The sequence below is a fragment of the Phyllostomus discolor genome, chromosome 13, assembly GCF_004126475.2.
Source record: "Phyllostomus discolor isolate MPI-MPIP mPhyDis1 chromosome 13, mPhyDis1.pri.v3, whole genome shotgun sequence".
Classification (NCBI taxonomy): Eukaryota; Metazoa; Chordata; class Mammalia; order Chiroptera; family Phyllostomidae; genus Phyllostomus; species Phyllostomus discolor.
The window spans coordinates 19198419-19330148 of NC_040915.2; the positions used below are offsets into that span (position 1 = coordinate 19198419).

Consider the following 131730-nt stretch of genomic DNA (forward strand, 5'->3'; position numbering starts at 1 on the left):
AGATCCCCAAGGTGTGAAGTGGCAGAGTCTCGATTCAAACTCAGTTTGTTTTGGCTTTAAAATCCTTACTCTTTCTCTAGTGGGGAAATAAGAAGACATTTATAAGTCAGGATGTCATCAAGGTCAAAGGACTCACAGGTTTCCATATATTCCAATACGTAAGCCATGACCATATTATGTGGACTTTGAAAAGCAGAGATGAGTAACAGCCTCTTGATTCTGTGGCTGGGAGGACTCATCAGAAGATTTTTGTGGATAGAAATCACAGGGTAAAATTAATTTTAATTTTTAATGTTAAGACTTTATTTTTAGAGTAGTTTTAGGTTCACAGCAAAAAAAAGTTTTCTCATATACCCCCTGCCATATACCCACGCACAGCCTTTCCCATTATTAACATCTTCCACCAGAGCGGTACATTTGTTACAATTGGTGAACCTGCATAGTAATGACTCAAATTCCATAGTTTACATTATGGGTCACTCTTTGTGTGGTACCTCCTATGGGTTTGGACAAGTGGTTAATGACACGTATCTATCACGTGGTATACACAAAGTATATGTATACCATATATGTAATACCATATATGGTATTACATATATATAAGTATATGTAATACCATACGTGATTATGGTATTACACAAAGTATTTTTACTGCCCTAAACATCCTCTGTGCTCTCATTAATACCCCTCATCTCATCCCCCACCCCCTGGCAACCACTGAGCTTTTGACTGTCTTCAAAGTTTTGTCTTTTCAGAATGTCATGTAATTGGAATCCTACAGTATCTAGCCTTTACAGATTGGCTTCTTTCATTTAGAAATGTGCATTTAAGGTTCTTCCATATCTATTTATGACTCCGCAGCTCATTTCTTTTTACAATGAAGAATAGTCCATTGTCTGGGTGTACCACAGTTTATTTGTTCATTCACCTATCAAAGGACATCCCAGTTACCTCCAGGTTTTGGAAGTTATGACTAAAGCTGCTACCAACATCTATGTGCAGGGTTTTGTGTGGAAATAAGTTTTCAGCTCCTTTGGGTAAATATCAAGAGTAATATTGCTGGATCGTATGGTGAGATTAGTTTTGTAAAAAAAGGCCAAACTGTTTTCCAAAGTGACTGTATCATTTTTCATTCCCACCAGCAATGAATGAGAGTTTCTGTTGCTCCACATTCTCATAGACATTTAGGGCTGTCAGTGTTCTGGATTTTGTCCATTCTGTAGGAATGTAATGGCATTTCATTGTTGTTTCAATTTGTATTTTCCAGGTGAAATATGATGTGGTGCATTTTTTTCATTTGCTTGTTTGCCATCTGTTTATGTTCTTTGGTGAGGTATCTGTTAAGGTATTTGCCCTTAAGTTCTTTTTAAATCAAGTTATTTTCTGATTGTTGACTTTTAAGAGTTCTCTGTTCTTTATCAGATAACTTTCACAAATATTTCTCCCAGTCTGTGTCTTGTCTTCTCACTCTCTTGACAGTGTTCTTCTGAAGAGCAGAAGTTTTTATTTTAACAAACTCCAGGTTACCAGTTATTTTTTCCATGGCTCATGCCTTTTGTGTTGTATCTAAAAAGTCATCACAGTACCTGAAGTCACCTAGTTTCTCTCCTATGTTATCTTCTAGGGTTTTATAGGTTTGCATTTTACATTTAGGTCTGTGATCCATCTTGTTACTCTTTGTGACTTCATGATGTGGATCAAGTCAATGTCTAATTTTTTTTTTTGCTTATGCCTGTTCAGTTGTAATTTATCTAAAAGACTATCTTTGCTTCTCTGCATTGCCTTTACTCCTTTGTCAAAGATCATTTGCCACTCTTTATGTGGGTCTATACCTGGGATTTCTGCTCCATTGATATATTTGTCTTTTCTTTTGCCAGTACTACATTATCTTCATTACTGTAAGCCTTCATCAAGTAACATCACTCTTCTAGCTTTGTTTTACTCTGGCATATATTGGCTATTCTATATTTGCCTCTTCATACAAACTTTAGAATCAATTTGTTGATATCTGCAAAATAACTGACTGGAATTTGGATTGGGATTGCACTGAATCTATAGATCAAGTTGGAAAAAACTCACAACTTGATAATATTGAGTTTTTCTATCCATAGACATAGCATATCTTTTTATTTATTTAGTTCTATGATTTCATTCATCACAATAGTCTTTTGTAGTTTTCCTCATGTAGGCTGTGTACATATTTTGTTATGTATACACCTAAGTATTTTATTTTTGTGGGTGTTAATGTAAATAGTATTGTGCTTTTAATTTTAATTCCATATTTCATTGCTTATTAGTTCCAGGAGTTTTACTGTTGATTATTTTGAGCTGTCTATATCATGTTATATGTGAACAAAGAGAATTTTATATTTTTCTTCAAAATCTATATACCTTAATTTTTAACAAAACCAATAATAGTTATCATTTATTGAGTACCTACTAAATCCTAGAAATTTTCAAATATTATCTAATTAATTCTCATAACTCTGTGAAATAGTTTAATCTCGACCAATGCTCAGAAATTTTAAGGAATCCCCTGAGACTTTCATGGTTGGTAATGGTAGATCTAAGACCCAGAACCCGATATGTTTAATTTTGAAGCCCACTTTTTTTCACTCACCATACTTGCCTGCTTGTAAAGTGTTATAGGAATGCAGATTACAATGTAGTAATTAAGGTGAAAGTGTTTTATAATACCTGGGACCAACATTGATGACAGGAACTATTCTCCATGGGCCAGAGAACATTCATAAGTGTAAACACACTCAAGGTGTTTATTTTTCAAATGTGGGGGGAACAGAAAATGAGAAGTTTCCCTTATCAGCAAGTATTCACTGTCTTTAGATATCCTATCAGGTATTGTGGTAAAAAAAATGTATAACACATTGACTTTATTCTGTTAGATACATACCTATGAAAACAACAATGACAAAAACCTTCATAATTAAGCATTAAAGTAATGTGTCAAATGGGTTATCAGATCAATCTGTTTATGCTAGCGGAGGTCAGAGGAGGAAGCCAAGTGGACAGGGAAGGCTCCTTGCAGCTGCTGGAACTCTCCTCCACTTCGTCTTTAAGGTAGCGGACAGGTCCCCTGGTTGGTGCTGTGTTCCCATAACACTGCATCGTAAAAGTGGGGAGAAAAAATGAAGAATCAACTAACCCTACTTCCTCATTTCACAGATGCGAAAACTGAGGCTCAGAGAAGGCAATTTTCCTGGAATCTAGCTTCTTTGATGATGAAATAAGTACTCAATTTTATGTTTTCTTTTTTAAAATTAAATTTATTGGGGTGACATTGGTGAATAAAACTATATAGGTTTCAAGTGTACTGTGAGCGGGTGATTGCAAAGCTGTGGTGCGGGACAGGCACATGGGTCTGGGAGTCAGGATGTGGAATGAGTTCTGGCTTTGCAACTCCCTAGCTATTGGTCTTCAAGTCTATGGCTTCCCACCATCAGGCCATATTGATATGAGGAAGATATGTGAATATGCCAGACTATACCAAGGCTCATTTTGGTTCAAAGACAATGATAAGTTTGTGACTTTTCGTAACTGTATACCGAGTTCTTTGGGTACTGAACTCTCAAAGACGGTACACTCCCGAGGGTTGAGTGTTTTCTTGTCAGAGCCTTATCTGACAGGTTGTCCCTGGTTTTTATTTTTACTCCCCACCCCCTTTCCAAAGAAGCTCATCCCTATATCTACCCTTTCTGCTTAGTTCCATGAGAAATGGGAGGAAAAGGGTGCTAAGGCATCTATTTTGCCTTAAGATGCTGATCATTTTCCCCCTGTGGGGAAGGGCCTGGGGCTGAGCGGTTCTGGTTGCACAGGCACTGGTGCTGAGCTCACACGTGGAGGTGAAGAGGGCCGGGAACCGAGGGCGAGCTTCCGTGGGAATCACCGAGCCCAGGTCTCTCCACCGGCCTTTCTTCCCAGAAGTCGGAGGACAGTCTGTATTTCCTCCGTAAGTAGGCTGCCATTTTTCCATTGCGTCACAACTCGAAGGTGAGATTACACCGACTCTGAAGAGTTGTTTTCAGAGCACACCAGTTAATTAGGCGACAGGACAACAGGGTGGAGTGATACTTTATTCTGCTGGCTGTCTCCACGCCCACAGTGGATTTGGCCCAGGGCCACGGCCAGCCGCCCTCAGAGCAGTGGCATCTCACATTGCAACCACGCCCAGGTGACAATAAGTTGTATGTTTTTAAGGACTAACCTTAATGAAAAATTACACACATTAATTAACCCAGGGACAAGAGAAGAAATATTGTCAGCTCTTCCCTCTCTCGTTCCCCACCCCCACCCCATTTTTTTTTGAGGGGGGGATGTGGAGATGTAATGAGCTAGCCTTGGAAGTGAACATACCTGATAAAGAGATAGTTTGAGGCACACAGGACCAATCTGGACCCAGATCAGTGACTGGCTTTTGCTTAGCAGCTTATATCTCATGGAGTACTTTCACCTGTATTGCTTAATTATCTCTTCACAACAAAACTGACATGTAGATGATGACAACACTTTTGCATTTTATAAATGAGAAAACAGGCTCAGAAATGTAAGTCAAGGGAGAACCCAGTTTTTTAACTCCAAATCTCATTTTTTTTTTTTACTGTTTTCACAGCTCTTCCCTAAGTGACTTAATGGTAGAATGTTCTGGTCAAAGTACCATATGATCTCACCTTTAACAGGAACCTAAACAACAAAACAAACAAACAAGCAAAATATAACCAAAGACACTGAAACAGAGAACAGGCTAACAATGACCAGAGGGGTGAGGGGAGGGAATTTCAGGAGAAAAGGGGAAGGGTTTACAGGAACAAGTATAAAGGACACATGGACAAAAGCTAGGGGGGGTGGAAATGGGAGGGAGGCGGGGAGGGCTGTATGGGTGGGCTGGGATGGGAGTAAGAGACAGAAAACTGTACTTGAACAACAATTAAAATAAAAAAAATGTTATAAAAAAGATTCATCAATTAAGCCACTATACATTGAGTGTTCCTATGGCTCCAGATATTGCAGCCTTTGAAAAAATTATTTTTAAAAAATTACATAATAGACTATTTTTAGAGCAGTTTTAATTCATGGCAAAATTGTCAGGAAGGTGTCTCTCCTGCCCCCACACAGGCATGGCCTTCCCCATTATCGACATCTCCCAGGACAGTTGGTCTTTCACTGTAGCTGATGAATCCACACTGACACACCATTATCACCCAGAATCCACAGTTTACATCAGGGCTCACTCTTGGTGTTGTACATTCTATCGGTCTACACAAATATGCAATGACATGTATCCATCATTGTATTATACAGAGCAATTTCACTGCCCTAAAAATTCTCTCTGTGAAGGCAATGTTTTTATGATGTTGGTTGATATACTCCATTAGTACAGTTTAATTGGTCTACCTCGTTTTGTCCCCTTAGTGCATTTTCCAATGTGCCTCATCTCATGAGAATTTAGAAATGTAATATGTATCCACAGTCATGCTTCAGCTAAAAGTGGGGACTGGAATGAACACACAGACGTTCTAGTTCCACATCAAATACTATTACATTCACGAACTTGCTAATGAGTAAGAGGTTTAAGAAGGATGGATAACAGGAAGAAAAGGCATTCACCCTATTTTCATCTCCCGCTGGATGATAAGACATTTTCTCTTTTACAGAGAGGAAATGTTTGAAAATTTAAGAGCTTAAAATCAGCTGTTTGATTTTCTGACCAATTTAAAGGGTGTCATGTTTTTTATGGTTCAGATGACCTGCCACTCCATCCAGCCATGTGTGGCTATTGTTCACTGAGGGTGACACAATTCCTTGCAAAAGCCTTACCACCTGGAGTACAGAAAGCTATCCAAAAGAAGGGACACAGAAGAGGAAACACTCCTATTCCCTGGAGGCTATTAGTGTGTGCCCCTAAAATTAGACTCTGATATTTGGCACTTACCACCAAATACTGAATACTTGAAAAGGCCCAGAGGTGGAATCCCCACTGTAAGCTTTAATTCAATGTAGTCAGCATCTAACAAGAAGATATTTCTAACAGCAGTGAACCCTGTGCACTCTGTATGCAACAGATACCATTGAAAGGCTTTGTATGAGCTACTCTGCATAATTCTTGTAATCACTATTCCAATCCTCAGCTTAGTGGTGAAGAAAGTGAGAGTTTAGGTAAATTCCCCCTTTTCACATGACAAATAAGCCTGTTTTTGAACCCAGGTAGCATTACTTTAAAACCCAACAGTTAACTTCTAAATTATATCATCCTTCTGGCTTTCAAGTAGGCTTCACTACGGATGACTTAAACTATTACCAACAATAATAGTTGCTTTAGCTTTCTTACACACTCATCTCAGTGTGCTCAACAATCCTGTCAAGTGGATGATGATATTCTTGTCATGATTTACCTGAAGCCAAACGGCTAGCAAGTCACACATTTCCAAAACATCACTGGGCTCCATTGGTGCAGATCGGAGAACTGGTCCTCTCAGTCCAGATTCTGTATCCACCTACAGGAGGAAGTGGTCCAGGAAAATCCTGAAACACTTTACTTTGGGTCACTATGAAGTGGAAGGTTTTTGTTTTTGCTTTTGAGAGAGAGAGGAGGGAAGGAGAAAGAGAGGGAGAGAAGCATTGACTGGCTGCCTCTCACACACCCCCAACTGGGGACCTGGCCTGCAACCCAGGCACATGCGTTTGATCAGAATTGAACCGGTGACCTTCTGGTTGGTAGGCCAACACTCACTCCACTGAGCCACACCAGCCAGGGCTGAAGTGGGAGTTTCTGAGGGATGAAATTGACCCTCATCCCCTCAAACAAATTATGGCACTCACAGTTAGATCATACAGCTCAGATGATGGGCTACTGAAGCTGTGTGTGACTTATTTTAACATTTAAATAATTAGGAAAAATAACTCTGTCTCAGCCCTCACATCTTCAACTGTAAACTAAAGAGGAAAGTTGGATGACTTTCAATGTGCTATCTAGCTCCCAAAATATCAAACTGATTTTTTAAAGATTTTATTTATTTATTTTTAGAGAGGAAAGGGAGGGAGAAAGAGAGAGAGAGAAACATCAACGTGCAGTTGCTGGAGGCTGTGGCCTGCAACCCAGGCATGTGCCCTGACTGGGAATCGAACCTGTGATGCTTTGGTTCACAGCTCGCTCTCAATCCACTGAGCTACGCCAGCCAGGGCTCAAACTGATTTTTGAAAATAGCATTTTTATTCTTAAAAATAATACCTACTTAGTGCAAAAACTTATTAGAAGAGAAAAATAGAGAAATGTAAAATATGATAATTCCATTAGACAGGGATAAGATTTTTTGGTCAGTCTGTGTCTATTTCCCTTAATGCAGAAATATATAAATATTTTTTAAAATAGCATGTTATTAAATATGACTTTTTTTCCTAAAGTCAAGTTTATTGAAGCAAACTGTATAAAGGCAAAATTTAAAATCTTGGGTGTGTAGTTAAATGAGTTTTAACAAGCATAATCACTTGTGAAACTACTAGCCCAATCAAGATACAGAATAGGGCCATCACCCTCAAATCCAGGGTGGGGCAAAAGTAGGTTTACAGTTGTAAGTACACGAAACACAATTTATTCTTGTATTATTATTCCTTAATTATTATATTATTTTCCATACAAACAACTGGAAACCTACTTTTGCCCCACCCTATATTTTCATTTGCACCTTTGTAATAAATCTTCCTCCTTAATTCTGAGCCTGGCAACCTTGATCTAATTTATGCCCCTATAATTTAAAAATGTCATATATAAACAGAATCCTAAAATATGTGATGTTTTATGTCTGGCTCCTTTCATGTAGAATGATGCTCTTGATGTTCATTCATGTTGCAGCAGGTGTAACTAGTTCATTTCTGTTTATTCTTGAGTGGAAGTCTGTTGTATGGATGTACAACAGTTTGTTTATCCACTCACTGATTGATACACATTTGGATTGTTCCTGGATTTTAGTGATTATGAATGAAGTTGCAATAAATATTCTTGTATAGGTTTTGCGTGGACATCTTTGAATGTTTCTTGGGTAAATACCTAGGAATGAGATTGCAGGGTCATATGGTAAGTGTGTATTTGTAGAAAGAATGTAGGATTTTGTAGTCTATGTTTTAAAAAACTTTGGGGGGAAATAATTACAGATTCACAGGAATTTGCAAAGATAATACTAAGAAGTCCTGTGTACTCTTTACTCAGTTTCCTCCAATAGTTAAATCTTACATAATTGTATTAAAACTAGAAATTTGACTTTCACTAAAGGCATGTGTGTAGGTCAATGTTATTGTATTGCATGTGTGGATTTGTGTAAGTACCCCACACTCAGGATGTAGAATTTTCCATTATCACAAACATCTCTCTCGTGCTACCCAGGCACAATCACCTCTACTCCCTGCCCAGCAGCCCCCCTTAACCCCTGGCAACCACTACATTGTTTTCCATGTCTGTAATTTTATGATCTTGAAAAGGCTATATAAATTAAAGTATATGAATTTTGGAGATGGGCTTTTTCACTCAGCACAATGTCCTTGAGATCCATCCAAGTTGTTGGAGTCCATGGTACAGTATACTAATGCTTGATGAACCAGGCACCTATTGAGGGACATTTGGGTGGTTTTCCATGAACTGTGTGCTGGTTTTTGTGTGGGTATAAGTTTTCATTTTTCTGGGATAAATGCCCAGGAGTACAGTTACTGGGTAGTATAATAAGCATATATTTAGTTTGTTAAGCAACTGCCAACCTGTCCTCCGGAGTGGCTGAACCATTTTCCATTCCCACATGCAACACGTGAGAGCTCTGGTTTCCCTAAATGCTTGCCGGCATTGGATTGGTTCACTGTTGTTTATTTTAGCCATTGAGACACTCTGTTGTCCTAAAACTATTTCCTATTCTCCCTTTCCCATGTATGCAGTTAAAAGGTACTACATATTTTTTCATGACAAACCCACATTATTTTGCTCCTTGGACCTTGCCTCTGCTGTTCTGAAAAATCTGTCATGTTCCCATCCCCTTATGATCAAATATCTTTAACCCTCAAAGCCCAATTCAAAGGTGCTCCATCTGGTCTTTGTTTAGGATATTTTATGTTGCATGTTCCATTGAGTCATTTCTTTTCTGGTACAAGTATTATCTTCCCTGCTACAGTGCTAGATTCTTTAAGGCAGACAGTCTTTTTTGTTTATTTTCTTCCTCCGTACTTTCAGCACCTTGGGGTTTTAAGCTTTCGATTAATAAAATTTAGCATGACTCCTACAAATTGATGGGGATCTAAATTTTTTACTGCTATTAATATCACATAGGAGGGCATCACTTAAAATAAATAAAAACCCACTAAATGTAAATTTAATTTTAAATTTAACTCCTGAGCTTAGCTAGTGTTAGATAACTAACTAGTGATATAGTGGAAATTTATAATGTCAGATAAAAGAAATTATTGGATGAAAGCTCCGGTTCTCATAATTATTTAAGGATTAATTTATTCTCATTAGCTGAATTTTTTCAGACAGATTAGGCTATATACCTTTTTAATCCAGGCTCTTTCCCCCACCCCCACCAACCCCAGACTTGAGTCTAATTTCGTCAAGACCTTTCCATGTAGCAGCTGAATATCTGGATGATGTGCTAACTTTACTTGATGGACATCTTTTTTTTTAAAGATTTATTCATTTATTTTTTTAGAGAGGGAAGGAAGGGAGAAAGAGAGAGAGAGAGAAACATCAATGTGCGGTTGCTGGGGGCCGTGGCCTGCAACCCAGGCATGTGCCCCAACTGGGAATCAAACCTGTGATACTTTGGTTCACAGCCCGAGCTCAATCCACTGAGCTACGCCATCCAGGGCTGATGGACATCTTTTTAAAAATACTTTCACAGACTCAGTTGAACAGTGATTTATAGGATTATTTTCTACCTCTTCCACCAGACTGCTGTCCTTTAGAAGTCAAAGACTGTATATGTTTTATTTACAAGTTTAATACTAGGCTCTCACACAGTCTCAGGCAAATGTAGGCAGTCAGTAAATATTTGTTGTATTCCTGTGGAGAGTGTTATGGAATCTATTGGATATTCTATAACACATAACTTTGGACTTCCATTTCTCACTTCTTAAACCCAGTTTCAGTAATTTGGTTCCATACCTGAGAGTAAACATGATTCCACATTTATTTTTCATTCTCTTATACCTTTTATTTGTCTCATGAATCAAGATTGTGGTATGACACAATGATTAGTGCTATTTAACATGTTACTTGATTTTTATTTATTTTATTAAAAATTTTATTGTTGTTCAATTATAGTTGTCCCCATTTTTCCTCCATTAACTTGTTACTTGATTTAATAGAAACATTGTCTTCACACCAGGTCTCGGCTTGACCACTCACAAGCCAGGTGGCCTGGTGTAAGTCACTGTGCACAGCATTCCTGGCATCTCTCTGTGTGTCCAAAGTTCCTCCTCTTATAAGGACACCCATCCTAGGGTAGGCCCATAGGGTTAGGGCCTAGCCTAATGGACTCATTTGAAGTCAATCACCTTTTTTAAAAGATTTTATTTATTTATTTTTAGAGAGAGAAGGGAGGGAGATAGAGAGAGAGACAGAAACATCAATGTGCGGTTGCTGGGGGTCATGGCCTGCAACCCAGGCATGTACCCTGACTGGGAATTGAACCTGCAACACTTTGGTTCGCAGCCTGCACTCCATCCACTGAGCTATGCTAGCCAGGACCGAAGTCAATCACCTTTTTAAAGTCCCTATTGCAGATACAGTCACATTCTGAGGTATTGGTGGTTAAGGTTTCAGGTATGAATTTTGGAAAAATATGTTTGAGTCCCAACACTGAGTGTCTGAGATAAGTTAGTCACAGGTGTAGGTAATGTGGTCACCACAATGCTTGGTAGGTGAGTCTGGGCTCTGGGGTTTGACTGCCATTATTTGCATTGATGTCACCATTTGTGTAGACCCCTGCTCACAGGTTGTACAACCTCGGGAAAGTTTTAGAGCCCCACCAAACCGCAATCTCTTTATCTGTAAAAAAAGAATAGAGTGATACCCTTTCAGCTTATTGTTGTGCCTGTCGCTTAGTAAGTGCGCCATAAATGCTAGCGAGTTTCACATATCTATGCAAATCATTTTATAAAGGTATATGGATCATTTCTTCCTAATTTTACTTATGGATCTAACAATTTTGATCTTGCTTATTATATATACACACAAAAAATATTTTACATATAAAATATATAGTATTCTTTTGCCAAAATTTAGTATATCGGCTAAGAATTCATTTATTGTGATTAAAAAAAACATAGCTCCACAAACCTCTGTTTTCTGTGGTCAAGGTTAACCCCAGAGAACTCTATAGTGTGCTGTGATGGGCAGCAGGGGCCGGGGAGCAGGGTCCCAGCAGCATGAACTGTAAGGAGAAGTTGGATGTTGTGTTTAAGAACCAAACATAATCCAATATGTAAAACTTAATATAGTCAAAATAGGCAATGATCTTTTATGTTTTCTTAATCTAATAAAAGCAACCATTATATCTATAAATAGCAGGGTCTGTATACTCAGTCATCAAACAGTGCCCATCCCATCCTGTTCTTAATGAAATGAGATGCTTATCTCCATATTTTCTTAGCCTTCCTAGACAAACAGAAAGGAATTCTCAGAAGGAATGAAGTGAGCTGTCAATGGAACGTTTCAAGAGTAAGGCATGTAAAGACTGTTCTCTAGTGTCTTGCATAAAGGAGAATACAGTGAAATATTAAATTTATAGGGAAAACATCAGGCTTATAGGAAAGAAAATTAAAAATTAAGAAAATAAAAAAGCAATTGCCTCATTTTCTAAGATCTGTCAGGACACAAACTTTTCAGCCCTTGTCACAGCATACTTATTTCCCCCCAAGTCATTACGAGTGTATGCGTGTGTATGTGTGTGTGTATGTGTGTGAGCGTGTGCGTGCAGGGGGTTTTAGGAAAGAATTATATTAGCAGTAGAATGTTGAAGGTAGCTTAAAGCCCTATGTCTGGATCCTGCCTGAACTGCCAGAAAGGCTCTGCGATAACCACGCGGGGTGTAAAATGTGGGAAAGTGGCAAGGCTGGGATTGCCACCCAGCCTAGTTCCTACTCTGCAGTTCGTTCCTGGTACCATTTTGGGCAAGCAAGGAAAGGATGATAACACCCACTCTGCCGCCTCCCAGCATTGCATAACAAACCTACGGAGCCACTGAATGGCAGGTTGTTTGGAAAATGTGGAAGGTGATTTGATTGTAAGGGACTACAGGTATTTATTAAACTATTGTGATCAGCATGGATACTTCTGCATAGGAAAACAGGAGACTGGAACAATAACTGATAACTTTGAATTTCAGAAATAACCTTTTGTCTTCGGTAAGATTACTGGTCTACAACATCTTGTTTATTTCACACTTTTCTCATTTCTTCTTTCTGTATCAATACCCTTGATGTGAATACAGATTCTAGGCCACTTGATACATATGTTGAATTGTACAGTTTATACTTTGTGTAATTTAGCTTTGTTTCTTCTTCATGAGAACAAAGAGGGTGTTATATGTTTGATGAATAATTGAAAGAGCTGAAAAAAATACAAAAGTTAGAATTTAAGAAAAGTACTCTGATTACCTAATATAGAAGTGTAGCTAACACAAACCCCCATTCTCTAAAGCCTCAGTCCCATCCATTTGAATTTAAATTTCATGGTTCTCTGAAATAAGGAGTGATTCACAGAATACATGATGAATCACCTCCGGGTTTACAACATTCCTGAAATGAAATGGAGAAAAATCTCTGACGCCATGAGCCAGTTGGCATGTGCTTCCAATATTGGGGGTGCTTACTGAATCTTCTCTTGGCTCCTTCCCCTCTTGGAAGACGTTATCAGTCCCAAGCCTCTTATTCATCACTTCAGGAGGCTCTGGGTATCAGTGAGGAACTCCCAGTAAGAAGGAAGCCAGCTCCTTCAGCCTTTCCTCATAGCAGAGATTCTTTAGAGATGCGATCATATTTTGGTTCTTTTGTTCCACCCTAGAACCACTTCCACTCCTGGGAATATTATCCATTCGGGCCAGATTTGGGGTTCATCAGAGCATATTACATAGTCACCAATTCTATTCATGGCAAGACTATTACATAGTCACCAATTCTGTTCTATTGGGTCCATGGTAAGTCATGGTACCATGGTAAGTCATGGTACCAATAATGAACGTTTATGGTTGGGACACATTTCATATAGTCAGAACAGGTGAGAGATAATTAGTACTGGTATGTCAGTATTTGGAAGAGAGTTTTACAGATGGAGATGAGGAATCAATGATGCTTGAAATCTAGCAGTGACTTTTGCAAGTTATAAGTGGCTAATGCTTTTATTTGTTTCAGGTATTGTGGTTTAGAGCCTAGCAAAATGAAAAAGAATATTTATGTCTTGACTTTTTAATTTCCCTTCAGAATGTGTCTGGGATGTTATTCTCTGCTAAGGAAACTTAATCTGCTGTTGAGGTTCATGTTCAAGAGATGCTGGCTTTTCATGGAATCTCAGAAACTCTGTACTATATCCATATCATTATAATGACATAAAAATGCAAGACCAGCTCTCTTTAATGGGAAAGTTTACCACATATGCTAGGAATTGTTCTAAGCATTACACACACACACACACGAATTACCTCTAACTCTTACAATAGTGGTACAATGTAGTCATAGAATCCCTATTTTACATATTAGGAAACTGAGGCTGAGAAAAAATAAGTGACTTGCTCAGGGCAGCATAGCAAGTAATTGTTAAGTAAAGATTTGAACCTATATCTATCATATGCCAAAGTCAGGTTCATTTTCATTACTCTGTGTTGTTGCAAAGAAAGGCATAGAAACAAACTTCCTATTCTCTTTCCATTAAGCCAGCGATTTTCAACCTTTTCCATCTCACGGCACACATAAAGTGATTACTAAAATTCTTTCACATACCAAAAAAATGTAATTTTTGCTAACCTACCAGAAAATAGGTATAACTTGAATTCATTCACACTAGACAGCTAATGTTGTGTTGGCTGTTGTCACTTTATTATTTGACAACCTAAGGGAAAAGATCAGGTTAGTGCCCCTGACTGAATAGTCAGGTATTGCATGTTTTAAAATTACTCGTGGCACACCTATTGAAAATCACTGCTTTAAGCTATGATGAACATCAATTTTCTATCCTACAACCACAATGCAATTTGAACTTGCTTTCCAGGTCACTCATTTTACTGAACCATTGCAAAGAAACAAAGCTAATAGTGCTGACCTTGAAACCACTGATTGCGTTTTTACAGGAAAGCAATTATTTCATAAAAATAGTAAAAGAAATACTTTGGCTTTGATGTTATTCAGAAGGTTGACACGATCCCCAAATTGTCTTGCTTTAGATCAGCTTTTTTGGAACAATCTCTAAAATGGTTTTGACCTCATAAACTTCAAAGCTTCCCTTCAGTGGGTGTGGAAGCACTGCATAGTACTGGAATCAAATGTTTTGAGTCTGGCTTCAGTCATCTCTGTGCATTTCCTGGGGTACTCTTAACCTAGTAGAGTAAAATAGTCTGGTAGACCAAAGGCATTACTTATAGAATGGAAAAAGGAACCAAAGAAAATATACTCTCCTGGCTGGTGTGGCTCAGTGGATTAAGTGCCAGCCTTCAAACCAAGAGGTCACTGGTTCGATTCCCATCCCTGGGTTGGAAGCCAGATCCACAGTCGGGGGCATGCAAGAGGCAATTGATCAATGTATTTCTTGCACATCGATGTTTCTCTCCCTTTTTTTCTCCCTCCCTTCCACTCTCTCTAAAAATAAATAAATAAAATATTTTTTTAAAAAAAGAGAAGATACTTCCTCTAGAAAAATGCTGCATTTATATATTTATAATTTCAAATATTTTATTTCTTTTTTTTCTTTTTGGGGAGACTAAGTGATGAGGCAATAAAGGAATACACTTAATTTAGGGGGAAACTGATGGAGCCAAATTTTTCAAACAGGAACTTGGGGAGCAGTGGGCTGCGTGGAAAGTTAAACCATGAGTCTCCAGTCTTTGTGACAATGACGTGTGATTAGACTCTAAGATAAGCTTTAGAATATAAAACAGCCTTTGCACGGAGGATTTTAAAAAGCAGGTATGTGTAAGCTTTGATTTCATAAAGCATCTGCCTTTGCTAACCTTTCATGGCGAAGTGGTATATGGGGTCGAGAAACTGTGGACATTGTGGCCTTCTTTCAAGTGCCACCTCTGCCTCTGCCACCTAAACGGTGTGTCCTTGGGAAGGCCATCGCTCCTTCTCCAAGCCTCAGCGTCCCCATGTATGTATTCAGTGTTAGGAGTTTGCTAGGTCATCTCTCAGGGTCACTCAACTCTCTCATATGAGTCTGTGACACTGAATGGGGACACTCGGAACATCTGTAGGTGGAAGCACCGAGAATCCTAGCTTCTCTGACTATAAAGCAGCTTTCTCCAGGAATGGTGAAACCTTTACATGTTTACCTGACTGGCAGGACAGCCAATCTGTCTTCTTTTCCCCTTCCCTCCCACTTGGGAAAGGGACCCAGTCAGAAACATGTGTCTACAAAGTAATGTGTCTTATGTGGCTAAAGAATTCAGTTTTTAGAGAGGACTGCAGAGTATTAAACTTTGAATAAGGTCCTTGGACTCAATCTATTGCCTTTTGAGGTGGTATCATGAAAATGTGTTAGAACTACTTTGGAAGCAGACATTATCTGTTCAAATCTGCCCCTTTGACAGGATCCTAAAGGATGGAAACGAAATTGATGTGGAATACTAAGTCTAGCAGAACCTTGAACAACTGGTTTATAATGTTGGCTGTTGCTATGGGTGTGTGTCACCAGGTATATATAAAGTAAGCTGCATCCCCACGGGTTCAGTCCTAGAGCACCAGCTGGTGAGCAATGCACGGAGCAGACCTGTAACCAGCTTACATCATTTTCATCATGAGGGTAGCCGCAGTGCCAGTACTTCTGACCCTGGCTCTTTGCCTCATCCCAGGTAAGCAATTTGCATGTAACCTAAGCCTCTTGCCACACACCACAAAGCCCTGCGCTGAGACTTGTCTCCCTCCCCCCCGCCCAGGGCATATATGGCACTGAAGATTTTATATATGTATATGTCCTCCTGAAATACCTTGCCAGACACACAGCTTTACAGAATTATATGTGTGGCTTTATATTAGAGCTATCTTGCTATCTTTAGAAATGGCAAGTAATTTGAGATGATCTGAATTTTATCCATGAGGAATTACCATTCCGTCAGTACTCCATGAGTTCTGAAAAGCTAATGGATTCTTCTTTATCTGGCCTTTTACTGAGCCTATCAATTCATGATAAGAATTATGTATATAATCGATGGTTAAAATTTAGACATATGTTTATATGTGTATATATTAAATAGCATACTTATAAACAAAATATTAAAAATGACATTCAATCATTTATTCTTATTTTAAAGCAGTCATGCCTTCTACTACTTTATTTTATTGTTGTGTTTTTAAGTCCTAAATGGATTCAAGGTACTTCTGATAAAAGCTAAGGAGCTTTTGTCAGAGCTGGTGGTAGGTTTTTGCATTTGCTGCTGACTTTGAAGAGAACTCGAATTGCCTGGAGCTCTCTGGCTCTGAGGCATTTCCATTGTTAAAGGGAACCCTGGACTGAGGGTCAGGAGGACATTATGGGTGTCAGGGTCAGGAAGGTCAGGATCACAGATGACGCCCCCTTCCCTAGAACAAATGTGTAGGCACAAAAGTGCCTCTTAATGAGGGAGTGTACTATGGTCTGTGATTTTGATCCAACTTAATTTTATCGTATCTCTAATTTTTGTAGATATAATAAGGAGGCAGTGCTACCAGCATTCAGAAAATCTAATTGTATATGTATATATGATATACATTTTATGTTACATTATGCTTTTGAATTATCATTGATATTTGTGTTATAATTTAAAAAGAGGTCTGGCATACTTTGCTATGAAAGGAGTTTAGAAATTAGATAGTTTAAGGAGGTCAGAAAGCATATGAAAATATTCATTCTTTTCCCAAGTAACTGGACCTTTCTGAGCGATTGAATCTTTGTGAGTGGATATGCTAGTTTCCTGGTGCTGTGTCCTCATTTTACTTGCCATGGTAAATTCTAATGTGTTCAAAAATAATTTGCCGTTTTTAAATATATTTTCAGTCAAGTAAGCAAGGTACTGCACAGCATGGATTATTTGTTGGATTTATTAAATAGTTTACATTCCCTTAACTTAGGTGTTTGCATTTTTTTTGTCACAGATGGTGCCAGTGGGGAAGAAAATCAGGTTAGTCCTGCTTTTTCTGTTCATTGAGTACATTCCAAGATCTCTAAAGAAAAATGGTTTATGGCTAACACCTTGATGTTAATAATACAGACATGTTATACAGATAGGTACTAACAGCTTTTCTAAAACCATAAAAACTGGTCTTTGTGAATCCAGGCATGAATCTCAGACACACATATATCAATGCATGTATAATGATGGATGTGAGCAAGAGGCAATCTGCCATGCTAGAGGAATGCTTTAAATAATCCTACAAACAGACAAACCTGTGAATTAGGATTGTTCTGTTTAACAGCTGAAAAAGTCGTGATACACCCAAGAGGCAGAAAGAAGTGTTTTTGTGATCATTCTGTTAAAAGGGGTTGGCTGTATCCTGTATAATGTCAGTCCATGTACTTCATTCAATAAATATTTACTGAGCATCTATTATGTCTCAGACCTTGTTTGAGATGCTGGAGATATGCACAAGTAGAAAATACACATATAGACAAAAACCTGCTGTCATGGAGCTTACATCTTAGTGGAGGAAAATGGACAAATTAATTATTAAATTAGTAAAAGCATATAGTACATTAAGCAATGATTAGTGTCAGGAGAAAAATAGAGGAGGTGGGAAGACAGGCATTTCTGGGGATGGAACGGGCATCAGTGCCCCCTGAGGCCAGCATGAGAACAAGGATCTGAGGTTGAGGTGGGGGTGGGGGAGGGACGGATTTGCAATTTACAGCAGACCAGGCAGAGGCTCTGGCTCGAGAGGGTGTTGTATTGTGTCCTTCTTAGAGGCCCTTTGCTTCAGAGATAAAAGAATCATTTTCTATAGAAGGTAATTATTTTACCTATCTGAAAAATAAAGTTAAAAGGGCCAGTTACTCTCTCTCACACACACACACACACACACACACACGCACACACACACTAAATTATGCCATTGATTCAGCACTTAAGACAGTGCTGCGTGATGTATACAGCAAATATGTGCTGTGTCTCAAAGAAAGCCACGAACAATAGAACAGTAAAGAAACCTTTTTCTACGGTGAAGCTGTTAGAACCATGATAAAATACTCTCTTGCTGTATTTTATCAGAACAATTCTTTTCAAAAAAAACTCCTTACAGGAATGGTTTAGAAAGTTTCATCATGGTCTCTGTTACTTCATCTCCGTTTGCTGATGGAGGAGAAGTGCAGAAACCTCCATGATATGAGTAGCATGGTGCGGTGGAGTAGGAAGAAAAGGCTGGGTTTTGGGGAGTCAAGGAGCATGCTCAATGGGATGTTGTATACTGGTAAAAAGAAGGGTGTTGTGCAAACCTCATTGTTCACTGAGGCCATAATCTCTTTCAGAGTCTGTGACAGTGGGTGGTGACTTCCGGTGGCTATATCAAAATTTTGCACTGACGCTTTTTATGCCATTAAACTTTATTTCACTGAACAATGTAAAAACCTAATTTGAGCCCCCTCTCTTATTGGCATAAGCAAGAAGGACACCGAGAAGTAATTATTTCTCTGGAGATATTTCTGATCATAGCCCTTGGGCATTTTGTCAGAAATGAAAACTATTGATTGGGTGTTTCCTATAGAGCTGGAAATTTTATTTTCTAAGCTCAGTCAGTAGCTGGTTGAAAGTTACAAACATGAGCCAGAACAGCACTGTAGTACCTGCAAAAATCTTTGCCATTTGTCATCACAGGGGTTATTCTAAAGCCCAAAGCAACATTGTCAATGCTTCTAACACAGAGAAGGAGCTATGCCAGCTCCCTGGGGCATTTTACTATGATGTCTGGGGAGGGACAGTGGAATACGGAGGGCTATATATAACTCAGCCTGTGAGGACACAGAAGAGCTTGGCCCTAGAGGGCTGCAGTTTTTCCTAAGATGTGGAGAAAACACAAAACAGCAACAGTAAGAAAATGAAAGGAACCCAAGCCTGGGAGTTTCAAGGCAAGTGAGCAGCTGCTGGAAAGTCATCAGCCCACCTCCCGATGCCTTTTGGGTCTAGATCTGCTCCTGTTTCAAAACTCTCTCTATTATGGTAGCTGGGACCATATTACATTTTTCCTGGAGGAAAATTCAACTGTCGCTATCCATTTATACAGGCTTTTCCTGTTTCATAACTCAGTCTCATCTTAACTAATTAAACACTGAACAAGTTTCTTAACTACTATCTTGTCTCTTTATTAAAAAAACAAAGTGTGTCTGTAGAACTTACAGGCTCTTCTAATTGTGACATTGGAGATGTCCAGTTTGGGAATTATCCTGGTTGATAATGTCCTTGTTCAGTCGGCTGCTAAATACTGTTTAAAGCTTCATTCTTATGTTATGAATCTTTGTTTTAAATATTTTCTTTAAGACCTGCCTCACAAGGGATGTATTTCTATGACAAAGACACCAGGCTCTTCTCTGATTCTATGACAAAGTTTCTATCTAGGTTTTATAGAATCATGTATATCTGGCAAGCTAAGCAGTAACTTGCAATGTTGACATAAGATACTATAAAATTAGAGGCGAGACTCAGATCTGGAGAGGCCTGGTTGTCTTTATATTTTCAGAAATTATTACTGTGCTACTCAGATAAGATCACTGGGTAGTGATAATAAACTTAGAGATATTTTAGTAGATCGCCCTTCGCAAAATTTCCCAAGGCCGGTCTCTGACCTGACATTACTTAGTTACTTTTTTTTCACCATTAATCATTCTGCAAGCGCTGCCTCTATGTTTAAGAGGCTAGGTTAGATACACCATTACCCAATAGACGGTAAGCAAATTTTAACCAAGGATCCTTCTACTTGCTGCTGTATCTATGGCACCTAGCAAAGTAATTTCTTAAGTGTTTCACTGATTGAATAGTTAGTATGAAGATATAGGAAGCTGAGGAGAATTCTACAATCAATCCTTTGGAAGAAGTTGTGTTTGTTCGAGTTGGAGCAAAGACTTGATTTAATTTTCTTCTAATACAAAAATCTTGAAGCAAATTTTGGGGATTTTTTTGGCAAAATCAAAACAAAACAACCCCCCCCAAAACTTAGATTTCAAAGACTTTTTCTAAAGGGTTAGTGGATTTGCAAAACTAATAGAGAATATAAATCATTTTAAATAATAGAATAGGTGAAAATAAGGACAGTGGACAGAACTTTAAAGTTTTGAGAATTTGGGGAATTTTTCTTTTCATAAATTTCTTAATTCAGTGTGTTTTATTGAAGGACTCCTGTATGTGACTCAGTCTTTTTTTTTTAAGAGCTTAACTTCAATGGTGCATTTGTATTACCTGGTAAAATATTATTCAAAATTATTTCCACATTCCTCCCTAAATTTGGGACAGTGATGTCACTGGCATTTAACAAAAAGCCAAAACTAACTGTAGTGTCCCATGTCTCAAAGCATGTCACACAGAATAGTAAAATAGTAGTTTCAGAGAATATACCAAAAAAAATAAAATAAAAGAACAAATTAATGAAAGAAAAAGAGAAAGGCTTAAACAAGTTTCAGGAAAATTGTGCAGCGTTTTCATAGATTCGCACGGTCCAATCCCCGTGATACTGACAGTATTAGGTGTGTTGGTAGTGATGGGGTGACGGTGGCTGGGGTGGGGGGCTCTTCAAGTAAAAACCCACCAATTTGGAAGTATGGAACAATGAGGCCCCACCCAGGATGTGACTGCTAAGGGCCTGGAAGCATAAGTTTCATTACTGTGTGAGTCCGTCCATTTCTGTTCATAAGACATCAATGGACCTGAGGTTTATTTCAGAAAAGGAACGAGTCTAGAAATGTTTTCCAAACATATGTGACCAATGAATCCTTTATTCAACTTTTAACTTTTTTTCAGCCATTTAATTGAACAACTGGTAGCCTTTCCAGGAGCTGGTGTCTTGTGGCACCTCCTGCAGGGGGCAGGAGGGGCACACAAGTTTCCAACAGTTACCACACCTTGTCTCTGTTGTCCGGCAGCCTTTCCAAGTCCCTTCTACAGCCCTTTGTGGCCTGCTGGGGGCTAATTTTACACGTGCCACTAGCATCTTCCAATAATACTGACCACAGCAACGAAAGCAGTATTAATAAAGAAGGAGGAAAAGGAGAGAAGAATCGACTTGTTGAATACCTATATGTATCAGGCATTCTTTGAGGCCTTTTTACATACTTGTAATATGTCATCATCAGAAAACCTGTAAAGTGTATATATCTATAACCCTTATATTTACAGATAGGGTAAGGGAGCCTTTGAGAAATTAATTTACTAAGGTTATTGGATTTGTAAATGAGGACCCTGAAATACAAACACAAGTCTTTTGATTCCGTGTGTCCTGCTCTTTCCCCTTCACTAACTGCTTTAGATGAATGCTACTTAGGTAAATTTGCAATCCCCAATAGTCAATACAGGGTCACCAGGTTTTGTTTGTATTATTTGTAGTAACTGAGCCAATGTCTTCCATGTACAGGGACTCATGCTTATTAAATAATATTTTCAAGGAAGTTCTTAGAAGGTACAATCTTGCTTTGATGAGGTTTCAGCAAACACAGCGCTTTTTTCATCTTTCCCTTAGGAAACATGCGATGAATATCGGATATTGATGAAAAATGGGAAGTTGTTCTGTCCCCAGGATAAGAAACTTCTGAGAGGCTCTGATGGAATACGGTTCCTCAACAGATGTGCCACATGCAAAATAATACTGTGAGTGATCTCTCTTCCAAGTGTTTGAGTTACCAGGTGATCTCTGAACCAGTAAACATATTCTTTTTAATTTCCTGTCATATATATCTTTCTAAATTGAAAGGCTTAAATAAAAATAGTTTGTAGATCACTCTGGCATCTCTCACCAGATAAAGTTGGAGAAGCGCCATCCATCTGGAAAGACTTAATAATCACACAAGTGGTATTCCAAAATACCCAGAGGGCCCAGTGTTAACTCTGCATATAAAATGTGATCGTCTTTTGAGGACGTAGTTCCAATTTGAGTTTCCTGGCTCTGAAGAATTAACTTAAGGAGGAAAGTCAAACTTCTTGGGCCTGTGAAGACCTGAGGCTGTTGTACCTTAGGGACCAAGAACAGCCCCTGGGAAACACTCCAAACCCCCCTGGTGGCTGCCAACCAGTGGAAGAGTTCACGCAGGACACACCCTGATCCGTGAGCTGCCGCTGTCTTCAGATGTTTGGGATTAAGCTGGGATAAGATGGAACGAAAAGTTAATTGTAGCTTGCCATCACCTGCAATTCAGAAAGAATTAGTATCCCGGAAGTTTACCCACACTTGTGCAATGCTTCTTAACTTGATTTCCTTCTTTCCAATGACACCTCAAAAGTGGAAGATGGCTTGAGTTAGGAAGTGCAAAACCTCAGATCAAAGTGTCCTAACATGTTTTTTGAATAGGGAGGTCGTTCTCAATTCCTGACCAACATCAAAACTTCAATCCTGGTACCAAGCCAATACTAAGCTCACCCATTTGAGATGATAATGTGATAACTAGCTTTTTGAATGCCAGGCTGGTATATGTCAGGGTATATGTCAAATTGACATAGTCAGTAATACTGGCCTCATGAAGCTCTGAACGCATGTGCTGCTTCTAGTGAGAGACTGTGGGAAGATGCGGGAAGGCAGGGCAGGATTTGAGGTCAGGTGAGGCCCAGGGAAGGCTGAAGAATCCTTTCTTATTCTCTTGAAAGCTGGACTATTACTATAATGTTTCCTTCTTGTTTCACAGGATTTTTAATAGTAGACTGAAACTATGAAATAATAAATTTACTGAAAACTGATTTAAAACAAAATAAAATGCCTTAAGACACGTAAGGCAATGTATTACTTTGAAGTCACTCACTCGATTATTATTTTTATTACCTGTGTAAATTATATTGGAATAACCTTTTTTTTTTTAACCTGGGAAGAAGAAGACTGTATGAAGCACCAACACTATCTTCAAATTGCTAAGTTTGCCTGTGGGTTCTTGGAGGTTGAAACCAGTACAAAAACAAGAAGGTGGATTTGGGTTCAATGTTAATAAGGTCTTTCAAAGAGAGCAGTCCAACAACGGTACAGATGCCTTTCCAGTGGGCGACCATCTGGATGTGGGAAGTATTTAAGGGGGTAGTCTGCTATGCAGTTCAAGGTAGAGATTCTTGCCTCTAATAAGACCATGTTTGAGATATTTTTCAGCTCTCAGCACAGATGCACAGTACCTGTGCTTATTTCTGGACCTATCTCCATTTCTGACCCACCAGACTGGGCTAAGGGGAACAGTCAAAATTAAGTTTACCATCTGTGCTGTTATCCCTAACATTTGGGCAATGCATGTCTGAACTATGCTGTTCCTTGCTCTCTTCCAGGGAAAAAGAAGCAGAAATCCAGAAAAGGGCGGTGCACTTATCAAGGACCACCAGGGCCGCGGCCCCAGCAAAGGTGAGGGACTCTTTGGAGTCAATTTGCCATATTTACTTTTGAGATTATGTTTGACTCTCCATAGAACTATTCATTTCCTAATTACTAGGTCATACCTGTTGTGAAGCCAACTACTAAGAAGGGAGGGACCATGGCTTAGTTCATGGGTGGGCTAAATATCTGGTACAGCTAGTCCGTAGGCCCAGCCCATGACCCAACTCTGAAAACATTTTGGGCCCTGACAGATGCTAAGAGGTGGAGTAAGTAAGTGTGATGCCTGCCTTCCATGGTCCTTTCTCATTCCTTCTGGCCTGTGTTAGCTCCAGCAAGAGCCTTCGTGGGACCGTACAACTAAGTTCAGATCTCAGAGGTCTTGCTTCTTGTCTCTCTTACTTGGACCATTTAACGTATCTCAGTCTCGTTTTGTTCATCTGTGAAATGGAATGTGGATCAAATGGGAAGCCAAGTTGGAGAAGCCAGCCACAGTGTTGGACATGTGTTAGCCGGCCTTGGACTCACACTATTTCTTTTTCCCTTCACTTCCTGTTGCCTCCCTTTCCTGATATGGGGAGAGTTCTCCTAATTTAACCAGAGTTGCTTGTTTTCATCTATTTTTCAGATTGGGATTTAGGCCAATATTTGTTTGAGTGTTCTGTGCTAAAAACATTTTTTTAAATAAAAAATGACATAAAATGCAACCTACCATACAACCATTTCACTTTATAAATATTTTTTATTTATATAAAAGTATAAAGATTCTAGGTCCAGATGGTAGAAAATTTCTAGCTGACAGTGTCTCACAATAAATTATTGAAAAAGCTGTGCTTGTCGCCAGGTACCCTGACAACTACTCACGTCACTCTCTGTCTCCTCGCTGGCTTCTTCTCCAGTGTCTTCTTTCTTCTCTTCCTCTCCAGTCTCTAACAAATAATTAAAATGATCAGTCATGGCAGACACACCCAAATGACTGTAACATCCCTGGTCTAACCAATCTACCATCTTCCTTGTCAATGTTACTTAGGAATGCCTGAGAACCTCAGCCAACGCTGAAAATCTAGTTGATCAAATTCTTTGCGAGGGCTCAACCAGTTTCACTTTTCAAACAATAACACAGTCACCCCTCAATTAGTCAACTTAAAAATCCTTTATCTGAGCAAAAGAGACCTGCTTCCATGTTCTACACCATCTATGGGGGCAGGAAATTTTACTAGTAACTTCCAAATCTGTCTTCGTTTGTCCATTTAGACATTGGCTCATGCTGTAAGATTCTTTTTTTAAAAAATATTTTGTTTATTTATTTTTAGAGAGGGAAGGGAGGGAGATAGAGAGAGAGAGAGAAACATCAATGTGTGGTTGCTGGGGGTCATGGCCTGCAACCCAGGCACGTACCCTGACTGGGAATCGAACCTGCGACACTTTGGTTCACAGCCCGCGCTCAATCCACTGAACTACACCAGCCACGGTGTAAGATTCTTTTTATTGCTCCTCTTCCTTTTCTCATTATGAAAAACTGAAAGATCAATGGTGTTTAAAAATACAAAATATAGGCAATAACAAAAAAAATGAAATACACACACATCTCAATCTTAACAAACCTGCTATTTAAAACAAGTATTACTAGTCAGTTGTTTTCATATGTAGACATGCACTTACTGAATTTTACTCAAATAGGATTTCGGAGAAATAAAATTACACAAATTTTAATAATGTTAACATTTTATGCCTGAGTTAGAATTTTTACCTTTCAGTAAAGTTTTTACAGTTACATATTTTGCTTCCTAGGAGAATACTTACTTATAAATTTAGACAATTAATGTCTGGCCAATGGCCTTCCAGGTAATTTGTTGAGGTTTTTCTTATCTATGTTTGAATAGATTCATGCAATTATACTGTTTTTGTTTCTGTTATTTTTCTCTCCACTCTAAAAGAGAAAAATCTACCCACATTTTCTATTTAGATTCCTCCCACCAAAAATTAGTGCTGACACTCAGAATAAGGTGCCTCGCCTGTTCAAGCATTCCCCTTCTACAGGCTTCCTCTCCCACCGTCAGTGTCTTCTCCACTAGCATGTCACTCTGTCACCTCCCACCTCTCACATCCGCTCTGTTAACACGTGTTGTTGGCAGTCTCTAAAGTATTTGATCCCAAACTTGGCTTCTTTCACTATTTTCATTTCTACCACCCCAATCTTGCAGGTGGAGAGCAGAATGACAGCAGGGGGAGGAGGTGGGGGAGGTGAGGGGGTGGAGGGACTGAGCAAATAGGAAAAAGGAATCGTGGACAAGGACAACAGGGCAGTGATCGCTAGGGGATGGGGGAGGATAAGGGGACTAAATGGTAATGGAAAAAATACAATAAAGATTAAATCAAAAAATAATTTCTAACCTCTAATGTATTTGGTCCATGTAGAGACTTGTTTTTTAATTCATTGATTCATTCAGTGTTTCTCATTGATTTCAGCTGCCAACTTTGTAGGATATCAAGTTTATATGTGTATATGTGTGTTTCTGAGTTCTCTATTCTGTTCAGATTAGTTTATTGTCTGATAACTACTAAGACAAGTTTCATTTCTTAGTTCATCATTTTCTAACTTGATTTACTTATGCATAGATTGTTTTTTCATATAGTTATTAAAATTTTAACAATTTAATGAGTTTATGAAACATCCAGCTTGAGTTTAGGAACCTAATGTGATCAGGGATACAAAGAATTTATAAATTAATTTGAGCAAAATTCACTTTTTACGATATTAATTTGCCCAACTCAGGAGTACAGCATACTTTCTCATTAATTTCTATAATTTCTGTGTACTTTATAAAATTTATAAGGTATTCTTCATTGATTTTTATAATTTTTCTAGTATCTAGAAAGTTTGTAAATATATTGCTATTCTGATTGGTATTTTGTTTATGATATTTCTATCTGGTTATTGTTATTATAGAAAAATTTTAATGATTTCTATAGATTGATCTTATATTGAACAACTTCTTGATACCTTCTGTAAATGCTGCTAACTTATTTATTAATTCTGGTATTTTTCTTGGTAGTTGATCACATTATCTGCATAGCATAGGAGATAATAGGAATTTTATAAGTCCCCTTTCAATCTTATTACTTCTTTATTTTTTCCCTTTATATTATTGGCCAGTATCTAGTGTTCATTAGTTAGATAGTAGTGATGATAGTGAACATCGAATTGCTTTCTCTCACCTCTAAAAAGAGAATACATCTAACATTTCTCCATTAAATATAATGCTTACTATAGCAGCTTTTTATATAAACTTAGCCAGATGAGGAAGTTACCTTCTGTTCTTAATCTTCTGAATATTGAAATAATTTTTGGATTTTTACATTTACTAATGTAATAAATTTCTTGATACATTTGCTAATGTTAAACTATTTTGGTGTTTTGAGGGTAAATCATACTTAACTATAGTACTATATTTTGCTGTGTATAATGAACATTTTTTGCCCAAATTTTTGAGAGAAAAATAAAAATACATATTATACATGGGTACTACTAATTCTGTATCTATGTAAATGTTTTTAATTCTTTTATTTATGTTTATGTGTTAAAAGTGTAACTCTAGAAAGCAAAACCAATATCTGTATGCAAAATAATATCCTGTAATACGATAATCATTTTGTTTCTAAATAAATAAAACATTGAATTAAAAAACTAAAAGGAAAGATTTTTTTCCTGAAAGTTTGGGCCAAAAACGTGGGTGTGCACTGTACACAGCAGTGCATTATACACGGCAAAGTGTGGTACATTTTTTAATATGTTGTTGAATTTGGATAGTTAATATTTATTTAGAAAATTTGAAACTGTTTTTATAAGTAAAATGAGCCTATACTTTTCTCTTTTTAATTATTCTAATGTGGTTTAGGAATCAACAAACAGTTGCCCTGAGTGGTCACATTGCAGACTATGGCCGAATAAAGAGATCAGCAAATCTCTTCCCACAATGCAAATATAAATCTAAACAAATTGACCAAACCAATCATTATTACCACTCTGGAAATTGATGAGCAGCTTATGTCCCTCCGGCAAGCACTTATCTTTGAAAAACTACTAAACTTTGAATTAGCAGAGTGGGAGTCTGTGATCTTCTTGCTGAAGGGATGCATCTCACCTCGGCTGCTTCCTTGTTGTAGAGGACCAACCAAAGTAGGACAAGCTATGGGGGTCAGCAACTGCACTGTCATTGTTGTAAGGGGCTTGGGGTAGCAGGCAGCTCACACTCAGCGATGTTTTCGGTGGAAGCAGGATCTTCACTGAGAGTAAGCAGAATGGCCTGAGGTTTGCAGCACGATTGGGCAAACTTATTTCTGGCTGAGTTTTCCACACATTGGCAGCAGAGAGTGAAGAGAGACAAACCAATTCACACAGTCCTGGTTGACCATAGGCTGTGCACAAGCACTTAAAACACACACACACACACACACACACACACACACACACACCTGCGCACACGCAAATCCCAAGAGAAAACAAATGCTGGAGTAGATGTAAAAATGGCCTGATCTTTGGATGCCCTCCCCAATGTACACAGGCCCATCTGCAGAGGGTAGAAGCCCACTAGATTGAGGTGTTTGTGCACAAACTGTGTCCAGTCATTGGCTTATCACAAGTTATATGGATACAAGGGAAAAAACCTAGAAATCCATGCTTCAAAAAACTATAAATATTTTTAGCAGATATATCAACAGCTGCACACTATGAGACAAGAAGTCACAGACTTAGCCCAAAGATAGCAAACAAAAATAAAACAGCAAAAATAATCTTTACAGTAAAATCAGAATCCTGAATCACTACAATATATTATCCAAAATGTCTAGTTTTCAACAAAAATATGATATATGCAAGTAATAGGGATGTATGACCTATACTCAGGAGCAAAAAAAAAAAGTTAATAGAAACTGAGTGTCCTTGGGTGTTAAATTTGGCAGACAGACTTGAAGCAGCTATTTTCAAAGTGTTCAAATACTCAAGAGACCCAAATTTGAAGAGTCTTTAAAATTTTAGCAACAGTGAATAAACAAATATTCTTCAGTGAAAGATTCTTCAGTGAAAAAATATATATATTTGGATTATAACAATGATTCTAACAACAATCCAAGACTTATGGATTTCAGCTAAAGCAGTGTACAAATATTTATACAGTCATACCTCGGTCCTTGTTAGCTTCAGAACTCGTCAAACCCAGTGTCAAGAAAAAATGTTTCAGCGCTTGCACTTGCTCAGGGCCATTGCACTTGCTAGAACTTGTATGAGTCGTGACAGTGCCCCACAAGAGAAAATGCTTCATCATTCATCATTTGTCACTTACTCACCCCTTGTCAGTCCTGGCACTCATCACGAGTTCCAGAATGAATTAACAATGAGTACCGAGGTACCACTGTGTATCAAGTTGTAAATTCTGGAGTTGAAGAGAACAATAACTCAAATGAAATACTGAGTAGAGCTCAAAAGCAGCTTTGAGGTTGCATAAAAACAAATTAGTACATTTGTAGAAAGATCAAAGTTAACAGTAAAGTACAAAGAGAAAAAATACTGATGAAAAACAAAGTTACAGAGTTCTTGAGAAAACAACAAGCCTGACAGTACAAATAGGAATACAGTAGAAATATTAGAAATACAACAGAGAGAAAAGTAGAAAACTTATTTGAAGAAATAATGACCTAAAATGTGTCAAATTGGAAGGAGAACAATAATCCTTAACGTTCGAGAATTTCTACAAGTCCCAAACAGGATAACTACAGGGAGATTCACATCTAGGCCCATCATGATCAAAATGTCGAAAGCAAGGAAACATTTTTAAAGTGGCAATACAGCTGACATTTTATATACAGGGCACAGTTAATGACCGGCTTCTCTAAAGCAGTGCAAGCTGGAAGGCAAGGGAAGATGTGTTCATCAAAGTGCTGAAAGCAAAGAATGTTGGCCAACATTCTCTATCTACCAACATTGTTCTACAAAAATGAAGGCAAAAGAAAGATATCCCTATGCCACTGAAATAGGAGAGAATTTGTTGCTACAGACCTGCTTTACAAATAATATAATTAGTTCTTTCTGTATGACCAACAGAAAGAGAAGCACCAGAAATGGTAGTAAATATATGGGTTAGTAGGAAGTACTCTATAAAAATATTTTTCTCATTTTCACTTAGCTTCTTTTAAAAATATAATATGGCATAAAGCAACATATATAATGCTGTTTGATTGAGTATATAGGGATAACACATATGATCACTATAGTGCAAGGGGGAGGAAATAGAGCTTGACTGGGGCCAAGTTTCTGTATTTTAACAGAATTAATGATTAATCTGTAGCAAACTGATAAATTAGGATGTATATTGTAGTCACTAAAGTAACTACTAAGAAAAAGACATGTAATAACTATATAAACTATAGGAAAGAATTAAAAAGACACATGAGAAATATTTAACCCAAAAGAAGGCAGTAGTGGAAGAATAGAGAAGTCGAAAGGATAAGAGCATATTGAAAACAAGTAGAAACAGCAATATAAATACAACCACATCAATAATTATGTTCATTGTAAATGATTTAAACATCCAACTGAAAGGCAGAGATTGTTACATGATTAATAAGCAACTATAACCTGTCTCCAGTAAATACTCAAGTTCAAAGACACCAGGAGTCTGGGAAGACCGAAGGGTGATACCATGCCAGTATACGGGAGCGGGATTTGCAGTACTACTGTCTCACAACACAGACATTAGCACACAATAATATTAGAGACAATAGGGAAACTTCATAATTTTATAAGTATGAATATTTTAGGAGATAAAACAATTATAAACATATATGTACGTAAAGAAGCTCAAAAAGAAAAAGTAGATAACTTAACAATAATGTTTAGAAGTTTTAATACTCTCATAAATTGATAAACTAGGCAAAATATCATCAAATGTATAGAATACTTGAGCAACACTAATAGTTAACTCGACCTGAACTGAAATATATGGCACGTTCCCCCATTGATTTCACAGGTGCATTTTTTTCAAGCATCAGTGGAAGGAAAAATGAGTTTTTCTTTATGTCTTCTATGAGAGTTTTCTAATCTGATCTTCTGGTCCACAGAGTCATTATGTGTTTGCATCTATCCTACTTGTATTCTTTACATTGGCTTCCTTAACACCACTTAAGTAGTTTTCATATCTAAAACTTCTACTTCTGTCTTCCTGCATAAATTTTTCTTGCTTCATATTGTAGGTATCTTCCCTTATCTCTCTAAAGTATAGTCACACTCTCAATAAATTATTTCTATGCATTCCAATAATTCTGTTTCAGTTGATACTGAATATTATTCATATCACCATATTTTTATGATGTTTTGCTCCTCAGATATTCAGATATTTTTACTGTAATCTTTTATAATGGCTTTAGTTTGTTTTGTTTTGTGCTTTTCTGCTAACATGAGTTAGCTAATGTGGAAGGTCAAGTGTTTGTTGCTCTCCTGGTGAGTGTAAGTAAGGAAAAGTGTAGGCCCACAGCTGAAGGTTCTGGAGCCAAGGTTGCACAATCCAGTTCACCACCACTCCACCAGGTCAGGAATCTGTCTGTGAGCTTTCAGAAATTGTCAGCATTGGGAAGAGGTGTTCTCTGTAGGCTGTCATCCACCAGCCCTTGGGGCTTGGAGGGGGAGGAGGTGGAGTCGTAAATGCTTGCACCTGTTCTCATCACCTCCCAGCTGGGCTTCGCTCCGCTGTCGTCATCCTGCTAACACCTGTGACCTGGTATGCTGTTGTTGCTGTTCTGAGGGAGGGGGACTGCAGGGATCATGGAAGAGAATGATTTTGATTCGTACTGCTGATGCTTCCCTTGCTTCAACAAAAATCAACAGAAAGGATTTTTGGGAGAAAACCAGCAGCTCCCCTGCTGTTCCCTTATACTCCAGACATACTTCTTGTCTTCCCGCCCATGGAACAGAACAATCGAGCTCCTATCACAAATCTTTGCAATGGTAGTTCTCTATGCCTAGAGTGTCCGTCCCTCAGATCTTTAAAGGCTGGCTCCTTCTCACTGATCTCATGTCACCGCAGACATCACCACTGCAGAGAGATCTTTCTTGACACTATTTAAAACAGCTACTCTTCTACCTACTATCACAGTGTCCAGTTTATTTCTCGTAGCACTTATTTGAATTTAAAATTATTTGTACTTGTTCCCTATCTCTTCCCATTAGGAGGTAAGTTTCTTAGAGGATGTATTTCTTTTGTTTGTTTTGTTTTGTTTTTGGCTGTGCCAGTGTGACCTCTAGTGGAATGCCTAGACCCCAATGAATGTGTAAAGGCTTTGAAGGAATCAGTGAAAAACTGAATGAATGAAAATAACACATAGAGCCATTACTTTTCTTCTTTCACTCAATTTTTTACACCTTATGACATGAATAGTGGGATATGTTCTGTAGCTTTTCTTTTCTATTGTAATTTTTTCCTTTTTCATTGGCTTCTAGGAATGCTTCTTTTTTTAAATTTTTTAAATTTTAATCATTGTTCAAGTACAGTTTTCTCCCTTTTACTACCATTCCAGGGAATGTTTCTCAATGTAGCCTTCTGTTCTACAAATTCATTATATCCTTGTATTCATTCCATTTTTATTATTTATATTGTATGGTATACATGGTCACAGGTCTGTATTTTAAATGTTTCAAATCCATAACTAAAATGTTTTTATGATAATAACGACATAAAAAATGTTACTCTGCAATGTGACATCATTAAAAAAGCCTCCAGTTTTATTTGTTGATTTTAGATAGAAAGTAAATTTAAGTTATCTCTATATCTTGTCTAAGTTAGCTTACGTTACAACAGTGAGTTGCCAAATAATGTTTCATAAGTATGCATTTGGCCTTCAACATAAATCTGTAATGTGGATAGGGCCCAAACTCCATTTTTCAGCTAAGGAAAGTGAAGTTCAAAGAGGTGAAGGGAGTGGCTGATCTGAGATTTAAATGCCGATCTTCAGTTACTACCCAGTGTAGTTGTTTCTCTCACTACCCAGATTTGTTCCTAAGTCCGTGCCATATTACCAGAGTCATTCATGATTTGGGGATTTCTCTCATTATTTCCAAAAGGTAATTAATTTTATTGGCTTGATTATTAGTAGAGAAAACAACAGTGGCAAGGAAAAACAAATACAATAAATGTATTGTAACTAGACAATACATTGCCTAGTTACAATGTACTAGGCACAGTTTTAAATACTGTACATGTAGTAACATATTTAAATCTCTTTATAATCCTGAGGATTTGCTAATCATATATCCATTTTGCAAATGAGGATGCTAAAGCACAGAGGAGTTAAGTAACTTTTCCAAATCATACAGCCAGTAAGTGGCAGGGTTAGAACTATAAACCTAGCAATCTGGCTCTTTATCACTGCCTTAATCTGTAATAATAGAAACTTTATAGCTGCTTGTGGTTTATAGAGAGCTTTCAAATCTTTTATCTACCATACCACTGTAGAATGGCAGGCAGGATTAGCTAGTCAAACAGTCCAATCAGTACTCAGTTTCACAAGGGTGATTCGGTCTATCTACCACAGACAGCAGGCGGTGGAAATGATACTGAAACTGTACTTCTGAAATCCAATTATATCGCTGTTCTTGAATCATGTTTTACTATCCATGACTTAATTAGCTCATTATGGTCTCCTTCATATGTTTTTTCTTCTCCAGTGAGTTATATTGTTGTGAACTTACAACTAACCTAGTTATGCACCTAAGGAATGTTTTATCTCTTGATATTTTGATGTTCTTTGATCATGTCTCTTGCAGTTGAATTGCGCTGATTTCAAGAAAGGAGAAGGAGATGGGGACTTCATCTGCCCCCTTGAGGGTGCAGCTGTTTGTGGCACAGATGGGAAAACATACAGCAGCAGGTGCAGCCTGTGTGCTGAGAACATGTGAGTATTCTCCGAAGCAGGCTTTCTCCCTGAAGTCTGTTCTCTGTATCATCACGTGACATTTTTTTATTACGGTCTTTAATGATTCATTTTGTGGGAGCTAGTCATCCATAAATTATCAGGACCATTTCTTTTACTACATGTAAAGGAAAAAATATTTACAACACTTTGTATTTTACAAAGCACTTTTGTGTCCTAATTATCAGATGGTTATTATTGTCTCTGTGAAGTACAGAGACATATATACACATGCACATATGTATACTTACATATATGTACATGCACAAGCATATGTACACATAGAAACAATATATTACACACACTTATTCACTCATTTTCTATTTCTGAGTATATTGTTTTTCACAGAGAATTATTTAATCATCAACTTATGTTTATTAAGTGCTCAGTATTTTAGAGTGTAAGAGTAGGTAATTTGGACTTTTAATATTGAACTTCTTCCCATCTATTCAACCTTTGCCACATCACTGAAGCGTCTTGCTGTCCTATATTTTGTTCCCACTGGTTCTTTCTCCACCCTCAATAGTAGGTTTGGTTATTGATTGTCTTCAACTAACAAGATAGCGTACCTGCTTTGCAGGTTCTGACTTGTGACCTCAATCTTGAATTGTGTGCTCCTAGGGTTTTGCCAGTATACAGCCAACATTGGAGAAGGCTTAGAAGGGATTTGATAAATATTCAGTCTTCCAGGTTCTGCAAGCTTTATTTCTCCTCATAATAAGCATCTTAACCAAAACACAACTGAATTAAATCACTCTGATCTCTTACAAGACTGCATTTTTAGAAATACACTCTAAAATGATACATACTTTCAACTCTTACCAAGACTCAAGATAAAGAAACAGAACACAAAAACAGACATGGAAAGAACACACAGGTTTTTATTGGATATACATTTTGTAGCACTATTGCAAGCACACTGCACATTTAGTTCCTGCTGTGTCTTAGGCGGGGAATCCTGTGACAGATTCTTCACATCTCTCAGTCCAGTGACAGTTCCTCTCTCCTGCCTTCTGGCCTCCTTCTTCTATTGTACAGCGAGAGTCACACTGCTCATTGCGTTTCTTTCTTGGCTCTGTCTACTAGAAGACTCTGGAATTATGTTAGAATTCAATTTTCTGTTTCCCTCAGGTGATAGTTTTCTATAACCTTTTGCTTATCACTTTATCTACGTAGTGTTTACTTTTCTTGTTTGCATTGTATTTTTATTGTTTTAGAAATACCTTATTTGTAAGCTGCCTTATCTTCATAGAAAGTAGGAAGTGTATCCTGCATTTATGGTTTGATGTTTTCAGATATGCCTTTATAGTTTTATTTGACTGAATTAGATTAATTGTTAGGACTTTAGATACTTTCCATGAAAAACAAAATATTAGTTAGCATAACCCAAATGAAGAATGGTATAATAGGATGCTAGATAATATAAACTTAAATTTGTTTATCGAAACCAACAACACCAACAACAACAAGGTTCCTTGGGGGCATCTAATACTGAGTTATAAGCTTTACCTTTTCCCCACACTTCTGATTCTGATATGGATCCCTCTGGACATAGAGAAACAAATTCTGGAAATAACATTTACAGGTGTGAATCTTTCTGGCCCATTAATGCGACTTCATTCCTTTGACTCCAAATTAGAAACATAGGCTTTCCTTAGAAGTAAAGATTGTAATGTGACACCTGTTTTCAAGAGCAGAGACTCACAAAGCAATGAAGATAAGTTAACACTTGAATGACAAGAAGTTCTGTAATACTAAACTGCTGTGTCTAACTTTCAATTCCAGGAAAACTAAGTCTCAAGTCGACATCAAAAACGAAGGGGAATGTGAAAGCAGCGATCCAGTGCAGGTGAGGACAGATGTCAGAACTTTTAGCTCTACTTCAGCTTTCTATGAAAAGATGGAAGGAAGCAAGGAAGGGAGGGAGGGAGGGAGGGAAAGAGGGAGGAAGGAAGGAAGGAAGGAAGGAAGGAAGGAAGGGAGGGAGGGAGGGAGGGAGGAAAAGGGAAGGGAAAGAAGGAAAGTTAGTTAAAAGGAAACTACCCTTGTAGGAGAAAGGTCACCCACTTCAGTCACTACTCGAAGTTGAAATCCCAGCAGTCACTTGTGCAAATTACTTAACCATACTGTCCCAGATTTCCATATCTAAAAATGAGACTTGAAAGGAATAGCTTCTTTTTACACTAAAATTCTGTGAGCCTGTGATGTTGGGGGAGGGAAGTGAATGTCTCACTATGTCACACTTGACTTTTTCCCGCTGAATGATTTTCCTGAGTCAAGGTTTGGTGCCCTTTTGTAGGCACCTGAGGTTACCTCCACCAAAACATTTAGCACATATTTTAAGTTTGCATCTATGTCATCCAGGAGATGGTGAGCAAGTTGAGGGCCAGGACAGTGTTCTACCTTAGTTCTAGCACACGGTGGGTTATCCATGTTTCCTAGTAAATGAATAAATCAGTCAATGAGTTCAATGCTCAACTGTGAATTACACAATACGGAGCTACTTCTTCACGTCTGAGACTGCTCTAGGTGGGTAGAATGCACTGGACAGAAAGGCACTGAGTACTAGAGAATAATCTGAAAATAACGTTGCGAGCATTACAATCAAGCTGGCAAATGTCATGTTTCTTTCTGTGCTCTAGGATGTCTGCAGTGCTTTCCGGCCTTACGTGAGGGATGGCAGACTTGGATGCACAAGGGAAAATGATCCAGTTCTTGGTCCCGATGGGAGGACGCACGGCAATAAGTGCGCGATGTGTGCTGAGCTGTTGTGAGTATCAGGGTCCCCAGGCGGGCCAGGCGGGCGGGCCTGGGGAGGGCGCACTTGGTTGCCGTCCTAAGAACCACTGCACAGAGAGAGAAAGTGCTTTTCATGAGGCGGGCGATCCTTTGTCTTCATAAGGTGAAGACACAGTGGCTTTTCTCTTTTTAATTCGTATCATCTGCTAAAGTTTCTTAAAAAGAGAAGATAAGGTGCTTATGCCAGTTATGAAATTCAAGGCTATAATTTGTTTAATTATAATGACTTGAAAAGGCATGCTTTAAAATTTAAAAAGCACTTTCACGTGGAATAACCTAGGTAGGTCAGTTATTTGGCATGCATTGCTTCATTTGGACATGTATAGAGACTTACTAAAATGACAGTCTAATTTAAAATAATAATAATAATAATAATAATGTGGCTGAATTCATTATTAGCATAAAAGGTGTAATTAATGAAAGGGAAGGACTGCCAGGTTAATCTTTCCCTGGGCGCCTGACGTAGCTCCGGGCACTGAGAGCCAGGAATGAACACAGTCCGATGAGTGTTTAATATTCTGGGTGTTAAACAAGATATAGACTGTCTGATCCACATGCCAGCAAGCCCTACAGTGCTCTATCTATAGACATCACTGGGACCTTTAACACCTGGTCGGAGAAAGATTCACAGATTGATATACTTCACACCACCTTTAAAATTTACAGCACACGCCCTGGCTGGCGTAGCTCAGTGGATTGAGTGCAGGCTGTGAACCAAAGTGTCGCAGGTTCGATTCTCAGTCAGGGTACATGCCTGGGTTGCAAGCCATGACCCCCAGCAACCACACTTTGATGTTTCTCTTTCTCTGTTTCTCCCTCCCTTCCCTCTCTAAAAATAAATAAATAAAAAATCTTTAAAAAAATTTACAGCACACTATTGTAGAATTTAAGGGCATGTCTTATCAGGTTTACAAAACATTGATTATCACTGGTTTCTAGACTGGATATCTGCCTAATTTCTGCTTTTTTTAAATCTAGAGGACATGGGCTTTTAGTGTTCAAACCTGCACTAATTCTGTGACTTTCTATTTCTTTTCACTCACTAGCTGAAAAAAGGGAATTTGACCTCTTTAACTCCTGGCTTCTGTTGGTGTGGAACTAAGATAATAATGCAGGATGAGACTGGAATTGAATAATAGGTGATAGGAAAGGACCTAGAAACTCTGGCTTCTTCTAGCTTTTATTAACAATGATGCTTTTGCACGAAGGCAAACACATACTTTAACGAGATCTAAAAAGCCATTCTGAGGGTGTGGATGACAATATTTCAAATACTCGGTTTGGTTTCACCTGGTCACAGCATTGTTTTAAAGCTCCTGGTTCTGCCAGTTGAAGGGACTTTTCCTGAGAATCTTCGGTTTGTCAATCAAGGGGCCACACCCATCCAGCTGTACAGAACAAAGCTTCTAATTGACCATCTGTGACTCAGTTTCACACCCTTCCTTATCTTCAGCAATTTTCTGGCTCAGACATTCAAAACAGAGAAAAAAGGGCTTGTCTCACATAAGTAGATCAGTTTAACAAGTTAGGGCAGAGGATAGAAAAGTGCTTAGCACAGAACTGGACACTGAAAATATGATTGAGCCATAAACTGACCAACTGTTTTCTTTCTTACCAGCTTAAAGGAAGCTGAAGAAAATAGTAAGCGGAAGGATGAAACCAGAACTCGACGAAGTGCTCAAGAGGTAAATTACCAACCAGCGCAATTTGGTTCTTGTGGCTATAAATATTAACAAACACACACTTGAATGTTTGAGCTAATTTAATAATGTCTTTGTCCTCCATTATCACATTGAATTCTTTCTCTTAATTTCACAATTCCCCAAGTTGACAATTCCTACCATATTAATCATTAAATTTATTTTTAAAGCAGCATTTCCCACCTAAAAGCTCAAAATATGAAAATTTCCCCTTTGCTTAAAAAATGTAAGTTGTAAAGTTTATGCAAATTAAATTATGCTTAATTTCCACTAGACTCTCTCTGGCTTACTGTAAGTTAATCTTGCTTTGAGGAAATTATTAAAAATGCAACATAATAATATAATATAAATTAGACAGGAATAACTTTAAAAATAATTCTAGAGTCCTTTGAACACTACATCTACTGGTATATTTTATGTATAATCTCATTGACAGAAGTTGGAATTATTCATTTTTCCATTACGGTTATTCTGTTTAGTGAAGCCTATATTTATCAAGGTCTTGCTTCTGTTAAATGAAAATCTCACACAAATGTTGAGATTAGGGTTTTAAAAATACAATTAAAATTAAGTTTTGAAAACAATTTCAGATGATTCAGTTTTTCTGTTCAGCATGAAAATATTATTTATTTTGTTAATAGAATAGGCATGATAGGTAATGCAGCCTGGATTTCTTAAATCACCAAGGTTATGAAAGCTGCTTTCAATAGCAGTAATAGCAGTTCCTTTGCTCAAAGACTAGCTTTTTGTGGGGAAGTCAGACCCCTGAGTTTTGTTTACCCTTAGTCCTGCCATGCTCTGGGTGTGTGCAACTGCAGAAGTCACCTCTCCTCTCTGGGCCTCAGCTTTCTTCTCAGCAAACTGAGGGGGGTGGATAAATGAGTTCAGTTATCCCAACGTCTGTCGGGTTGGGATTCTACATCTTGCTCCTTTTTGTGCTAATGCAAGTACACCATCTTTGTGGATTGTAGGGAGACACAGGTCCAGTTTATGGTAGTCAAGCCCTGACCTTGCACTTCATAATGCTACTCAATGAAGCAGGTGTTCAGCGTTTTAGTTAAGAAACAGGAAGTATTCAGAGTTGTCAACTGTTTGTGCAACACTCACTGAAATTTGAACCGCAGTCCTTTAGTGGTGGTTGTTAAACTTCAGTCACAAGCCTTGGATCATCTTGTGGCAGTCAGCATTGTGTTACTCCATTGACACAGAGAGTTCTTCTGCCTTGTCTTTCATCACATCTCAGCTGCTTTTCCTGGCTGCGGCTGGTGCCATTGTTTTGGTGGGGTCATTGGACACAATCATCTTGAATAGAACTGCTTTACCCGGATGGCTCAATAGCTGCCCCATAATTAAACTGTCAATGGGTTGCTCACAAAAGTATTTCTTCAGAATTTCCTTGGATGAATCACAACTTATAAACTGAAATTATCATTGTTTCTCTTATGGGAATCACTGAGCATTAATTTTCCTACCATGTCATCACTAGCAGGCGACTGTCTTCTGTGTCTATATTCCTAGATTGTTACCACCAGGGAGTTTGGAGCGCACACACACGGCTCTTCCAAAACTAAGTATCTTCTTATCAGGAGGTCATTAGTGTTCTATTTTAAAGCGTCTTAATCAAACATGCGTTATTTAAAAAAAATAAGAGAATTCAAGATCTAGAAAAGGTACTAATGAGTATCTGTTCCAAAAACCTCCTTGTGTAAGTGGTAGGATGGGGGTTTCAAAGGTGGTGGGGCTTTGCTGTGGACTTCCGGTGAGTCTGAAGCACAATTCAGCTGCCCAGGTCTTCTTCTGACTCTAAACCACACTCTTGATGCTCATGTTTTCTTGGCTAAGTGGGAAGACGAAGGTCACATGGTTGAAGACGAGACTAAAGGGAAGCATTTTGGGGTAGCTTATATTACAGTAATATATGTCATCACAAAATACATTTATTGACATAGATTCCCAAGGCTAGAGTAATTTGGAGTGTGTGTGTGTGTAAATTTAGCCCTCATCAAATAGTAGAGTTTTCAGCACAAAAAGAAAAACCTGAAAGTACTGTACCAAGGCATCAAGAAATCCAGGTACAAACCTCTCAGACTATGTGGGGTGGGGGGGGGGTCACAACCTTGTTAAGGTGCTGTAAATAAATATTCATCTTGATGTTCTACCTCTCTAAATTGGGGGGTGAATGAAAATTAGATTTACTCTCTCTGAGGTGTCCACCTATCATATTAGAAGTCAATATCTATGAAAGAGGCAGGGTTCATAAATATGATGTAGAGGTCCATGGAGAAAACAAAATAAAGTGAGCATAATGCTGTTGGATACCAGTGCATTTTTTTCCTTGCCAACTAGTTTGGATTGTTTTTGACTTGACCCATATTAAGGAGCATGTAAGTATCCCATCTCACACATTCTATAATCTGCACATGAGCAAGTTTTTTTTTCTTGGCTGCTACATTTTGTTGGAACTCCATGAAAGATCTTTGTTTTTTTCTATTATCTTTTTTCATAGATTTGAAAGTTAATAAGTACTCTCTAGTTTTAGAAAATACTTTCTCATCCTTATTCTATCTAAGGCTCTTTTACCTTTTAATAAATATACCACCTTGCAGGTATAGGTACTGAGTAATTTCATAATGTAATTACTATTTCTTATTAATTCTCATTGACATGTTATATGTGTTACCAACACCTTTGAGACCTGGCATTCTTTGAGTGTGATCCCCTGGTGTACATACTGTGTATTAAAATGCAGAAAAGTATTCAGTGTAATTACTTGTCTTTTTAAAGGATCTTTGCAAGGAATATGAAAACCAAGTGAGGAATGGAAGACTTTTTTGCACACGGGAGAGCGACCCCATCCGTGGCCCCGATGGCAGAATGCATGGCAACAAATGTGCCCTGTGTGCTGAAATTTTGTAAGTAGATATGTGTTTTCTTTAGAGTGACTCAGAAGGTGAAGTGGAGATCAATTGGAATGATGAGTAAAAACGGTGTTGAGGTGAAGGATTGTTACTCAGAATTTTTGTAATGGTTTCCTGTTCTCTACAAATCATAACACCACCTAGTGAGTACATCTTAATGATGGATGTGTATTTCTATGTACAAATGGATTCTCTTTTCCAGTTGGAAGACTGGATTACAAAACATGTAACATTTCCTCTCGTGAATTGTGTAAGCCTTTCTACAAGATAGTCAGAATACAAAATGAGGGGAAAGGCAGGTACCAAGACTTGAACTGTTTGTTCCCTTCAGTAATTATCCCACTATGACAATCATCTACAGACCCTTGAACTCTCTAAGTGCTTTCTTTATGCCCTCCCATGACAGTGTGTCAGCCATGGCCAGCCAATGTCTTCTCTTCTGTGATCTGCATTTCATCATTATCCCCCCTTGGATAAGACCTCCTAAAATCCCTAACTGAAGTCCAATCCTTATAACTCAGTGATTTTATTTTATAACAATCATTGCAGTTGGTAACTGGATAATTACTTCTTGTTGACTATTAGTCTTCCCTACTGGGCTGTAAGTTCTAAAAAGACAGGGTATGTGTTTGTTTTGTGTAGTACTGTACTGTATGCCCAGGGCCCAGGCTAATGCTTGCCAAAACATCATTACTAACTCAATGTTTGAATGAATGAATGAATGAATGAGTGAAGATCCCTATTATCAGGAAGCTTAAGATTAAATAGCAGAAATAAGCTATGGCTATGCTCACACACATACATATAGTGCAAGACCAAAGGAAAGCATCCCATAAGGGGAGAATATTCAGGCATGAAAATACAGTGACAGCTGTAGAACTCATTTTCCCTTTGAGGTCTGAGATGTCTTCTTACAGCAGGGAGAATTTAAGCTGGGGAGGTTTAAAAGGGAGGAAGATGACAAAAAAAGATCATTATAATGGAAGGAAATGGCATATATGAAGGCAAAATGAAAGAAGGGTGTTTTGGGGAATTAGTTAGGATTTCAGTTTGAACAGGGACTGCAAGGTCATTAGAGAGTTTACAAGAACTCAGGAATGCTTAGCCATGTCCCCCCTTGCACCTAAATGACTGCTCTATAACATGAAAATTTGAAACATCTGTAGTTACTTATTTTTGTTCCTTTCTCCAGCAAGCAACGTTTTTTAGAAGAAAAAAATAAAGCAGGTGAAAACGTGAGAAAAACTGAAGAAAAAGTTAAAGTTAAAAGAGAAATTGAGGTGAGGATTAGTTTGCTTTGTCTGGTTATGATTTTTGCAGTGTGTGGGCATGCCTTTTACTCCACAATGCATTTTCAGTGTTGGTTCATTTTTCCACCACGGCTGATGGGTGTTCTGGAAACTACAGTTCTTATTTTATAAGATTTATAAAAATAAAAGAATAACTATGGCATGTCAATTTTAGAGCTTTATTTGGAGGAAATTAATCAAGTCATATTAGTAAAATAGTTCCACATTCCTAAACGAAGGTATGTATCAAAGCATCATCTGAGTTCAAAGTTCAATATGCATTCTTCTTCAAATGTGCGGTAGTTGTTTTAGTAGTTTTCATTTTGAAAGCAATATCAATGGAAAATTTTAAAACTCTGTCTTCAAAATCATCCTACATCACACTTTTTAAACACTTCAGCCGGTCCTCTGCCTTTTTCCCCTGTGCTATCATCTTTCCTCAGATACCTAACAGCTGTCCTCTGTGTCGCTGCATGAACGTCTTGCCTGACGTCTGTACTTCCCGCTAACATTTTCCTCAGTCCTCAGGATTCGATTTCTCTTCTGCGTTGTTTTCATGGAGTAGAAAATATTTCCATGAGCCAATGGCATTATGAAAATCCAACATTTGAAGGGACCCTAGAGTATATTTGGACCACTTCATTCCATGAAGAAACCCTGTTTGACTTATTCTTACAGACACTTATCCCACTTTCTTCTGCCTTCACGTCTCTCTCCATCTTCTTGTCCAGCTCTCATTTTCAATCGCTTTCTTCCTCTCAGCCCGAGGTTACAAAGTCCTTTTAATTTTATTTCTCAAGTGTCCCTCCACTATTCTTTTATATTTCATTTTGAATTTCTTCCTTCTTTTTCTCGCTGTCTCCCTCCTTGTCTCCCTCCCTTCTTTCCTCCCTCACTCCCTCCCGTCCTTCCTTCCTTCCTCTCTCTTTCTTTCTCTCTCCCTTCCCTTCCCTTCCCTTCCCTTCCCTTCCCTTCCCTTCCCTTCCCTTCCCTTCCCTTCCCTTCCCTTCCTTTCCTTTCCTTTCCTTTCCTTTCCTTTCCTTTCCTTTCCTTTCCTTTCCTTTCCTTTCCTTTCCTTTCCTTTCCTTTCCTTTCTTCCTTTCTTTTCTGCTGTAGTTTTCCTGATTTCCATCTCTACTCACTCAAATACTCCACTTATCTGGTCGGGTAGTCTTTCTAAAACGGAGATTTGATTATATTCTTCTCTGCTATAAGTGGTTATCATTTCCCATTTCCTAAGAACAAAGTCCATATTCCTTTCACACAACAGTGGCCTAGTTTTAACTTATCGTCAAGGTCTCTTTTTTGACCAGTTTTCTCTCTTTGCCCACTAATTCTTTAGCCACTGTGCTCATGGCTATAATGTCTTAAAATCACATGTTTCTTTATGCCTCCATGTCTTTACATATCCTCATTTTTCCTGGGGGACTTATTTGCCACCTTGTCTTTCTGGAAATTATCCCAGAGATACAAATCAGATATAATTGCTTCTCTGTACTTCCATGAATCAGTCTTTCCTTTGTGCTCGTACACACTTTAATTCAGACTTGTGCCATGTCTTAGTGTTTTTATATTGTAATTCCTTATACTTTTCACTTGAGTGATGAAAGAGCTAAACCACATCTATAGTTATATCCCCTTAATACATTTGTTGAAGACTTAAATGGATGAATATTACAAAGAGACAAATATCACCAAATTTTTGGATGATCCTAAATCTTAAAAGCTTTATTTTTCAATATTTTTGTTAAAGAACATCTAAAGGTTATACGCAGAGGACTGGATCTAAACTGTCTCCTTTTCATCATTCAGAAACTCTGCAGTGAATTCCAGGGCCGTGCAAAGAATGGAGTGCTTTTCTGTACCAGAGAAAATGACCCCATCCGTGGTCCAGATGGGAAAATGCACGGCAACCTGTGTTCCATGTGTCAAGCCTTCTAGTGAGTATAGAGGATTTGACTGTCCGGGAGAGAGTGGAACTTCCAGATGAACTGATAGAACCAGCTGGTTTCGTAGACCGGGAAACTGTGGCTTGAAACAGGGAAGGGAGTTGAGAGCATTACACTGAAAACATTAGTAACAGAACTGGGAGTGAGTACCAAGAGCTGTTTAGTCCAAGGTGACTCCTGTGTCCCGTCACTCATTCCCTTAGCATCCTGAGAAGCATGAGCTTGTGCAAATACCAAATTCCTCCTGCTGCCAAAATTTCATATGTGAACCAGCTGGACAAGTTTATAGGCATCTCATCTTCCAAAGGCATGAGAGCCCAAAGTCGGCATTTAATAGAGAAACTGATTATTAGAGTTAAAGTTGCCTGTGAAACAACCATGAACTCTTATAGCATTACAGTAAATGCTACTTTATATAACATTTCTCGGTAAGTTAGAATTGACAGTTTGCTTTCAAACTGAACTGCTCTCAGTTTATTTGATTGAGCTTAGTTTAAGTAGTGTATTTTTTGGACCATATGACACACTTATGTTTTAGAGGAGGAAAATAGGGAAAAAATCTGAAGCAAAAAATGTGGTAAAATATTAAATAGCATAAATAGCATAATATTTCACCAATGTAAATGTAAACGGAACTCAACAGCAGCATTAACAACCTTTATTCCTCCTGAATTTGGGGGTGAAAAACTGCCTCTCATAGTCCAAAAAAAAGCCAGTAATTGATTTAGACTTAGAATTTATGGCCTTTAATTGATAACCATGTATGGTGGAAATACCATCCGTTAACTATACATACCATGCAAGCCTATTATTCAAAACAAATTTAGACTCATTTGGTTTATCATTGCATGGCCTTTTTCTATCCACCCTATATTTTGTCTTTAGATAACACAGCCATGAGTAAGCAATATATTTAAGTTGAATTAATAAAGTGTGATGGGAGAGATAGATCATAGACTTGAGGGGAGAGGCCTTGACTAGGTGCAGTCACATCCTAAAAATGAAGCCAAAGCCCTCCTTGCCTCACCCCCTGTCTGCAAAAGCAGGGTACCAGCCAATGGGCTCTGTTCAGGCCACTTTCAGCCTCCAGGGGCGATGTCATCATGTTCAAGTTTTGATGTCTCCTTTATGGACATTAGTGATGTTTCTTTTCTGACCACAGGCAAGAAAGGTAATTTATAGAAAGTGAGTTTTCCAGATCCACAATCACTATCTTTCTTTCAATGTTAAGTAGAAACTATGAAGAAGTTATGGTATCTCACCATACTGGGAGCTGTTTTGTCGCTTCTCGTTGGTATGTAGCCATCGAAGGACAAAATTGCTTCTTCCTGAGGAGGGAGGAAAGATTAGCAATACAGGAAAGTGCAGAAACCATTCCCTGTGTTTGGTCTTATGGCTCCTCTCATGTTCCCTCATTCAGCCTAGCAGAAGCAAAAGAAAAGACAATGGCAGAAGCAAGAAATAAGAGAGAACCTGGAAAAGCGCCTTCATTTGCTGTGAGTTGAATCCATTCAATAGGCCCTACTTGGAGTGATAATTTGAACATACTTCAAAGAACCTAGAGGCTGGAATGTGGCCCTGTAAAAATAACCAGAAAACCTTAACCCTGTAAGGTGGAGATGACACTGACATGAATACTATGGGGACTTGGTCCATTCTTGCTGCCTCCGAGACTAACTGTGCACAGTAAAGATAACCATCGGAAGCCTGAAAAACGGAGTTCTAGTTTCGCTGACACACTGCTGGCTTTTGATTTTACCATTTTTCAGAGATTCTACTTGTATATTTTCTACAGAAGAATTTTTGGAATATTACATCTGAGTTGGGATAAGAACACCTTGATCCCACACACCAAAAAAAATCATGATTTTCACCTCTGAAATATCACAATATTTGTTTCCATAGCCCCATGTTAGTTATTATCACCTATTGAAAGTCTCCTCATTTTTCATCTAGGTTCTGATCTATCCCTTACCTAGCTGTTCTCCCTGACACAAACAGAGTCAAGTTTCAAAATATTAATTAGGTCACAATACCACACTGCCTAAAATGCACAAATGGCTTGTTATATATCTGATCAAGGATACATCTCAGCCTCCTTATCTCTCTTATCTGGCTTCTTACCTGCAATCAGAAATTGATGTTCGACTGTGTGCTATGTATTAATACTTTTCTGCTTGTGTCTCTCAGTTTATTTTGACTATCTAGAACACACATTCCCCATGCCATTACATAAGAGTAAATCCCCTTTCCTCTCCATGGTGTCACTCAAATCATTCCTGTCCCCTGACATCTCCCCTAGTTTCCACAATCGGATTTCAGGGTCCCAACCTCTTGAGTTCTCACGCTTTCTTCTACCTCTCTGTTTACATTTGTTTTATTCTGTTTACTTTATAGTGGAACTTACTTGTCTATTTCTTTTATTATATTGTGACATCCTAGTATGTCATTTTTGTTTCCATCTCTTAGCAGCTGAGGGGCATTGTTTGTGGAATTGAACTTTACATTTGAGAGAAGCACAACTGAAACCCTGGACTCAAAGAAACATCATATTTGTTTTTGCCAACACAGGTGTTCTGATCTGTGGGCTTTCAATAGGGATGAAATGCATGCCCAGCTTATTTCTCTACTTTGGCAGGAGCTGTGCAGTGAATACCGCCAGTTTGTGAGGAATGGCAAACTCCCCTGCACCAGGGAGAACGACCCCATCCGGGGCCCCGATGGGAGAGTGCATGGCAACACCTGCTCCATGTGCGAGGTCTTCTTGTGAGTAGCTCTGCAGCTGGAAAATGGGGGAGGGTTTGGTCCCTTCTGCCATGTTTCTTTGTTTCCTTTAGCTTTATTATATTTTATTTTTAAAGTTGGGTCTGTTTCTTGTCAGTGGCATTTTGTGCCACGGTTTTGCACGTTGTCATAATTGTCAAAGAACTATTCCTACAGCTCAGTCACTGACTGGTCAAGTGCTCGTGGGAGTGAACAAGATGTAGAACAAAGAACTTACCTGTGCAGAGTGGGATATGAAGTCAACCAAAATCACACCCCTGACCCCAAAGCGAATACACCAATGTGCAGAAACAGTGCCTCCATTCACACACAAGGCCAGGGAAATAATTTAGAAAAAGGAATGACTGGGACCTCATGGCATTAACTTCTCTCATGCATCTTGTCAGCTTGGAGAGCTTTGTTGAAACCTAGTTTATACCCCCAACCCTTACATTTCTTTATCAAAGTAACCAGAACTTTAAATCACAGTCACTAATTGTGAATTTAAATGTGTGACTGTGTATTTAACATTTCTCTCTTCCACTAGATAATTATTATTATTATTATTATTATTATGAAAGGGATTCTAGAAAATGTAAGCACTGAGTTCAGATTAACCTTGGGCTTCCTTTCTATGTTCAGTTATGAGAGGGCTAGTTCAACAGGAAGATAAAAACATATTTAGAGGAAATGGAGAAATGTAAAAACCATGTCCACTGAGGGTTTTGAAGGCTTGGCACACTCAGCCAGGGGAAACTTACAGCCTTGAAATGCCCAAGTAGTTTTTGTCTTGAAATGTGCGAACAGGGCTGGTTCTAGGTTGTCCCAGGGGTGAAGGTGGGGCCAATGAGTGAAAGCTCTGGAAGACAGGAGGAACTTTCCACTGGATTGGGGACTTCAAGGTGAAAAGACCTACCATGAGATTTCAAGGATATGTAGGTAGAGAACTGGCTGGTAAATTAAAACAAAGCTAGGCAGTAACCAGAGATACAGTTGTGAATATTGGAAGGTTAGAAAATCACTTCTGGCCTAGGGTTGACAACCTTAGTCTGCATTTGTTAGCTCTGTGTCCTTGGGAAAGTGATATATTCTGTCTGTCAGTTTTCTTATCTGTAAATTATGGTTAGATTAGTACTTTTGCTACATACACTTGTAAAGGTTTCATTATAGGAGCAAAAGGTTAGGTATATAGTTAGAACTGGACAAATATTAACCATAGCAATTAAACAATATTTGAGATCACTTGCAATCTGGAGATTTTATGATTCTTTCTCATTTATTTCTTAATCACTCTCTTTTAGCCAAGCAGAACAAGAAAAGAAAAAGAGGGAGGCTGAATTGAGAAATAAAAGGCAATCTGAGAGAACAGCTTCCTTTGAGGTAAGGGGACCTTCTCCAGGTCAGAGGCATGTGGACCCAGGACAGACAGATGGCATTCAGGGAACCCATAAACTCCCCAAAACTGTAGGGGACATTTGGACAGTTTCACTTTGTGTATGTTCATGTGTGTGCATAGACGCGTGCCCATGTGACTGTTTTCACCTGAATATCCATTGCTTTTATCACTTGAAAATATTCACATCTTCAAAGTTAAGAACTATTTTAAAATGAGCCAGTTGCTGATCCCCACTTAAGAAAAAGTCAAAACATCAGCTGTTTTTGCAGCATGACCCAACCTGTGTTTAAAACCTCAACCTTCCCTCCTGGATTTCACAGGAGCTGTGCAGTGAATACCGTAACTACGTGAAGAATGGCAAACTCCCCTGCACCAGGGAGAACGACCCCATCCAGGGCCCGGATGGGAAAGTGCATGGCAACACCTGCGCCATGTGTGAGGTCTTCTTGTGAGTAGAGCCCAGCGCTGCTGACAGAGCGGGGAGATGCAACTAAGAGAAGTTTGCAGACATTTTCCTCTTCTGTGTAGCATTCCATTTTGGTTGTCACATTTAAGGAAATGAAAACACACACCCACAAAACCAAATTAGCAAATAGAGCTCTCTCATACGATAATTGTGAGGTAAAGAGATACACAATCATTTCTTTTAGGATATTTCAGAAAGAACTCAGAATCTTTTATTCAGAGAAGAAAATACTCTGTGATAATCTGACTCATTGTTTTCAGCTTTCTAAAGGATTAGCAGCTGAAATAGGAAATGGATGAGATTACATGTAAATATCATTATGGTACGCAGCAAATTTTAGGAGATTTTATGTTGGTTCACTACCTCCCTGCTCATTTTGTGTGACCTCCAAGGGTAGGATTAAACTGGATAAGAGCTATGGGGAGACAGGTTTGAGTGCAACACGGAGATGAACTTTGCAGCAGTTACAGTAGCAAAGGCTGGGTCAGGAATGGTGATTTTTGTGTGGGAATTGGGTGCCCACTTACAGGGGACTAGAGTATAACTGTGGAATAAAAGTGACATGCTGTGTCCCCTGAAACAAGCCTATAGTATTCTTTAAGTCTTTTGATCATTGTTCAAAGGGATACTCCAATTTATTTTCTATACGCCAGAATCTCTGATTTTGGATTTAGTCATGTAGTCTTCCCTGGTAGAAAGCAATATAGCCCAGCAGATGGACTCCATCGTGTTTGGGCCATGGAAATCGATTAGGTGGAAGTCAAGACGATGACCACATAGACATGTAATCAACATTTATGGAATGAATACATAATCATGTACATCCTAAGAGCCTTGCTACCTAATCTCATTTAATCTTCACAACAAAGATATGAAATATGTTCTGTATTACTACACGTTTTAGATGGAAAAATAAAGGCCCAGAGAAGTTGAGAATGATAGAAATATCAGCACAGGAAAAATGGAGAAAATGATAATACTTTTCACTGTGTGGTATAGACAGGATATACTCATTTAACAAAGCTGCTACCAACTTCTGGTAGCTATATCTGCCTGCAGGTAGGCTTGTTTCTGTCTTCTTTTTTTACCTCTAAATTAATCTCCCAATGACAAAGAAGTCATTCCGCCATCTAGTGGTAAACACTGCTACTTCTGGCAATTTCCCAGTATGGAAACAAAATGCTTCTTGAATTATTTAATCAACTTAGACGCATGATAAAGTATAGATCAGTTTTCTTTTTGAAGAAGTATGAGAAACATCACAATTTTGGAGCTATTGTAATACTTTTCTTTCATCAATATAAAATGCCATGTCAAAAAAATAAAATTTTATCACCTCATATTTTATCGATATGTTAGCAAAACGTATTACTTTTCTTGAGAATCATTCTACCCTCTGTAGTCTTTTCTTGCACACTTTCAAACCATATGCAAACATTCTTTTCAACTTTTTAAACTGTTTTAATTTGATTAATGAGTAAATCTTATGTTTACTGGAACATATTAAAACATTTTCACAAATTATTTAATTTTTCTCTGTCTATATAATATGATTGAATAATTATGTTATAGATTCAATTATGATATAGATTCACTCACTAAACTCAGTTTGCAATACTGTTAGTTATGGTTAAAAATATAACTCACTTCATTTCCATCATATGCCTGTTTTTGGAGAGTTCAACTTTTAATAATGATTACCGTGATGATGATACCAATATTTTATATCACTTTTGCCATTCATTTTATTATAGACCAGGTACTTATTCTAATTGCTTTACATGTATCAACTCGTTTTGTGTACAACAGTCTTATGAGAAAAGTATTCTTACTGCCTCTCTGGTCCCTCCTCTTCCTTCCCATTTAAAGATGAGGAGCCCACAAACAAGTTAGGACAGTTTTTGTGTTTCCTATACAATATGGCCCCAGAGTTCTCCCTCTTAACTACTGTACTGTATTGCCTCTAAGAAGCTAAATATTACTACTTTATAAAGAGTTGTTGCAGATGCAAAAGAATCAGCCACTGAGAAAGTCTTACTGCAGTATATTTGCTGAGAAGCTAAATAGATGTACTCATTAAGGGATTTTCTCTTGTACCCCATTCTCTTGGGGAGAAGTGAATCATTCTAATTTATTACCCAATAAGATCACAAACTACTGTGACTGGATCTTTGGGATTGCTTGAGAATAGCTTGATCAAAGCAATGAATGATCAATTTGTAAATATTAATGATCTATTCAACTGTACTAAGATCCATTTCTTCTCTTTCTCTCCCTGTTATGTACAGCCAACAAGAAGAACGAGCAAGAGCAAAGGCTAAAAGAGAGGCTGCCAAGGTAATTTGCTCAGGAATGCGAATGCTCTGCTGTACCTTGGCATTCTTCCCTCTATCATAGCATTCTGGAGATCTCCTTAGCACGGATGTTTTTCTGTTCAGTTTTTATGACTGAAATGCACAAAGAAAACTCATCCCCAGGATGAGGGAAAGAGGTTTTCCTTTAACTTGAGGGAAAAATGGTCTTGATTAGAAGTTTCCAGAGTACCAAGTTTGTTGCATGATAATTCAAATTTTGAGTTTCATGTATAAAAGTTTGAGGGTTAACTTACTTTGTAAGTGATATTCTCCATATTTGGCTTTTCTTATGTTTCTGTTGTCAGGTACAGATTATTAATATCAGTCTTTAAAATTTTCTAATTTCAGTTTATGTCATTCAAACCTCTATTATTTCTAATAGAGAGTACAAGATCTCTGTCATTCTTACTAGTCCAATTTACAAAACAAAGTGCACAAATATTTATCATTTTTGTTCATTGTCACCTCCCAAATATGGAGGAAATATTACTATTCTCACACCCAAATTAATGATTATTTTGTAATATTCTTGACTTTCTAATTATTTTTATAACTTTATAATTTTACAAGAACAAAGCCTGTATGTAGGTGGTGGATTACTCTCATATTAAAGCTATATACAAGGTTTACCTTTATGTATTCTATCCCCTAACAGTCACTACAAAGTATAAGCCTAATAATTTATTTGGAAAAAGATGACTCAGTTTAAAAGTTTACCATTAAACTGACTCACTTTCTCAGTAACTTTTTTTCTGTTAGCTGGAACCATCATTTCTTGGTAATTGAGTGTTGAAAATTTGTGTATCCATTATATCTGACCAGTTGCTTAGTTGCCTTAAATTTTTCAAATGATTCTATCACATTGCTTTTTCTCTTCACTCCTGTTGTTACTCTCCTGTTTGAAATCCACGTCCCCCACTCAGCAAGGAACTCCCGGAAAGGCATCGGCTTCTCCAGATGTCAAACTTGTTCTCTCCTCTCTATCTTTATTTCTGATATTTCCTTATTTCTTAGTTCAAGCATGCCTTTGTCTTTTCGTCTAAGCCTTCTAAAGACAAATCAAGACTCAGCAATATTTTTTGCACATTATTTTTATTTTATTTTTCCAACTTTATTAAGATAATTAACATATAACATCATGTACATTTAAGGCATGCAATGTGTTGATTTCAAAATGATTACCCCTATAGTTGTAGCTAATGCCTCCGTCACAGCACAGAATTACATTTGTGTGTGAGATAAGAACATTTAAGATCTACCCTTTACAACTTTCAACTGTATAATATGGTATTGCTAACTGTAATTACCATGTTCTGTGTTAGATCTCCAGAGCCTATTTGCCTTATAACTGGAAGTTTGTACCCTTTTTTTAAAAAAGATTTTACTTATTTTTTTTTTAGAGAGGGAAGGGAGGGAGAAAGAGAGAGAGAGAAAGAAACATCAATCTGCAGTTGCTGGGGGCCGTGGCCTGCAACCCAGGCATGTGCCCTGACTGGGAAACGAACCTGCGACACTTTGGTTCACAGCCTGCGCTCACTCCACTGAGCTACACCAGCCAGGGCCAGTTTGTACCCTTTGACCCCTTTGGCCATCATTTCCCCATTTGCCCCCCTAGAATGCTCAATCCCTTGGCAACCACCACTCTACTCCCTGTATCTATGAGTTCAGCTTTTTTTTGAGATTCCACATATGAGTGAGATCATACAGTATTTGTCTTTCTCTGTCTCATTTATTTTACTTAGTATAGTGCCCTCAAGTTTCATCCAAGCTGTTGCAATGGAAAGATCTTTCTTTCTCATCAAGACTCAGCGATATTCTCAGTTCCTCTCCTGGGCCTGTTGACTCTTCTCACCTGTGATCTTCCATGATTCTTATAGACTGTGATGTGCAACAGAACACACACACACACACACACACACACACACACATTGTCCTTTATCAGTGTTTCAGCCTTCCTCTACAACTAGATGGTAAGCACCCCCAGGTGAACGACGAAGATGTTTACAGATCTATTTTGGTGCCAGGACAACTCTCAGTCCATGGTAGGAGCTTTGAAAAGACTTCCTGATTTACTGTTATATGTAATCACTTCAATTTTTCCTCCTTACTCTGTGCTACTTATTCATAATAGGCAAAGGCATGGGAAGGGTGGAAAACTGCTCTGAGAAAACATTTTCTTCATTTCCCAGGAACTCTGCAGTGAGTTCCGGAGCCAGGTGAGGAATGGGATGCTCATATGCACCCGGGAGAATGACCCCATCCTTGGCCCAGATGGAAGAATGCACGGGAACAAGTGCGCCATGTGTTTGAGTCTGTTGTGAGTACCTGCGCTCCGCTCTCCACTGCATTTCTTCATCCTCCGTCTTCCCTGGGTCTGAGCTTCTTCAGAAACCCATAGAATACATACCATGGGTTGTATGCTGGGTAATTTTAAAAGCGCATGGACAAGGCATTAGGTAGTGTTGAATCACATAGTGACAGTGTCATTCTCTACTCACTAATCCTTCTATCTTCTTATTAAGCCTGAATTTAGTGACAAAATCTCTTTAACTTGAGAATCGCCATTCATAACAAAGAGAGCAAACTCTTCAGAATGTGGATGAGAGACTGTCTTTGGTCTCTCTCCCACCCCACCCCTGACATTTTACAATTCTGTGCGTATATTCAGACAAGGGAAAGCCATTTGGACAGAGATCTATGAAGCCAGTATGTAAAGAATGTTAAAATAACCTGAACAAGAAATTGACTAGAGACAGTTATATGTATCCTTTCAGGGACATTACTATATACAGGTGAAATAAATACTTTGATAAGTGGTTTTGTGTAGGGTTAAACCCCTAAGAGGCAGTCACATGTCATAGGTGTTTATTAAAATGTCATCTTGGAAGCCAGGTTTAGAGCCTAATAGGACATTGTTCTGCAGAGTGGGACTAGAGCTCCATTATGTGGGACAACACAGGAGAAGCTGACGACATATTACCACCTCTGGTTCTTCTCCTTCTAATCCCCTACCAAACCTCATGCTAAAATAAATGTTGAGAAAAACATCTACATAATCTGCTGAAAGAAGTTCAAAGTTATTGTTGTTCCTTACCTTTCACATATCTTGGCTCGGTCTTAAGTATAAGATTTACGCTCCCTAAAGGAGAGATTGATAGGAAAGGTCAGTAAACTATGGCCTGAGATTCAAGATCAAGGCTCTTCTCTCACCTGCTGGATTTGCTTGTGGTGCGGTGATGACTGACTTAGACGTGATAAATGCTAAGGGTTTCATCCAGCCTTAGTTTGCTTCATGGCTGTAGAAAACAGCAAGCACGCCAGCCTCTTGGGCTCATGATCAACCTCAAAATATTAGTTGTTGAATCTTCTTGGGCTTGAATCATTATTGTACTCTAAAACTTGAATTTCAATTTGAATATTAATACCATTAAAATAACACTTACAATTTTTATATTATAGTGAAATGTGGTTGTTTCTGATTTTGGGCCCAGTATCTGACTTGGTTTCATCCCTTGCTTTCATCATCAATGTGTTCATTATTTCAAATAAACAGGAAAAGTTTCACAATTTAAAAAAATATCAAGGCAATTGAGGCTTTTTTCAGATTATTGGGTGAAGTCACTGACTGATAGGAAAAAGAACACCCAATGTTCGCATACTGATTAAAAACAAAACATGCTAGTTTTATTTTTAGAAGGGTGTTGGGAACAACTGCATTTATCTGCATTAGTGGGCACAGTAGTAGCTCCTCTTAGACTGGACAGATTTGTACTGAAGGCTGAATCTGACCTTTGGCCTGGAAGATCCTCATTCCTTCTGAAAATACATAACCGAAGAAGAATTTTAGTTAAGTTGTATCTTCTTTTCTTCTATTGCAGCAAACTTGAAGAAGAAGAAGAGAAGAAAAATCACGGCACAGAGGGAAAGGAGACAGGTGCAGCTGAGAAAGTGAAGAGAGAAGCGGTACAGGTAGTTATTTCAGGTCACCAGGGCCCCTGCCTTGTCCGTTCTCATTAGGCAGGGCCTCGCCCCTCCTCCCATTCCCAGGGTCGGTAGTGACTTCACCAACTGAGAAAACGTACTTGGATTCTCATGTGTAAGAAGATCCCTTTTTCCAACGCAGTTTATTCACACCGGATTTGTTCTGGATGCTTGTGCATTTGAGAAGTCAATCACCCTTTTCTCTACTGACCATGTGAACTGTATGATGCGGAGAAAGAAGTATATGCAGACTGTCTTGTTGCCTGAATGCAAACCAGTAGAGACAGATTTTAAACTTGCCCCCATGCCTTGCTGTATAAAGGTGTTTAGTTTTCAAAACAAACAAACCTAAGTTTTCATTCCAGTTAATTCTCTGTGAGATTTTGGGGAAATTATTCAATAGCATCTTTGAGCCTTGGTTTTGTATCTATAACATCTTACATGATGATGATAATGGAATGGCTATTAATTACTTCATTGCTACTGTATGCAGTGTGGCCTAACAGCCTTATTACTGATGATGTTTGTAGTAATCAGTGAGGGTATGTATCATTATCTGTATTTTAAAGAAGAGGATTCAGAGGCTCAGATAGGAAGTTAGGAAACATAATTAGTAATCTGAGAGCAAGCAATAGACCATAAATTCTCACTTTAATGCCCATGCTATACTTAAGATTTTACACACTCTTCTAATTTGTAATTTTCCTACAGGCTGTGCTTTAGATCTTTATTATTTCTTTCCTTTATCCTTTTTTCTAATTGGAAAGATCTCATTTCTTCTCCCTGCTCTCATGTTTGCTTTCTACAATCTACTCCCAACTCTAAAGCCAAGTAATGATTTAAAATCCTAAGACAGGTAATGCCACCCAGTGTCTTCTCATCTCACTCAGAATAAGAACTTATGTCCTTCTAGTGGCTTACAATGCCAGACGTAACCTGACACCTCTCAGACCTCTTTTCCTACTATTCTAATCTTTGCTGCCCTTGCCCAGCCATCTTGGTCATGTTGCTGCTCCTTGGACATGCCAGTCCTTGACTCACGGCTTCCCATCTTGTGGAATCAGTAGCATGGTGGTTAAAAACCTGGTCTCTGGACTCAGACTGGGTTCATATCCTAGCTCCATCTTCCTACCAGTGGTCAGACAGTTAACATTTTTGTGCCTTAGTTTCCTTATTAATAAAATAAGGATATTGTTAGTAATTGCTATTATTATCATTGTTATTATTATGCCCCAAGGAACTTATCCATGTATAACAGCACAGTTCCTCATATATGTAAAGTCGTCAATATTGTACATACAATGAACTTTACCTTCCACATGGTCTTGCTCATACTCAGTCATGAATGTCCCTTCCCTCTATCTGTCAAAATTCTGACCACTTTTTATACCTCAGAATAAGTATTAGCTGTTCCCTAAATATTTTTTCCATTTATATAATATGCTTAATAGCTCTCTCATCTATTATGCCAATGATTTTTCTTTATTTCTCAATTATATCATTTGCTTTATTTTAACTTATAGATGCTTCTGTGTATTTCTTCACCAGAAACCAAAAACTCTGTATGGTCTTTTATGGTTGCTCTAACAAGCTTTACTGCAAGCTTGGTAGATTAAAAACAACACAAACCTATTATCTTATGGTTCTTTAGATTAGAAACCTGGCATGCATCTCACTGGGCTAAATCAAAGGGTTGGTAGGGCTGTGTTTCTAGAATCAGCCTCTGGGGGACAATTTTTCTCTTTGCTTCGTCTAGTTTCTAGAGGCCATTCATGTTCTTTGGCTCTTGGGCCCCTTTCATCATTGGCAAAGCCAACAATGATGCATCTCAGACACTTCTACAGTCACATTCCCCTCTCACTGTCTCATCTCTCTCACTCTTCCAGTTTTAAGGGCTGACCTTTGTGGTTACATCGGGCGCACTAGAAATATCCAGGATAGTCTCCCCAGCTCAGTCTCCCCTTCTTTAATCACATCTGAGAAATCTCTTTGCCCTGTAAGGTAATATACTCATATTTACAGGTCCCTGGTAGAAGGGCTTATACAAATTTGGAGTTAGGAGCTACTAACCTGCCTACTCCAAATTTCCTTACAAAAGGGACAAAAAATTATTTGTCTTTATACCTCTTACAGTGCCAAGCAGAGACTAATATTTGCATTGAACTGAAGTTTTTCTAATAAGACATGTAACAACAATCTGAGAAGCCTCTTGGCTAATATCAACCTTCTGCCATGCATCCATTATGTGTTGGGGGATTCTAGCATCATTTTCAAAAGGATAATGTGGGGGGAGCTTTCCAATATTTAGTTACCTGATTCTTAAATTCCCCCTCATTTGGCAGGAGCTGTGCAGTGAATACCGTAACTACGTGAGGAATGGACGACTCCCCTGCACTAGGGAGAACGACCCCATCGAGGGCCCCGATGGGAAAGTGCATGGCAACACCTGCTCCATGTGTGAGGCCTTCTTGTGAGTAGAACTTGAAGGCTGTCTTTGCATTGACTTTGGGGATTTCCTATTAGCAGGCCACAGAGGCCACACATTTCTTTGTAATGTTCTCAGTGTTCTGAAAGGTACTTGACCCACCATCGAAGGAGGACCATGTGCTCAGGAGAAATTCCCCAGAATGAGTGGCCTACAAAGCTGGGATTTCTGTTCACTGTGTACATGTGGTCATGAATAATCCAAAGATATAATCATTGGGCCTAACAAATTTGTTAATATCTAGTCACTATTTTTAAGTATCCTAGCTACATTCCAGGAGAACGAGAGTATCTTTATTTTCTAAAGGGAATATTATCGTGAAAATGTATTTACTGCCTTACTGTGACATATGTGTCTTATTTTTTAAGCAACACTTAAAGCAAGAAGAATAATATGGAGGGCGCGCATTAACTTTCTACTTCAAGGCATGGAAGGAATGGATATTTCCATCTGGAGAGATTCCCCTTTAGGATAGTACGTACTGGGTGCTAGGGGTGATTCTTCTCCTTCTCTCTCTTACAGCCAGCAAGAAGCAAAAGAAAAAGAAGAAGCTGAATCCAGAGCAAAAGTGAAGAGAGCAGCTGAAAAGGTAATTGTCCTGGAATGTTCACACCACAAAGAAAGGATGAGGTTTTGTAGCTTTCCTTTAAAAAGAATTCATGAAAACACTGAAGGCCTATGTGAGAGAATCAAGGTTCATGTAGTCCAGGGGTTGACAAAGTTTTCTTAAAGGGTCAGATAGTAGATATTTAAAGTTGTGGCTATTCAGTCTCTGTCACAAATAAACTGTGGTACCTCTAAAGTAGCCATAGATGACATGCAAGCAAATGAATACTGATGTGTTGCAATAAAACTTTATTTGCAAAAAAAGGTGGTGCATCAGATTTTCCTTGCAGGCCATAATTTTACTTGCAAACCCCTGATTTACTTCCTTCTCAATTTAAAAAAAAATATTGATTGATTTGAGAAGGAGAGAGACTAAGAGAGTAACATCAGTTCGTTGCTCAACTTATTTATGCAATCATTGGTTGATTCTTGTACATGCCCTGACCAGGGATCAAACCCTCAACCTTGGTTTATGTGGATGATGCTCTAACCAACTTAGCTACCTGGCCAGGGCCCATTCCCATATTTTTTAAATGACATTTAAAACAGAGAGGAGGAAGAACTTGTTTAGAAAGGTAGTGGGAGTATTGATATCAGAATCCGTATCTTCATATTGCACAGTTGAAAAGTGGAAACAATGGAATTCAAGCCTAGACTTGCTGACCCCAATCGAGCATCACTTCTAACATACTGTGTAGTCTAGATGGCCGCATGTGCTCCAGCCGGGTGTGTTTCTTGCTTTACCTTTAAATATTTCTGGTGCAAGAATTTTGGGGGGAAACAGTAAAGCAACTTTCCAAAATAATATTTTCTTGATTTCAAAAAGACTGATTCCAAGTAGATTTTTCCATCTGTAGTAATTTCCTTGCCCCCATCAAAAACTATTGGTATTAAAAATAATTTCTAAACAAAAGCATCACACTTGGGAATCCTGTATGATTGGTATTATTTACAATTTTATTTCTCATAATTGTGAGTCTGAATGTAAAAAATGAGTAGCTCACATGATTCACTTTTTAACATCTACAAGAGAAGATTCTTCAGGATGAGATGATTTCTGATTCCACATTAGCTGCTACCAACAAACTGTCCTCTTATATGCTATGAGAGGATAAAATATCTCTTTTGCTAACCATGACCAGTTAGGAAATCTGGCAGTGAGCTAAGGGAAAACCTCACTGTTGTCTCATTGATTTTCACCTTGAATTGAAAGATACAAACAAATGAACAAAACCCCATAAATTCCATCCTCATTGCTATCAGTAATTAACTCTATAATCTTAAGTGATTTGCCTATTGTCTATCAATTCCTCATAGAACCCTGGAGCTAGCACCTCCTGAATACCTCCTAGTTGTTAGTCATGGTAGATCTATATACATGTATTATCTTACATCATTCTCATAACAATTCAGGACACACAGTGAGTACTTAATGCATATCAGGGCCTTCATTATTTTAGCCAAGTCGAATATACTATTACTACTTCCATTTTATAGATGAGGTGACTGAAGCGTAGAGAGGACGCACCCCCCCGCCCCCATCTGAGGTCTCTCGATGGCAGGCTGGAATTATAACTAACAATGTGATACAGCTGTCAACACATCAGTGCTTGTCCAGACATGCCTGGAACGTTATATTAAATTCTGTAGGAGAGGGGAAGAATTCAGAATGAGAAATTGTACAGATTGAAACAGAATGACTGAGGTATCTGGGGATGTTTAGCTCTTGGCAGAGAACAATCAGAGTCATGGGAGAAGGACAAGAAAGCTTTCTCCAACTATCTGAAAGATTCTCATGTGGAAGAAGGAAAAGGTTCTGTTTTTCTGAGGGAGACATACTTTGTCTTTGCTTACTGGTCTGAAGGAACATATTCATCCTAATTGCAATGACATCCAGAAAAACCAAACCCTTTGAGTAGGGATCCTATAGACTGTATTATTTCCTAAGATCCCCCCAAAATAGCACGCTGGATAATCTGTGGGAACTATCCAGTAGAAATTTTGGAATGAATTGTATGGAGGGTAACGGACTCCTTTCACGGCAGGTGTGCCTATGCAAGTTAGATAACTTTCTGGTAGTCATGATATGAAGGGGACTGAGACATAGTAAGGACGATTGCATGAGATGAACTTTGCAGTTCTATCTAAACCTGAATTTTTTTGATTCTATGTCATGTTCACTGTTTTTTTTTCATCATAACAAAGATGGACAGTAAAACCCCGAGTAAGAAATGTGACCAGTCCTCAGAGAACCCACTTTATTAAAATATTCTTGCTTGTTTGTGATTTCAGGCTCAGTCTGAATTTAAGGGCTAAATCTAAAGGAAAAAGAAAGATAAACTGCCTTCTAAGTCAGCATGCTTAGTAGGAATTGAATGATACAATTGCTAGAAAAAATCTTTAGGTTATTTTCTCTTTTTTCCAGGAAGCACTTAGTAGGAGCCCAACAAAGTCATTTCCAGGAAAATAAACAAGTTATTGCCTTTTCTCCTCCATTTAGGATATGTGCGGCGAATTTCGGAGCCTTTTGCAAAATGGAAATCTTTTCTGCACCCGAGAAAATGACCCCGTGCGTGGCCCAGATGGCAAGACCCATGGCAACAAGTGCGCCATGTGTAAAGCAGTCTTGTGAGTGCACTAGGGAGCCCTGCTGGGGGTCGGCAGTGTTGGGGAGGCAAAGAGCCGGAAAGACAGTAAATAGTGTATCTGTCCTTTCCTTACATAGGAAAGCAACAAATGATTATCCCTAAAGCATATAAGATTCATAATTCTAGAAATAGACATATGTTAGACTCTCATCACATTCTTTATTAGTTCTCGGGTACAGCCTTTCAGTAGCTCACAGCATCTTTTTTGATAGAAGTCCTTTGCTGTCAGTTGGATCTTTTCTCTGGATTATTCTGTAATTCCCACTGGGGAGAAAACACACTGCTTTTGAATAGCAATATAACTCCTCTACCTACATTTCTGAAAATACCACATTTTCAGGAAATGAAAAATAGCTCTTTATACAATGTTTGGAAGTACAACTAAAATATGTGTTATTCAACAGTCCTTTGCTGAACATCTACAATGCCTAAGATGTACAATGACTACACAAATATGAATGAAAGAGTCTTCCTAGAAATCATAGCATTCACTAGAGATTAGACATGGGCAGTAGTTAATACAATGGGAATTGCTAAATGAAAAATGATGTAGACAATGTGTTATGTTCCTTCAGGGAAGGGAAAGTTAATTGTTTTATGGAGGAAAAGAACTGGACCTTATTGTGGACAGTACTGGAAGGAATGAGAGGAAAGAGGGGTACAGCATAGGTAAAAATCTAAAATTAAGAAAACTGTCATCTGTGCAGAAAGGTGCAAGTTATTTAATTCAGTGAGAACTTAGCTACTTCACCAGCTTTGAATGCCAAATCAAGAATTTTAACTCAATCCTATATAGAGTGGAGAGCTGCTAAAAATTTTAGGTAGGGGAGGAAGTGGCATAAATATGGCTCTTTTAGGAAGATCCGTATGTGGGCAGTAAGAATGAGAATGAGAGAAGGGAGGGACAAAGGTGAAGAATGCTAGAGGTGACAGTAGGGATTTGCAGTGACCCGGTGAAAAGTAACTCCAGTAGGGCGATGGGGTGGAAGGTGAGTGCATCATCACGGGAGATGTCAGGAAGGTGAAGTCAGCATTCCATGGCCACGGCTATGTGAGCTGAAGGAGAGGGAGTAGTTAAAGGTGACTCTGGTGGTTTGTTCTTCATGAGAGGTGGAGAATCCAGGAGGAAGAACACTTTTGGTAGAGAAGGTAGTTATTTTTGAATCTCATAAATACAAGATGTTTGAGAGAAACACTTGGAGATTCACAGTGAGGCTTCATGAAATGCTGGTTAATTGCTCACTCTGTTCTTGCTTGTGACTTGTAAAATACCCTTTTACTGTCATGTGGACTCTTCCAGGCAAAAGGACTCCACATATTTCATCTTTCTCATTTTCAAAGAGGGCCTGCAACATAGTCGATGTTCAATAAGTGCTGGTGAATTCTATATTAGTCTAACTTGGTCAGGTGATGAGAAACTTAGAGATGTGCACCCTGCTCTCCGTAATCTATTATTCCCTCCCTCCCACTTTCTAATTTCCAGCCAGAAAGAAGATGAACTGAGGAAGAGTAAAGAACAGGAAGGTCAGAGGAATGCCAAAGAGCACGGTCCCAACGGTGGTGGTGGAGGAGAGAAAGCTCAGGTGAGAGAACCTCTAATGTCGTCACCAGAGCAGGCTCACCTCGCTGACAGTCGGAGCCCCGCATAGCCTATGGTGGTACAAGGTGAACACGTGGAGTGCTGAGTTGGAAAGTGTCCTTGGAAGAATGGGGGATCGTCTCCTTAACCCTGTAGGGTAGTCCCTCAGCAATGTTAGTTTCTCTAGGGCTCATTTAGACTTCTTTAACCCTGGAAGAATTAACACAATGACCATATCCCAGTCTCCTGGCTCCTCCTTCTATAGTCTGGCTCTCACGTCACTCACTGGGGACAGGTGGGTACGTGGTATAAGTGTGGAGCTGTTCCACATCAGCGTCACATGCTCTTCATTTTCTTTTACCATTTTCTCTTTCTCTGAATGGAGTCACTTTGTTGTGGTACACTTTCTGTTGATTCAAGGCAGCGTAACAGGGTGAAAGACATAGGTTTTGGAGTCAGATAATGTGGGGTACAACCCTGCCCCCTTTCACTGAGGACTTGTGAAGCATTAAACAGATCAGTTCATCTCACGGAGGTCTAATGTCCCTGATTTATCAGTACTCTTACAAGGATAATGTAAAATAATTGGCGCAAGTGTTTAGCACATTTCCAGAGATATTTTTGTCAGTATGACAGTGTTGCATGCAAGCTCACACCTCTGCTGTGTGAACCCAATCTCATAAGACTACAGCCACCTTATTGCCCTTCTTATGGTCTTGGGCTATCAAGGCCCTCTTTGCTTCCAGATATGATGCAGGCCCAGTATTTGCCATTTATAAATTCTGGCCTTTCTGTTTTCCCATCTTTTCTCTTTTAGGAGGCTCAGTCCTCATTCTCAAGTGATGGGTGTGTTAAAGACCCCTTTTCTGTTTTCTCCATAATTTTCTCAAGCCTCTCTTTCTTGACATTTTGCATAACTTTCTCCCAGCCTTTCTTTCTCCTTTCTATCTAAACAGAAGTCAATAATTTTTTTAAAGTTCAAATAGCAAATATTTTAGGCATCGTGGGTCATGTGGTCTCTGTTGTAACTATTTAACTGTGCCATTTTTGTGGGAAAACAGCCATACATAATATCTAAATGAATGAATGAATGAATGAATGAATGAGGATGTTTCAAATTTTATATGTAAAACTTTACATAAAAACAGGCAACAGGACAGATTGGTCCTTTAGGCTGTGTCGTTGGCTAACACTTGATCTGTGCTATTAAATTTCAGTCAGCTTTATCCTTTCCCTGTATGGAACCTTAAAAGCAACATAATTAGGCAGGACAACTGACCTCTTAGAATATGGGTGATTCCAGTCCCCTGTTTCCTGTAGATCGCAATCCTAGATGTTAGATTCCTTGTAAGAGAAGGTAGACAAGAACTTTTCTTACTCAAATTATTAGCAAATTTCGTAACGATGTAACAGACCAAGTAAACCAGAAAGCCTGCCCTCTTCTCCCTTTTCAGGACCAGTGTGCTGAGTTTCGGGGTAATATGAAAAACGGCAAACTCAGCTGTACTCGGGAGAGTGATCCTGTACGTGACGCTAGTGGCAAGATGTACAACAATAAGTGCTCCATGTGTAAAGAGATACTGTAAGTACTGCTCTCAGCCGGCTTGTCTAAGAGATAGCCACATAGTCCTCCTGAATGAATGGCTATTTCTCATTTACTGAAGGCTCCCTCCATAAAAATTCTTCTTTTTGCTAATTCCCAAATATTATCTCTTTCTCTTGCTTCCCCTAAGGGATGGGAAGAGGTTAAAAACACAGGTGTTTTGTGTTTTTAATTTGTGTTAGGACATGGTCCTAAGGTACTTTCCAGATTACTTATGTTTTTTCTCTCTGGGGCTCCATAGTTTAAGAAATAATGTTATACTATTGTTGACCTACAAATCAAGGAAGTAGAATGGTGAGTTAGTGGGGAATTAAAAACTATAACTTATCATGAAAAGGTGAAATAACTGAGGAAGCTGGGCTTGGAGACCTGAAACTTGCTTGAAATATCTGAAGGGTTACTATCAGAAAGATGTGATGGATTCAGCAGGCTTACTCTGTGTTGTCCTGCGAATGTGAAACAAGACTGAAGGATGGAAGTCAGAGGGAGATGCATTTGGACACAAATTAAGGACACTTTGAAACTACTTGGCTTGATCTGCCTAGAATATCCACTTGGGATAAGGGAGCTTCTTAGGGACTGAGCCAACTGTCCTCCATGGGGACATGCAGAGATTCCCTGTCAAGGTTTAGGACGTGGTGAACTCTAAGGGTCCTTTGATACCTGAGCGCATGTTAACAAGATGACTATTGTTTCTCTTCTAGGGAAAGAGAAGCAGGTGGAACAAATTACTCTGGCTTCAGATCAAATGGGACTGAATCAGAATCAGGGAAGGTGAGGCATTATAACCAGGTGTCAGAAAGAATGGTCTTTCTGTAAGTCAACCCTCAGCCGTGAAAAATATGGAAAGGGGGTGTCAGTATTGCCAACCAAGATCTTGCCCTTAGATCAGGAACCATCATGAATGTAAATATCACTGGTAACTTGTTCGGGGTGGAAATGTAACACCAAGTAGAAACCTTTCAGTCCTACCCTTTACAAAGCACTTTTACAAATAGTAATTTATTTAATTCTTTCAAGACCCTGTCAAATACAATTTTTAAAAAAAATTATGGGTGGGTAAAAGGAGGCTCAGTGCTGTAACAAACTACTGTCAAGAGCAGCTTCAAACAACACACATTCATTGTCATGTATAGCTGCAGTTCGGAAGCCCTGACGGGGTCCCCTCGTGTTAAAAATGAGGTGTGAGCAGGGCTGCGCTCCTCTGTGGAGGCTCTGGCTCCCGGCCTTCTCCAGCCTCTAGAGGCTGCCTGCACGCCTTGGCCGGTGGCCCTCCACACTCGGCCGTGACCGTCTGAACCTTTTTCAGGCCATGTAACTCTGACACCGACTCTCTTGTTGCCCCTCCATAAGAGCCCTTGTGATGGCGTCGGGTCCACCCTGATAATGCAGAGTAATCTCTCCGTATTAAGATCAGTCCGCTGATGAGCAACCTTCATCCCATCTGTGACCTTAATGCCACCTTGCTGTATGAGCCAACATAGCTGCAGGTTCTGGCTGTGGGAGTCTTCAACGTGCTGCCCCCACAGCAAGGTTCAGGAGCAGCCTGACTTTGAGTCAAAAGTTCAGATTTTCTTTCTTTTATTTTTTTTTCAAATACAAGTGAAAGCTTGTTTAGAAAGTGGCAGAGGTAGAAGAAGTGAGCCAGCTGAGCTGTGGGGGCACAGGAAACAAGTTACAGAGGCACCAAAACAAACAAACAAACAAACAAACAAAATAAGAAGCCCTTGGAGCTCAGGAGAAGGAAAGAGGCAAGGAAAGCATCCCTGGGGGAAGGGACCAGGGAAAGGCTCAGGCAAACACCAGAGAGAGAGCTGCCAAAATCTTCCGATTTTTCCAGCCCAGTCAAATACTGTGTGAAAACAGCCATTGTCAATGTAATCTTTCCTTCTTTTCAGGACAAGTGTGATGAGTTTAGAAGCCAAGTGAAAGATGGGAAACTCATCTGCACCCGAGAAAATGACCCTGTCCGTGGTCCAAATGGCAAGACACACGGCAATACATGTAATATGTGCAAGGACCAACTGTGAGTATTTTTCAAAAATGGGTCTTGAATTGTGAATCTTGAAGTATGAGGATCATTTCTCATCAGTTTGAGCACAAGACATGTTTTGCAGACCTAGTAATTCATGACGTGTTTGTTGACTTTGGTGGAAACGTTTCTTTCCATTTTTTTTCTTCCAGGGAAAGGGAAGCAGCTGAGAAAAAAAAGAAAGAGAAGGATGGCCAGCAAAACTCAGGAGAAAGGAAAGAGGAAAACCAGGTAATGTGTTAATAGTTAAATCAAGATGATTGTTTGTGTGGTTAATGTATGTAAACAAATATTGTTGCAGTCACTGGGATATAATGGTGGTAAACCAGAAAGACGTGGCCAGATGTTGGGAAGAGCATGCTAACTGATGCCCTGGGCGCAACTCCAGTGCAGTTACCACATATTTGTAGGACCAGTGACAACTGTCAAATTATTGTTATCAAGTGAATTTCTTTTTGGAGTTCTAAAACAAAAGTGGAAACAAAATAACCAAGCAAATATGTATCAAAATTACAAACGTTACCTCGGATGGGTGCAGGATAATACAGTCTGGACTTGGCATTACAGTGCCATCTTGTGTTCACTTTTGGGCTTTAACACGTGGTGGTCAGTGCTTTCCTCCACCAACACACAGACTAGGCCGCACAGAATCTCTTCTGCTCCATCTGTGAACTCCAATTAGAAAAGTAAAATAGTAATATTTCCCCAGGAAGGATTTCCCATCAGTGATGCAACTTTTCACTAGGTTTATACTGACTAAACAAAAGAAAACATTGATAGTAACTATTGTTTAAAAAATAAGTTGGGGATATCTGTTAGGCATTTTGGCAGATGAATGGTACTGTGAAAACTTTTTATTGTATAACTTCAAAAGACATCTGCTGGCTGTTTGTTCTATTTGTAATCTTGCTCAGTTTTTCCATTATTTACTATCTACTCTAAGAATGAATGGCAAACAAAACATGCTCTCTATCTACGTATAAAAAATGTCCAGATGCTGTGCGTATGTGGCAAAAAAAAAAAAAGGAGCTGTGGCCTTATCTACGCATGCAAAATGAAATAAGCCTAACAAAGCATTTGCATCACTATATTTAAACCTCCCCCAAATCTATGCATTGGGTGGTGGTGTGCATGTTCCAGTTCAGGAGAACTCAGAGACATTAACTATAGACAGATAATAAACAGAAGATCCCAGGACTGCACCCATAAAGCAAAGGCTGCAATACAGGAAGATGGATGCTATTATAAACATATATGCATTGGTATGCTGGGCACCTGGAAAAGGAAATCATTCTAGTAACTTCTAAATATGGTAGCTGTGAGCCTTTTAATGTGTTAATTAAACACTGAATTCCAGAGAATTTTTTAAATGCTCAGAAAAACTAGGTCTAGAGTTGTTTGGGGCCATCACAATGTAAAGAAAGAAGGATAACTACAGTCTAAATCATTATTTTTAAGGTAATCTTCCCACACCTCTGTTTGGCTATTTGGGTTAACGGGTATTCAAGACAAACTTCTGTAGATGTCCAAAGCTTTCAATACAGGCCAGATCCTGTGGACTCAGTTCCACTGGCTTCTATTTAAGGTTCTTATTTTTCAATGAACCAAAAAGACAGCTCCATCTTCTCACAAATGTATAGGAGTTTTATTCTCTGCCAGGTAAAAGCAGTGAAGAAAAGAAGATTAGCCTGGTTGTGAGTGGGTTTCTGATCACAAATCCAACATTAACTTTAGTTACTTAATCTCTGCAGGCCTTTATTTTTCCTTGTCTGTAAAATGATGATAATGAATGTCTATCCCACAGGGTTTTTAAGACCACCAAGGAAATCTGTTAGAGCACCCAACAAAGTGCCTGGCATGTGAGACAGATTTGATTTAAATGTTTTAAAATTATTATTGAGGGACAAAGCCGAAAGTTTACGTCTCACTGTGTTTTACCCACAGAGCATCTTTTAGTGCATGCCAGGGCTTTCTCTGCAGGGGGTATGAGTACAGTTGTAGAGAGACCGGTTCGGGCTCAGCCCACTCAAAAACTGTAAAAACGGTATGGGCTGTCCTAGGAGGTAGTTACATTCCTTGGGGGCAAGACAGTTACTGAAGAAGGATTCTGCAAAGATAGTGAATTATGTCCCTGTGAAATATATTCCATCTCTCTAATTTAATTTGCTGTAGATTTCCTCCCACCTTCAAATGTTTTGAGCTTAGGTCTTCCCAACACATCCCGTTTTCGGTTCTTCGGACCAGACTCTCATATTAACACCTCCCTTTGCTCCTGTTGGCAGGACCGGTGCCATGAATTCCGGACCATGGTGAGAGATGGGAAGCTCTACTGTACCATGGAAAACAACCCAGTGCAAGGCCCGGATGGCAAGATGCACGTCAACAAGTGTGCCATGTGTCAGACCATCTTGTAAGTGAGGAGGCTTGCCGACCCATCTGCGTGCTGGGCCTGTGGGCCTCAAAAACAGTTCCTCTTGCTTTAGAATACCAGGCATTTGGCATCACACATAACAGCTCCTCACTTGATAAAAAGACAATACGTTTTCAAAGCACTGTCCCAAGAATTTTTTTATTTTAATTGTTGTTCAAGTATAGTTTTCTGTCTTTTACTCCCATCCTAGTCCTCCTCAGCTCCTTCCCACCCAAGAAATTTTTATTTTGATGTGGAGCAGCATAATCACACCTGGAGCATGTGAGACTGGGGGAGCTATTGGGTTGCATCCAAGTCTAGACTTGCAAAGAGGAAGCTTATCAGCTAAGGAATACAGGGCAGGCCAGTTCCCTGTACAGACACCCAGCTCCTCGTGTATGTAAAGGGAATGGCAGTTTCACAATAGTTTGGATAGGGATTTGAGGAGATAATATGTGAAAATGCTTATAAACTTTAAAGCACTGAAACTATGTAATGAACAGTCAACACTGGAGACTTTAGTTGCACTTTTATAAAAATGAGAAATGAAGCAACTCTCTATGTGAAACCCGTAAGTAGAATCTGCTAGAGGGATCATCTCATCCTGACAGATTAGTAACTCAGTTTAGGAAGTCTGATAGCATTGCCACAAATGCCGAAATTCCAGCAAACAGAACTCATTAGTAAAGAAAGTATTTTAGATATTTGTAAATATGCTAAGCAAAATAAGCCAGGTGGTAAAAGACAAATACCATATGTTCTCACCTTTAACAGGAACCTAAACAGCAAAACAAACAAACAAGCAAAATATAACCAAAGACACTGAAATCGAGAACAGGCTGACAGTGACCAGAGGGGAGAGGGGAGGGAATTTCAGGGGAATTTCAGGGGAAAAAGGGAAGGGTTTACAGGAACAAGTATAAAAGGCACATGGACAAAAACTGGGGGGGGGGGTGGAAATGGGAGGGAGGTGGGAGGGCTGTATGGGTGGGTGGGCTGGGATGGGAGTAAAAGATAGAAAATTGTACTTGAACAACAATTAAAACAAAATTTAAATAAATAAATATGAGAATGCAGAGTTAGATTTGCTAATGTTTAGAACTGGAAAAGTACTTGGTTAAAAAATATTTCAATAATAACTGGAAAAACTACTCTTATCTTTTTTTTATTCTACAGTGAGCGAGAAGCTAATGAGAGAAAAAAGAATGAAGAGAAATCACGTGACAAGTCTTCAAGTGATACAAAGGTTATTTCTTAAAAGATATGAAGAAAGCTATTTTACTTTTCAGCTTCAGATCTTGAATTCTCTCCAGTTTTGGGATAATGAAGATGCTAATCTTTTGCCTGAAAGAAAATTGATTTTGCCCATGTTGTCACTTTGGGTATAAAAAGATGTTTTTCTGGCTTTGAGGTTTAATGTTTTTCTGAATTTTGTAGAGCACTGTCTTACAGTGTATCAATCATTGTTTTTGTGTCTCCTCTTGGAGGAAACGTGGGTTGAGGAAGAGAGCGTAAAAAATCCGCTACAACCTCCCCTGCACACTCCTGTCTGATACTAAATGTGAAGCGAGGGTGCAGGTGGCTTGTTGACATTGACTTTAACCATCCGGGTAATACACACTAGTCTCAAAGCCTCCCCTCTAGCTTCTCCCTTGATCCCCTTTTCTGTTTTCTTCCGATGATTTTCTCAGCATCAGCAAATCAATAGTGTGCGTGCATAATGCTGCCTTTTCTGTTTGCTTTTCAAGACAGCAAAGAAGACATGTCATTCAGTCTTTTCACAGCGATAACCCATCCCGTTTGTAGGGTTAGACCCCCATGAGAGCATCCACAGGGTTGAGGAATGCGGGGATAGGAAGGGGGAAGGAAAGGGTGAGGGAGACAAGATGGTCTATCAAGCTTTGTTTTACCTTTCCCTGCATTTCCAGGACCAGTGCAAAGAGGCCCCGAAAGGATCGGAGAATGGCAAGTTTGGGCAGTCTGGGCATTCCTCTGTCTCCGTTCACCAGATAAGTGAAGTGAGTCTGAGCCCAGAGCCCTGAGCCCAAGTTTGAGAAAACCACCAGGTCAAGAAGGGAAACAGCCATGTTCACTTCTCCTTTCTCATTTTCTAGGATGAATGTGGTAACTTTCGGCAGTACCTGAGGAATGGCAACCTCATATGCACTCGAGAGAATGACCCCGTGCGTGGTGCTGATGGAAAGTTATATAAAAACAAGTGTTACATGTGCAGAACTATCTTGTGAGTAAGAGGCCCCTGATACTCCTTCCATTTGTAGGGGAACTGCATTTTTAGAAACCGCTGTTTAAATAAATGTGTGCCTGTGAACCAGGGGGTCCTTAAAATAAGTTGTTAGAGTCAAGGCCCTTAACTTGACTCCTGATATAGGAGAAAGAGTGCTTGGGTTTGGAGACAGGAATCCAGATGTAAGATCTAGCCATGATGTTTACTAGCTGTCACTCAAAAAGAAATGTATTTCAACTTTCAAGATCATAGTTATAAGAAATTATTTCAGATTTTTGTTCCACAACTAGATCAGACTCAACAGAGAAAGCTTTTATTTTTTAAAAAAAATATGGACTTTTGTACTCCAAAATGTATGTAGTCAATCTCCAGGGCTAAGGAATTTGTTTTTAAGAAAGGGTTTCTAGGTTATTCTGATGAACAACCATGTTTGGAGACCAATGAACTTGATCAATAATGACAATGACAATAATCACAATCACCACCATCATCATCACCACCATCATCATCATCAATGTTCATTTAGCTCTTCATAGAAAGTTTTTTGAGGAAATTACCAATACCACTCTATTGTACATTCTAGAAAAATCAAAGCTCAAGGGATTTCAGCAACTTATCTACGATCACACACCTCTCAAGTTATGAGAGCTCTAGACCTGAGCCCTGCTGTGTGCTTTCTTCAACATGCCACCCTGGTCGCTCTTGGTGTCCTGTGTTTTGAACACAGAGTGTCCCGTGGTTCCATTATATTTTATCAGAGTTGTTTAACTTCCCATTGGAAGTTCCAGGGGCTATTCTCTGTGGCTATAACATTAAATTTCGTTTCATTGTCTTCTTTAGTCAAAAAGAAGCTTTGGAAAGGGCAAGACTCCAAGAGAAAACACCCCAACCTCGATCTTCTGAAGAGGAAGACAGTCTGGTAAGATGGACTTTTCCTGAAAAGCTGCTTATTAACCTAATGCACTTATTGTGGAGGCGGGGGGGCTGTTGCCTCTATAAATTGCATTTCCATAGAAAAGCCTGAGACAGGCTGATTCAGCATAGCCTCCAAGTCCTTTGAGGATTAAGCATAGTTCATGTTTGCTGAGAGTTCTGGGATTACTCACTAGTGCCTTATTCTGTGGTCTTTGAGGTTATTAGTCCCACTCCTAACCAATTTAGTACATTTTTTAAAAGATTTTATTTATTTATTTTTAGAGAGGGAAGGGAGGGAAAGAGAGGGGGAGAGAGAGAAATATCAATGTGCTGTTGCTGGGGGTCATGGCCTGCAACCCAGGCATGTGCCCTGACTGGGAATCGAACCTGCAACACTTTGGTTCGCAGCCCGTGCTCAATCCACTGAGCTACGCCAGCCAGGGCTAATTTAGTACATTTTTGACATTTTAAAAAGTGGATATGTAGTGAATGTGACATCTTCCATGTGGTCCAGGTAAGTTGCTAGGAGACTTGATTCTGTGACTTCAGCACACCAGAGAAGGCTCCTGACCCAGCTTCCTCTCAGTCCCCACCCCAAACTAAACCCCTTTCTGAGGAGTCTGGAGTGCTATGTTCAGCAAGTGCACACCGGTGAAATTCATGGCAGTTAACACTTTTTATTTAAAATATGGCTTGATGGCCATCAGTAGTGTATACCTTAGTGTCAATTAGCCTAATTGAGTTGCTTTCTTAGAGCTTTGCCAAGGTCAGGAGCAGAAGGGAGGCAAGGGGATATGAGAGCATGGAGTATATGTACAAAGCAGAGTTTCACATTTGGCCCTAAAAGGCAGATTTTTCTACCTAGTCAGAAAAGAAAAAGAAAGGCATCAAATATGAATTTTACCTAATTATTTGCCTAAGTCATGTAGGATAATAGATGAATTGTACTAGTGCAATATATACTAATTAAATATGTCTACTAAATTAGGCACTACACTAGGGATCCTGAAACAAGGAGAAGCGCTATGCACAAAATCTGTTCTTTTTTTCCCCAGCTTTATTGAGATATGACATAAAACATTGTGTGAGTTTAAGATGTACAATGTATTAATTTGATACACTTATATTTTGTAAAATAATTACCACCATAGCATTACCTAATGCCTTCATCTCCTCACATAATTACCATTTCTTTTTTTGAGGTAAAACATTTAAGATCTACTCACTCACCAACTTTCAAGCGTATAATGCAGTATGATCAGCTACAATCACCCTCTGTCCATTAGATCCCCAGAACTTGTTTCTCTTATAACCGGAAGTTTGTAGTCTTGGACCAGCGCTGCCCCCTGCCCTTTCTCCCGTCTCAGCCTTTGGTAACTGTTTCTGCAAGTTTGGCTTTTTGAGGTTTTCCGTATAAGCGATGACATACAGTATTTGTCTTTCTTTGTCCGACTAATCTCAATTAGCCTAACGCCCTCAGTGTTCATCCAAGTTTTCTTGATGGCAGGACTTCCTTCCTTCTCATAAGTGAATATTGAATAATATTTCATTTTACACATGCACACGCCACATCTTCTTGACCTGTTCATCCACTGACAAACACTTAGGTTTTTTCTGCATCTTGGCTTTGTAAGTATTAAAATCTGTTCTTTAAAAAAGCACTTTACTGAAGCATAGTTGCCATGTAAAAAAGTGCACGTGTCATAAGTGATCACACCTGTGTAAGTCGCCAGGTGCCCAGAAACCCCATCATGCTTCCTCCTAATGTACAATCTGGATTTGAGCTGAAGTTTCTCTTGGAGAAGAGAACCACATTTATTATTTATTTTGTCATCTATTTAACCATTCACTTATTCATCCTATAAATGTTTATTAAGCTCCTATTTTTCCAAGCATTATTTATGGGTATAAGAACAGTAGCCTCTGTCTGTAACTAAAACAGAACTCTCTAGACTCATGGAGTTAATTTTGGAAGGACACAGATCATAGATAACGTGAATAAATAAAATATAATTGCCAAGGGGGAAATAAAAGGGAAAAGTGGTATCGTAAATCCTGGGTTACAATTTTAAGTAAGCTATAAGGAAAGAGCTCCCTGGGAAAGGGACGCTTGCACCAGGGCCGAGAAAGATTGATTTCACGTGCGCAAGAGAGAGGAGCGCATTCCAAGGGGAGGGGCAGCAAAGCCCCGAGGAGAGCAGAGAGGCCGGTGTAGTTGACATAGAGTGACCTCAGTCAGAGCTGCAGGGGAGGAAGTCATTAAAGTCACCGGGAGCCAGGTCGCATTGGATTTTGAACACGGTGGCTATTCTTCTGAATGAAAAATTTGAAGAGGAGTGATGTGATCTGAGTTATACTTTAAAAGAGTAACTGCCTGCCTATTCTAATGAAAATGCGCTGCAGGCAGACAAGAGAGAAAATAGCTTGTTAGCATCGCAGGAATCCACAGAGAAGATGAAGTTAGTATATATGTGGAGGTAGTAGTGATGGAGGTCAGGAGGGGGAGCTGGACCCTTGTGTTGAAGGTGAAGTCAGAATTCATTCACAGTTGACGTAGTATGAAAGAAAAAGAGAAGCATCCTGTCCATGTTGCTTCTTCGTAAGGCTTTATCCTAGTCATTTTGAACTTTGTAGCAGCAGACACCTAAAAAATATGAACAATATGCATGGTCTGGTCCTGCCTTTGTCAGTGACTCGTAGAAGGTACTTCTCTAAATTCTCCTTCATACCTCTATCAGTTTGGAGCTCACATAATCCAAAAAGAATTCCATGTCGATGTTTGAATTATTTATTGAAAACAAAAACTTCATAAGAAGCTTCTTGTTTCTGAAAGGAATGTCAACAAACATTTCGATACTATGAAATGTCCTATTTCTTCTCTGTGTCTGTTTCAGAAAGTGGTTGTCACAGAACTTCTTAATTTCATCTCTGGTCACATTTATTGGCATGTAATTATTTATACCATTGACACATTTTTTTTTAATACCTACATTTATATAGTAATACTCCTGTTTATACTTAATATGGTAATACATATTTTGCAAATGGTTTGTTAATTTATTAATCTTTTTAAACAGTTAACATTTAACTTTCTTCTGTTTTCTATTTCATAAATTCCTTTTCTTGATTTGTTAGTTTTTTCTATTTTCTTTGAGCTTAATTTACTAGCTTCTGAGAAGAAAATTTAGATCATTGTTTAAAACTTCATTCTTTTCTAATTCTATAGTTATAACTTCCCCTCAAATCACTGTATTAACTAGTACAATTTGACAGCTTAAACTTTCATTACTATTTAGTTCAGAGCATTTCTGAATTCTGATTACTTTGAGTCATAAGTAATTTAGTAGTATGTTGCTTAATTTCTCAAGATGTAGGAACCTTATCACTATGATATTTATTACCAGAATTATCCCACTGTGGTCATAAAACTTATATTTTATGACTTTAATTCTTTGAAATTTATTGACACTTGCTTAACGGCCCAGAATAAGGTTTATTTGGTAATAATTTAATGTGTACTTAAAAAGAATATGTAGTTTAAAATTGTTAGATATAGAGGTTTATAAATCTCATTTAAGTCAAACTGGGTAATTTTTTTTCAAATATTCTATATCCTTTTTTGTCTGTACTATCAGTTACTGAAAGAAGTATATTAATGTTTATATTCATGCTTATAAAGTTGCCTGTGTCTACTTTCAGGCAGTCAATTTTTGCCTCATATATTTTGAAATTATACTTTAAATATGTGAATGTTTGGGATTGCTATTCATGAATCTACTATTTTATATAAGAAAGTCTCTTCTTTATCTCTGCTAATAACTTTTATCCTAAATTCCACTTAAGTGCCATTAATATAGATATATATCTAGCTTTTGTATGATGAATGTTTGTATGTATATATTTTCCATCCTTTTAATATCAGCCTATTGGTTGAAATAGAAAGACATATTTAAAGTATACTTCTTATAAACAATATATAGTTAAATCTTTTTGTCTTTCTAGTCTAATAATCTCTGCTCTTTAACTGGAGTATTTAGTCTTATTATTATTTAATGTAATTACTGCCACAATTGTATTTAAGTCGTCTATAATTCTATTTTTTAAGTTTTTCTGTCTTTTTCTCCTTTGGCCCTATTTTTCTTCAGTTAATAAAGTTATTACTGAAATCACACTTCTAAAAGACTACAAAAAACAAGTTATGTTTCCTCCTCTACATAAAAAAATTGTTTTATCTTGGGAAACATACTGAAAACATATACTGAGCCCTCAGTATTTGCCAAATGGTGTTATGCATGCATTTAAATGCATTGTTGGATTTAATCCCCTAAGACACCAACGTGAGACAAGAGCTACTATTATTCATGCTTTTCTGATGAGAAACTAAGGCTCAGAGAAGTTAGTTCAATCATTTCTCTAGTTTAGTGGCAGAGCTAGGACTCAATAGCCCATGCAGTTGGCTACTATTTACCTCTGAGTCTTTCCTTTTTAGATTGCATATAACCAATGCCTTCTTAAGAAAAATAGTGTTATTTTTTGCATGATTATCATCCTAATCTTCTTCCGATGGGCATATCTCAGTTTTTCTGTGCCCAATATTATGTAGAATTTCTGCTTTCTTATTGCTTTGTTCTTCTCTGTTTCTTGGCTTAGCTACTTATCTTCCCTACTGTAAAGAAGCCAAATCTGGGATATAAATATGTGAGTTTGCTTAACCTTCGTGATGGTTTCTTTACTAATCAGTCATTCAAGTGTGATGGAGGAAATCAGGAGGATTTCCCCTAGCTTGTCCCTCCGTAGTGCCATGTAGCGACCTGACTTATATTTTGCTTGTTCAGAATGCTGAGATATGCCTACATTACCGAATACTGCCCAAGATGGGTTACCTTTGCCCAAAGAATTTGCAGCCTGTGTGTGGTGATGACGGCCAGACGTACAACAATCCATGCATGCTCTGTCATGAAAACCTGTAAGTATACAAGTCCCACCATCGTATCTTCCAGTGTAAAGGCTCCTGAAGACAGTGTTTGCCCACAGTAGTGAGCTGATAGCTAATTGAGGTGTGCTGCAACCAGTTTACTCATCATAGCAGTTCAAAATGTAAATTTTGAGATCATTATCATTATGTAATATAGAAGACATTTGATGTTATCCCTTTGATGAAATTGCCTAGATACATTACTGAATGGAAGAGAAAGGATAAAGTGGTGGGGTTACGGCAACTAGAGAAAATCTCAGTAAGCTCACCAAATTGTTTGAGTCCGAACATCATCCATCCTTTGACTAACAAAAAAAGTTGAGAATCACTGCTATGTAGATTCAGCACAGCCAATAATCGCTAATGGACCTTATCACTACCTGATAGTCACAGGTTTCCCATCCTCCCTCAGTCTTCTTGAAGCAGAAAGCGGTCTCACGTACAAGAAAGCACACTGGAGCAAACGGCAGACCTGGTGTCTGCTCTCAGCTCTGTTCCTATCTGTGCATGGGTTAGGGTCATTCTGAGACTCAGTTTCTTCTTTGGAGAAGTGGAGAGAGTTCTCTAAGCCCACTGACTTCCCAGGGTTATTAAGAAGAATTATTCTTTTAAATTAAATACAAAGGATTGGTTTTAAGACTTTTGCTATCAGTGGTAGCTTTGTAGTCGTTTTTCTGCTCAAGTGCTGTCCTACCCTCACCTCCAGTCACACTCCTCACCTCTCCCCAGCCTCCATTTGACCAGCTTTAAATGAGAACATGGTGGAAAATCTTAACTTTTTTGCCTCACCCCACCTCATACTTACATGGCAATCTATGTGCATTCCATCTTTCATGGGACGCTGTAAGCAAGGCCCCAAATGCCAGGATGGGCCTGATATCCTACTTTGAAATCCTGGAAAAATATTTTAATTTACATGTATTCCTTTTAAGTCAAATAACTCATAAAAGACTAAAAGCCACTGTACTTGTATTCTAAGTTCATATACTTAGAATAAAATCTGAACATGAGCGCTTTATGTGTTCTCACATCACGCGGGTAGGCCCGGCACTTGCACACTCACCCCACACTGAATCCTCGCTCCCTGCGTGGAGTGGCGTTGCCTTTGTTGAACAGAGGGTGAATTGGAGGTTCAGAGAGTGCAGGTAGTTTGTTTAAAGTCACAAAGCCTAGGAAGTAGATGAGACAGGATTTTAACCTTGTTGCTTTGGGAATAATACAGTTTTCCTTTCTCTTCACTATATTACTGTTGTATACAAGGCCAGGAGTTCCTTAAAAAATTGAGAGTCAAAGATTCCTTTGACAATATGAAGAAAGTTACCTCTTTCCAGAAAAGAATAGAAAAGGAAAGGAAAGGAAAGGAAAGGAAAGGAAAAGAAAAGAATAGAAAAGGAAAGATGTGACATTAATAATTCACATGCATTATATCTATGGACACAATCATTTCTTGAAGTCCATCCATGGATCTTATGGAGTTTTAAGAATTAAGAAATCCCTATTTAAAGAAGGAGTGCAACCATTCAGCAGTTTCTTATTGTATAATGCCTCATCTTTAGCCCAGAAATCCTTCAACTTCTCTTTATTGTAAAGGCCGTCCAATGCTCTTCAAGCATTCTATTAACTATATAAACCCGTGACAAGTGCATATCTACTTCAAAGGAACTTTAGAGTCAGAAATCTCAATGATGCAAATATTAATAAAAGCATACCCCTGGATGGATCTAATGATGAAGAAACTGGGAGAGTATATTATGAACAGAAAACGCAGGCTATCCCAGGCAAAAGGAAACAGTACTGGCTTCTGCTGATTTGGAGGAAGCTGTAGGAAACTGTTTCAACTTGAGCAATGCCCAAAGACAAGTGAACTACCTCGTTAAACAGTGACTTTCCCATCACAGGAGTCAAACAAGCAGATGTTTAATATATAACATTTCTGAAGTGAGAGGCATTAAAACTCATACCCTTTGAGTCTTTCCACTTATAAAATTCAGACTACATGTTGTATCTTATTATGAAATATACTTATATATGCATTCTATATTCTATATATATTTTATGCTTATATAAAATATACTTTATAATCCCTAAGTCACATTATAGGAACTCAAAGTCCAGTTTCTCTCTGGGACCCCACTTCCCCACCTGTAAAATAAGAGCTTTCGGACTAGATCAGGGGTGTCAAACTCATTTTCGCTGGGGGCCACATCAGCCTTGCAGTTGCCTTCAAAGGGCCGAATGTAATTTTAGGACTGTATAAATTTAATTACTCCTTAACAGGTAAGTGAGAACTTGGCACTCCCACTGGGTAGAAACAAGGTGCCAGGCCAGATAAAACAAGGTGGAGGGCGGGATTTGGCCCGCAGGCCCTGAGTTTGCCTCCTGTGGACTAGATGATCTCCAAGTTTATTTCCAACATTCAACAACTCTGGAAGCATAGAGGTGAATGAAATGCGACTGAACAGACCGCAGCCTGGGAAACAAACCCAGAGCTCGATCAGAAGAGAGGCCAACCGTGGATGATGCCCGCTAGAAGACTAGTTGAATGCAGGTCCCATGCCCTACCCCTGATGTCAGTTCTGGCTTAATGCCCAAATATCACCCGCATCAACCTTCGTTTTTTCCTTTTCCGCATCTTTGAAAATGACTCTGTTCTGTTTTAGAATACGCCAGGCTAACACACGCATACTCAGGGAGGGGCGGTGTGAGGAGAACAGCATCCCAGAAACAACACCTCTCAGCACGCCAGCACCTGTGAGTACACTGGAGTCGCTGGCCACAGCCTCAGCACAGGTTGGTGGAGATAATTAAGTGATTACTGAAATATGTGGGAAGAATAATATAGTAATTAGCGTTTTTAAAGTGTCTACTGGGATTCTTAACAGATTTTTTAGTAACTGTCCCTAACATAATATACCATAACATAACATAACATAATTTCACTGAACACGTGTTTTTTTCTGTGCTCTACAATAACAAATGAGACAGAGGTCAAGAGAGGTCATTGAGCTCGGGCTGGGAACCAAAGCATCACAGGTTCGATTCCCAGTCAGGGCACACACATGCTTGGGTTGCAGGCCACATCCCCAGTGGGGAGCTATGTGAGAGGCAACCACACATTGATGTTTCTCTCTCTCTCTTTCTCCCTCCCTTCCCGCTCTAAAAATAAATAAATAAAATCTTTAAAAAAAAAAAGAGAGAGGTCAGACAGCAACCGTACTGGATTTAAACTATTTCTGTTTAGCCCTCATATCCTTACATTTCACATTGTATGAAATGACCTTCCAAAATGAAAAGTTGGCCTGTTCATTTAAATCCCCACAGGGACATTTTGACACCTGTTGCTGAGTTTGACCGTCTCCCCAGCAACGAGGAGTCTCTTCCTTTAGTGAGATGATATGTAACTTGGGGAAAAAAACTAGGAATATTCAAATAAAAGAAAATCTTTTGTTACCCCATACATATGGGTTCAAATTCCAGTTTTTGATGTTCTTCATATGTGAGACCTTTGGCAAATCACATAAATATCTAAGCTAAAGGTCTCACTGAGTTATTGAAAGTATTCAAGAAATACTGTCTTCCAAGCACTTGGCACAGTGTCTAAAAATTAATGGCATTTATTATTATTATCATTATTATTATTATACCTAAGAGACCAAAGTGTGAACTTGGAGAAACAGACCCTGGCACAGTGCTTATTTTTAATAATTTTAATGAATTTTATTTTAATAAACTTATATTTTATAGCAAATATATTTATATTTAATTACAGCAGATAATATTTCATGAATATAATAAATAATTATTTACAATTATCTACATTATTCTTTTACTCCCTTCCACTGCCACAAAAAGCTTTGGCAATAAGGCTGTTGGCCACCTATTCTGCCAAGTTTGAGGAGCTTAAGTAACTCTTGAAAGACCGTCTTCAAAAGAACTGCTCAGGGAGCCTTGTTGTGGGGAACCAGAAAACCAGGAGCTATAAGCCAGCAGCTGTGTCTGCTGGTTTCACACTCGCAGCTGAAGGGCAGGTGGAATAGGCAGAGATGCGGTGAAATCAGGAGATCTTCGTTTCTTTCTCATGTCTGCTTGGCAAAGTCATCTCTCTACCCTGGGTCTTCACACATCCATACAGAGGGGTTAAATCTTTGCTCTAGTCCCTGTACTGTGTTTGCTATCTTATTACATATAACCTCTCAGTGGTTTGCCCCTCATTTTATTGATAGAACATACTGTCCCCTCATCTCACAAGCACACCTGGCCACGTAAATAACAGAACAGGAAGGCAAAAATTACCTTTATACAAGTCCTATAGGCCACCTCTTAGAGCACACCTGGGTACAATCTCATTTAGGCAACTTGATAAAAGTTGTGAGGCTTTAGGAGGAAGTTGCCATAGGATAATACTGATAAGATATATTTATTCAAATAATGAAGAACCTTGCCAGGGCTAAGCACAGAAGGTTTGTCAGGGATCAGGGTTCCTTCCTTTCATGTTTGGGTGTTTTATTTCCACTAGAATTATGTAACAGGCATTATTAACGACAGGGATTATAAATGATGTTAGCTAATAGAATATGTCATTAGAACAAAAGATGTCTTGGGCACAGTTTCAGTTCCCTCTGTATGATTCAGTGCTGCAATTTGGGAATCACCCAGGTGGTGCAGGTGGGTCATAGCTCAGCATTGTTCCAGTAGGTATTATGGATTCAGATGCTGGAGGTTGGAACCTACTGCTTGACCATTTTGCCAGATAGAAGATTCCCTAAGAGAGTCTGGACTCCCAAGAAAAGAATAAAAGGCTGAGAAGTCACAACTTGCCTGGAGAAGTAGACTGAGGATCCTGGAACCCATACTTTTGCTTACTATCTAAGAAGGACTTCTTATTATGCAGTAACTGCTAAGATTGATATAACCCTTTAGAGTTTCATTTGCTTTTTCCTTTTGCATCCTCACAATAGTCCTATAAGTAGGGCAGGGATTATTATCTTTCCCATTTTACAGAAAACCATCCTGGAAGAAATCCTGCAGCTTATCGGTTACTCAGTGTTATATCTTGGGTCAATGCAGATTTCTGACTTGATTTCTTACATTCTGCCACCATTCCTTAAGGGTCAGGAGTCTCTGAAAACCCAGCGCTCTGGAGAAGGCATGACCTCAATTAAATAAAGATTAGCTACTTTGGCAGGAAGTTGCTATCTTGCCGATACTGTTTTGTGAGATCGAATAACTGACAATTCTCAGTCCTGTGACAAAAATTTTCAAGGCTCTAACAAGACTATAGCTTATCATTCTCAAACCAGGGGAAAGCTCACAAGTTTATTTCAGTGTGAAAGCTGAAATGGAGATTTGATTTCACAATGACACTGTTGCTAGGGCTCCAGGCAATAGTGTGTAGTTATATGGAAGGAAACTTCCTGAGGCCCTCACCCTCTTTTAAAAAGTTGTGTTGATTTAATGCTTTAAATGTTGATTTAAATAGTATATGAATATTGGGTGAGTCAGGCAAGGAAGACAGCTGCTTATATTCTTATGGCCTAAGACAAACTGTAAGTGTAAAGCATTAGCGGTAGAGGAATTGGATTTAAGTCCTGACCAACAGTGAGACCTTGGCACATCATTAACCTTCTCTGAAGCTCAGTTTCTGCCTCTGTGAAATGGTGTTCACAATACCTATCCCTCTGTACGAAGGCCACATATAATCCACAGCAGAGTTCATTTTTGTACCTGCCTCAAACGGTAGTATGTACTAGGTGCTCCATAAAGGCTCGCTGCCTCCATTGAATGAAGTGTGAAAGTGATTTTAGACTGTGAGCCCTTGACAGAGAGCAGGAATCTATGGATCCCTTTCCCTGCGGGGCAGCCATAGGTGTGTAGTCCACATGTGTACAACGTCTCTGAATCTCTGCCATCTAACCTATCGTCTTCTCTTCTAGGACAAAGGATTCTAGAATTGACGAAAGCCATGAGGGAAGATGCATATTCCAATTCTGGATTGCCTACCTTTACCATTTGTATATACAGAGAATTTTTCAGAGTTCACCTTATTCACTGTAGAAAACAATAGAGAGCTGTTGGGGGAATGGACTCACTGACTTCCGGTCTTCTCCATCTCTTTCCTCCTGTATTCTGTGAACAGAGAGCACGGAGACATCCCCACCCAGTCTGTGCTCTGCAGGCCTCCCGATCACGATATTGTTTCTGCCATTATTGTTCAATAAACGTAAACCCAGCAAAACGCCCTTTCTGGGATTTCTTTGCCACTGCCTGACTAATATGGATTTGTTTTTTTATGAAAGTTGAATAAACTCTACCCTTTTGTCTTGCTAAGCCCATTGGTGGACAGAAATTGCTCACTTTCTTCCTATTCAAGTTGTTGTCATAACTGGGAACAGAGGTAGAGAGACGTGGGGTCCCAGGCAGCCAACAGCTGTATAAAGCCAACCAGCTATGAATCAACTTCACTGTCACTATCTGTCACCTCACCAGCTCCTCAATCTGGCATCTCTGTTTCCGTGAATAGTATAACTAACCTCTCAGTTACATAAGCCCCATGCAGTGACCCAAAGCAGTCATTTCTCACATCTCATCATGTTGCCTCTTGACAATATCTCTATCGGGGCCTTGGTTTCATAGTCTGGGAGAAGTCTAAGGAAATGAGAGTTCCCAGTGTGTGTGAGTCTCTAGGCAGCACTGCCAATATAAGTATGAGTCATGTATGTAATTTCAAATTTTCTCACAGCTAAAACACTATGGGTAAAATTAATTTAAAAAATATATTTTATCTCCTGGCTGGCATAGCTCAGTGGATTGAGTGTGGACTGCAAACCAAAGCATCGCAGGTTTGATTCCCAGTCAGGGCATATTCCTGGGTTGCAGGCCAGGTCTCCAGTGGGGGCCACATGAGAAGCAACCACACATTGATGTTATTCTCCTCTCTTTCTCCCTCCCCTCCCCCCTCTAATAAGTAAATAAATAAAATCTTTAAAAATATATATATTTTTTAATCTAACCCAATATATTAAAGCTATTATTTCAAAATATTGTCAATATCAACTTTTTTAACTAAATATTTGATATTGATATGTATTTTATACTTCCAGCACATCGCAGTTTGGACCAGTCACATTTCAAGTGCTCAATAGCTACATGGGGCTGGAGGTTACTAAACTAGACCATGAGCTAAATACATGAGAAATAAGCCAGTCAGTGAAAGACAAACACCATAAGATCTCACCTATAAGAGGAGACTAATGAACAGAATAAACTAATGAGCAAAATAGAACCAGAGGCATGGACACATGGACAGACTGACGGTGACCAGAGGGGTTGGGGGAGGAGGGTGGAAAGGGTGGGAAGAAGGGGAAGGGACTAGTCAAGGAACACATATGAACAGCCTATGGGCATGAACAGGGTGGGGAATGACTGTGGGAGCAGGGGGTGGGGGCGGGCTTGGCAAAGGAGGGCAAAGAAGAAAAAATTAGAATGACTATGATAGAGTAAAATTTTTTAAAAAATGAGATATTGGTTCTGAGACAAATAAAACACATGACAAATCTATCAGGAAATACACACTTTAGGGAAGGTGGATGGAACAACGAGTAACTATGTCATGCTTGGAATCTTGCTGCTGGTGCCCGGTGACAGCACCAGGGTATGTTGTACTCATCTAGGCTCTAGGCTGGTGCTGAGCACTCTCCTGAGGGAGAAGGCCTGTGGACAACGCATCATGGTTCTCAGCTACAATGGAACGATGCACGGAATGGCGGGCCTAGTTGGATTTGGGGAGTTAATTTTGCATTTTTCTCCTTTGCTCTTTTTAGTTTAGATAAATTGTCACTAGGCTAATTATAGTAGGATGTGGTGATCATTGTCCTTTGGAACTTTGTAAAAATAAATCAGTTCCTATGATTTCCCCCCTATGTTATCATTAAGAGAAAAGAAAGAACGAGTATTGTAAATCATTTTTTGAGCATGACAATTTCAGGGGGAAAAAGTGAGGAACAATGTTGCTGTTTGGCAATTCCAGGAAGTACAAGATGGGTTTAGAGATTCTATAACATGTGGAATTGTCTCCCCTTCCTGATTATTCATAGGAAATCCAGAAACCCTATTTTCATGGCCAACACATACTATTTTTTTTAGATGTAGTTGCTTTCTTATACCATTTTTAACATGTTATTGAGATATAAACAACAAACTTTCTATACTTTAAAAATTATTATTTTGATTACAATTATGAACATTAGGTATATGCACAAAGACATTGTTATCCCACCCTTAAGGCTTAATCATTCCTTGATAATCATTATGAACACTAGGGAAAGAGTGTGGCCTAATGATAGGGTGGGTAGAGGATAGAGTGATCTGGAATGGGATGAGATGAGGGGACAGGGAAAGGTCCAGGGACCCAGCAAACAACTAGAACAGGAACAGATTCAAAGAAACAGAGATCACATGAAGTTGTTATCAGTGGTGGGGAGGAGAATGAGGGAAAACATACAAGGAATAAGAAGCATGAATGGTAGGTACAAAATAGACAAGGGTAAATTAAGAATAGTATGGGAAATGGAGAAGCCAAAGAACTTATATGTATGACCCATGGACATGAACTAAGGTGCAGAAATGATGGTAGGAGGAGGGCTATAGGGCAGAGGGGGAGAAAAAGTGGGACAACTGTAATAGCATAATCAATACAATGTATTTTTAAGAAAAATTAATGCACAGTGTGTAAATAAATGTACATGGGCGTGTTCCAAGAAAAGAATATTTACAAAAAGAGGTGGTGGGCCCAGTTTGACCTGTGGGCTATAAGCCACTAAGGGATAGGACTCTGTCTCTTCCCCTTCTTCTTGATATTTCAGTTGTCTTCTTTTTGCCGCCTTCAATACTGTTAGATGCCAACCATGCTTCTCATCCTATGATAATGATAATGGGAAATAATGAATGTTGACATTTCTAAATAACTTAACTTGTGTTTGAAACTGAGAGAAGCATGATTCAATACTCTTTCTCACCTTGGTTGACTTTGACCAAGGCCAGTCTCATATCTTACACACATAGATCACAGTAAATGAAGGGAATGTGTTCTCAAAGGACACTCCCTGTGACCTTTACTGGTGACCGGTGATAGCTGTTTCCCTAACACATAAAAGCAAAACAAGACATTTTGTTTTTTCCCCTGACACCATTTTGGCACATGGATCAATCTCTTTTTTTTTCTAGTATTAAAATTAAAGTCCCATCTCAATATGTGACTGTAAATCATTCTTCAAGCATGAAGAGAGAACAGAGACAAAGCTTTGTCTATTGAAGATCAGTCTCAGGAAAATAAATCACAATATTTGTTATCCTTGGTAGAATTTTCACTTGGCCATAGAGGTCTTTCTGGCTTATTCTGATGTACTGATTTCCTCCAGGCCAAGCTTTTTCAGTACTTGTAAATATCTTCAAAACCCATGTATACCTTACATTTACCTTAATTTTCTTTGTGAATTTTAGACCCTTTTCCATAGCCTAAACAGACTTGATTGTTTCCATCAAGTCTGTTTACAGCTCTGTTTCTTGTTTAATATACAAATGGCCTCTTCAAAACACAGATCTTTTCATTCCCCAGGTTAGACTTTTGGAAAATTCCTACTAAGCAGCCTTGCTGCACTGGAGCAAAGCACAATGAGACAAACCAGAAATCTAGGCATCGTTTTCCCCTGCTCTCTTTATCCTCTACAGCGTTAATCCCCAAATGTGATAAACTTCTGCTTCAAGCCACGTCATCACCCTTTCATGACTGACCACAACTGCTTCACAAATGATCTTCCTGCTTCAGTCTTGGCCCTTTCATTGCACATTTCACTCTAAGCTGAATAATATCAGAAATCCAAATTTGACGGTGTTATGCTTAAAACCTTTAAGTATAATAAGGACTTTTCTAGCTTCCAACAGGAACTCCAAACTCCCCCTAACATGCAAGGCTTCTGTTCACCCTTTTAGCTTCAGCTCTTGCATTGCCTTCCTGACCTTGAATCATTATCTTGGACTTCTTACATGTCTCCTCTTCCTAACATATCCTTCTTGTCTACCACTGGTCCTTCTCCCATTTTTCCTCCTATTTCTCAAGGTCCATCTCTCCAAACAATAGACTAATTTGTTCTCACCACAGTCAAGGTAGAGCTCAGTTTTGGAAACCTATCACTTTTTTTTCTCAGAATGTGAATTAATTTCTTTGTTATGATCCCATAACATCCTGTCCTTACATCTATATTACCAGCTATCAGCATTTTGTACTTGCTTATTTACAAGTCCATCTGTCTCACAAGACTATGACTTCTTTAAGCAAAGAGGTAGTTTAGTGTTCTGGTTTATGTCCCTGGGGCCTAGTACCATGCCTGGCATGGAACACCTGCTTATTGAAAGTTGTTCAGTGAACCTAGACACTTAAGAATTTTAAAAGGAAGTTGAGGACGGACATTCTCAGTGTTGGTCTATGACATAAGCCTACAAGAATAAGGTAGGATCATTATTTTTCAAAGAATTTAGAGATTTTTGCCTCCCTTTCCTGGTACCAGTTAAAAATTGCTGGTACCAATGGTTAGAAACAAACTAGTTACAAGAATATATGAACTATGAGATGCACCTTCCACCCCCAGGAAGGCTAGATTCATGAGGTGTTTCTCAGAAATATTAGCAAAAGCTGCAGCTACAAAAGAATGCAAAGAACAGCATGAAGCCAGAAAAATATGCTGCAAAGTGTATTGTTGTAATTAACATTGTGCTTTCAACTAATTAACTGCATTTTAGTAGCTAAAACGTGGTGTGTAGTAATAAAGACAATATCAATCAGGAAAGGGTTATTTTTTAGGATGATAAAATCCTAGATTGACAGTGCTACAAGAAAATTAGAGATGAGTTATTCAACATATTTAATATAAGGGAATCCTGAAGCAAGGGAGAGAGAGTAATTTTCTTAGTTTACTGAAATGAGTGTAAATCAGAAATACAAATTCAAGTATATGGCTTTTTAGTGCATGATTCTTATACCAGTCCCGCTAGCCTTATGAACCCCAGTTCTACCCTCTTCATGCAAATAATATTACCTATCTGAGTATGTTTTTGGATGAAAGGAATGGATTTCATATTCCGCGATCCTATAAAATTGTTCATTATCTACAGAAATGATTACTTCTGGAATACTTCAATGCCAAATCCATGGAACATATGGCAGGAGATAGCACACCTGCAGAGTTTTTTGGCGTAGAGTAGTGGGATCAGCAATGAAAAGTGAACTCCAATGGCGTGACTCACACGAAAGGATTCCTGGGAGCAGTTATAAGATGAAAAGTCACAAGCTTACTACATTCTTATCTTTGGCTCCACTTTGCTCCTAAAATGTTAAGTGAGAAAGTTGCCAGAACTGTTGCCAAGGTCTCAAAAAATGAGTTATTGACAAGCTGTGTCCACAAAAATTATTTGCTTATATCCCAGCCTCTGATCACAGGACAAGCATTAATGAATCAAGCAGGAAATGCCACATCCTTCCTCACCCAGAGGCTGTTCCTATGCACTCTGAGGAGGTGTAGGCAGCTAGGTGAGTCCAGTTTTAAGTACCCATTAAAGTACTTCTGGTGGAGCTGCCTAACTCCAGATTAGCACTGACCTGGGTGCACAAAATAAGATTCTAAAGAAGAATGAAATTTTGATAGTCGTTTCAATGTCAATATATCAAACAAGAAATAATAACACAGCGTCAACAATGAAAGCAATATTTAAAAGCTATTATTTAGTCTCCCTTCTATCTTTCCGTCCCTCTATCACAAAACTAGCAGAAAAAGAAGTGTAGGATGTTTGAGGTAAACTGGACAAAAGCAGACAAACATTATAGGCAAGAAATTACCCTTTGTGGCTGGAATACTTAGAAGTAGACAAAACAGAAGGAATAAAATTTTCAAGAAAATTGAAAGGGACTGCTGCTGGACAGCAACCTGCAAAGGCAGAAGACTCTCGAGTGTGCGACTAAAACAAGTGTCTCACAAACCTTAGATTTAAGGACTCGAGCTCAAAGCCAGCCCTGTCTCACGTGTGGCATAGAATCAGGGAGCAACCTCAGTGAAGGAAACCGTCTGTGGCCAGCGTGGACCATCATGGTGCAGGCAGCCACCAAGAGTGTCCAGACCAGAGAGCCTGCTCTCATTTTCTGAGCATGGCTTCAGCATCTTAGATCCTCATCAATTCCAGTAACAAATGGGACCAAATCTTCCCAAACCCAGGCAGAATGGGTGTGAGGAGCAGAATAAAATGTAATTTTATCTAATGCCAAAAAAGACTAAATAATTTTTGTACATCTGCATTTATTGATCAAAACTCACAACTATTCTGCATGGGATCATATTGGGGATTACTAGGGAGTCATGCCAGCACATACCCACATCAAAGGCTGCTGAACTAGAGCCACAGCTAATCAATTTGCTTGAAGCAAAACCCTTGAGCCTGTTAAGCAACTGGTAATAGAAATGGGTGTGGATCCTTTGAAATGACTTTCAATTTGGGCAATGTATTGTGATGATGCTGAATTCACATAATTCTCCATGCTGTTTTTAAATCCTTAGATAATTACTGAATAGGTGGCAAGAGGAAGAAAGAAAAACTCAGTCTTCTTAGAGTTTGCTGATGGGATTGATTTATCTGTCCTGTCTATGGGAATTTCCAAAAAGGGAGGAACATGGGAGGTAGATTTCCAGACCATATTCTTGAACTATGAATTACAAAAAGAAGACAACAAAATATACAAGACATATTTTCCCTGCAGAGGAAGGCACACACATATTAAGACCTGGTTGGTGAGAGATTAGATGCAAATGCGAAAATGAGTGAAGAAATGAAGATTCCTAAATTTTCCTGGATTGGGTTACTGCTGACAAATAGCAGAGTGAAATGGAAGAGAAGCCATTAAAAATGGGGTTTGGGCCCTGGCTGGCGTAGCTCAGTGGATTGAGCGTGGGCTGGGAACCAAAGTGTCCCAGGTTCGATTCCCAGCCAGGGTACATTCCTGGGTTGCAGGCCATAACCCCCAGCAACCGCACATTGATGTTTCTCTCTCTCTCTCTATCTCCCTCCCTTCCCTCTCTAAAAATAAATAAATAAAATATTAAAAAAACCTGGGGTTTGGCATCAAGGTTTTTGGGGAACATGTTGACCTTGAAGGTTTTATGAGGTGTCCAGAAAGTCATGTCCAGTAAGAAATGGAGAACTCAGTCTAGGACCCAAAAGGCAGGTCCTGCATCACCTTCTTTAGGAAAGTATTAGAGGCAGAAATCTCATGTTGATGACACAGGGCTGGGTGGTGGTATGAGAACATATGACAAAGAAGGAAGAACCTTGTACCAGTTTCAGGGGATCTGATTCACTGAGTGTCCTCACACCTTTTTCTTTCCTTCTTTTTTTTTTTAAGTTTTGATTGGAAGTTCTCAAAAGGATTGACATGGAACCTGGAGGTTTGTGGTGAAAATGCAGATACTCTTGGACGCTGTCTTGCTTCTATTCAAGTTACTGCCTTTAAAAATATCTGTTTCATGTATTACTGGCCCCATAAAATGACATTTGGAAAGAAAAACATGTTCCATTTCTTAATTAAAAAACAACAGTGAAAAGTTTGAAAAACCACAGACCCATATGCTTGTTCAGGGCGCCACCTGCTCTACCATCCTCTGAGCCATTGTCCTTATTTCTGTCTACTTAGAAATGGTCCGTCTAATGGGATGCTTCACTATAACTTGGGAAGATCATCCTATTCAGAAAATCTTCTGGAGAGCATTTCTTGTATTATGTAGATTTCAAACATTGATGAAGCCTTGAAATATGGGTTAGCCTTGAAATTTCACAATGGTGTAAACTAAAATTATGCAACTCTACCTGAGGGATAGAGGTAGTATTGGAAAATGGAAAGTATGAGTGAGAAACACTCCTTAAAAGACTGGAACAAATGTAGGGCGTTGGTGGCAGGTCATAACATCTGAAATTAGGAGATCCAGTTTTGGTCAAGATTCTATCACTTGGTAGCTGTCTGCTTTGGGGAATTTGCTTAACTTGTCCAATCTTTGAGTTTCTCCTTTGTGAATTAGCTCTGTTTTAACTCTATCTTCTGAAAAGCTGATGTGAGGACCACATGAGATAATAGGGATGAAAGTGTTAAGTAATTGGAAGTCATGTGGTCTGTATTATTCAAAAAATATTGGTTATTTTGGATAGACAGGGGATTGTGTTAAACAGAATATCATGGTTATACTCTTAAGAAGCATGAGACAGTATGCTAAAACCAGAACTCTCATTATAAATGCCCATTTTATTTATTAAATAATATATCTTAATGTAGGAAAAAAGGTATTTTAGGAGAGAAATAAAGGGCTAGGATTTTGTAGAACTAGATGTCTCCACTCTGACCTATGGGACTAAATAGAATCCATTTAATCTTTCTGAGTTTTTGTCCCATCTGCTAAGTAGCAATAATACTGGTCTACACAATTTACCAGTTTAATCATTTAACAAGACTTCATAGAAGTAAAGTATCTTCATACCCTAGAAAAGCAAGGTGTTACAGTGCTCACTATTCACATTATCTACTACTGTACATTTAAAAGCAATGTCCTCCTTGCTTTTACTTTCTGTATTTCAACTTTCTTACATCCAATCTAACCTTTAAAAAAGTCATTTAAGTATAATTGGTATATATCATATTAGTTATATTAGTTTCAAGTACGTAATATAGTGATTTGACATTTTCATACCTTACAATGTAATCACACCACTAATTTCAATAGTTATCTGTCACCATGCAAACTTATACCCTTTACACATGTCATTTTATGGAGTGTCTCTTATTTTTCTGAAAATGTTAGTGATGAATCAGGGGCTGAATTGAGGGATCTCACTGCTAACTTGACACATGTCATTTCAATTTTATTTCTTTCTACTGCATCTATGGTGTATTTATTCTCAAATATAACTATGCCATTGTATTTGCTGAGTAATCAAAGGATTATTACGCAAAACACCTTTTGGTAGATGAGTTACAGGGCGTAAGTGTTCCAACTCTCTATAAATCAAGACAATAAGGAAGCTTTCCTTGACAAATGAAAAAAAAAATGCCCTAGCTTGAGTAAACAGCCAATCATTAAAAAGGTCAATTTTTAATGAAAGCAGGACTCTGCCCTCATATGTGCACTATATATATATATATATCTGTGTGCATTAGGCAGACCGTTCTCCCTCTGTCTGTCTCTCTGGACGTGTTGCCTCAGAGCAGTGTATCCTGAGTATCCTCGTTCATCACCATGATGAAGACCATCACTGCTTTTGCTGTTCTTGCTCTAGCAGCCACCACATGGGCTGTCTCTCCACCTGGTGAGTTAAGATTCCTTTTAAACACTCATGCCTTTATGTTAATTGCAATGTATTCAGCTCTTAGTAATTACAGAATGCTAAAGTCAGAAGAAAATTTAGAAGGCATTTACTTGGATTGATCTGACTGACAAAGTGGGGACTTTCAAGAAGAGGAAGAGAGATGTAAAGGAATAAAAGGATTGCAGGCTCTTCACTCAGTTCCTGATCAGGATCCCTCAGGATTCTGACTTGTCCTTTCAGAAACCACTTATGCAACTGTGAGATCATCATCCAACCCTACCCTAGGCATGCCCACAGGAACTCTTGGATACCCGGGACAGCCCTTCCTCCTATGACCAGAGATGCCCCCATGTTTCTCCCCAGAGATCACGTACACCTCTGTCTTCGTTCTAAGTTGGTCCTGAGTAGAGAAGTGACCTCTCCTAGATCTGGCCTAGGCAAAGGATGTTGGGAAATGGTTTTAGGTACTGTGAACAATGAATTTAGCTTTGCATTTCTAACTGTGGAATTTGCTCTTTCTCCTATGCCTTCTCTCCAATTGCATCTCATTCCACTCTCTTCCGGAAATCAAGCCAGAGGAACACAGGTGAGTACACCCTTCTCTGTGTGGTCTTTGTGAGAATGGAATCAGAGCCAATGTGCCAGTGGAGCCAAGGAAGTAGTCAGACTGGCTCCTGTTGGACTGAAGTAATTCCTCAGAGGGTAATATTGTTCCTACTTTTCTTGTCCCAGTAGTATTTCTTTTAAAGGTTGCACAAGGAATCTCCTTGCAAAATAGAAGCAGCACATAAAGTAAATTTTACTTTGGGGTAGTATTTAAACTTTTCTGATTATTTTTCACATTCATTATCCCTTTGGACTTGCATTATAACCCTAAAAGGGAAGATCAATATTTCCTTCTTAAATAGCCAATTCTTATTTTCCTTAAGGAATGTTCTAGGTCTGATTAATTTTTGCAGCACAGCACCTGGTCCATAGAAGATCTTCTAGACATGTTTGCAGAAAATTTGAAGAGGCTAGCACTCTTTCCACTCTCTTCTCTCTCCTTTTTGAAGTGAGAATTACTATAGAATTGAAGAAAATGGAGGGTATCAATTTTTTTTCCAATTTACAGGTGGACTGCTCCCAATACTCAGGGGCAAAAGGCGCCAAGGTTGCGTGCTCAAGGATATATAAACCAATGTGTGGCTCAGATAATGAAATTTACAGTAATGAATGCATGTTTTGTATGAAGCAACAGTAAGTATGATGTTCAGTTTGGAGTCCTCCCTTCCTTTTAAAGATCACAAAGTCCACATTGGTCAAAATCTGCTTGGTTTTTAAAAACATAGTTTGACAAATCCTACCTGTTGTCAATATTCTTTGGGCATTGCTTTGTTAAAATAAAAAAATTAGTTATATCTCTAAGGGTATATATATATATATATATATATATATATATATATATATATATCTTTAGCTATATATATGTATATACTCTGTATGTACATATATGTATATATGTATGTATATATGTATATATCTTATATATATACATATATATAGCTATGCAGTGAAATTCCCATTCATATTATACAGTATCCCTTAGGCACTAGCTGCTACATATACACATTTTTGTTTCCACATTACACTGAGGGAGACTGGTCTCAGGCAGAACATGTATCTTGATCAAAGTTATATGAATGCCCTGTGTTATATTATTCTTATTGCATAATAGGAACTCAGAAGACAGCTATATTTATTTAGGCTGTTAGCCATGGACACCATTACAAGACTTTGATCTCTCTTTCATATTCCAGAGAAGTTTCATGTTGCTTCTTGTGGCTGCCTGAAAAAGTCTGGGGAAGAGAGTGACCGTACAAATGAGTAGTTGGAACCGGTTGGAATCCCCATCACCACCAGCCCCACACATTAAATATTAACTCCTCACTGGAAACATCTCAGCTTCTCATCTCAGGAGAATGAAAGAATGGTTATTACCAGCCATTCCAGCAATTTGAATTCACTATTTTATGATTAGTGGTTCAAATCATGGGCATGGGTGTCTGACATCTGGGTTAGAATTCCAACTGCACTTAGTAGATCTGGGACTGAAGGCAAATACCCGGTCCACTACACATTTTGGTCTTCTCATCTGTGAGAAAGAAATTAGAACAGTGCTTAGAATTTGCTGTGATAAAACATATCAAATCTTAGCTAAACAGCAGACGCCGAGTGAATGTACATAGAAATGAGCTCATTTTTCTTGTCATCATTTTTCTCCTTCTTTTCTTTTCTTTTCTTTTCTTTTCTTTTCTTTTCTTTTCTTTTCTAGCTGTTCTGAAATTTACAGTCAAGTGTAATATCCATTGTTATTCAGAATAAAATCTCTAGGCTATGCAAACTCATACAGTACTAAAACCATAAGAGTTTAAAGGCCTATGGGTTCTCACTGATTATATTTTCTTATATCCTCTTTTTAAAAGTCAGGGATCTAATACTCAGAAAGGAGAAGTAACTATAACAAAATTACCACACTGTTAATGCCAGAGATGGGTTAGAGCTTATTTTCCTTTCTTTAATTGCAAAAATGTTTCACACTATATCATTCCTTTTTGATCTGAATAGCCATGAACTATTTTTTAAAATGCCCAATCTCCTTTCAGTATTGATCTATTTTGTTATGTTTCTATTTGTTTGCAAAATGATCACCTATCATATATATGGTCTTTATTAGCCAACTGGAATAGAATATTAACCAGAACTCCTCATTCTTAGTCCTGGAGAGACAACACAGAATGACACATGGCTGTATTTTATTCTGTATTTACGAAATATCAAGTAGCTGCATTACCCACTCACTAAAATTTTCTCTTCCAGAGAAAGAGGACTTCAACTCAGAAAACTTCATGATGGGGAATGTGTAAGTATGGGCAGGAATTTTATTTATTCTTATGTAAAATGTTACACTAATTCCTTAATTTCATACCAGAAAAGTATTTTAGAGCATGTAGTTTAAAATTATTCATGACTATGTATAAAGACATCTGACCAGCCTAAAGAGATGACCTGAAGTATTGGCTGATTTATTGACCCAAAGGAAAACTTCAGAAACTTTACTCAGAGCCCTTACTTGGGGCAGGTGGGTGTATATGTGGCTATTTTCCAACACTGCTACTATTTAGCAGGTTAAGAAGAGGATTTCAAAGGAAGTAGGGATTCAAGGCCACCCTCATAATGATAAAGGAAGTTATTTTTTTTAAAAGCACAAACAAAAAAATTCAAGAACAAATATAGAGACAATTTAGGGGTAAAGAGCTATGTGAGTGGATGTCAATGATTAGAATAAACTTTGAAACAATATAAGACTGTAAACATGTAAAACATAGTTCATTTTAAGAAGGGGCGCCTAACCCAGGGTGATGGATGAGAGAGAGAAATGTCATCATGAAACTTATCAAAGTAGCTGACCCGACTTTTAAGGAGAAATAGGAGTTAGTTTGATGGATAAAGCAGGTAAGGGCACGTAAAATAGGAAAAACACCATCTGCCCCGGCCCAGGGGTGGTCAGGGGCAGGAAACACCCATGGAACTCAGTCCTGGAACTGCCTAACATGGGAGGCAGAGCAGAAGAGCCTGGAGACATAAGCGCGGTCATGAGGATGCTTGCTATTGAATGGGGAATGAATTAAATAAGTGAAGAACAAGATCTAATTTGGTTTGTAAAAAAAAAAATCACTCTGGCCTCAGTGGGGAGGGTGACTGGAGTCTGAGATAATGCATGGAGGCTGGGCAATAAATTGGCAAATTGCAAATGTGTAGGCAAGACCTACTGAGGCCTGAATAAGGTGGATGACAGTATGGTGAGGAGAGGACTAATTTGGATATGAAGTACAAGATAGAATCCACAGGATGTATCTGTCACTCTCAAAAGTAGAGCATGAGAGAGAGACGGAAGCCTTGACCTTGAGCTGAGCTATGCTTTGCTGTGATGATAGGCTCACCATTGTTGGGTCAGATGATGTAAACTGCAGAGAATATGTCTTTTTGCATATGGGATTTTTGGACTAAATAACCCCTGAGGTATTTAAACAGTTTTCTTTTTTTATGATTTAATGATCTGAAATTGTTATTTCTCTCTCTCTCTCTCTTTTTTTTTTTTTTGGACCTGGACAGATTCAGTGCACCGGGCATTCTTCTTTCTGCACCATGGAGTACAAACCTCACTGTGGATCTGATGGAGCAGTGTATGGCAACAGATGTCTGTTTTGCAATGCTGTTGCGTAAGTGCTGAATTCAATGTATTACTTGCAGAAATAGCCTTTCTCACAGAGCCAGAAGCCATCTCAGCTACCGAATAAGCTGAATGCTGTTATGAAGCATAAGAGTGAGATGGTTCACTGATACTCATAATGTTTTACAAGAAGAAGTACAAGGAGGGAAAGAGAGGAAAATAGAAAGAAAGTGGATAGTAGGAAGATAGGGAAGACAGAAAAACGAGGCTTGTTACAATATTTTGTAGCGACAGATAAAAGAGAAATGTACAGATTTTTGTTGGCTCCTGGCACTGGTTTTCATGAGCACATTGAAATTTTTTTACTCACCTCGCTGAAGTTTTATGGTTTCACTCACCTTTCATGCTGTGTTCTTATGGGACTGGTTTGACCCAAAGATATGAAACTTTTATTGACGGTCTCCAAATGATTTCTCTTGTAGGAAGAGCCGTGGTGCACTCTATTTGGCAAATTACGGATCGTGCTGAGCCTCCTGGATGCTCACGGGCACCAAGTATCCTTTAGCAGATTCCACACAGAGAGCCAGTTTCTCGGAGTTGGCTCTGGGGGCAAACACATGGGTTTGATTCTTCAATAAAAGAATCTCAGCAGAAAACTGTCTGGCTCGTCTCTATGATTCATAAGGAGAATATCTATGGTCATTTTCCTGGACTATAAGTCACACCAAAATATTTCCTCTACTCCTACTGAAGCTGGGAACTGGAGAGATTATACACATTCTGATGAGCGACGAATATGCTCATAGCCTCCCATTTTAAAGCGACTCAAATTTTTTAAGTAAAGCACGTGTCAGTGGGTGGATCTCACCTGACCGTTAGTCTTATGTTATCTTTTGCTACACTAAGGAAAAGAGGCCAACTCAGATTTGGAGGAAGATAAAGTGAGAATGCACAATACTATCAACTAATCAGAACAGACCAAAAATAACATACATACTTTAGGTGCTACCATTCAAAGGGGACTGAGTGACATATGGGCATCAGCAAAAGATCTTGTTGATCATGTTGGGGAAGAGATTAAAAACAGTATGATCTGATTAAATATTGAAGTCACCACAAAAAACTGAGGAAAATACAAGGTAGGTGGGACAGATGAGGATCCAGACCTGGATTTATCTGGAGGCCTCTCTGCTCGGAGAGAGCTCTCTCCCTCAGCTCCACAGCGTTCTCCCTCTGCGCCGGTCGGGTTCCTAATCTCTTCTTCTTATAAGATACCAGTCATATAGGATTAAGGGCCAATCAATGACTACATTTAACCTTCCATTCCTCTTTAAAGATCCTATTTCCAAAAACAGTCATGTTCTCAGGAACTAGAGGGTCGGAATCTGAACTTATGCATTTTGGGGCCTAATTCAACCCATAACAGCAACCAAGACAAAATTGACAAGTAAAGTGAAATCTGATGCCTATATTAGACTAAAAAGTCAAACATAACTTATAATTCTATTTTTCATTTAATCAAGTCTTCCTATTTGTGTTGTTTGATTTAATAATATGCATATGGTATACATAAAATAATTTATAATCAGCCCTGGCTGGTATGGTTCAGTGGATTGAGTGCCAGCCTGCAAACCAGAGGGTCATCAGTTTGATTCCCAGTCAGGGCCCATGCCAGGGTTGCAGCCAGGTCCCCAGTGGGGGGCACATGCAAGGCAACCACACATTGATGTTTCTATCTCTTTCTTCCTCCCTCTCCCTCTGTCTAAAATTTAATAAATAAAATCTTTAAAAAAATTACAATCACAGAATATTTTCTGTAGGCTTTAAGAAAGTAGAGATTTAAGGTTCATATAAAGCAAAACACTTTCCAAGTCAAAAACAGTCAGCAAAATAAAGATAGCAATTATATGTTGATAAAAATAGTAATAAAGATGTGGTGTTATGAAGTGAATAGAATAGCTACCCTATTTTTAGAAAAATGTTGTTTTATGTACTTGGAAAAATGGTTTATGTAAATAAACTCACTTTTTAAACTTCTAGATTAAAAAGAAAATTATGTAATTATTGCATAATCATATACATTTAAAACATAATTTATATAAGTAAGGTTACTCTATAATATATAATATAAATTAATTGATACATTTTAGATATACAAATATATAAATAAAGTATATTTAAATATAGTACATATAAATTATCATTGCCAACATTCATCTGCTGAGATAATAAATCTAGAGAGGAAGAAAAGACAAATTTTAGGCACACTATTAAAATATAAAGCCATATAGGCATAAATCAAAATTTAAAACATTAAGACAGTCAATAGTTCTCTACACTTTTGAGCCTAGAATTTGGGTTTGTACTCTTTTTTAATAAAACACCTTTCTCATTATTGAAAATACATGTGTGTAAAAATATATGCAAATACCCCCTTTTAAATATCTCCTTCTTGCAAAAACATCCTCTAAATTGTTGAAATATACTTATTAACAATATCTGAAATCAACTTTTATTGGATTAACCTTCAGCACATTAGTAATCTCTATTGCATTCATCTTGAACACACTTACAGACTCATTCGTAATCTACTGTGTGCCAAGGACCACCCACAGTCAAGGGCACTCTGTGGGGGTGCTGCAATCTTCCATACATTCATCAATCTATACACCTCTTGTGGACATATATGCATCAGCTACTATTTTGCAGGGGAGTGAGCACATGGAAAAGCTCAGTTGCTAAATGGCTTGATCTCTGACCGTGTAAAGGATGGGTCAGTAATTCTGTTACCCAAATCAAAACTCAAGAACAGGGCAGCATGTTAGCCCTCTATCTGGAGTATCATTTGCAAATACCTTGCCTATTTGGGTGGCTGCTTTTACATTTTGTTGATAGTTTCTTTTGCTTTACAGAAGCTTTTTTAATTCGATGTAGTCCCACCCATTTATTTTTACTTTTGTTTCCCTGACCTTGGGGTCAAATTCATGAAAACATCTTTGAGACCAATGTTCATAAGTAAGTGGATTCAGGGGGTCAAATACAGGCTATTAGAAAGAAACGGGAATTTGGGTGGTGAGCATGCAATAGAGCATACAGATGTCTAATTATAATGGTGTATACCTGAAAATGATACGTTGCTATAAACCAGTGTTACCCCAATAAAGTTAAAAAATTAAAAAAAAACACACACACAGCAAGAGAATATGCAGGTATGGCTGATGCTGTCCCTGCATCAACTTGTATACAATCCCCGAGAAGGGAAAGACTTTATCCTCCATCCTGGGGTAGGACTGATCATTTGTGTGGTGGCCCTTAGGTGATGGAAAAACAGCTGCTGGGACCTAAAGGAGGGACGCGCAGGACTGGGGTGGAGATGGTCAAAGAGGGGGCTGGACTGTGAAAGTGCTGCAGGAGGGCAGTGGAGGCGGGACTGTCTTTTCTGCCAGAGAACAATGGAAACTTAGCTTAAATCCTTTGAAAGATTTTGGCATCCCTGAAAGGCGATGAGAATCTGCTTTAGACTAGAATGGGAAGATGGGTTTTGAAAATGTTGGTTTGAAGTGATATTGTAACATATCAATTAATTTTTTTTTGTAGCTAGGGATAGGAGCCTGACATCCAGGGACAAAGCCCCAAGTTGTAACTTTTGGAATGAAGCCGTGGGCGTAATCGGTAGACCAACAGTTCCCTCAGCGACCTGTGATCCCCTAATTTTACTTATTCTCCTATCCCAATATTAGTTCAACTGCAATTGGGGGAGTTTGGAAAAGCTAAAGATATGTTAGCCATATTTCTTTCCTATGATGTTTACAGACATGTCTGTTATTTTGCACATATTAAATAGAACTACATGGTGATAATATGCAATTCCTTTTATGGTAAGACATTTTGCTTCTCTTTTGCCTATACTGGCTTCATGGAGTTTATTGTTCGTCTTTCCCTTTATAAAAAATTTATTTATTTAATTAGAGAGGGAGGGAGGGAGAGAGACATCAATGTAAGAGAGAAACACCGATGGGTTGCTTCCCATAAACTCCCCAACCTGGAAACAAATGAGCAACCCACGTATGTGCCCTGACTGGGAATCAAACTCATGAGTGACCCTCTGCCTTGCCGAACGATGCCAACCCACTAAGCCACGCCAGTCTGGGCTATTGTTTGACTTTTTGATGCTAAGGTGGGTGAGAAACACAGGGTCCTTGATTAATACATGAATGCCACAAGATTCAGAAAACTTTAATACTGGAAACTCCTTCCTCAAGTCTGCCTTCCATGGGTAATTATTGGTTTAATGATTTTTCCCCGTGTGGGTATAATCTCCATTAGGGTAAGGGAGGGGGTGAGTCCTTTTCCCTGCTGTGTTTCCATCCAGTGTTGCACACGACTCCTGACAAATCAGAATCCAAGACAACAGAAGGCCTATGAGAACACGCTTAACCAGTGATGCCCTGCTAATAAAATGTGACAAAGCAAAGCAAAAAAAAAAAAAAAGCAAGTAACTGTTTTTCTGGTGGAAAGCAATTTCACACTCATTACTCCTTTGAATATTATGTAATGTTCTGAATCTGGGGCTCTGAGCCAACAAGGCCCATGTCAGTTGCTGTGGCAAAGAAAGACTCAAAATAAACAGCATTTATTGGTGAATAATCTGGGTCAGGCAGCTTTCCAAGCTGTTTAAACATGAGCCCTGCCCAGGGAGTTCAGTTGGTTGGAGTGTTATCCTGATACGCCAAGATCATGGGTCTTGGTTTTAGACATTTATTAAAATGAAATAATAAGAGCTAAATGAACTGAGGTAAATAAAAATTTGTTGATTCCAGCATTGTTAATAATAATAATGAAAATTGGAATTAATCTAACTGAGCAACAATGGAAGAATATTAATATAATATAGTCCATATATGTGATGAAACATGGCATGAAGCATCTAAATTCATGTTTGATGACTATGTTTAAAGATCAAGAAAACATCATAGTACATTTCTAAGTGTAAAAAGCAGAAAACAATGTGTACCACCAAAAATGTGATTGGATATGACAAGAAGAACACACACATGTGTTCATGGGCGTGTGCATACACATAGATATTTCTTTTACACTGGAATTATATTATTCAATATATGCTTAACAGCTATCTCTGGGCTTTGAGATTTCACATCTTCATGTTTCCTTTATTTTCCTATTTTTTAAAGTTACCACGTATTTCCTTGGTGCAAGAACAACTGTTCGTTACAGAAGGGAAGACCGAAGCAGGGAGTGCAGACAACAGGGGGGACTCAGCTGTGAAAACATCTGTCCCCTTTGCACAGCTGCAAAGGCTCTGGACTGACACAGGGACAAAGCCGGACCCGCTGCCAGAGGCCTTCATCACTTCACCCATCACTGCGACCTCCTCTCTTCCTCAGCTGTTTCCACATTTTGCATTCTGGCCCAAGGTACTAATTATCACTGAGGAACATGCTATGCCTTTTCTACTGTGCTCCTGCCCGCTGTGGTATGTCTCCTCATGCCCGTTTCCTCTTTGGAATGCCCGCCACAGGCTACTCCGTGCACCCCCAAGTCTTCCAGGTAGTTCTGTGCTTTCTTCCCCTGTGCCCCCTGCTGAGGTTGGGGGGACAGGATCTGAATGTGGGGCCCTCCCAAGGTCTGCTCAGTGCTCTCCTCCCACGCAGCTACTCTGTCCCCTCCCAAGGCCCTAACAGGTGCTCCTTAAATGAGAGTCACCAGCCACAAAAGCATGTCACATCTCCCTTCCTTTTCTCTTTGAGGTGCGTCCACTGGGGCATATGTGAGAGGGGGCGTGGGCATTCGGCATCGTGTGTTAGTGCAGTCGGATCTTCCACTGTTGCTGCTCCGTTCCCGAAGGAGTGCAGGGAAGGTGTCAGGAGGAGATGGGGGTGCACCTAACAAAAATGTGGTGTCCTACATTGTCTCAGGAGCAGGCAGGGTAAGCAGTTCTTCCAACCATCCCGGGGAGTGGAGTGCTGAGGAGACATTGCAGCACAGCAGCGAATGTTGATGTAAATCCCCTGTTGCCATACGCTACAGAGCAGAGGTAAAGGCCTAAAGGACACAGGGAGGACTAGGGAGACGGGAGAGTTCAGTGTGGTCCCGGATCTGGCTCTGGGACCTGCATACACGGTTCTCCAGGGTTGGAAAGGCTGCTGCAGGAAAGAAGATTTGCTCACAGATGTCTGTCTCCCTTTCTGTGTCTGGGTGAAGATGGCTTTGGGGCCCCTGTGAGGTGATAGGAAATGGTTTATCTCCCTATGGACTTTCTGAGAATGCCTCAAGAGAGTCTAGCATTACCAGTCAGAAGATTCCCAGCATAGCCGAGTATGCCTGGAATACTCTGAGACATCTTTGTCTTAATCCAAAGAGATAGTCTCTGTTTCATGAACAAGTACAGACTTGCTTTCTCAGTTGAGAAGTGCTTGTTGTCTAGAAGCCCCAAGTAGCCTCATCATGTTCTCTGTAGATTCTTCAAAGAAAGAAAGAAAGAAAAAAGAAAGGAAGGAAGGAAGGAAGGAAGGAAGGAAGGAAGGAAGGAAGGAAGGAAGGAAGGAAGGAAGGAAGAAAGAAAGAAAGAAAGAAAGAAAGAAAGAAAGAAAGAAAGAAAGAAAGAAAGAAAGAAAGAAAGAAAGAAAGAAAGAAAGAGAAAGGAAAGATTGGGTGAGTCTTCCAGTAAACAGCTGCCTTTTCAAGACAGCAACCTAAAATACCTCCATACTAAAATAATACAATTATGCCCAAAGGGTGGCTGCTGATTTCCTTCTGTCTTCTGAGTAGTCACAGATCTGCCACTGGGATCCCCACGTCTATTTATGACTGACCTGGGCATTTGCTCTGAGGAAAGGGTGGAATGAAGCATTCCAAGTGCAGTCTGCAGAATTCACCACGGGCAGACTAGAGAGGGGTCTCCGCTTCATAGGTGGTCTTCCTAGTCTGCTGATATCTGCTCTGGTGATTGCACTACAGGGCAATGTCCTGAGACAGCACCTCAGAGCCTCATTTTAAGAATTCACCCGGAGGACAAATGGCTACACTGTTCCCAGTACTCTGATGGTTTTTGTTCTTCCTCCTGATCCACTGGGTGTCACCGTCTGGTGAGTGATTTGGCTGGTTCTGGCAGGCACTCAAGGTGGATTTTTGGGCTCTAACATTGTGATCTGAAATTGAATGCTTTGACATTCTTATTTATTTATTTAAGTGTGCTGTTTTACTGTATCTACAATAGGTATCTGTAGCTAGAGAGAGAGAGGCAATGGGATGTGGTAAAAAAAATAAGAAGGTGCTGGGCCAGTGGGCAGGCACCTTGGTTTTTCCATCTATTAATGCAGATTATGAGACTTAGTTCATGGGGACCAGGCAGCTTAGCTGACTCAGTGAGGAGACATGGGAAGTGATTGGCAGCCTGCCTGCACCACAGTGCATCTCAGAAGGTCAGAGCTGTTGAAAATACTTTGCCGTGTATTTGAACGGGTTGTTATCTTTTGTATTCTCTTTTAGAGAAGAGTCATGTAGAGAGTCATAATGTCCCCTAGCTTCAAGGACCAGGGGGCTTGATTTTTCACATATCTGCCATGAATTTCTGGGCATTTCATAAGCAAGGGTCTTTCCTTTCTTATAGGAAGGAATAGGGGGATTGGGCTAAAAGGTCTCTTCAAAGTTCTAGCCTTTCTGAATTTCTTTCATGTATGGGCTGCCAGTTCTGAGACCGCTCCAGCCTAGGCTAGTTACTGTTCTTCAGAAAGTAATTTGACATACTGCACTGGTAGGTTAAGAGACCACAGATGCATCTCCACAGTCCTCTGCTGATTACTTATCAGGAAGAGAAGGGTTGTTCAGCATATTGAAAAAAATAAGCGAATACATGGAAAAATGAAAAAATGTTTTAATGATTGCAAGTCTTCTTGGTAATGATTTAGACATTTTTTTATTCCAGATTAAGAATTATTAATCAACCAAAATATTAAGCTATGATTTATCAGCCATTAGATTCTGTAACTACCTTCAGTTAGGTTTTAGTTTCAGGCCCTCAGCAATGGTGGCCACCACATGGAAAATTTAAGGTAATGTTCTACTAGGTTTGCCAGGTCCAAGGTCTTAATCAGAGTTTTCTTTGGAATTGCTATTTCAGAGCCTCCCTACAGCAAAATCATCTACAGTATTCTTCGAAAACCAATCGTATGAATGTGACAGGTACCCTGCAGGTAGGGGAGCCCAGAGGAAAATGTTCCAAACTGGGGGCCCAGCTGAGCTGTGGTTGTAGGTACATCCCAGAACCCTCCTTGGCACCTGGGAACTGTCTATGAGTGCCGATGATGGCCAAGGGCAGGGCACTGTCATAAGAGCCCACATACTAGGGCCTAACACAGTGTTTGCTCTCAAGGAGCTCAGTTTGGGGGAGGGAATTTTCCCAAATGCTCCGAGGCGTGCAAGAATGCCTCTGTGAGTTGTGAGCAGGAAGTATCTGAGACATGGACTGAGGAACATGTGAAGGAACGGGAAATCCCTGAACAGAGCCTCAGCTTGTGTTTACAGTCTCTTCTGAGCAGTAAATATATTGTGAGAAAAATGAACATTTGATAAGCGAGGTGATGAGAGATGACTATTTTTTTAATTGTAGATTTGTGGATTAAACTGCAAAAACTCCTTCACTTTATGAGTTTTTGCAGTTTAAAATTTTTGTGTCAAGATTTATAAATCTTGAGTTTTACTTCTTTAAAAAAGTCACTTATGAGCTGACTGGTGAGAAAGGCCCCTTGAGGGGAACCTGGCCATCAAGGGACCCCTAGGTCAGAGTGCAGAAGCTGCTAGAGGCTGGGGCTCCAGCAAGGCTCTGCAGAACACGTCCCAGCTCATCCTCCGGCCTCAGAGTTCAGTCCCAGCAGCTTCCTCTCCAAAACTGCCCGCAGGAGCAGCTCTCCCCTTGCCCACCAACCCCTAAGTGAATCTTACTCATTCTTATTTTCTTTGGGGAAGACTTACTTCCATTCTGTGCTATGCAACAATGAGGAAAACAGACATATTCCCTTCTCTCATGAAGCTTCCAAAGAGCCAGAAAAAAGGAAAAGGACAATAGTTATCTGTAGTATATTCTATACATAAAAGAAGTAGGAGGGTATGATCGAGAAGAGCTATTAGGAGTAGAGATACTACTATAAACAATGTGATTCGTGATGGTCTCTCTGGCATGGGGACGTCTCAGCTGGGGCCTCGAGGAGTCACCCAGGTGGAGAGTGGAAAGGAAGACTACCTGCTTGAGTCACCAACTGAACACCTGGGTGACAGGGAGCGGAGTGTGAAGGGTGCAGCAGGTGCTACTCTCACAGCAGGAGGTGAGCCCCTCCCCCAGGGAGCACTCTCTTCAGAAGAGAAAAAAAAAGAAGCTATGTTTATAGACAATGATGCTAGCTGTTCTTGCTTTTTTCTTTGCTTACTCCATATTAAGCTATTTTATATCTCATTCAGGTCACAAATATTTATGCAATGAAGGGTCAATATATGGGCTGGGCACATAGTAGTAGTCTAATCAGACACAGGCCTTGCTGTTATGGACTTCGAATCTTTTGTGGGTGTGGAATTAGTGAAATCATTACACAAATGCTTTATGACACACTGGTTAGAGGCATGAAAAGAAAGAATGAAGGGTTGGGATTGTATTCGAAGAAGTATCTCTGAGACAGTAGGTTCTAACCAGAGTTCTGAAGGTAAAATGAGTTTAGCTTCAGAGAAAAAAGAGTAGGTTTGAGGGGGCGTGGTCAGGACAAACCATAAGCCCCTAGATGGAGGAAACAGGGAGCATTTGAGGGCGGGGAGCAAACCAAAAAGGCAAAGAGCAAGGCGGTATAAGGCAAGGTTGGAAGTGTTGGGAGGGTCCATATCACATGGGGTCCTCTATCCCATATTAAGAACACTTCTTTTAAATGTGAAATGAGGTGCAACTAAAGGATCATAATCAACAGAATGAAATGATTCCATTGATGTTTAAACTATGGAAACTAGACGGCGTGGGGAAAAGAGGAAGTGGAGGAACCAGTTGGGTGACAGATGCAGGAGGCAGATGCCGGCGGCCTGGCCAGGGTGGAGGTGGTGGGTAGATAAGGAAGGAAGGACGAAGAGTTTCTATGCTCACATATGATTCCCCTTTCTGTAAATGTTAAGCCAAAATTCCGTCCCACCTTGTACCAGAGGTAATTTATCTATGGCTCTCGTAGAGCCCCTGAGACACCAGCCTCAAGCCCTTGTCTCAGAGTCACTGCCTCAAGCCACCACTGACACCAGCCTTGCAAGTAGACAGGGGTTCCAATCCCTGATGACACATGTCCCTCCTCTTGTTTTCATCTTTCCCTACAAAACCGGGGAGTTGTTCTCAATGATCCCCATAGTTCACAGCTTTAAGAATCGGCTTGGGGATTTTGCGAGTGAATACAAAAAGTGTGATAACTATTTGAAGTCAAGGCATATGGATTTCAGTAAAGCACCTTTTCCAATTACAGGCTTCAGTTCCTTTAGCAGAGTTGGCATAGAGAATCTCTGAGAATACATTCCCAGATCTGATAGTCTGGGAACAAAGGAGATTGCGAGAGAAGCTAAATGACCCAGATAAATTTTATTTATCCACTCTTCCTTTTCCCTCTCCAGCATAGCAGCCCTCTGTTCTCTCTAACTCTCAGGAGATTTCCTGTTGCTATCAGAGGGGATATATGTAGGTTCTGGTTCCATTGTTTCGTGGAGAGGGGGAGCTGTGAGAGTTTCTGGGAGACTTGGATAGGATCCTGGCTGTGTGTAGAGTTTCCTAATGAAGTCCAGAGGGGAGCTACCTGGCTGTGAGCATGATTCTCATCACATCATTCTTTCCAACTCAATTTCAGGTGAAATGTCCGTATAGGAAGGAAGACGTCAGCTTGTTCAGAGTAACAGTGAACCCCTGCATCCGTATCTATCAGCCGATCTGTGGCACCAATATGGTGACTTACGACAATCCTGCACCCTGTGCATTGAAAGCTTGTGAGTACTATTTGGGGGCAGGGGCAGGGGTGGGAAGAGAATAACAAAGAAGCTCAGCCCATAGGAATTACTATCGACCTTCTCTGCCAAGGGCATCAGCCTTGAGGCCAGGAATTGGTTCCAGTTTGCACAGATACTGATCAGCGCTCCCTGAGAAGAGCCTGTGATCATACCAAGTCCATCCGGGTACAAAGCGCACTCGTTGTGCCCAGTGGTGCCGGTCAAAGCCTTTCTTCTCTCTGAGCCCTTGCTTTCCCCCATGCCAGCTGATGGATTTTCACTTGAAGCTTCAATACTCCTCAAGTCCTAAAATTCTTTGATTTTATGACAAACTGTGGTTTTGACTCTTAGCTCTCTTCAACCTCTGTGTCAGAATGTGCTTGAAACAGAGGTTCCTTTGACATGATTCTCAGTGATCAGATACACAGATCATACAGAAAAGTGGCTTCAAGTTTGATCTCTGTAGAAACCAGTACAGTTCACAGGGAGAAAAATTATCCCCATGACTTCAGACTGGAGCCCCTCACCCAACAATTATTTTGTAATTTTGTGCAAGGAGCAGTGACTGGAGTGTGTAAACCCCAGGTCATCCCCACTAATAAGTAATTCAGCTTAAATGTGAGAGTATTTGACAGATAAGATGAGGATTCACATGCCTCCTCTATCACAAGCTCAGGAGTGACTCCGGAGCCTATTTTCAGAGAGATTGTAGCATAGGTCATACTATCTGCAGTGTTATCTTAGGATCACGAAAGGAAAACTAGGTAGGGGATCTAATAACCTGGCTTTTGTCTTTAGTGCATTCCCCCTTTTGTTCTGGCGCTAAGTTTCCTCAGGTATAAAATACGGACCGTAGATAATTCTCAAGTAGATTGGTGGCTCTGATGTTCTATTGTTTAATGAAATATTTATTCTTACTCTTTCCTCAGGAAATGGCATGGGAAAGTTAGGTTTCTACATGATGGAGCAGGCCAGCCAAGCAGACATGGATGAGAAAGGAGAGATATCTTCTCCTCTTGCAACCCCGCTGTCCCCCTTTCCTCCTCACATGCGTTCTTAGTGCCAGAGAGCCGGCCCCCCACAGCTTGTATAGGACAGCTGAAGCTCCCTTCTGTAGGTCTCCTCCCTCACTGCCTTCCCTATTCTCCCTAATAAACTTTTCTGAAAGTCTGATTTCACTTGGGTTTTGTATCTGTGTCTCAAGTCTCAGAAGCAGAACAAATTAAGCATTTGAGCCCAGGATCCAAGACGCTGGGATCAATCAGCTCTCTGGTGCTGTAAACAGTGTAAACAGTGGGTTCTCCTCTGTAAAGGCCCCAGGTGTCTTCCAAGAAACATGACAGAATTTTCTTCCATATTCCTTTGGCATTTCAAAAACCAGCTAACAGGAACTCTGGAGCACCGTGCACTTCCTGGCCATGCCTTTTGCCCACGTTCTGCAGCCTCCTCATTGAACAACCTCACTTTGAGACTCGGCCCTGAGACAGAGGCATTTACACATGTCTGCCTTAGATCAACGCAGCCCAGCATCTCCGCTGGCTCTGCTCTTCCCCACAGCAGGAGGCCCGTGTCTGTGGTATCCACGGATGTCCCTGTGGGCCTCAGTCTTTTCTTCAATTCTGTGGACAAATTTTAACCTCTGACACATGTTCTTTTTTGGGTTACATGCATGTGAGTGTGTGTCTGTTTTCTAATTTGGACAGACGACCAGTATATACTAACATGCTCTCTCCCCCGCAGCAGCTGGCTCCCTGCTGGCTCGGGAAACAGCCACTTCTGCCTCTCCCTGTCCTGTAAGTCTACAGTTGGGGACTTTAGCTGTCCCGTTAGCTCTTTGACCTTTGTTGCCATGCCAATAGCATGGTGGACACGTGGTTCCACTAAAATTAAATACCCTTTAGTCTATCATCTTTAAAATAAGAAAAGCAAAAAGCTCTGGGGAAAAGTAAATATCCCCTCTCTTTACGGCGTGTCCTCTCTCCAAGTCCTGGCCCAGCAGCAACCCCAGCAACGCCAGGGAGGCCTGTTGTCCACCGTGAGGGCTTGCACTTCCTGCTCACAAATCCTTTCTTCTGCCGTAATTAATCTGCTATCAGTGTCATTCGGTAGATTTTATTTTCACTTCAAACCTTTTCATTTCATCTCTACAAGTTTGATTTGTATCTTCCATATTTCTAACTTTTTAAAAAAGTTATAACTAGAATATAGTTTTAATCATTATTTTATGACTTGATCTGCTAGTTCTAATATCTGTCCATTCTAGGCTGGTTTGGGTTGTTTGATTTTCTTCTCATGATGGATCATATCTTAGGATGCTAGACAGTATGAATTTTACCTTGCTTGCTTCTGAATAGTTTTGTGTTTCTAGAAATTCTCAAGCTTTGTTCTGAGACACAGCCAATTACGTGGAAATGGTCCGATCTGCTGGAGGACTGCTTTTAAGGCTGGTCAGGTCAAACCAGTGTGGTATTCACCAGTGGGCCAATTGTTCCTCATGACTGAGGTGAGACCCTCTGAGTACCTTACTCAGTACTCCATGAGTTACAGCGTTTGCTAGTCTGGCCAATAGGATACCAGTTCTGTATGAGAGCAGGGCCCTGTCATGTCGGATCCTCTCCTGTGGTTCTTTCTTGGCCTCGGGTGGCTTCCTCATGCACAAGCACTGATCTGTAAACTGCGGAGCCTTCTGTCCAGCTCTCCAGTGCTGTCGTCCTGCAGACTAGAGCCACTGTGCTCTCTCTCCTCTGAGCACTCTCTTCAATTCAGAAAATCCACCCTCTCCGTCTGAATTCCTCTTTCCTGTTTCTGAAATCTCTCGCCACCCAGAAACCAAGGCCAGTCATAGATCTCACCATCTTTACCTCTAATTACTCATCAGTCTTTCATTGCCTGATATCTAGTGCCAAGGTTTCATATAGTCTTTTTCTGATTTGTGTTGTCTTTTTAGGTAGGAGGTATATCCGGTTTCTCTTACTCCGTATTATCTGAAAGTGAAAGGCACTTTTATGTTTATTCTGTCAGTGTACAGTCCAGCCCTCTATATCCCCAGGTATCCCCAGGTACCCCCAGTAGTAGCTGAATAATTACTCATGATTCAACCAACAACCACAGATCAAAAATATTTTTAAGATGTTATATGGTTGCTGATGTGTTCAATATGTAGTTGGGCCTACGATGGTTACCTCTGTGCCAAACATGTATAGATAATTTTCTCTTGCCATGATTTTCCTAAACGATGCTGTATAACAACTATTTACATGGTATTTACCTTGTGTTAGGTGTTGTACGTAATCTAGAGATGTTTTAAAGTGCACAGGATGATGTGGGTAGGTTATATGCAAATACATGCCATTTCACGTCAGGGACCTGAGCGTCTGCGGACTTCGGTGTCAGCAGGGTAGCCTGGAACCCACTTTCCCTGGATACCGAGGGACAGTGGTCGTCATAGTTTCCTCTAATACCTGCTCAAGTCCAGGCTAGATTACAATGTTGTTCTTCTAACTTTCTAAGAATTCCAGATGATAAGGCTTGTGCTCTGTAATAATGCAATTTTTTCAGTAGATAATAGTTACTTAAATTTGCTAGCCACAACAGGAAAAAAGACTTTCATACTAATATTTTTGTCTGTCATTTGATAGCATACATTGGCTAAGAAAGAAAATAGGTTAGCCTATTTATCTAGATGCAAGACTCCCCACCTTTCAGCTGATCATGTCTACACATGATCTACTTTCTCCTAACCCTAAAAGCTGATCATGTCTACACACATCCTACCACAGCCAGCGTAACAGGAGCTTCCTTCTGAGTGTTCAGGCTTTGTCAGCCACCACCTGTGTGCTCTCTCCCTCACTCCGTCTCTTTCTCCTTTTCCCTCCGTCCTTCTCTTCCTCTCTCCCCTATTCCATCTCTCTCTCCCCCGCCCTCTCCCTCTTTGGAAGGTGTTTTGAATTTTGCAGTTTCTCTGTCTGGTTCCCCTGATTTTTTATTTTCTAATTATTGATCAGTCACAAGCATTTTTATTGCTATCTTCTCTTCCTCCATCCTATTTCCCTGTTTGAGAATCCCACTCATGATTGTACTTACTCTGTTGCCTGTATATGTATAGCTCACGTGTCCCCATGATGAGACCGTGCCAGCCTTGTAGTATCAGATACCAGACACTTTAACTTCAATGGCTCACAGAATCTTTAAGATCAATCTACAAACATAAATGCTATGTCTTCCTTCTACATGTGCTCCTGCGTGTTTTGATTTAGTGAAAGTCAATGTCACTATTCCCTCTGAGTCCTTTTTGTTCAAAATTAATATCAATAATTTCTCTCTATATAAAGTTCTTATTTTATCTTAAATATAAATTAAACTCATTAACATGGATTTAGTCCAAGTCTTCACCACGCTTTAATGTTATTATTCTTCTTAACTGTTATCTCAGCCTCCATTTTATTCTTCCAACCATAATCTTTTCTCCATTATAGTATCATTAAAATAGGATCTGTTTAAATAGTCTGATAGTGCCCTACTTTGTGAGTTATAATGCAAGCATGTTAGTATGACTTATAAGACACTTGATTCATGTGCTGTAAGCGCTCCTGGAAGCCCAACTTCAACCATGGTGAGCTCCCCTAGGACTTGTAACCAACCGTATTTGCCCACAAGATGGCAGTAAAGCACAGCTGTTTAAACCATTAACTTTGCCCAGATGTAGGGCCTATTTCTCCTACACCAACAATGTAATCTTGAGCAAGTTTCTAATGCTTTCTGGGCTGTGGATTTCTCATCACTTAAAATGACTATGATAATAACACATACATGATGTTAAAGAAGTGAAGCTCCAAAAACAGTTTAAATAGGGACATCCTGGTGAGTAACATATGGGGAAAACCTTAAGTAGAAGCCAGAGGACCCTCTTTCATTGCCCACTATGAATCCCCATTTCTGAACCCCAAAAGGGGAAGACTTCGAGATAGAGAGAGATTTTGGCACTTTCTGATGTTACGTTTCTTCTTGTCAGGAAGATGGCATCTCCTAATACTCTTGCTCAGGTCTCACATGGGATGAGAGCTGGGAAGTGTTTCCATCCAACTGGTGGGCTAAGCATTACTGTTATATATTCTATGAAGCCCCTTGTTTTCTTTTTTTAGATGCTTTTTGCCCAAAGAAAATGAATCAATTCAAAGAGACAGAGTGAGTAAATTGTTTACCGTATATTTTCCAAATAAAAATTCTGTGTAGGCAGCCAAAGAGGTTCATTGAAATAACATGCAAACAGTCAGACAAAACTACACCATGGTTAATTTTTATACTTAATTTGTATTTCAATGTTATTTTACTTAGAAAAAGTAGTATCTACTCTTTCAGAAGAATTTTAAAAAACAGAAAAGTAAATTTAAATTAAAAAATGAAATTATGCAAAACATTACAACCAAGACTTACTGTCATTAAATTTTGATCGAAATCTTCCCTGAAATCTTTCTCTTCTTCTCCATCTCTCTTAGTGACTAAGTGCATGTATTGAGAATGGGACATAGATGATATAGAAACAGAATCATACTGTACATGGTGCTTTTGAAGTGAGAGCTTACAGAATATAGATCAATATGCAAATTAAGAAGAAATTTTATTGTGAATGGGTACAATAAATAAATTGAAATAAAATGTATTTAAACATTTTTATTTCCTAGAATATAAAATATAAAATGTATACAGAAAAGCAACTTTAACAAAAGGTATGTACAATCTCTACCTTGAATGTTACAAAATATTAATCGAGCTTTTTAAAAAATCCTAAAACATGGAAATATGTATCCATGCATCAGTTAAAAAATTCAGTGTTGCACAAAGGGGTGCATTCCCTCTAAATTGTGGTGGAGGCTCTGGATGCACTTCCAGCATGCGTACACCTCCTCCTGCGCTCGCTTTTTAATGATGGGCGGCGGCTGCTGAGTGGGACGCAGAGGACCGCGGCCTGCACCGGGGGACTTCCCGTTCCTTCCCTGCCTCTCCCCTCCGCTCGCCTCCAGTGCTCGTCCATCTGTCCGTGGTGCCGCCCAGTCCTTTGCAGACCTGCTGGCCACCCCATATCAACCAGCTGGGCAACAAGGACATTCAGCAGACCAAGCCCCCTCCCCTTGGAGCGCACAGTCAACCTGTACCCTCTCACCAATTCTACTTTTGTACCAAAGAGCCCCTTTGTGAGAAGGACAGCTCGGTTGCAGCCAGATTTCAATGCACGAGGGAGAATTTGATAGAGCTGGAATGAGGAGGACTGCAGATGGGGTTCTGATCATACATGAGCACCGGCTACCCCTGCGCTACTGCTGCAGCTGGGCACGACTTTCTTCAAACTCCCTGGTGGTGAACTTCATCCAGAGATGAAGTTGAAGGACTAAACTGCTTAAGGATGGAGATACCAAGCCGTCTCCTGCAAGACTGGGTCATGGACAACTGCATCAGTAACTGGTGGGGACCAAATTTTGAGTCTCCTCAGTATCCATATACTCCTGCACAAAAACTGAAGGCACATAAGAATTTTTTGGTTCAACTTCAAGAGAAAGTGTTGTTTGCTGTCCCTAAAAAGTACAAGCTGGTAGCGGCACCATGGTTTGAATTGTCTGAGGACGCACCAGGATGTGACCCATCATTTCTAGTCTCCCTCAGCTTTTGAGCGGGTTCAACTTTACGCACAGCTGAGTCCCTGCACAATGGAGAAGTGATGGAAGCCATCTCTGGGAGCACAGCTCTGCACAGCCCAGAATAAACACAGTAGGAAAGTGTTTTTGTTGTTGTTGTTTATCTTTCCCAATCCCTCAATTGCCACCTGCTTTCCAATGTTTGAGTAGTAAAGTAGATATGAAGAGCTAGATAGTGGTGTAAACGTATGCCATAATGTTTAACTTGCTTTTGTTTCTACTCATACATTTTTGTACATGAAAGAAAGTGGACTTCCAAAAAAATAAATAAATTGTTTTATAGATTCAATAAAATCTTACTTAAATCACTAATAGCTTTTAGAGAAACTAACAGTATAACTTGCACATTTGTATGAAACTCTAATAAGAATAAAGAACAGACAAGATAATCTTGAGCAAGAACAAAGCTGGAGGACTCACACTACAAGGTAACAAGACTCATTCTCAAACAGTAACAATAAGGAAAATATATTGGTGCAAAGACAGACAAAGAGATCAGTGGAATGGCATTCACAGTTCAGAGACAGACCCACACACATGGTCACTTGATTTATGACAAAAGGAACTGTAATAACTTACAAAAGGATGTTCTCTTCATTCAATTTTGCTGATTCTATGGCATTTACACAGAAAAGTGTAAATAAATCTTAACTCAATTTCAACTGATGTTCAAAAGCCAATTCAAAAAGTCTTTCAGGAGGAAATATATTTTCATAAACTTAGAGTATGCAAATATTGCTTAAAAATAGCAAAAAATCACTAAGTATCAATAAAAATAGGAGAAGCTGCTTAATATTAAAATTTAGAACTTCAGTTGGTCACAATATATCATTCATAGAGTAGGAGGTAAGCCACCAACTAGAAGAAGATGTTTCCAATACAGATGTCCAACAAATGGCTCATAGCAGACATACATGAAGAGCTCCTACAGACAGCCAAGAAGCACACTAAGAGCACAATAAAATGCTGTGCAAACTGTAGAATGAGGGTATAACCATAGCTAATAAATGCATGCATTCTCATCATTTTCCTTTGCATTTCAGTTGTTTTGAAATTATCTGTTTAAATCTTATGTATATAAGGTGACATACTAAAGAAATAGAAAATGGTTCCTTGAATTATATTCATTTTCAGTGTTCATCACGTTCTTTTCTATGGCATGTTGTTCTTTTAAACTTTTCTTTGGCTGTATTATGATTGCAGATTGGCCTACCTTTTCCTTCTCCCACTTTACCTTGAGCTTTAAAGTGTGCAGCTCTATCCATACCTCTCTTTGATGTAAAATGCAGAGAATGAATATTTCTTAAATGTCTGTATACTATCATATGAAACTTTGTCTTCTCATCTGAACTATAAATCAAAGGCTTCTTTGTTTTCCTATCCCTTTTGCTGTGGTGTGAAGCTTTAGGATTAGCTAGGGAGAGCTTCACTAGAAAGAATATCACTTTTGCTTGGAGAATTGAGCTCTCTCTGCTTCCTCATCTTTCTAAATAGCATTAGTGACAATGTGTCTTATGTACAAGAGTCCCCTCTCATCTGCAGGAGATGTATTCCGAGACTGCCCAGGGAATCCCTGAAACCATAGATCATACTAAACCCTATGTATTATTATATGTTTTCCTATACATACACACCTCTTCACTTAAAGGTAGCACGTCATGCTTTTTTTGCATTATTACTCTTGAATGTCAGGGCCATTATCAAGTAAAATAAGGGTGACTTGAACACAAGTACTGTGATAAGGGCATAGTCCGTCTGATAATGGAGATGGCTACTAAGAGACTAAGGGGCTGGGAGTGTCTACAGTGTGGAGATGCTGGACTAAAGGAAGAGTCACATCCCAAGCAGAACAATGCAAAATTTATTTACATTTCTCAAAATGGTATGAGAGAGGGAGTGGGGGATGGGGGGAGAGAGAGAGAGAGAGAGAGAGAGGGAGAGAGAAGCAGGGAGAAATCCCATCGAGGGACAGAGAGATGCAGTGTGATTTGATCTGTGTGGCTTTGAGGTAGAGAATTAGATTGGCAGAGAAGCATCTGGGAGAAGGTCTCACCTACAACGATGGAGGCTTTGTCTAACTGCATAGTCTAAGAGAATGAGCTTCTTTGCAAAGGAGTCAAGTCTCTGTCCTACCAATGTTCAAGCGAAGTTTTAATGACTGCTCTTGTAGAGGTTGTTGGGAGATTTTAGCCAGGTGCAAGTTTTGCATTATATCTAAAATCTTTTTCAGTCCTTAGAAATTATGTTTGTCTTCTATAGGCAGACAATGTGTCACTCAAAACAAAACTGAGGATGACAGAGCCCAGAGCACAGTTTGCCGGGTGACCCAAAGAGGGCAAGTTCTGTCTGATCCCTCCTTCTTCTCGTCCCAGCAGCTCTCAAGAGGCGAGCTCCCAGGAGTTGCTGGGTGGGAGAAGGCTTTCCCCAGGCTTATTGCCAAGTTAGGGTTGATGTAGTACCTTGGGTGATGTCCAGGGGAAGCAGAAGTGTGTGACTCATAGCCCAGTTCCCAGGAGAACAAAAGTATAGGGTGGCAGCTGGGCCTGGGAAATGAAAGAGCAGGTTATACTATTTCTGCTGGTAGCTGGCGGGGAAGGGAGGGGCCAGGGAGGAGCCAGCTTCTCAGGCTTCTTCTTCGTGATGTCTTTTCCTGACTTCCAATCTCAGTCTAACCCTACTTAGTACACTTTTCATAGTAATGATTACCTGTCTTTCAGACAACTGATTACATAAAACAAGGATAATTCTGTTAATTCCTTTTTAGAAAAATATTTAATTCCAGGAGCTTCAGGAGAGCAGAGACCTCCGTCCGCCTATCATTGTTGATCGTTACATCTCCTAACCTTATGCTAATGCCTGGCCCCATGTAGGTGTGTGCTCAACCAATGAGTGAGAGAATTAGCTACCTCAGATCTATCACACACTGAGGTCATAAAGGCCAACGTGAAGTTTGGCTCTAAACATTTTTCATCAACTAACTTGTTAATAAGCTAATATACGGCAGAAACTTTTTCCATTGCTTCTTGTGTTTCATCTACTCTTGTTATAAAGGCAACGACCTAACAGAAGGAGCAGGAAGAGAACACATCCTCAGGTCAACACCATCCCTTCTGGTCCTTTGACCTTTCAACTATGTGACGTACGCAGTCCCAAATTTGTCATTTGAACATTTCGGCTTCCCTCCGCTCTCCTTATAAGTAGAGCTGGCCCTTACCAGCAGGATTCAGGAAATGACATAATTAGACATAATTACTATCAAGGAATGATTGTAAATTGAGAAAGCAAGTATTTGGCTTTGATTGAAAGGGATAGGATGCTTATATATTCAAAACTGCCTGCATTTTGTGATCTATTTGGCATGCCCTAATATTATTGGGGCTTTGAAATCAGACCTCCGCAAAATCAACGACTCATGGTTCTTTATTACTTAGAGAGAGAGCTGCAGATTCAGTAGCCGTCAAGAGAGATTTACCTTTAGGCATACTAGATCTTAGAGACTGAAACTGGAGGGCGACCAGGTCTGGGACTCGTGCTGCCTGTCACCACTCAGCCAAAAAGCCAAGACAGGGATTAGATTCTAACTGCACTTTTATTACTATCAGAGGCCAGCAGTCTGAGAAGGTGGCGGGTAAAAATCCTAACAACCACCTTACCTTGAGCTTTCAGAAGCAAGTCTATACAGGGGACTGTGGGGATCTGGAAGGGGGAAACACCTGGGGGGAGCGCAGATGCCTTTGTGCCTTTTGGGAGTAAGGGGAGGGGGAGCTGTAAAGGGAGTCCTGCAGCTTCTCCCCAAGTTCTCTCTCCTTACTTCTTCGTTTGCATTAGCATTCCTCTCTTCCATGGTTTGCAGCCAGGCAGGCTGTGTACTCTCTGGTTAGGGGAGAAAAGGTCTTGCCATTTCACCCCCAGGCTGTTAATTGTTCAAACTGTCTGGCCTTGTTTAATTTTCTTGACTCAGTTTCCCCATTCCACTTGCCCAGGAATTTTCTTAGCTTCTTACTATCCTGTCTCAAAACTACTGAGACTATCAAATACAATGTGTACCCATGAACATGATCAAAGGATTCTTGCCAATTTCTCTTTTAGCTAAAGTACCTGTATGACTAAACGTAATAATGGAAAGCCACTGAAAACAGTATGAAGGTTTCTTGATCTAGCAAGTCCTTTTCTGAGTATGTATCCAAAGAATGTGAAAACACTAATTCAAAAAATATTACTCATATAGTCATTGCATTATTATTTACAATAGCCAAGATATGGAAATGATGTGTCCATGAATGGTTGAAGAAGATGATGTATATGAAATACTATCACCACAGAAAAGATGAACTATAGCCATTTATGGAAGGACGTGGAGAATATTATGCTAAGTGAAATAAGTCAGATGAAAAAGCATAAAAACTGTATAATTTCACTCACATGTGGAATACAAAATGAAAGAAAGAAATGAACAAACAAAACAACAGAGAAACAAACTCATAGCTACAGACAACAGATTGGTGGTTACCACAGAGGAAAAGGGTTGGGGGGGAGGTGAAATTGGTGAATGAGGGTCGCATCTGTGATGATGGATGGAAACTAGACATTTGGTGGCAGGCACGCTGCAGTGGATACAGATAACAAATTATAATGTGGTGTACCTGAAACTTATGTGATGTTACTAACCAATGATACCTCTAAGAAAGTAATAATGGAATATTAGTACACTGTGTATGTTGTGGTAGTGAGGGTCTTCCTCACATTTGTCAGATTGCTGAACATTTTCTGACAGCAAGAAAGGGACACGGGGGAAACTGTTCTGAAGAAAAGATGAATGTAGTGTCAAAGGGACACTAGTGTATGTGTGCGTGTGTAATAATAGCTTAGCTTCAGTGACTTCACATTTACTCAACTTCCTCCTACGTCAGTCCCCAGAGGAAATTTTGACTCCTTGGCATCGTGACTCAGCTGCAGGAGAGGAGATGCCCCACGCTGCAGGGCTGCCTCCCGAGTCAAGCAGAAGCTTCATGTTTCCTTTGCAGTACAGCTCTGCAGAGCTCAGACTTACAGAATAACCCCCCGCTGAGGGGAGAGGTCGTTACACCCTTTCACAGGACTGTCTACTACTTCTTCTTAACGCATCTGTAACTGCTTTACTAAGTAACTACATAGTTCGTCTTCTACATGAAAATGTATGTTCTATGCAAGCTGATAATCTTCCTATTCAGGAAGAAGATAAAAACGGTTCAAAAACCACATTACAAAGCCCAAAATATAATTTAAAAATTTTAAAACAACAGCATCACAAATTTATCTCACTTAGCATCCTCCTGTTCCATAGGAAAACTCCTGCTTTGAGAGAGTAGAACTGATCTGCATGGACCTGAGACAGCTCCCACCACCGCATCAGTCCCCATACACTCACACGCACTCTCCTCTGTCAGGGGCAGAATCCTGGGTTCCTACCGAAGGCAGAGCCCGAAAACTTCTTCTTTTATTAAGAGAAGGAAGACCTCAAACCCATGACTGCAAAGTCCTCTTTGAGAACTTAGAAAAACAAAATAAAATATAAAAAATTTTAAATGTCAAAGCAGAAAATAATAATGAAATAGAAAACAGAAGCGCAATAGAGAAAAATCAATGAAAGCAGAAGTTAGTTTTTGAGATTAATCCAACCAATAAACTTCTAGTCAAACCGATTGGGAGAAAAAAAAGGACAGAGGACATAAGTTACTAATATGAAGAATGATAATGGTACCAACCCTAGACATTCTATAGAAATTACAAAGATAGTAAGAAAATATTATGAAAAAAAGGATGCCAAGTGTTTCGACAACTTAAATGAAATGGAAAAAATTTCTTAAAAGACACAAAAGAAGAAATAGATACTCTGAATAGTTCTAGTCCATTGAAGGAATTGAATTTGTAGTTTAAAACCTCTAACAAAGATATTTCTATACCCTCACCTGGGGGCATCCCTGATTAATTCAACCAAATATTTGAGGTGGAAAAAAATATTGAGTCTATACAAACTCTTCCATAAGATTAAAGAGGAGTGGCTGTTTTCCACATCATTCTGTGAAGTCAACATTAACCCCAAGACAAAACCAGACAAAGACATCGCAAGAGTAAGAATACTGGACGTTTGCTGAGACAGTAGGTTTCCAGTGCTCTCACCACATACACACAAAGGGTTAAGTATGTGATAAGTAACTATGTTAATTATCTTGACTGCAGCAATCATTTCTCTATACAGGATGGGGGAAAAGTAGGTTTACAGTTGTGAGTACATGAAACATTTGATTCTTATATTATTGTTTATTAATTATTGCACTATTTTCCATCCAAACAACTATAAACCTATTTTTGCCCCATCCTGTATATATTAAATCATTATGTTTTACCCTTAAATATACACAATTTTCATTAAGAAATAAAAGATCAATCCCTCCACCTGTACACACTTTCTCTTCCACTCTTGTCTTCTCAAGAATGCTATTTCAGCAATTCTGCCAATGTCTCAAATTCTCAATTTTGCTCTTTCTTCTAGACCTGTCTCATAGCTTAGACACTCCCTGCTATTTCTCCCATTAAGAAAAATAAAACAAAAAGAAGATAAACACTTCCTGGGTTCTGCATCTTCATTGAATTTTCTTCATTAACTTCTTCCCATCAGACCAGAACTCCTCTAACGGGTAGGCTACATACACTTCCTTCCATTTTCACTTAAGCTTGCTCTAATCAAGTTTCATCCAAGACTACAACAAAATTATTATTATCAATCTCAGAGGATCTTTCATGTTACTAGAGCCAATGATTAATTCTTATTCTTCATTTTGTTTTGCCTACCAATAGTATTTCATACAGTTAAACACTCCTTCCTCCACAAAATGTAGAGGAAATCTCGCAAGACAACTTCCTCTTGGACACCCCATCGTCTCTTTGCAAGTTCCTGTTCATTGGCTGACCTTGTGGAGGCCTGTAGGGTTCCAGCTTTTGGACCTATTCTGGATTTACCTATAACTATTTCTCAGCATTCTCACCCTCTATCCAGACTTATATCTCTAATCTGTCCTCCTTCCCTGAAATAGAGATTCTTATATACAATAACCCATTCGGTATTTTTATTTCGATACCTAATCTAGATCTCTAGCTCATTCTCTCTCAGACTGAGCTCTTGACATTCTTTCTCCACAAAATCATTTCTTCCTTATTACTCCTCAATTCATTAAATGGCAACTCTAGTTTTTCCAGTTGCTAATAATCATTCTTGACTCCACTCCTTCTCGCACACCCAACATGTGACCCATCAGCAAATTCTTTTGGCTCTGTCTTCAAAACAGACCCCAGAGCTAACTACTATTTACCTTGTCCACTGTTAATTCCTGAGTGCAAGCCACTACCTTGTTTCACTTGAATTATTACAACAATCTCCTAATTATCATTCTTGCTTCCACTCTCGCGGTATGCATTCAACATTATACATCAGCTTTATGTTCTAAATATGATTTTTATCATAATTCTAAATATGAGTTTTATCAGGCCACTTTCATCATCCTAAATCTCTAATAACCAGGCACAAGTTGTTAGTTGTTATTGTTGTTGTTGTTTTTATAAAGTCCCTGCACTGCTACCTGGGAGTAATTCTCTGTTGTTTCTGTTAGGTGCTCTGGTCTCTTGGTTATTCCCTCTGAGTCATCTCCCTTTCCCACCCCATAAAAAAAATGTCCTGTATTCACAACTGAGCAGCTTTCTTCCTGCCCATAGATGTTTTCTATCTAATCGTGCAAAACACAGCCTCTTCATTTTTTACATCTGTCCTTTCCAGTCTAGGCTTGTTTAATTTGTCCAAAACTGTTTTGGGTTCTTTATGCATCATTTTGCATTACACATCACTGGACAAAAGGCACCCTTCAAAACTATTCGAGAGAAGCCCTGCCCCACCCTTGGTCCCTGTATGGTTGCTGTCAGACAATGCCACTTAGAGGCTTCATTGTTTCACAGAGCGTGAGATCTATCCCTAAGATCCTTGGAAGGTCATTGACAAGGCCTATGGGGGACCATCTGAAAATGATCTGAGGTTTAAAAGGGTGTGACAGTTCCACACTTGGATGTCTTGACCTTGAGATGTTTTGCTGGCAGCCACCAGGCTTTTATTTTTGTCCCAACTTTCCCTCCTGGGAGAGACTGGGGATGAGAAACAATTATGGTTTTGAATTCAGAAAGTTTTATGTCTTTTCTCTTCCCTCCAGAGTCTGCTGGAAAACTGGCTAATTCCTTTTTTAAAATCCAGCTTCCTTTTTTTGCACCTTATGATGAAATCAGTTGATATTTCCAACATCTAACCTGGAAATCTCCTTAGTAAAATCTATCAGTTCATTAGATATTTTCCCCAGATTCTGTGTTAGTCCAGACCTCAGTTTTGCTCAACTTTTCATTGTTAACGTCTCCTTTCCCCCAGGTTTCTGGAACCTTTTTTTCATTTGTGTTTAAACCATGTCCAACAGCCTCCGGGAGCTTATTAGGCTTCCGCTCATTGTTTCCTCAAGGCCCTTGTAGCTGCTGCCAACCACCCAGTCCCAGAGCCAATGCTATATGTTTAGAGTTTTGTTATTGCCAAACATAACTTCCAGACACCAATTCAGCTCCACTTGTTAGCGCTGCATTATAAATCAAATTTATTATAAGTCAAAAGAAATTGATTGATTTCTTCTTGGGTGACTATGGAAAATAGTTTAGAATTAGTTTTATTTCACTTGGCCAGAAAATCGAGTCAGACTCTCATGGGCAGAGGTAGCAACATGTGTTTGAGACAGAAAAAATATCAATGGGCAAAAGTATACAAAGAGAAAAATGCAGATTACTCAGGATTCTAGTGGGTTGAGCCTCAAATATTGGGAAAGGAAACTGGGAGATGAAATTGAGACAGAGGTCTGCCATACCACAGAAAAACCTTGAATCCCAAGCTAAAGCTCTTTAATTTTATTGGCTAAGCTTTGTTAAGCAATGGAGAGCCACTCCCAGTTATTTTTGCCCTGGGGCAGGTTGACTGGACTAGAATGAATGGGCATGGGAGAGAACTTTCATAGCAGAAATAATGTTGTTGAGCTCAGATAAAATAAAAATTCTTACAGGGGCTTTCCCTAAATAACGATTTGTTTGAACTCCATCACCTGACCTGGACAACAGTGCTCCCTTGTGATTTTAAAAGACTTTTGCCGACTTTTCCCTCGTATTGTAGAGTGGGTTCACAAACATTTAAGAGGCTTCTTCTTACAGTTGTAATTAAGCTTCAAAGGGAATAGGCAAGGCCAGACATTTAGTTGGACTGAAACTATTTCCTTCTTTCCATTGTTACCAAAGTACAATTCATCCTAGCTTCTTTCCCATCACATTTGCCAGAGAATGATTCTTTTCCCCTTGGGCCACTGTGTGTACCCTGTAAACAGCATGACCTTCCAGGACCCATTTCTTCCTGGCTTATCTTTGGTCTCCTTTTCAACCATCCTTACCAGGTATCCTACGCTCCATCCCACTGAGCTATTTGGTGTTCATGTAGTCAATAATCTTCACACATGCATGCCTACTCTCATGGATTTTTGCTTGATTTTATCTCTACGTATGTGTCCTCCTCCTCCTCCTCAGCATCCATTTTCCCCTCCCCTTCCAACCAGGCTTATTTTGCCACAGAACTTTTATTTATCCTTCAAAACTCACAGTTGTGTGAGTGTTTCTTTTTTAAAATGGCACCTCTGATGACAGCACCCGAGCAAAATGAGCTGAGTCTTTACTTATGCACCCATAGAACATTGAAAAGATGAATTTTCTAGAAGGTTATTACATTATATGTGACTTATATCGTGTGTATCTGACTTGCTAAAATGTGAGCTCCGTGAGTTCGCGGATAACAGACACAATGTTAAGAGTACCATATTCAAGGCATGTGCAAAGCACCGTGAGAACATAGAAGAAGCAAAGCCAAACTTTTGAAATCACTGAAGAATCTCAACATTCCAAGAGCAGCAAAGAAAATTAGGAGGCAGTTTAGATAAGAGAGCCAAAAGATTAATAGATTAAAAAATGTAAGTAAATATAAATACTTTGCATTTTTTCATTGAATAATATTTATGACCTGGACTCAGCCTAGGGAAATGAGTAAGAGAATTTAAAAGAAAAATAAGGTAAAACCCTCTCTTTCTTTCAAGATTGTTATAACCTCATGTTGTAGATACAGCTGCCCAACAAAAATCAATAAACATAGCAATTCAGTACTGACCTCTTACAGACTTACTAAAGTTCTGTGGACAGATAAAGGATCAAAGGAATAGATGTGAGCCGTGTTATCTTAAACAATTTTACTGACAAGTCTGATGCCATCATTGAAGGTGGGGTTTTATGTCAGGAGTCAAAAAGATCTCCGCATATTGGGTGTGACGGCTGGCAAAAGTGAACAAGAGGAAACCCTCTCTATGTAAGTGAAGAGAATGAACCACAGGAGCAGAGACTAACAGAGATGTGACTTCATTTTTAAAGCGTGCTTTCTATATCTTCATTTAAGTCAGCTATAAAAGTACTGACTGGGACAGTATTCTTTCCTCGCGGTCATGTTCATTCATCCATCAGCACCTTTGTGTTCAGCTGTTCAACCTGTTACAGTCATCTACTCATCATCTTGATCCTTCCACAATTACTGCATGAGAGGCTTTATCTAATGCCTTGCCGATGTTTCAGTCCATTATGTCTGCCATGTACCTCAGACCTACCAGTCTGGAGACCTTGTCAAAGAAGAAAGCAAAGTGACTGACTTTTATTTTGACACCATAAGGATAATGGCATGTTTTCACAGTGTTCCTAAACCTATACTAAATAATTTTTCTTGGAGCTTATTCAAATTAATGCTAAGCTGTAACACTTAAATTTAAAAATAAGAGATTTGATGAGGCTTAATATAAAAACAGATACATAAAATTCATCCTCAAAGTGAATTCGAAGAATACAAAATAGAAAGAAAATTAGGAAGACAGAAATCTTTCAATGAAATTCAGCTTTTTTTAATAGTATATTAAACCTCATAGCATCAGTTAACTTTCAAAAGTTTTATATAGTAAACTTTACTTTTTGACTTAGTTTGATTTTCACTGTGGCTAGAGTAATATAAAGAAATGTAGATAGTCTTGACCGTAACAAACTGGGATATGAAGGGAACGCCATGGTGGGGCAAAGACAATGAATGGAGCAGGTCATATGAACTCAATAGAGAGAGACTTGCCACTCAACAGCCTACAAATTGCAAAATCCAACTCCCAATTATGTAGTTGGCTGCCTACGATGTGCTCTTTGTATGTCACTGAGTGTTAAGACCTTTTCTCTCTAAAAATACAGAAAGCAGGGAAGGATGGATTTATAAGTGAGGTTACTTACATACAGTATGATTGAAATGTGTCTATAGGAAATCAAAGAAAAGAATGGTAGAAAACTAGAGATGAGAAAATGTTTACATGTTTAAAATATAGAAGACAATAGATTTTGGAAATTGTTGGCTGTAATGGTAATTAATGATCTCTTGTGTAAAATAGGGTTAATTATTCTTTTAAATCATATTTGTTTTTTTTTTAAATGAATGTGTAGTAATTGCTGAATATAAGACAGAAATTTGGAGGATAAAAGATTAATAAGGTATAGATTTTGTCCACAGGAAGCATCTAGACCAAGAGAAGAAATATCCAATGGGCATAATTTTACAAAGTAGAAAAATTTCACAAGAAAATTAAAGATATGTGTCATAAAACCTAAGAAGACTAAATATTATTAGTGTTAGGGACAGACTCCCAAACTCAAGTGCCTTCTCAGGACAGCAACAAATGAGGCAAATGAGTGAGCCACCCATGTAAATGAGGCAGTTACACTAAACTTCAGCTGACTTGGCTGGCCCTGGCAATGAAGGGACCAAATACTTTTTAAAAATTTCATTTTCTATTTATTTTTCATTAAGAATTCAAAGTTTAAAAGTTGTGGACTACTTTAAAAAATTTCAAAGCAATTTGTAGGCCAAATATAATATGTCAACAAGAGAGAGTAGATCTTTATATAAAGAGTATAGGACATCTGCCTTACAGGGTTAAGAAATGCTCTGTGAAGAGTATTGAGATCACTTCCGGCCAAGATGGAGGCATAGGTAGATATGCTGTGCCTTCTTGCACAACCAAGATAGGGACAGCAACAATTTAGAAACAGAGTAACAACCAAAACTGACAGAAAATTGAACTGTGTGGAAGTTAGACAACCAAAGAGTTAAATTAGACATGGTCATCCAGACTGATGGGAGGGGCGGAGTCGGGCAGCCAGGTGGAGAGAGGTCACAGCACAAAGAGTGGTGGGACCAGGTGTGTAGGCATCCTGGGCTCGCAAGACTGCAGTAGGTGGACCCTGGGCACTCAGGCAGTAGCTGGCAGACTCCAAGCTTAAGGTGGCAACCGGTAGACTCAGGGAGGTGGCAACTGTGGAGCAAGGCACTAAGTGCAAAGCAGAGTCCCAGTGCTGAGAAATAGAACCTCAGGGCACTGATTGAAAACACCTGTGGGGTTTGAAGCACAGGGAGAGAATCCCAGCCTCACAGGAGAGTGTGTTGGAGAGACCCACAGGGTCCTAGAATGCACACAAGCCCACCCACATGGGAATCAGCACCAGAAAGGCCCAGTTTACTTGGGGAAGGTGGTAAAAGGGACTGAAGTCCAACGGAGAGTGGAGCAAGTGCCAATGTTCCCTCTCAGACCCTGCCCCCACATACAGTGTCACAACCCAGCAACTGGGTTGCCCTGCCCTAGTGAACACCTAAGGCCCCGTCCCTCATACATTACAGGTGTGACAAGACAAAAAAAAAATGGCTAAAACAAGAACAGATTAAAGCCCCACAGCAAATACAACTAAGTGACCAAGAGATAACCAACCTATGAGATGCACAGTTCAAAGCACTGGTGATCAGGAAGCTCACAGAATTGGTGGGATTTGGTCACGAATTAGATAAAAAAAAATGAAGGCTATGCTAAGTGAAATGAAGGAAAATGCACAGGGAACCAATAGTGATGGGAAGAAAACTGGAACTCAGATCAACGGAGTGGACCAGAAGGAAGAAAGAAACAACCAAATAGAAAAGAATGAAGAAATAAGAATTCAAAAAAATGAGGAGAGGCTTAGGAACCTCCAGGACACCTTTAAACATTCCAACATCTGAATTATAGGGGTACCAGAAGGAGAAGAGGAAGAGCAACAAGTGGAAAACTTATTTGAACAAATAATAAAGGAGAACTTCCCCAATCTGGCAAAGGAAATAGACTTCCAGGAAGTCCAGGAAGCTCAGAGAGCCCCAAAGAAGTTGGACCCAAGGAGAAACACACCAAGGCACATCATAATTACATTAGCCAAGGTAAAAATGAAGGACAGAATCCTAGAAGCAGCAAGAGATAAGGGGACAGTCACCTACAAAGGAGTTCCCATCAGACTGTCAGCTGATTTCTCAAAAGAGACCTTACAGGCAAGAAGGGGCTAGAAAGAAGTATTCCAAGTCATGAAAGACAAGGACCTATATCCCAGATTACTCTATCTAGCAAAGCTTTCATTTAGAATGGAAGGACAGATAAAGTGCTTCCCAGATAAGGTCAAGTTAAAGGAGTTCATCATCACCAAGCCTTTATTTTATGAAATGTTAAAGGGACTTATCTAAGAAAAAGAAGATTAAAAAAATATTTATAGTAAAAAGACAGCAAACTCACAATTATTAACAACCACACCTAAAGCAAAAATGAAAGAAACTAAGCAGACAACTAGAACAGGAACAGAACCACAGAAATGGAGATCACATGGAGGGTTAGCAACAGGGGAGTGGGAGGAGGAGAGAGGGGGGAAAAGGTATGAAGAATAGGTAGTACAGATGGTAGAGAGAAAATAGACAGGGGGAGGGCAAGAATAGTATGGGAAATGTAGAAGCTAAAGAACTTATGACATATGGACATGAACTAAAGTGGGGAATGTGGGTGGGAGAGTGTGTGCAGGGTGGAAGGGAATGAAGGGGTGTAATGGGACAATTGTAATAGCATAATCAATAAAATATATTTTAAAAAGAGCATTGAAATTTGGACTTCTCATTGTATGATAGGTAGAATTTAAGCACGTAGTGATTAAAAAAAAGAACATCCAGGGTCTGATGGACAATAGGAAATACAATAATATGAGCATTTAGGAAAGAAGGTCAGGATGGCCAGTAGTCTACATAGATTATTTAAAAGTAAATCATGCCAAATATGCCTCATTGCATTTCATAAGGGTAAGAACTTGGTACCATACCAGAAAAAAATGTGAACATTGATTGCAGTAGAACAACCTTGGAGATAAGTCAGTGAAAAACCTGTTTTGTTCAACACTTTTCAATGACATTGATGATGATCAAGAAGACTTTTAGTACCTTTATGGTTGATACAAAGTTGGAAGGGATCACTAATGTGATGACATATTGAAGTCTAAACAATTTCAAGAGACCATATGTAAAGTGTCAACAAAACAGTAAAGGTATTTCTGAGCCAAGAAAATCAAAGAAAGAAATATCAAGTGCGTGAAATAACCTAGAAAGCCATTTTAGGAACACTGAGACTCAGAAAGTTTAACTAATACCCCTCAAATCATACAGTTTGTGACAGAAGTGGAATGAATATTCCAGGTCCCTCTGGAATCAGTCTGTATTCTTTCTTCTCCATCACAGAACCATGAAGTATATGTATTTCTTAGGGAAACTTCAGATTGTATTTTGTATTGAGTAGAAAATTGAGGTAAATGTCCTTCCAGGTCACAACTAATTTTAAAAAATCTACATTGTCTTTTTGATAAAAGATCAATGAAGTTTGGACCGAATATATTGAGTAGAGTGAATTGAAATGTATATATATAAGCTAAGGTGTATGTGCCAAAATGAGGTTACCTTGTTTTAATTGTTCTTTTCTTTATTTTACAGTCATAGCAGAATATACTTGCCCGGTCAATTAAAGATATTTCAATCTCCACCCTACAACAAACATTTCCTGATGACTATTAATTGCTAAGAATGTTTGAAAGTACTGTAGATACCACAGGATTCCTCCCATTAAGGACTCATATTTTGTTGAGTGGGGGCATCTCTGGTTCTCCCTCCTCAGTGGTTCTCCTCCTTCCCTCTTTCCCCCAATGGTGGCATCTTGTTCCGGAAGGAAGCTTCAGAACACTGGCAGATCAGGGTTTCATCTACCCTGGCCTTGGGTGAGGCGTTTCTTACCACTTGGTTCCTGGATATTGACTTCTATCCCCTCCAGGATCTGCTGCGATGCAACATGGCTCCCACGGTCCCTGTGTTCCCTGCCCATGTGCCCCCACTTTCTCCATTCCTAAACCCCTTCTTACAAATTTCATCTGCTTTTCCTGATCTTCACTGCAGTGTAAGAGCCCGTGTAAGACTGCTGTCAAGTGCACATACTTAGGTACCTCCCTTGTTACTGCCGCTCTGCCTCCCTCACGCCAGGGCAGGTGGTGCATCTCTATCCTCCTCTAAAATCCAGGGATTTTGAACTAAGCCAGGGCAGGGATGCCTGAACTCTGGAACCCCTTTCTTATTCTCTTTCCAGGCGCCTCCCTTCTGACTGGGCAAAGGTTTCTCCTCTTTCCTACACGGTCCAATGGAAGTTTCAAGAAAAGCAATTGTCACATCAACCAAACATTGATGTAAATAAAGAATTACTGATTTTAATATAATGCATGGGTAGTAATGTTAAAAGGAAAAAGCCACTTCATAATTTAATCTGAGGTGTGACTCCCATGATTAAGGTGGTGTCTGTTCTTTTTTGAAAATATGCCTCTGTCTCATGATCTCTGCAAAACAGCATCGGTGCTCTAGGGCTTGGAGATAAGAGCATTGATGTTTGAGAAGTGACATTTCAAAATGACAGTGTGCTGCATATGAACAATGTTGGGGGAAATTTATATGAATGAGTAAAATATTAAAACATATAAACAGACATTGCGTATATCACTGGGCCCAGGGCTAAGCTTTCTGAAAGCAATGCAGCTGCACCTCAGTAGGTGTAGTATTGTACCTACTGTACCTACCTACATTGTAGAATGAGCAACAAAGATTGATCAACCAAAATTACCCTTAAAAATCCCTCAAATGTGCAAAAAAACCTCTTAAGTCCCGAAAACTAGAGAATCAGAATGATTCTTTAAAAATGTGATGATTTTGTGTATACTACCCCAAATGGTAATATTTGGAAGGAAAAGTATCATGTTTGTATGATAAACTGTACCTGGAAAATTTAATCTTACAGTGCTTTTGTGTTTAGTGACATGAAAGAAAATTGGCACAGCTGACTTTTGGAAATCAGCTACGCGTGTGATGGGACCGCATTCTACCGTCTGGAAAAGGGCCGACTTCTGCTGCTTTCTCCCGCGCCGCCTTTGCTTTCGTGTTTCTTTTTTTTATGACTCGATTCATTGAAACTTACACTTAAATGTTATGATTGTTAAATCTTTTCCTATTTTTCTCTCAGAGTGCTACAGAAAACAAAATTCAAAGTGCTCTCCTCTACTTATTCTGTAGACAAAAGACTAGAATTACACCCAGTTTCTTTCATGTCTGTGAATAATTGCCTGTCACTTCTCTGTAACCTATCATTTCAGCTTTTTACTTAAGGAGCTAATTAAGTGATTCCTGGAAAGGTTTCTTACCCTTTCCTTTAAGTTTTATAAAAAGAAAAAAAAACTCTCTTTCACATGGGCTCAGAAACCTAACAGAAACTATTGTTGTTCAAGGTACCAGACTTCTTAAAATATATCCTTGTGACACAATATTCTCTCCCCGACACCAGTTCAGAGCCAACACTTATCTTGGTATGGAGAGGAGGGTAAATGTTGAAGATACAGAATTGAAACCTGTCAGAAAAAAATGGGTTAGAATCATTCCATCAAAAACATCTATTGAAGAAAAGCTCTTGAAGAATAGGGGGGAGGTAGGGAAGGATAGAATGGATGGAAGACGAAGAGAGAGAGTAACATTTAGCAAACAATGATTTTGAGAAGCAAACGACCATAAATGACACTTGGCAGGAGAAGCTGCAACCAACATTAGGAAGGACACTGTGGACTTTGTGATGGAATGCCACTGACTCCCACTGTTACCTTTTTGTTTAATATTAGTGAACACTTTTGAAGTGTTACCACTTTGGGACATGGGACTATGCTTAGACTGTCTCCAGATATTCTGAACACAAAGGGGGAAGGAAAGGGAGAAGGCAAAAGGGAGGAGAAGGCGTTGGGTGTGGGATGTGAAAGACGGAGGAAGGCAGCAGCATATAAAACCACGCCTGTGACATGAGGTCAAGTTTCCAAGCAGCGTTCTTTATATTATCTCACTTAATGAGGCCAAAATAATTAAAACAGACAAAAGTGTTATGTGAAAATTCCATAGCTTTCCTGAAGTGTTTTCCTAATTATTCTGTTTTTCTAAATATTCTTAGACTCCTCCTCCCATCAAGTGTTCAAGAAAAACTTCAATACAGTTTTTAAGGGTTTTCATTGGAGTCTGACATCTGACCTATAACTGTTTGTAAAGGATTTTAATATTGCGCACATGCGAGTGTGTGTGTATGT

The 131730-nt window shown here is 39.2% G+C and overlaps 2 protein-coding genes and 1 pseudogene across 5 annotated transcripts; all 3 read left to right on the forward strand.

The window, feature by feature from the left end:
• The first annotated feature begins 15908 nt into the window (after positions 1 to 15908).
• On the forward strand, positions 15909 to 83042 carry SPINK5 (serine peptidase inhibitor Kazal type 5). Of its 4 annotated transcripts, none has more exons than XM_036013795.1 (34): positions 15909 to 16049; positions 17329 to 17354; positions 21889 to 22016; positions 23664 to 23736; positions 33521 to 33648; positions 35452 to 35515; positions 36309 to 36436; positions 38084 to 38150; positions 40950 to 41077; positions 42276 to 42363; positions 44185 to 44312; positions 45742 to 45817; positions 46960 to 47087; positions 48386 to 48464; positions 48801 to 48928; positions 51235 to 51283; positions 53490 to 53617; positions 55179 to 55269; positions 57624 to 57751; positions 58289 to 58355; positions 60873 to 61000; positions 62504 to 62603; positions 64054 to 64181; positions 64907 to 64976; positions 66101 to 66228; positions 66387 to 66465; positions 68517 to 68644; positions 69821 to 69890; positions 70573 to 70662; positions 70759 to 70886; positions 71730 to 71808; positions 76640 to 76770; positions 79440 to 79569; positions 82713 to 83042. In XM_036013795.1, the coding sequence occupies exons 1-34, from the start codon at positions 15995 to 15997 to the stop codon at positions 82725 to 82727; spliced, it is 3291 nt and encodes a 1096-aa protein (XP_035869688.1). In that variant the 5' UTR covers positions 15909 to 15994; the 3' UTR covers positions 82728 to 83042. The 4 variants fall into 4 exon arrangements, with proteins under 4 accessions (XP_035869688.1, XP_035869689.1, XP_035869690.1 ...); XM_036013796.1 differs by having other exon boundaries at positions 79440 to 79530; XM_036013797.1 differs by lacking the exons at positions 48386 to 48464; positions 48801 to 48928.
• Positions 83043 to 91987: 8945 nt separating this feature from the next.
• Positions 91988 to 97038, forward strand: LOC114510303 (double-headed protease inhibitor, submandibular gland-like). Its single transcript, XM_036014006.1, has 6 exons — positions 91988 to 92169; positions 92742 to 92755; positions 93284 to 93408; positions 95029 to 95071; positions 96325 to 96431; positions 96865 to 97038. The coding sequence occupies exons 1-6, from the start codon at positions 92100 to 92102 to the stop codon at positions 96908 to 96910; spliced, it is 405 nt and encodes a 134-aa protein (XP_035869899.1). The 5' UTR covers positions 91988 to 92099; the 3' UTR covers positions 96911 to 97038.
• Positions 97039 to 105578: 8540 nt separating this feature from the next.
• LOC114510302 lies at positions 105579 to 114356 on the forward strand (annotated as a pseudogene).
• Positions 114357 to 131730: the final 17374 nt, after the last annotated feature.

Bases quoted from the DNA above. Each gene is read 5' to 3' on its own strand.
- SPINK5 (XM_036013795.1), top strand. From the start codon at position 15,995: ATGAGGGTAGCCGCAGTGCCAGTACTTCTGACCCTGGCTCTTTGCCTC. The intron at 48,929-51,234 runs GTGAGTAGAGCC...TGTTATGTACAG, and splicing joins GCCATGTGTGAGGTCTTCTT to CCAACAAGAAGAACGAGCAA. The intron at 61,001-62,503 runs GTGAGTGCACTA...TCTAATTTCCAG, and splicing joins GCCATGTGTAAAGCAGTCTT to CCAGAAAGAAGATGAACTGA.
- LOC114510303 (XM_036014006.1), top strand. From the start codon at position 92,100: ATGATGAAGACCATCACTGCTTTTGCTGTTCTTGCTCTAGCAGCCACC. The intron at 95,072-96,324 runs GTAAGTATGGGC...GGACCTGGACAG, and splicing joins AACTTCATGATGGGGAATGT to ATTCAGTGCACCGGGCATTC. The intron at 96,432-96,864 runs GTAAGTGCTGAA...TTTCTCTTGTAG, and splicing joins CTGTTTTGCAATGCTGTTGC to GAAGAGCCGTGGTGCACTCT.